The sequence below is a fragment of the Nerophis ophidion genome, linkage group LG18 (genome assembly GCF_033978795.1).
Source record: "Nerophis ophidion isolate RoL-2023_Sa linkage group LG18, RoL_Noph_v1.0, whole genome shotgun sequence".
NCBI lineage: Eukaryota > Metazoa > Chordata > Actinopteri > Syngnathiformes > Syngnathidae > Nerophis > Nerophis ophidion.
The window spans coordinates 22,008,814-22,152,992 of record NC_084628.1 but is presented as its reverse complement, the minus strand read 5'-3'; the positions used below and the strand labels follow the sequence as shown (position 1 = coordinate 22,152,992).

Sequence of the window (144,179 nt, the reverse complement as noted above, 5' to 3'; positions counted from 1 at the left end):
ACATATACATCATATACTACATATACATCAAATACATCATACACTACATACACATCATATACATCATATACTACATATACATCATATACTACACATACATCATATACTGCATATACATCACATACTACATATACATCAAATACATCATACACTACATACACATCATATACGACATATACTACATACACATCATATATATCATATACTACATATTCATCATATACATCATATACTACACATACATCATATACTACATACACATCATATACTTCATATACTACACATTCATCATATACATCATATACTACATATACATTATGTACTACATATACATCATATCCTACATATTCATCATAAACTACATATACATCATATACTACATATACATCATATACAGATATACTTCATATACATCATAAACTACATATACATCATATACTACATTCACATCATATACATCATATACTACATACACATCATATACTACATATACATCATATACTAGATATACTTCATATACATCATATACTGCATATACATCATATACAGATATACTTCATATACATCATAAACTACATATACATCATATACTACATACACATCATATACATCATATACTACATATACATCATATACTAGATATACTTCATATACATCATATACTACATACACATCATATACTACATATACATCATATACTAGATATACTTCATATACATCATATACTGCATATACATCATATACAGATATACTTCATATACATCATAAACTACATATACATCATATACTACATACACATCATACACATCATATACTATATATACATCATATACTAGATATACTTCATATACATCATATACTACATACACATCATATACTACATATACATCATATACTACATCTACTACATATACATCATATACTACATATACTACATATACTACATATACATCATATACTACATATACATCATATACATCACATACTACATATACATCATCCATCCATTTTCTACCGCTTATTCCCTTTTGGGGTGGCGGGGGGCGCTGGCGCCTATCTCAGCTACAATCGGGCGGAAGGCGGGGTACACCCTGGACAAGTCGCCACCTCATCGCAGGGCTACATATACACATACTACATATACATCACTACATATACAGTCGTGGTCAAAAGTTTACATACACTTGTAAAGCTCATAATGTCATGGCTGTCTTGAGTTTCCAACAATTTCTACAACTCTAATTTTTTTGTGATAGAGTGATTGGAGCACATACTTGTTGGTCACAAAAAACATTCATGAAGTTTGGCCAATGGAACTGCTGCTTTAAATGGGACAATGAAAAAGGAGGATTACCTCCAAATTCTTCAGGACAACCTAAAATCACCAGCCCGGAGGTTGGGTCTTGGGCATAGTTGGGTGTTCCAACAGGACAAACACATGTCAACAATTGTAAAGGAATGGCTAAATAAGGCTTGAATTAAGGTTTTAGAATGGCCTTCCCAAAGTCTTGAAGAATCAAGTCCATGTCAGAAAACCAAGAAATTTAGCTGAACTGCACCAATTTTGTCAAGAGGAGTGGTCAAAAATTCAACCAGACGCTTGTGGATGGCTACCAAAAGCGCCTTATTGCAGTGAAACTTGCCAAGGGACATGTAAACAAATATTACTTTTGCTGTATGTATACTTTTCACGCAGCAGATTTGGTCACATTTTCAGTAGACCCATAATAAATTCATAAAAGAACCAAACTTCATGAATGTTTTTTGTGACCAACAAGTATGTGCTCCAATCACTATCACAAAAAATAGGGGTTGTAGAAATTATTGGAAACTCAAGACAGCCATGACATTATGTCCTTCATGAGTGTATTGCGACTACATATATGCAATTTTTTTAAAGCCCAATGCTGACCCCCAGTCAAAAACATTGAGACAAATTTACTACACATGCATACTGTACGCGACAATTAAGCACAAGGAATAATCAGAAGGTCATGCGTCTGACCTTGTGACGAGACGAGCGATCATTTCGGGACCATCAGCCTACGGAGTTGGAGAAACATCGGCAACTTTATGAGCCGCATTTCAAATAGGTGCACTGTTATTTCCTCACGTTGGCCGCTAATAGAAACACGGCTCATTGCTTTACGCCATTTTGAGCTTTATTGTTATCCTCGCGCCGTTGTGTTGGTATCATTTGTGAAGGTAGCCTGATGGATTAAACACACACACACACACACACACACACACACACACACACACACACACACACACACACACACACGGACAAAAGTCGACCTCCAAAATAGGAATTCCTTAGTGCCTGCACATTAAGCCGCCGGCTGGAAAATTGCCTGTGCAGAGTGAGGGCGAGATGCTCCGTCAGTGTTAAGTCCTCATTCCGCTCAGGTGATGTCGTCCAGGGGAAATGGCGAAAAGTTCATGGTGGGGTCGACTGAGCGCTGACAAATGACAATTCCCCACCTGCCTGCTTCCTTTCCTGTTAGCCGCCGCACACGTGTGGAGCGCACAGAGATAACATCCCTTAGCGTCTTTGTTAGCCGATGTCGACTGGGGAATATTAGCCAGGTCAAAAAAGACTAAATGTCATGAGGAAAGCAAGCAATGCTGCAAATTGACCTGGTTAACTTCAGCCAGTCGTGTGAGACTGCTGCAGGTGCATGGTAGAGAGATAATAGGCCTGTTCAGTCATATTATGACCCAAACATTGGTCAGGTGTCTCCTCCTGCGGTGTCAATGATGGATATGAATCTTAGTGCACAATCAGACATCTAAGTTAAAAAAAAAAAGGGGGGGGAGACTATTGAGGATGTGTGTGTGGGACGGGAAGTATCCTGAGTTGACTTTCTGTTTCTGTGGCAGAGATCCGGGAGGCCTTCAAGGTACTGGATCGAGATGGCAACGGCTTCATATCCAAGCAGGAGCTGGGAATGGCCATGCGCTCTTTGGGGTACATGCCCAGTGAGGTGGAGCTGGCCATCATCATGCAGAGACTGGACATGGACGGTGAGGACACGCACGCACGCACGCACGTACACACGCACACACTGAGCACAACCATAATGACCACTTAAATTACAGTAGCGTAGTAAACCTAAGTATTCACTAAAAACAAGACAGGGGTGGTCTTTAACAAGTATATTTAATATTTTTGGCGACTCACAGTTTAAACAATAACACTGCGTATGGAAGAAAAAAATAAAACACTACTTTAAAGGCCTACTGAAATGAGATTTTCTTATTCAAACGGGGATAGCAGGTCCATTCTATGTGCCATACTTGATCATTTCGCGATATTGCCATATTTTTGCTGAAAGGATTTAGTAGAGAACATCCACGATAAAGTTCGCAACTTTTGGTCGCTAATAAAAAGGCCTTGCCTTTACCGGAAGTAGCAGACCATGTGCGCGTGACGTCACGGGTTGTGGAGCTCCTCACATCTGAACATTGTTTATAATCATAGGCATCAGCAGCAAGAGCGATTCGGACCGAGAAAGTGACGATTTACCCATTAATTTGAGCGAAGGTGAAAGATTTGTAGATGAGGAAAGTTAGAGTGAAGCACTACAAGGGGACGGCGTGGCGCAGTGGAAAAGTGGCCGTGCGCAACCCGAGGGTCCCTGGTTCAATCCCCACCTAGTACCAACCTCGTCACGTCCGTTGTGTCCTAAGCAAGACACTTCACCCTTGCTCCTGATGGGTGCTGGTTAGCGCCTTGCATGGCAGCTCCCTCCATCAGTGTGTGTGAATGTGTGTGTGAATGGGTAAATGTGGAAGTAGTGTCAAAGCGTATTGAGTACCTTGAAGGTAGAAAAGCGCTATACAAGTACAACCCATTTATCATTTATTTACAAAAAAAAAAGAGAAAAAAAAGCGACGGCAGTGGGAGCGATTCAGATGTTATTAGACACATTTATTAGGATAATTCTGGAAAATCCCTTATCTGCTTATTGTGTTAATAGTGTTTTATTGAGATTATAAAGTCATACCTGAAAGTCGGAGGGCCGCGGTGAACGCCAGTGTCTTTGAGAGAAGCCAATGGAGGAGCCAAGATCATAGCTGCCTTTTTGACAGTTGCAGGAGGAGGTCGCATAATCCACTCAACTCTTCGGTAAGAGCCGACTTAATATCACCATTTTCCCATCCCAAAACTTGCTGGTTGACGTAGAGAAACATGTTCGCTTGACCGCTCTGTGTTAAAGCTTCACAACAAACTAAGAAACACCGGCTGTGTTTTGGTTGCTAAAGGCAGCTGCAATCCACCGCTTTCTACCAACAGCATTATTCTTTATAGTCTCCATTATTAATTGAACAAACTGCAAAAGATTCAGCAGCACAGATGTCCAAAATACTGTGTAATTATGCGATGAAAAGAGACGACTTTTAGCCTTGAGTGGTGCTGGGCTGAAATGTCATCATTCCGCGACGTTTTCAACAGGATACCTCGCGGGAAATTTAAAATTGCAAGTTAGTCAACTAAACCTGCCGTATTGGCATGTGTTGCAATGTTAAGATTTCATCATTGATGTATAAACTATCAGACTGCATGGTGGGTAGTAGTGGGTTTCTGTAGGCCTTTAAGCAATGCAACCATATAGAAAAAAGTTTCTTCGCTAGCTTAATGCTAACGTATAATTTTCCATTTTACGCAGTTTTATAGACGAGCTAATAGAATTAGGATTATGCTATTTTTTAAAAAAAAACATTTGTTATTGAGTCTTAAGGCATATGCATTTTTAGCAGTACAATCATGTATTAAATGTGTTTTTTTACACAAACCCACAAAAATAAACAGGGACCATTTTTCAAAAATAATTTGACATTTACATGAATGTACTGTAAAAACAACAACCATAGAATGTATAGTACAAAACTAGCAGCTCAGTTGCCAGAATTGTACTGTAAAAAAAATAAAAAATGTTTTCAATTCACAGTAATATGCTGTAAAAACCACCTAAATATTTACGATAAAATGCTGACAACTTAATTGCCAGTTTTCTGCTGCCAAAAAATCGTGGTATTGTTTTTTTCAATTTACTGTATTTTCAATATGCTGTAAAAAACACTGTAATATTTACGGTAAAATTCTGCCAGTTTTTGTTACCATATTTCTTACCCAGAAGAACTTGTACCCTGTACTTCCTGTTCTGTTGTCGCCACTCTCTGTTTCTGTTCTGGTCCAAACTGTCGAGGAAGCAGCTATTTGCAACTTTCTTCAATAATTCATCAGAAAAAGTTCTCGCTCCAGATGGAAGTGGTGCTTCGACTTGGATGATGCAACACAGGAAGTGGAGCAGCTGTCCACGTGACCTTGTCCTATGGCGACTTTTATTTTGAAAGGACGGCGTGGTCACAGAACATGTTACACTCGTCGCACGGAGGCTTTGCGAGAGTTCTGATCCGAGCACAGCAGGAACTCAGCGGGGCACCGCCCACGTGCCGCCAGGGCCGCAGTACTGATCCGAATGTGAGAACCACAACCACATGGAGGACAACGTCAGCCATATTTAGTCTTTGGTTGTAAAAAAAACAAAAACGTGTTGAGGATAGAATCCTGTTCGATTGATGAAAGGTTCTCTAATATGTTGTTTGATGGTGCAGGTGATGGACAGGTGGACTTTGAGGAGTTCATGACCATCCTCGGACCCAAACTTCTGTCGTCAGAAACCAGAGAAGGTTTCCTGGGAAGCACCATAGACACCATCTTCTGGCAGGTACTGCTTCCTCGTCTTTGAAGTAGTTATGTACCTCTATGTGGAAGTAATGTTGCACATTAGCACTCCCTACAGCGCTGGGGTGGAATGTACAAAACCCAAAATCGTAAAAAAACGAATACAAAGATTTGCAAATCCTTTTCAACTTATGTTCAATCGAATAGACTGCAAAGATAAGATATTTAATGTTCCAACTGTGAAACTTATTCTTTTTTTGCAAATAATCGTCAACTTAGAATTTAATGGCAGCAACACATTGGAAAAAAGTTGGCACAGGGGCATTTTTACCTCTGTGTTACAGGGCCTTTCCTTTTAACAACACTCAGTAAACGTTTGGGAACTGAGGAGACCATTTTTTGAAGCTTTTCTGGTGGAATTTTTTCCCATTCTTGCTTGATGTACAGCTTAAGTTGTTCAACAGTCCGGCGCCTCCGTTGTCGTGTTTTACGTTTCATAATGCACCACACATTTTCAATGGGAGACAGGTCTGGACTACAGGCAGGCCAGTCTAGTACCTGCACTCTTTTACTATGAAGCCACGCTGTTGTAACACATGACTTGGCATTGTCTTGCTAAAATAAGCAGGAGCGTCTATGGTAACGTTGCTTGGATGACAACATATGATGCTCCAAAACCTGTATGTACCTTTCAGCATTAATGATACTGTCACAGATGTGTAAGTTACCAGTGCCTTGGGCACTAATACACCCCCATATCATCACAGATGCTGGCTTTTCAAATTTGCGCCTAGAACGATCCAGATGGTTATTTTCCTCTTTGTTCCGGAGGACACTACGTCCGCAGTTTCCAAAAACAATTAGAAATGTGGACTCGTCATACCACAGAACACTTTTCCACTTTGCGTCAGTCCAACTTAGATGAGCTAGGATCAGCGGAGCCGAAGGCGTTTCTGGGTGTTGTTGATAAACACGGCTTTCGCTTTGCATAGTAGAGTTTTAACTTGCACTTACGGATGGAGCGACCAACTGTAGTTACTGACAGTGGTTTTCTGACGTGTTCCTGAGCCCCTGTGGTGATATTCTTTACACACTGATGTCGCTTTTTGATGCAATACCGCCTGAGGGATCCAAGTCACAGGCATTCAATGGTACGTGCAGTGATTTCTCCAGATTCTCTGGACATTTTGATGATATTACGGACAGTAGTGTCAGGATTGCCACTGACTGTTTGTGTTTTAGTTTTTCCTCTGTGTGTTTGGTATTTCCTGTTTTTAATTCCTGTCAGCGCTCTTATTTTGTCTGTTTCCTGTTTTTTTCCCTGTGCGCTGTTTTCCCTCAGCTGCGGCTGATAGGCACCTGGCCACACCTGGTTTCAATCAGCCCAGTCCTACTTGAACCTGTTTTGTCCTCCAGTCGATTGCTGGATTATTCTGACAGAATAATCAGCCCGCTCCTATTTTAACCTGTTTTGTCCTCCAGTCGATTGCTGGATTATTCTGACAGAATAATCAGCCCGCTCCTATTTTAACCTGTTTCGTCCTCCAGTCGATTGCTGGATCATTCTGACAGAATAATCCAGCAATCGACTGGAGGATGAAACAGGTTAAAATAGGAGCGGGCTGATTATTCTGTCAGAATAATCCAGAAATCGACTGGAGGACAAAACAGGTTCAAGTAGGACTGGGCTGATTGAAACCAGGTGTGGCCAGGTGCCTATCAGCCGCAGCTGAGGGAAAACAGCGCACAGGGAAAAAAACAGGAAACAGACTAAATAAGAGCGCTGACAGGAACTAAAAACAGGAAATACTAAACACACAGAGGAAAAACTAAAACACAAACAAACTGTCAGTTTGGATCATTCTGACAGAATAATCCAGCAATCGACTGGAGGATGAAACAGGTTCAAATAGGAGCGGGCTGATTGATAACAGGTGTGGCCAGGGGCCAATCAGCTGCAGCTGAGGGGAAAAAACAGGAAACAGACAAAATAAGACCGCTGACCGGAACTAAAAACAGGGAATACTAAACACACAGAGGAAAAACTAAAACAAACTGTCAGTGGCAAGCCTGACAAGTAGATTGTGAAATCCCTAAATTTCTTGCAATAGCTTGTTGAAAAATGTTGTTCTTAAAATATCCGTCAATTTGCTCGCGCATTTGTTCACAAAGTGGTGACCCTCGCCCAATCCTTGTTTGTGAATGACTGAGCATTTCATGGAAGCTGCTTTTATACTCAATTATGGTACCCACCTGTTCCCGATTAGCCTGTTCACCTGTGGGGTGTTCATATAAGTGTTTGATGAGCATTCCTCTACTTTCTCAGTCTTTTTTGCCACTTGTGCCGGCTTTTTTGAAACATGTTGCAGGCATCAAATTCCAAATGAGCGAATATTTACAAAAAATAAAAAAGTGTTTGAGTGTTTATGTGGAGTTTACATGTTCTCCCCGTGACTGCGTGGGTTCCCTCCGGGTACTCTGGCTTCCTCCCACCTCCAAAGACATGCACCTGGGGATAGGTTGATTGGCAACACTAAAGTGTGAATGTCTATCTGTGTTGGCCCTGCGATGAGGTGGCGACTTGTCCAGGGTGTACCCCGCCTACTGACCAAATGCAGCTGAGATAGGCTCTAGCACTCCCCGTGACCTTGAAAGGAACAAGCGGTAGAAAAAATGGATGGATGGATGGATCCTTGAGGCCTGGCGCCTCTGGTAGCCTGGCTAACTTTCTGTTTTCCTGGCTAACATGAAGTTAACTAATTAGCTTGTGAGGTTTTGAGCTAATTAGCTTGTGAGTTTGTTAGTTTGTAAGGTTTTTAGCTTGTTAGTTTGTTAGCTTGTGAATTCGTAAACTTGTGAGATTGTTAGGTTGTGAGCGAGTTAGCTTGTGAGTTTGTTAGCTTGATAGGTTATGAATTTTTTGGCTTGTTAGGTTTTGAGTTTGTTAGCTTTATAGGTTGTGAGTTTGTTAGCCTGATAAGTTATGAGTTTGTTGGCTTGTTTGGTTGTGAGTTTGTTAGCTTTTTCGGTTGTGAGTTCGTTAGCTTGAACGTTTGCCAGTTTGTGAGGTCATGAGCTAGTTAGCGTCTGTGTTTGTTTGCTCCTTAGGTTGTGAGTTTGTTTGATTGTTGGATGGTGATTTGGTTGGCTTGTAAGGTTGTGAGTTTGTTAGCTTGTAAGGTTGTTAGGTTGTGAGTTAGTTAGCATAATGAGTTAGTTAGCTTGTTAGGTTCTGAGCTAGTTAGATTTTGAGGTTGTTAGGTTGTGGGCTTGTTAGCTTGATAGGTTGAGAGTTTATTTGCTTGTTAGGTTGTGAGTTTGTTGGCTTGTTAGGTTGTGAGTTTGTTAGCTTGTTCGGTTGTGAGTTGGTTAGCAAACAATCTCACAACCTATTAAGCTAACAAGCTCACAACCTAACAACCTCAAAAGCTCACAAACTGACAAATGTAAAGCTATCGAACGCACAACCGAAAAAGCTAACAAACTCACAACCTAACAAACCAACAAATTCACAACCTAACAAGCAAACAAACTTACAACCTATCTACAGTATATACTACGTCATAAAATCAGTTTCAGTCGTGTCGGTCCATAGGTTGCCTGTAGGGATTTTTAATGTCAAGCAGATGTCAGTATTTAGTGACACAGTATTGACACAGTATTGATACAGTTTTGCAATGTGTCGAAACGATACATGAAGCCTCATCAACCCATCACTAGTCCACTTGCATTGGGGACATATAGATGGAACTGTGGGGTGACTTGTCTTGTGTGACTCGTGTCTGCTCCTCTACCTTGTCATTTCTTATTTAGTCATGTGCATTACTGCCCCCGTCAGGACTGGAGTGGAACTGTTTTCCTTGTTTTAAAGAGTTCCGCCTTAGGCTAAGGTGTGTTGGAAGGTGTACATGGTAAATGGGTTGTACTTGTGTGACGGTCCACAACTGTATGTGGCAAAATGCAGCTCCACACTGCTGTCGCTTCAACATATCACTGGCACCAGGTGGATTATGAATTTCTTTTATTACAGTGTCCTGCAAAACAGTGCAAATTGTGAGACTGTGAGTCCACTTGGGTCACGGGATTCTCAGTTTGGAGGCGTCACAGTTCTGATGTTTGACATAACAAACCATAGTTTCATTGTACAAACAACACGTTACATTTGGGTGTGATCGTATAGTGTTTAAACCAAATCTTCATACTAATTTTCATATTCATTTCTCCATTGGTTTCACATGTACTGACAATGGTGTACTCAAATTAACAATAATCCTTTTTTTATATGCAAAATACACAGTAAATTTAAAGAAACTACATTTTACAGGATGACCCTAAACACACCTCGCATCCAAAATGGCTGCTTCAAACCATGCGGTTGATAAACCAGGCTGCGGCCTAGCCAAGCTACCATTAGCATCATAGTAATAGGTGAGGACAGATATGTGAATAACCAAACAAACACAGTGGCATGAAATATAATATGACCTGCAAAACGGTGCAAATTGTGAGACTGTGAGTCCACTTGGGTCACAGGATTCTCTAAATAACACATCAACAATCACCAATTAGTTTACACAGTAAAAGTGTGTTATTGTCTTTAAAATATCACTCTAGGATACAGTTTTGGTCAATACCAATTAGCGAACTTTTTTATGTGTCTGTTACAAAGTACTAATCAAAATATGAACAGTCAATATTCACTAATTAGTAATCAATCCCGGACAATACAAAAACGTGTCTCACTAGTTCTGAGCACTTCCCACAGGTAACCGTACATACCACTTCTCGCCAGCAACAGGCGCTGTTGCAACACTTCATTCATAATTTAAGCAAGCATGAGGATATTCTGTTTTCTACACCGTTACACTTGTATAGCGCTTTTCTACCTTTTTTAAGGAACTCAAAGCACTCTGACATTATTTCCACATTCACCCATTCACACACACATTCACACACTGATGGCGGGAGCTGCCATGCAAGGCGCTAACCAGGACCCATCAGGAGCAAGGGTAAAGTATCTGGCTCAAGGACGCAACGGACGTGACTAGGATGGTAGAAGGTGGGGATTGAACAAGTAACCCTCTGATTGCTGGCACGGCCACTCTCCCAACTTCGCCACGCCATCCCCTGTGTAAGGGACGGCGTGGCGCAGTGGGAGAGTGGCCGTGCGCAACCCGAGCGTCCCTGGTTCAATTCCCACCTAGTACCAACCTCGTCACGTCCGTTGTGTCCTGAGCAAGACACTTCACCCTTGCTCCTGATGGGTGCTGGTTGGCGCCTTGCATGGCAGCTCCCTCCATCAGTGTGTGAATGTGTGTGTGAATGGGTAAATGTGGAAGTAATGTCAAAGCGCTTTGAGTACCTTGAAGGTAGAAAAGCGCTATACAAGTACAACCCATTTATCATTTATTTAATAATACATCAGGTGTTGTTTGAACAAGGAACAAGCTGCTCCTTAGAAGGAGTGGAAATAAATTATGTTGCATCAATGATGCATCAAGAGTGCTGATGTTTATTGGACATCTTCATCAGCTTTTATTGAAGGGCATTATTTGACCCGCTGACCGTTTTATTATGCTAATCATCATCGGCGTGATGACGACCGCCGTCGTTGACCCGTCAGAAGCAGAGTGACCTCGTGCTGCCGCATGAAGATGGGCCGGGAGAGCTTTTTAATCAAGGCTCAGTCAATGAATCCTCCAGCAGGAGCATGGAGACACCCCAGCAAACGTACATTCCAGAACAAGCTAATGGCCGGCGCTGGTGCCGGTTAGTTAGCAGCATTTTATTTGCAGTGACGGCTTAGCTTCAATCGTTAGCGTAGCTGCATTCTTATGACAATTATGGGCTGCCGAGCGGAGGATCAGTGTCATGTTTTTTACCCAGAATTCCAAGATAATGTATTGTCCAGGGTGTACCCCGCCTTCCGCCCGATTGTAGCTGAGATGGGCCCCCGTGACCCCTAAGGGAATAAGCGGGCGGTAGAAAATAGATGGATGGATGGATGGATGAATAACTGCCTGGCCACTTCATTGGGAACAACGTTGATCCTTTGAGTGACTTTAAACGCATCGTCGTGAGCAAGGTGAAGTGCTTTTAAGGTCAAATGGAGCGTGACAACAAAAAGAAGAGTGACGTGAGTGACGGAACATTTGTGCAGCACAACAGATGATTCTAATTTATGATAAAGTACCAAGGTGATGCACTCTTTTGTACTTCAGTGTTCTGTCTTCTGACTTGGCAACTTTCTTACTGTCTTTCCTTCCCACAGAGCAGTGATTCTCAACCTTTTTTCATTGATGTACCCCCTGTGAACATTTTTTTAATTCAAGTACCTCCTAATCAGAGCAAAGCATATTTGGTTGAAAAAAAGACATAAAGACGTACAATACAATACAGCACTATGTCATCAGTTTCTAATTTATTAAATTGTATAACAGTGCAAAATATTGCTCATTGGTAGTGGTCTTTCTTGAACTATTTGGAAAAATATATATAAAAATAACTAAAAACTTGTTGAAAAATAAACAAGTGATTCAATTATAAATAAAGATTTCTACACACAGAAGTAATCATCAACTTAAAGTGTCCTCCATGGGGATTGTAATAGAGATCCATCTGGATTCATGAACTTAATTCTGAACATTTCTTCACAAAAAAAGAAATCTTTAACATCAATATATATGGAACATGTCAACAAAAAATCTAGCTGTCAACACTGAATATTGCATTGTTGCATTTCTTTTCACAGTTTGTGAACTTACATTCATATTTTGTTGAAGTATTATTCAATAAATATATCATTTTGAATTGTTGCTATTTTTTAGAATATTTCAAAAAAATCTCACGTACCCCTTGGCATACCTTCAAGTACCCCCAGGGGTACGCTTACCCCCATTTGAGAACCACTGCCATAGAGGACGTGTTTGTGTCATAATACACTACATTGCCAAAAGTATTTGGCCACCTGCCTTGACTCACATATGAACTTGAAATGCCATCCCATTCCTAACCAATAGGGTTCAATATGATTTCAGTCCACCTTTTGCAGCTATTACAGCTTCAACTCTTCTGGGAAGGCTGTCCACAAGGTTGCGGGGTGTGTTTATAGGAATTTTCCACCATTATTTCAAAAGCGCATTGGTGAGGTCACACACTGATGTTGGTCGAGAAGGCCTGGCTCACAGTCTCCGTTCTAATTCATCCCAAAGGTGTTCTATCGGGTTCTGGTCAGGACTCTGTGCAGGCCAGTCAAGTTCATCCACACCATACTTTATCATACATGTCTTTATGGACCTTGCTTTGTGCACTGGCGCACAGTCATGTTGGAAGATGAAGGGGCCCGCTTCAAAATGTTCCCACAAGGTTGGGAGCATAGAATTGTCCAAAATATTTCGGTATCCTGGTGCATTCAAAATTCATTTCACTGGAACTAAGGGGCCAAGCTCAACTCCTGAAAAGCAACCCCACACCATAATTCCTCCTCCACCAAATCTTACACTCGGCACAATGCAGTCCGAAATGTGCCGTTCTCCTGGCAACCTCCAAACCCAGACTTGTCCATCAGATTGCCAGATGGAAAGGCGTGATTCATCACTCCAGAGAACGTGTCTCCACTGCTCTAGAGTCCAGTGGTAATGTGCTTTACACCACTGCTTCCCACGCTTTGCATTGGACTTGGGAATGTATGGCTTGGATGCAGCTGCTTGGCCATAGCAACCCATTCCATGAAGCTCTCTGCGTACTGTACATGGGCTAATTGGAAGGTCACATGAGGTTTGGAGCTCTGTAGCAACAGAAAGTCGATGACCTCTTTGCACTATGTGCTTCAGCCTCCGCTGACCCCTCTCTGTCAGTTTACGTGGCCTACCACTTTGTGGCTGAGTTGCTGTTGTTCCCCAACTCTTCCATTTTCTTATAACAAAGCCCACAGTTGACTTTGGAATATTTAGAAGCGAGGACATTTCATGACTGGGTTTGTTGCCCAAGTGGCATCCTATGACCGTTCCACGCAGGAAATCCCTGAGCTCCTGAGAGCGGCCTACTCTTTCACAAATGTTTGTAGAAACAGTCTCCATGCCTAAGTGCTTGATTTTATACACCTGTGGCCGGGCCAAGTGATTAGGACACTTGATTTTGATCATTTGGCTGGGTGGCCAAATACTTTTGGCAATATAGTGTATTTTACAGTAGTTTCGGGCGATACTACAAATTTGCACTGTCAGTGTTCAAAAACAAGAAAAAACAAACAAAAATTAGGGGTCTTTTATTTGAACCAAGCAAAAATGATATGCCAATCAGAACAAGAAAATTGGGCTTGTAACGGCTTTCCAAAATAAGTAATATTAGCTAACCTCAATGAACCCAAAAATACCTTAAAATAAGTATATTCTCACTAATAACAACTGTACTACGATATGAGTACCTATTTTCTATTGTTTCGTTGAAAATAAAACAGCAAAGTCCATTTGGTGGTAATCTGTTTTAATATGAGACACACTTGTGTCAAAGTCATGATTTTTTTTACATGCTTGAAATAAGAAATTATTATTTAAAAAAAGTAATTTTATATTCTTGAGTGTTGATGACACAGCTTTGCAACAGTTGATATTCTAGTTTCAAGCATGTTTTACTCAATATAGGTCATAAAATCTCACCAACAAGCTGTAATATCTTACTGAGATCATTAAGGACCAAAACCCTTAAAACAAGTAAAACACTCTAGCATAACATCTGCTTAGTGAGAAGAATTATCTTATCAGACAGAAAATAAGCAAATATTACCCTTATTTGAGATATTTAATCTTAGCTAGATTTCAGTTTTTGCAGTGTGGGTATGGATCTAATACCAAGTAGTTGCAGGGGCAGTATTGATCATATCAATGTTAATACTGATACATAATATACAACAATTAGTCTAAAAAAGAAAAGGAGAAACATCATCTAAGAGAACGTACAACTCTTAAGACCTTCAGTATATCAGTATGTGGAATTAAATCATGGAATTGATGAAGCAAAGCAATCAAACAATGTACTAATGTGATACACTTCAAGAAACTCTTCAAACTTAAAGTGTGTACAAAGTACAAACAAGAAGAATTATGATAAACATTCTGAATTCATCCATCCATCCATTCTTTCATTCTCAAAATAATCTTACTTATCTTATTGTATGAAATATAACTTACTTCACCAATTATTATTTATTTATCTATTTTTATTGTTATTACTTATGGAGTATATTGTGAATAAATTGAAAACAGGAAGTGAACAAAAGTTTTAGAAACTGTTATGTTAAGGAAAAGGGGTAGGATTAAATAAGCTTAGCTTCTTCCTACTTTTTTGAACATGTTGAAAAGAGAAACTGTAAATTGTTATGTATCATGTTGTATGCTTGCATGTTCGAAATAAACTCAAACTCAAGGTCATAAAATTATTTCTTAATCCCCATTATAGTCAGACAAAAACACACAATTCTGCTGTAACGATATATTTTTTCTACTTACCATAACCTTTATTACCTTTAATTTCCTTTTTTGACCATATTTTACCTTTTTTAACCTTTTATATTCCCTGTTTTACCTTCTATTTACTTTATTTTACTTTGTTTTACTTTTTGTATTCCTTTTTTAATTTTTATTTACCTTTCGTTTACCTTTTTCTACATTCTATTTGACTTCTCTTACCTTTTATTTACCTTCTATAGTCCTTCTTTTTAACTTTTTTAATTACCTTTTCTTGACCCTCTTTTACATTGTATTTACCTTATTTTACCTTCTATATTCCTTTTTATTTACATGCTATTTAACTTTTACATTCTATTTACCTTCTTTAAAATTTGATTTAGCTTTTATTTACTGTCAGGTTCAAACACTGATGACATCCGCTAACTTTTTGCAACTCAATTCCAAAAAAACGGAAATGCTGATTATCGGTCCTGCTAGACACCGACCTCTATTTAATAATACAACTTTAACATGTGACAACCAAACAATTAAACAAGGCGACTCGGTAAAGAATCAGGGTATTATCTTCGACCCAACTCTCTCCTTTGAGTCACACATTAAAAGCGTTACTAAAACGGCCTTCTTTTTATCTCTGTAATATCGCTAAAATTCGCTCCATTTTGTCCACTAATGACGCTGAGATCATTATCCATGCGTTTGTTTCGTCTCGCCTCGATTACTGTAACGTATTATTTTCGGGTCTCCCCATGTCTAGCATTAAAAGATTACAGTTGGTACAAAATGCGGCTGCTAGACTTTTGACAAGAACAAAAAAGTTTGATCATTTTACGCCTATACTGGCTCACCTGCACTGGCTTCCTGTGCACTTAAGATGTGACTTTAAGGTTTTACTACTTACGTATAAAATACTACACGGTCTAGCTCCAGCCTATCTTGCCGATTGTATTGTACCATGTGTCCCGGCAAGAAATTTGCGTTCAAAGGATTCCGGCTTATTAGTGATTCCCAGAGCCCAAAAAAATCTGCGGGCTATAGAGCGTTTTCCGTTCAGGCTCCAGTACTCTGGAATGCCCTCCCGGTAACAGTTCGAGATACAACCTCAGTAGAAGCATTTATGTCTCACCTTAAAACTCATTTGTATACTCTAGCCTTTAAATAGACTCCCTTTTTAGACCAGTTGATCTGCCGTTTCTGTTCTTTTTCTCCTCTCTCCCACTCTCCCTTGTGGAGGGGGTCCGGTCCGGTAAACATGGATGAAGTACTGGCTGTCCAGAGTCGGGACCCAGGATGGACCGCTCGCCTGTGTATCGGCTGGGGACATCTCCGCACTGCTGATCCGCCTCCGCTTGGGGTGGTTACCTGTTAGCTCCACTATGGACGGGACTCTCGCTACTGTGTTGGATTCACTTTGGATTGAACTTTCACAGTATCATGTTAGACCCGCTCGACATCCATTGCTTTCGGTCCCCTAGAGGGGGGCGTGGGGGGTTGCCCACATATGCGGTCCTCTCCAAGGTTTTCTCATAGTCATCATTGTCACCGACGTCCCACTGGGTGTGAGTTTTCCTTGCCCTTATGTGGGCTCTACCGAGGATGTCGTTGATGTTTTGTCTTGTGGTTTGTGCAGCCCTTTGAGACACTAGTGATTTAGGACTATAGAAATAATCATTGGTTGATGGATTGATGCATATCTTCAGTCTACATTTTCTTCATATCTTATTTCAATACCCCCACATTATCTCTGTCGTACGCATTAGTTTATTCTATTTTGCATTAAATCTTCTTATTGATTTCTTCTCATTTCTTCATCTATTTTTACTTTTATCTCACTTTAGCACTTTAAGATTTTCTCCTTTTTTTAATTTAATTTTAACCTATTTTTATTTTAACCTATTTTTATTTTTATTTGAACCTCAGGGGTTTTTACACAATTTGTACCTGGAAATATACACACTTAAACACACACTAACAAACAAACAAACAAACAAACAAGTTTGCAGCAATCTTAACCACCAATGGCATACGCTGACAACATGACTAATTGGTGTCGTCTTTTAACAGTCATGCTGAGTTACTTTAATTTTTATTTATTTTTCTCAAGACAGTCTCTTGCAAAATGTCCTTTTCTGCCACAACGCCAACACGCAGTAGGGTGTAACCGCTGTTGTTATTGTGGCTGTCTTCTATTTTCTTTTTCTTTTTCACTACTTTTTCCGCATGGAGTGCATGGTTTATTTTATTTTTTAATTTGTATTTATTTTTTTAATGAATGTATTAATCAATCCAACAAAACAATACATAATAATGCAATCAAATTCCAAAACCAAACCTGACCCAGCAACATTCAGAATAGCAATAAACAGAGCAATTGAGGACACACAAACATGACACGGTACAATCTAAAAGTAGTGAAACAAAAATTAATATTATCAATACTACCAAAAATTTCAAAATAGCAGTGATTAAAAATCCCTCACTGATATTATCATTAAAAACGTGAATACAAAAAATAATTTAAAAAAAAGAACAATGCATTGCATCGCATAATATTTTACACAAAGATATCCATCCATCCATCCATTTCCTACCGCTTATTCCCTTTAGGGGTCGCGGTGGGCCCTGGCGCCTATCTCAGCTACAATCGGGCGGAAGGCAGGGTACACCCTGGACAAGTCGCCACCTCATCGCAGGGCCAACACAGATAGACAGACAACATTCACACTCACATTCACACACTAGGCCCAATTTAGTGTTGCCAATTAACCTATCCCCAGGTGCATGTCTTTGGAAGTGGGAGGAAGCTGGAGTACCCAGAGGGAACCCACGCATTCACGGGGAGAACATGCAAACTCCACACAGAAAGATCCCGAGCCTGGATTTGAACCCAGGACTGCAGGAACTTCGTATTGTGAGGCAGACGCACTAACCCTTCTGCCACCGTGAAGCCCACACAAAGATATAATAAGCCATATTTTGGTTCATTTAATACTTAAAACAAATTTCAATAATGGATCCCATATTCCAATATATGACTCATTATTATCTAAGCCAAATGCAGTTTTTTCTACTGATATCATCTCCATAGCTTGTGTATACCAGTCAGTATGAGTTGGACCTCTACCCATGTTTTTAATATTACCCGTTTTGTGGTTATGCATATTGAAAGAAATGCATTTTGACTCTTTGATGACACGTTACTAAATTGATGGAGATCCCCAAGAATACAAGTTTGCAGTGTCATTGGGATGTTTATATTAAGAAATGTGATTGGTTAATTTGTTGTTTTCAACCAGAACTCTTTTATTCTCTGACATTCCCACAATAAATGAACAAGAGTTCCCTCAGCTGCCTGACACTTCGTACTTGCTATCTACTACACCAATTTTAAACAGCTGAGAAGATGTAAAATACAATATATTCAATATCTTAAATTGAGTCAGTTTATCTTTAATGTTTCCAAAGGGCTTATTGGCATTTTTCCAAATATTATTCCATGATATGTCTCTTTCATCTAAAATGTTTTAAGTCCATCATCCATTTCCGAACACATCCATCATTAGCATTTCTAGTGTGGTGTTCATTTATTATACCATAAAATAGTGTTATTAATTTTGTAAATGTATCTTAATTAAACAGTGCATCTTCCAGTTCATAACTATTTAAAGACATACTTTCAGAGGATATGCATTTATTTACAGCATGTTTTAAAGAGATAAAATGTAAAAAATTATTTCTGGGTACATTATATTGATCAACTAAATCAATGAACGTTGAAGCCAGATGAGGTTGTTCGGGCATCTGGTCAGGATGCCACCCGAACGCCTCCCTAGGGAGGTGTTTAGGGCACGTCCAACCGGTAGGAGGCCACAGGGAAGACCCAGGACACATTGGGAAGACTACGTCTCCCGGCTGGCCTGGGAACTTCTCGGGATCCCCCGGGAAGAGTTAGACAAAGTGGCTGGGGAGAGGGAAGTATAGGCTTCCCTGCTTAGGCTGCTGCCCCTGCGACCTGACCTCGGATAAGCAGAATGATGGATGGATGGATGGATGGATAAATCATTGAAGGGTTAAAAATAGTTTTTATTATTAACATGATGAGTTATAGTAATATCTCTGTCTTTCCATGTTGTCTATTTAACCACATTTTTATTAATTATTATATTAGGATTGTACCAAAGCGGTTGATTTACAGATGTCATTGTGTTGATTCCTAGTATTTTCTGACACAGTTTTAGAATGTCAAGGGTGGCTTCTAATGGGCTCTGCCTCAATTCGTTAGGTATTTTTTAAATATAATATAAACCCCCCACATCAATGTTCAAATTCATTAATATATGTTTTTCTATGTTGATCCAGTCTTTATCTGCAGAAGAATGAAATAAGTGGCTTGCTTGTTCACAACCGAAGGAGATATAATAATGTAACAAGTTTGGTAATTGTAATCCTCCTTTATCTTGTGTACAAGACAACCTTAAGTATGACCATCTGGCCTTCTTTCCACACCATACGTGTGAGTGCATGGTTTATATATTCTTCCAATGTGCCTTTTTTAACCATCTTATATCTACTTTTTCCTCTGTCTCTCTTTTCTGCCTGTTGCAGTGCCCATTCTTATCATCTTCTTTTCTGCAATATAACACCTTCTTACCCCCCCTTACTCTCTCTCTCTCTCCCTTCTCTCTTTTAGCCAAAATTCTACATCCTCATCTCCTTCTTCCTTCATCTTTTTAAGCTTGCCTTTTGTTTTTGATTTTATGGCGCCTCTAAGTTCTACTAATTTGGTTGTTTTTGATTGTCCCTCAAATTTGTAATCTTTTATCCATATATTTAAACATTTGATTCTATCAGGATCCTGTTTTTGATTACTTTCCAATCTTTACATTTTAGTTCATCTAAAGGTTTATTTTTACTATGTCTTTTCCCCATTTTAATCAATTTGGAGTAATCCCTCGTCCCCTAGAGGGCCGCACTTATAAGGATTACTGTTGTCACGGTGTAAGATAGTGGTTAAAATATATTATTGTGGTACACGTCACTTCTACTAGAGATTATTCCACAGTGGAGGTGTCTTGAATAATTATTCCACAATAACCCACTATTTACTTCTCACAACTTTAATATGGAGTGATAGCCTAATGGCGATTACTCCCACACACTCTCACATTCACAAATTTCAGTACATTGATCAGCGCATATATTTTAATTTTTAATGTGGACTCCGCTGCCCTCCAGATTATTGTTTTTCACGGAAAAATTTCAGTTTTCTGAAAAGCCCATTTCAGGTCTGCGTTTTGGACTCCTTCGTCCCTCAGGATATTGGTTTACGGATTTTTTAATTCATTATGGACTCCGCCGCCCTCCAGTATGTTTGTTTATGGCTATCACGGATGTTTCAGTTTTCGCGCTTCCGTTTACCTTCAGTATATTGGCCTCTTCAGTTTTAGAATTGAAATTCTTAGCTTATTTTCAATGTTAAATTCCCGGAATTTTTATTATTATTATATATGTTTTTCCTTTTGCGGGCTCCGTCACCCGTCTTATTGGCCTTTTTACCTGTTAGAGCCTAGGATTTACAGGGTTTTTCTATCCGTCGTAACCGTCAGTCACACGCTCTTTCTTTGTAATTTAAAACGTACTCACTGAACTCTGAGTTCCTCCCTCTTGTCCTTGGTTTTCCGTCAGTCTTTCAATTCCAGCCAAAATTAAGTAAAAGCAGTTCCTCTATCAGGATTTGGATGCCGTGGTCTTTCTGGTTTCACTCACTCTTGCTGGAATCGTCAGACGTGTTGGAATCCGGCGCGAAGGACCAAGAAGATGTCAGGTTCAAACACTGATTACATATATTAAACAAGACCAAAGGCAAAGAATCAAACAGAGACAGAATTAAATTTGGACTCAGATCTGAGGAAAGACATGGCCAGTGTACACTTTGTACAGTTCTGCACCACGCTCTGACGAAAAAGGTTTACGTCTCTTCTTTTATTTAGATATTCAATGTTTATGCAACCACACATGTCACAACAGAAATGGGGTGTATGTAAGCTAACAGTCAATATTTTCTGTCACATTGAAGACAAAAGAAAAAATGCCTCGGGCTTGGGCTTGTCCTGGATTCAGCTTCGGCAGGTGTTTGAGGACAAAAGATAACCCCCTCCCGTGTCATTCCAACGTACACAGTGGAATTTTCCAAGACTTTGCTTGGTCGAACAAGGACAGCTTTCATCTGTTCAATGGAAACTCAGAGAGCGGAAAGTTTTTTGATAATTTACACACAATTTTTCTAACATTTACTTTTTACCTTCTTTTTACAGTACCTTGTTTTATCTTCCAAATACATTTTTTCACCTTCTTTTACCTTAATTTACTTCTATTTCCATCTATTATTTGTACTTTTGATTATTTTTACATTCAATTTACCTTTTCTTTGCCTTATATTTACCTTTTTTTTACATTTTATGTAGTACTTTTACTTTAGTTTTACCCTGTGTTATTACTTTTACCTTTAATTTACTTTGTTTTACCCTATATTTACCTTTTTATGTACTACTTTTACTTTCTATTTACCTTCTTATACCTTGTATTTACCTTTTTTACTTTATATAGTCCTTCTTTTACCCTTATTTACCTGCTTTTACCTTCAGTTTACTACCGTTAGCTTCTTTTTACCTTGTTTTACCTTCCATGTACCTTTTGTTTTTTCTTCTTTTATTACCTTTTACCTTCTTTGTCCATCTTTTAACTTCAATTTAACTGGTTTTACCTTTACATTTATTAGTTACACATGAATCGTATGGACAGAATATTCTTTGTTTGAATGGATTGAAGGATTGATGGTTGCATATACTGGTTAGAGCGGGGTTGTTAGCACGTAGTGTGCAGTAATGTTTACAAGGAAACACATAAATGTTTGATGAAGATTTGGTCGAGACTTTGGCAGACTCCCTCATCACGGCCTCTCTCTCCTGCAAGCATCGATCTGCTTGTTAACGAGCTGCGTGACCCTCGGCTTAATGGCTGTGATGATGAATCACTCTGACGCTAATTGGCTATTGATAACTCTGCTCTTTGCCTGATGCTGATTTACCAGACGGCGTGATGGAGTTTTTCCTGCCAATATCGAGCATGTGTGGCTAATTTCACTGGGTTAGCTTATTTCCGCTCGATGAGTGGACAGGAAGCCGCAAGCAGGAAGTAATCATTCATTTCACACCTGCTCAGAAACCCCTCATGCTGTAATGAAAGGCCCAAATGTTCTTATGATGGTATCCTGTCTTTTCACACCGACTGCCCCTCTCAGACGCCTCCATCGCCATTTGCACCGTAAAGGTCGCTGGCTGCTAGAGGACAGTCGGAATAAATCTTTCATATTTTGCTCTTATCTGACGCCACTGTGACGTCGCCTGCGGGCAGACAGTTTATTAAAGTATGAATCGACCCCTGACCTCCCTCACCTATGTGAGGCTGCCCTTAGTGCAAGTATTCTAATAACACTGCCTTTCTTTGTGATGTAAACAATCCAGTTTGTGCCGTTACTTTTCTATTTGTTTATTTATTTACAGACGGACATAATTTTGCATTACATTATTGTTTATTTTGTTAATATCAGAGTACGTTCTACAAAAAGTTTATCCCTAGAAGCACACAGCTTATGGACAGGGACCCACATTTTACAAATATACATCCTCATATAATATACAAAATACGATATAATACATTTCAAATGTACCCACCAAATACCCATTTACAATTTCATTTATAAATAAAAAATGAATCTTTAAATCGTCCAAATCAGTCTCAAAATCCTATTATTCAAGTTTGATTAAAAGGTTGCATTTTGAAGATCTGCAAAAATGTCATACATACAGAGGTCAAGAACAATATTATGCGACTAATGCAAATTCCTCAACCATAAGGGGTGTGCTAAATGTACTAAGCGTAACTTTGCAATAAATTTGGCTTAAGACGCTTTTTAAAAATGTTTAAAGAATGTGATTCTTTTATAGAGCTATCAATCTTATTCCAGATCATCGGGCCTCTACAGGCTATAATAAATCTTGTACACTTTAGATGACGATGTTTCCCTTTCAATAAAGGTTTACTTCTAGGTTTATATCTACGAGAAGTAGTTGACACTGGAATGAGCTGGCAGAGTCGAGAATTTAATCCGTATACTACGTTATACATAATACAAGCACTGTGGAATCTGTTGCACTCTGTAAACTTCAGAAGATTTTACCCATAAAAAAGAGGATTTGAGGGAGCATTAAAGTTTGCCCATGATATAACACGTATGACTTTCTTCTGAAGAATCTCAAGTTTTTTAAGATAACTGGGATATGTGTTACACCATACGACCTTGCAATAGTTTATATGTGGTTCAAATAACGTCCGATACAGAATTAGGAGACCGTTAAGAGGACGAAAGTGTGTCAATGTAGAGAGTAGACCGACGTATTTAGATAATTTATTCATAAATTATTTAATATGGCTTTTGAAATGTATAAATCCATCTATATATGCACCAAGGAATTTAGTGCTCTCAAGTCTCAACCCTCTCAGTTGCTATACCACTTATTTTAATCAGTATCCTATCAAAGCTTTTCGGCTTCTATTTTAATGAAATATAACAAAGTTTGTTTTATTTATATTTAAGGATGATTTATTAAATTTGAACTAATTATCTACCTTAACTAATTCACTATTAACAATAGCCTGAAGGCTTTCAGGATTTGTGTGTGACATGAATACATTTGTGTCATGGGCAAAAATTACTTTGTGAAAAATAATTAATGGGTTCACAAATTCATTTATATATAGTAGAAAAAGAAGTGGTCTCAATATGGAGCCTTGTGGAATTCCACGTTATAATTTTACTTGGAGATTTGCTGTTATTAATTTGCACATTGTGCTCCCTTTCAAATAAATAACCTGTGAACCAACTGAATGCCACCCATTTAAATTTCCAAGTCATTGGTATCAAATGCTTTTGATAAATCAAGGAAAACACTGATTCCACACTCACCATTATCAACAGCATCATGGATTTTTTCAATTAGATCAAGGATTGCCATACAGGTGGTATTCTTCTTCCTGACACCATATTGGCATGGGATGACTATATTTAGTTTATCCAGGTATTCGCTTAGTCTAACTACTATAGTTTTAATGTCACGGCATGGCGTAGTGGGTAGAGCGGCCGTGCCAGAAACCTGAGGGTTGCAGGTTCGCTCCCCGCCTATTGACATCCAAATCGGTGCCGTTGTGTCCTTGGGCAGGACAGTTCACCCTTGCCCCTGGTGCCGCTCACACTGGTGAATGAATGATGAATGAGTGATTGGTGGTGGTCGGAGGGGCCGTAGGCGCAAACTGGCAGCCATGCTTCCGTCAGTCTACTCCAGGGCAGCTGTGGCTACAAATGTAGCTTACCACCACCAGGTGTGAATGAATGATGGGTTCCCACTTCTCTGAGAGCGCTTTGAGTATTTAATAATAGAAAAAGCGCGATATAAATCTAATCCATTATTATTTTTAGTATTATTAAGTATAATTGTTTTTGTTATTAACGTTTTACGTTATAACTAGCACCCCCAACTTGTCAAAATTGTCCCAAATGTTTGTGCTGCATGCCACATTGTTTTGTCTATTATAGTTTTCATGTTAACTTTTGATAGTTTTTATGTTAACATTTATATATTGTTTCTGTTATTAACGTGCAAGGTGTTTTTATCACCAGCTTTGTTAATTGGTATAATTTTTGCAATCTTAGTCATTTTAGGTACCACTCCATGGAACAGAAATAGATTTATACGATATTCAAGCGGAACCACAATTTCTTGTATGATGAATTTGACAATTTTACTACACACACCATCCACACCTGCATCATGGGAACTTTTCAGGTTCATAATAATTTTAATGACTTCTGATTTATTAGAAGGTGTAAGTAAAAATTAGTTTAAATAGTTACCTTTGAGGTAATTTCGGTATGCTGTTCCCTTTTGGGGGGTTATGTTTTTTGAAAGCGTTTTTACCTATAGAAGTAAAGTAATTGTTAAAACCGGTGGCAAGATCGACGTCTTTGGGATGTTCATTTAGTTTGATTTTGCTGTCATAAAGGACGTTGTATTTTTTACCCGGGCTGAGCACACTATTTAATACGTCCCGGCATTGCTTTTGATTACCATCCATCCATTTTCTACCTCTTATCCCTTTCGGGGTCGCGGGGGGTTCTGGAGCCTATCTCAGCTACAATCAGGCGGAAGGCGGGTTACACCCTGGACAAGTTGCCACCTCACCGCAAGGCCAACACAGATAGAAAGACAACATTCTCATTCACATTCCCACACTAGGGCCAATTTAGTGTTGCCAGTCAAACTTTCCCAAGAAGCCTTAATACAATTACTTCGTAAGACACTGGTTAGTTTATTTTTGTATTTAGTGTAATTGTTTTTATTTTCCTTGGTTGGACTTTTGATGTAGCATTTATAAAGATTATTTTTCTTATTGATTGACTTCATTATGCCCTAAGTGAGCCACACGTTTTGCACTTCTACATCGTTTTTGATATTCTTCTCTGATATCTTAGTGTTAACACTATTAGTTTTTTCATTGCTAAAAGCATTATAGGCCTCTTCCGGAGTTACTGTGTACAGCAATTGACAGAATCCCATGTTTTGTGCCTAAGATTTTCAGACAATCTACGTAAGTATATTTTTGATTATACTTTTACTTTCCTTTTAGAAGGAAGTTTGTTGTGTTGAGCCCCAGATTTTAGTTCAAGATCGATGAAGAGACCAATAGGAAAGTGATCAGAAATGTCTGACAGTTTTACACCTGAATCAAAGCGAGCATTTTGAGTGTTTATGCGGAGTTTGCATGTTCTCCGCGCGACTGCGTGGGTTCCCTTTGGGTACTCCGGCTTCCTCCCACCTCCAGAAACATTCACCTGGGGATAGGATGATTGGCAACACTGAATTGGCCCGACTGTGTGAATGTTGTCTGTCTATCTGTGTTGGTCCTGCGATGAGTTGGCGACTTGTCCAGGGTGTACGCTGACTTCCGCCCGAATGTATCTGAGATAGGTTCCAGCAGCCCCGCGACCACAAAAAGAACAAGCGGTAGAAAATGGATGGATGGATGACAATATTGTCAATGATGGATTAGGAGGTTTCTGTCTCTAGTATATGTATAAATTGTTGGGGAAAATTACAAATAATACAGATCATTTAAAAAGTAATTTTCCATGTCTGTCATGTCTTGTGATCATGTTTTGTTTAGTTGTGTTCTGTTTTGTTTAAGACTCTATTGCTTCCTGTTTTTTCACTCCCTTGTTTTGTCACCATTGCAACCCATTAGATTCACCTGCCTCACGTGTTGGACTCACGCACCTGATTCCATCATGTCATTATTATTTAAACCTGGTTTTTCAGTTGGTCGTTCTGGCGTCATTGTTTCGTCATCTTTTCACACTCTTCGTCATACCATGTTTACTCTTTCTTGAAATTTCATAGTCCATGCTACAAGTACGTTTTTGTTTATTTATGCCAAACTTAGTGTGTTGTTTTATGTCCTTAGTTTACGTCAAAGTGTTTTTTTTGTTTCCTTAGCCAAGATTTTTGTCTCCACCTTGTGCGCGCCTTTTGTTTTCACTTTTTATAGATCAATTAAAACATGTATTTACTTTCAAGTCATGACTGGTCTAGTCCGATTGCATCCCGGGAAAACAATCCTCGCAGCGAGCTGCGACCCCCCCATCGTGACAATCAGTCATTATTTTTTAGCTAAATTAATGTTAAAATCCATCCATCCATTTCCTACCGCTTATTCCCTTTTGGGTCACGGGTAACGTTAAAATATCCAAGAATAAAACAATTATGATTTTAATTATTTATACTATTTAATAAATCATCCAATTTGGTCAAAAAACTATTTGGGTCAGAATCCGGAGGTCGATATATTATACCTATAATCATATTTTTCTTATTTTCAACATACAGTTCAGTGGTTCTTAACCTTGTTGGAGGTTCCGAACCCCACCAGTTTCATTTCAGTAGGCCTTTAAAAAATATTATAGACCATTTTTTCGTAGCACAAACACATGGGACAATTTGGGGAGATTTGGACAAGGTGTGGGGTGGTGGGCTGGTAATGTATAACAACACGTTAATATAACGGAAAAAATATATAAATGTTAACATAAAAACTATCAAAAGTTAACATAAAAACTATAATGACCCACAAAATGTGGCATGCAGCACAAACGTTTGGGATAGTTTTGACAAGGTGCGGGTGGGGGTTTGTTATGAATATTAACATGTTAATAACATAACTATAAAACGTTAATAACATAAGATACTTAATGACATTAAAACTGTAGTAGTTAGACAAAAAAATGTGGCAAGCAGCACAAACGTTTGGGACAAGTTTAAAGAGATGTTGACAAGGTCTGGGGGCTGGTTATGAATATTAATAAGGTAACATAACTGTAAGACGTTAATGACATAGAAATTATAAAACCTAATGACATAAAACCTATAGTTGACATTTTTTTTGGTAGCACAAACAAATTGTGTGAGGAGATTTTGACAATGTGTGTGTGTGTGTGTGTGTGTGTGTGTGTGTGTGTGTGTGTGTGTGTGTGTGTGTGTGTGTGTGTGTGTGTGTGTGTGTGATAACACAATAATAACATACAAATGTGAATTTTAACATTAAAATTATAAAATTTACAGGACAAATTTAACACACATTTTTGGGAGATTTTGACAATGTGGGTTACGTTTGTGACATAAAAACTATATTAAACAAAAATATTTTTGCAGCACAAACACATGGGCCATGTTTGGGGGGATTTTGACATAGTGGGGGGGATGAGGGGCTGGGCATGACTAACACGTTAATAACATAAAAACTAAAATAATTTCACAAAAACATGACAACACAAACTAATAGGACAAGTTTAAGGATATTTTGACCTGGTGGGTGGGCTGGTTATGAGTAATATGTTAATAAAATAACCATAAAAAGTGAATGACATACAAACTATAAAATATTACCATTGAACTATAATATATAGACAAAAAATGTTTACAGGACGAACTTTTGGCACAAATTTGGAAGATTTAGACATGGTGGATGACATCACTAGTCAGAAAATGTATTTCAAATCAAAACAAATCAAATCAACTTTATTTATAAAGCACATTTAAAATTTACCACAGGGGTAGCCAAAGTGCTGTACAATGGGCAGGTTAAAAGATAATACGAGAACCAAGCAAACAACACAAACAGAACATGATAAAAAATAAATAAATAAATAAATAAAACATAAAAACAGGTTCACAGCAGGTGTATAATGGGGCGCCATTGCACAATGGATATCACTCAGTGTTAAAAGCCAAGGAATAAATGTATGTTTTTAAGAGAGATTTAAAAACAGGAAGAGAGGAGGCATGTCTAACACTCAGAGGTAGGTCGTTCCAGAGCTTGGGAGCAGCAGCGGCGAAAGCTCTGTCACTTCTAAGCTTCAGCCTTGTGTCAGGGACCGTCAGTAGCAGCTAATCAGCTGATCTTAGGGATCGGGTGGGGCAGTAAGGCTGAAGGAGGTCGGAGAGATATGTTGGTGTGAGGTTCTTTAGACATTTAAAAGCAAATAGAAGGAGTTTAAAATTGATTTGGTAATGCACAGGGATCCAGTGAAGGGACACTAATATAGGGGTGATGTGCTCACGTCTGCGGGTCTGTGTTAACAGACAAGCAGCAGAGTTCTGCACGAGCTGCAGGCGGGCGAGGGAGGCCTGGCTAATGCCTACATTCAGGGTATTGCAGTAGTCTAAACCATTTGAGATAAAGGCAAGGATTAATTTATTGAGATCATGTCCTGATAGAAGCGGTTTCACTTTCGCTATTTTGCGTAATTGATAAAAGCTTTTTTGAACGACGCTTCTGATTTGTTTTTTTAATTTAAAATCTGAGTCGCACTTTACCTCCAGGTTTGTGACACAGTCGCTGAGATACGGGGTCAGAGTGCTGAAGTCAACGTTGGGAGAGGGAGAGCGACTTGGACCGAACATCATAACTTCTGTTTTGTCTTCATTTAGACTCAGGGAGTTAGCTGAAAGCCAGGCTTTGATGTCATGCAGGCAGTCAATTACACGTTGAACTGTGTTATTTTGTGCTATGGGAAAATAGATCTTAAATAACTTCAAAACGGTGACGACACAAATAAAACATGTTGAGGCACAAAGTAATGGCCGTGGTGTTTGAATCATTGCAAGGACAACTTGACACAGGTGACTCCCCTGCAGGGACCTTAGCGTTGCCAGGTGGCTGCAAAGTCTGTCTGGCCTTGAAGGAGTCCGCTAGTGTGACTAAAAACCAAGAACGTGTGTTTACAGTTTGACATGCAGAGGATCACGCTGGAGGAGCTCAAGCACGTCCTCTTCTACGCCTTCAGGGACCACCTGACCATGAAGGACATAGAGAACATCATCGTCAACGAGGAAGAGAGCCTCAAGGAGAACGCCGGAAACTGTCAGACCGAGTTTGAAGGAGGTAAGAGAAAGAGAGAGAGAGAGAGAGAGAGAGAGAGAGAGAGAGAGAGAGAGAGTGTGTGTGTGTGTGTGGGTGTGTGTGTGTGAGCATACTTGTATTTCTACCCTTCTTGAGACATCAACAAGGAAAAAAGTAGCTTCATGGTCCCAGTACGGAAAACCATTGTGGTCCCAAAAAGGAGGGATTTTTCAAATTGACTGTGTGTCGGTTGTAAAAGTGCTCCCCCTCTGGTCAACATAGGAAATAACAAGTGTGTGTAATAATTTGAAGTGCTCCCCCTCTGGTCAACATATGTAATAAAAAGTGTGTGTAAGAATTTGAAATAACAAAATAAATACAATAAATATGTATATAGAGGCATACTGCATCAACTTGAAGTAAATAATGAAGATTAAAAAACAATTACAAACAAAATATTTACAAAAATTAAACATTGGCTAAAAGCAGTGTTTTTTCTCACGTGTCGACTTTTTCTTATAAAATTGGGAACAGTTTCTCATATTATTTCTGTTTCTGTAATACTGCAATATTTTCTTATAAAATTATTACTTTTTTATGTAAAATTATTAGTTTTTAAGGCAAAATGGTGACATTTGTCATAAAAAATTCTGACTTTCGTCACAATATTGCCAATTTTGTTCTTCCGGTAAATTAGTGAAATGTTTTGAGTAAAATTATGACTTTTGTCATAATTTGGCCAAATACAATTCCGATTATTATTACAATATTGCCAACATTTTACAGTTTTTTTAATTAAATTGTGACTTTTGTCGGGTAAAATGACGACTCGTTTCATAAAATTGCCAAAATGTTAAGCTTTTCTTGTAAAATTGTGACTGTTATTGAGTAAAATTCCAACTTTTATCATAATAATTACACAAATGTTCAGTTTTTCTTGTAAAATTTTGACTGGCGTTGAGTAAAATGATGACTTATTACAATACTGCCAAAATTCAAAGTTTTTCTTGTGAAATTGTGACCTTTTTCTTGTAAAATTCCAACTCATTTTTAACAATAAGCGTTTTTATATTTGCATAGTAATAATAAATTATTAATGTTGAAAATACACATCTTTATACTGTATATGCATATAGGGTGGTCCTAAAGAGGAAGGCATTTCTCTCAGGTTTCAAGAAGGTAACAAATACAGGTGTGTGTGTGTGTGTGTGTGTGTGTGTGTGTGTGTGTGTGTGTGTGTGTGTGTGTGTGTGTGTGTGTGTGTGTGTGTGCGTGCGTGCGTGCGTGCGTGCGTGCGTGCGTGCGTGCGTGCGTGCGTGCGTGCGTGCGTGCATGCATGTGTGCATGCGTGAGCTGTCAGAACATATTTGAGGTTGCTCGTCAAATCTCCGGTCGCCAAAGTCGCTGCACACCTGCTGATTTATTGATTGAAGGACGGCGTCACCTGAGGGAGGAGAGGTGAGGATGTTAGCTGCTACATAAAAATAGGGTTAAATAATTTAATCCGATTAATGACAGGCTTGCTGCCGATTAATGGGATTAATTTGATTAATAATGAAGATTAATTAATCATCTTTGGTAAAAAAGGTGCTTTCTGATCATGGTGATTTATTGTTGTGGTCCAGTACCGCGATGATGACACATGTTCGAGACCGCCTAAGTTTGGTCCTGATGACACTGGGCTGCACTCAGCCGAGTGATGCTCGTTGCTAGGCAACAACGCAGCGAGACAACATCAACACCTTCATGTCATCTTCCCCTCAACATCGATGGAGCTCGTTATGAAGCTGCTGAGTGTTGCCCTCTACAGGATACCATCTGTCATTGCATGATTTTGCATTACAGCACAACCTCCATTTACAAACTTAATTGGTTCTTGAACGGGATATCTTAATTGAAAAGTTTGTATAGTGAAGTTCATTTCTCCAGAAGAAACAATGTAAATATGAATAATGGGTTCCCGCCTCAACAATAGTCTATATTTTAGTGAACGTATGTACACTTTGAACAAAATTTAAAGGGGAACATTATCACCAAACCTGTGCAAGCGTCAATATATACCTTGATGTTGCAGAAAAAAGACCATGTCTTTTTTTTAAACCGATTTCCAAACTCTAAATGGGTGAATTTTGGCAAATTAAACACCTTTCTGTTTATCGGTCTTCTAGCGATGACGTCAGAACGTGACGTCACCGAGTGTCTGCAAGCAAGAAGCACAGACACAAAACCTGTTGGAATTGGACCAGTTGTTACCATATAATTGGCAAAATAATTTAAAAGTAGCGTCAGATTGTGCGTGACTTCTTCTGGAGGTTAAAATACATTATATTACTTTAATTTGTTTTCACCTAAAATCCCAAATTTTCAAGCTGTAGAGGCTATGATTTTGCCGTGGTGGTGCGCCACAACCAATGAAATTAAGAGGATACCCTGAGTAATGTACAGCCCTTTAAAGGGGAACATTATCACAATTTCAAAAGGGTTAAAAACAATAAAAATCAGTTCCCAGTGGCTTGTTTTATTTTTCGAAGTTTTTTTCAAAATTTTACACCTCCCGGAATATCGCTAAAAAAAGCTTTAAAGTTCTTGATTTTAGCTATTTGCGATGCGACTGTCCATTTCCCTGTGACGTCATACAGGGCTGCCAATACAAACAACATGGCGGTTACCACAGCAAGATATAGCGACATCAGCTCAGATTCAGACTCGGATTTCAGCGGCTTAAGCGATTCAACAGATTACGCATGTATGGAGGCAGATAGCGAAAACGAAATTGAAGAAGAAATTGAAGCTATTGAGCGAATAACTATTGACGCTATTCGGTCATAGCATGGGTGTACCTAATGAAGTGGGCCATAGCATGGCTGCCCTATTAGCATCGCCGGTAAAATGTGCGGACCAAACGATCAGGACTTTCGCATCTTGTGACACTGGAGCAACTTAAATCCGTCGATTGGTAAGTGTTTGTTTCACATTAAATGTGGGTATCTAGTTTCAAATGTACATACAGCTAACGTAAATAGCATGTCAGCATCGATTAGCGTAGCATGTTAGCATCGATTAGTTGGCAGTCATGCCGTGACCAAATATGTCTGATTAGCACATAAGTCAACAACATCAACAAAACTCACCTTTGTGATTTCGTTGACTTAATCGTTGCAAATGTATCTGCAGGTTATCCATACATCTCTGTGCCATGTCTGTCTTAGCATCGCCGGTAAAATGTGCAGACACTCTGGCAAATTCAATGGGGGTCTGGCGGCAGATTTCTTGCCAGTGGTGCAACTTGAATCCCTCCCTGTTAGTGTGGTTACACCCTCCCACAACACACCGACGAGGCATGATGTCTCCAAGGTTCCAAAAAATAGTCGAAAAAACGGAAAATAAAAGATCTGAGACCCGGTGTTTGTAATGTGAAAATGAAAATGGAGGGTGTGTTACCTCGGTGAGGTCACGTTCTGACGTCATCGCTAGAAGACCGATAAACAGAAAGGCGTTTAATTTGCCAAAATTCACCCATTTAGAGTTCGGAAATCGGTAAAAAAAATACATGGTCTTTTTTCTGCAACATCAAGGTATATATTGACGCTTGCAGAGGTTTGGTGATAATGTTCCCCTTTAACCTGTTTGTGAGTGATGAATGATTGTTGAAAGTCGCCATGGAGAAATTTTTTGGCGCGGTGCATTCAAAGACACAGCGTAAACACCAGCGTTGGCCTGGCGGCTGTGTTTGTGTCTCGACTCTTAGTCCACCCGTCGAAGAAGAACCGCCAAACGTGTGTGAGGAAGAGCCTCATCTGCGCCTTCGCCATGGCCTTCATCATCAGCGTCATGCTCATCGCGGCCAATCAGATGCTGAGGAACGGCATGGAGTAGCCAGTGGGCGTGGCCACCTCAACGCCCTCACGCACACCAGATCTATTTATTTTCTATCCGGGCGACGCCTCGTCACTGAGAAGCCAGTGTGAGGAGTCCCCGCCCTCTCTGGGGCTCCTCCCCCTTTACTGACAGGGACTCTCAAGGGCTGACATTACCCACAATCCTCTGTCCTCTCCTTGATGCAATAACCTGGGAGGTGCACAGGAAAAGAGCGCTCGATTCTGTACCTGGAGAACTTGTGGACCACAAGGAATGCTGGGATTTTTATTTTATTTATTTTTTTAACAAGAGTCTTGAGTCAAGACTCTTGACTCCAGGTGAGAAGCGGGCCTGCACCCACAACCCAACCGTGCATGAATATTATTCCCATTTGTCGCCATCGTCAACTTTCTGCATCACGCCACGAACAAACGCGTCACGGTAAGCCATGTGTGAAATGTCCAGGTGGAAGGTGTACGCACAAAGCCATAGACATGTTCATTTCAACAGTCCTGTAAATATGATGATCGAGGACAATAACATGTCTGCCTGTACTCGTCCTTCACTCCACACACATGGGAAGGGATTTCCTCGATCAACTCTACACTCGCTCAGTCCCAATAAAACGTCATTTTGTATGTGTTGGAATTAAAAAAACAAACAAAAAAAACAAGATAAAAGACGGAATCTAATATGGATTCACATGTTTCTTCTTTTTTTTCTTTCAAATCATTAGAAACAAGGAAAATGTTGGACACAGGTCATTTAAAACTTTTTTTTGTAAGAATTCATATACATTTCAAAGTGGAGCTTGTTTGTTGTGTTATTGAACGATTAAATCATCGTATTTTGTGTTTATTATTATTATTATTTTTTTAACCATTGGTTATCGAACGTCTGGCAAGAGCTAAATCCTGTAAGGCTCCGCCCACATGTTCTGCACGTGTCCGGTGTGGTCACGTGACCAGTCCTCCTCGTTAACGAAACACTGTGATGCACGTGAGACGTCTCCATTCGCGCGCGCGTGCCGGAAGTTTGCTTCCTCGCGCACTCCTCCATGAAGCTGTCACACCAAATTTCTTCCCCACTACAAAAACCTTCCCCCCGGAAGACATTTGGCATGACAGCCCCTCTAATGCCTGAAGGACCCCAATGAGGGCGTGATAATACCAAGTTATATGACTCTTAAGGTTTACAGCTGCAAAATTAGCAAAGCAAAAATAGCTTGAAAGGTTAGCATGCTGGAATGATAATATTTTTTCCTCACCGTTATTTTTCACCAATGACAATTAGCCAATTATAATGCTTTTAAAATAGGCAGCTGTGTGGGCTGCTTTAAGGTCCTTCCACCCTCATTGGGTTCCTTCAGGCAATAGAGGGGCTGTCACGCCAAATGTCTTCCGGGGGGGAGGTTTTTGTTGGGGGTAAGAAATTTGGCGTGACAAAGCCCTAAAAGACCCTTTCTGCTTCCACACAAACGTTCTCCGACTCAACAGGACAAGAAGCATTTTTTTCCTTCTTTTTAAGTGGTAACAGCGCCCTATGGTGTGCAGAACTGTCAACACACGCAAACCCCATTAACATCGTGTACACGCAGTTTGTGTGGTATCAGCGGCCTCTAGTGGACACAACTGTCAACACTCAAAACTACGAACAATGTGTACAAGCAGCTTTTTCCGTTCTCATGCGGTAACAGCGTCCTCTGGTGGATGGAACTGTCAGCACACACTCAATCCTATTAACATTTTGTCTGCAAAAATAATGCTGACTTTTGATTGACAATAAGTAGATAATAATAATATTAATAGATAATAATAACATAAATGGATGAGTACATTATCTAATAGTAGATCATGTACATTTTATCACTAAAGGCCAACTGAAATGAGATTTTCCTATTTAAACGGGGATAGCAGTTCCATTCTGTGTCATACTTGATCATTTCGCGATATTGCCATATTTTTGCTGAAGTGAAGTGAAGTGAATTATATTTATATAGCGCTTTTTCCTCAAGTGACTCAAAGCGCTTTACATTGTGAAACCCAATATATAAGTTACAATTAAACCAGTGTGGGTGGCACTGAGAGCAGGTGGGTAAAGTTTCTTGCCCAAGGACACAACAGCATTGACTAGGATGGCGGAAGCGGGGATTGAACCTGCAACCCTCAAGTTGCTGGCATGGCCGCTCTACCAACCGAGCTATACCGCTGAAAGGATTTAGTAGAGAACATTGATTTAGTAGAGAACATCGACAATAAAGCTCGCAACTTTTGGTCGCTGATAGAAAAAACCCTGCCTTTGAAGTATGTGCGCGTGACACCACGAGTTGCAGGGCTCCACACATATTCACATTGTTTTTAATGGGAGCCACAAGCAGTAAGAGCAATTCGGACCGAGAAAGTGACAATTTCCCCATTAATTTGAGCGAGGATGAAAGATTCGTGAATTGGGATATTGATAGTGAAGGACTAGAAAAAAGAAAAAAAAAAGTGACGGCTCTGGCAGTGTGAGCGTTTCAGATGTAATTAGACACATTTACTAGGATAATTCTAGAAGATCCCTTATATGCTTATTGTTTTAATAGTGTTTTAGTGAGATTTTAAAGATTGTAAAGACATACCTCGAGGTCGGATGGCTGCGTTGTGTCTCAGAGAGAAGCCGAGGACCCAGGCTCACATCTGCCTTTTAAACAGCTGCTGCAGGACGACAAATAATCCAATGATTTCTCTGGTAAGAGATATATCACAATTTCCCCATCCAAAAACATGAAGGTTGACGTAGAGAAAACATGTTCGCTTGACCGCTCTGTGTTAAAGCGTCACAACAAACAAAGAAACACCGGCTGTGTCTCGGTGCTAAAGACAGCTGCAATCCACCGCTTTCAACCAACAGCATTGTTCTTTATAGTCTCCATTATTAAATGAACAAATTGCAAAAAATTCAGCAACTCAGGTGTCCAAAATACTGTGTATTTATGCCATTAAAGCAGACAACTTTTAGCCGTAACTGGTGCTGAGCTAATATTTCCTGACAGTCCGTGGCGTCACGCGTACACGTCATCATTCCGCGACGTTTCAACAAGAAACTCGAGGGAAATTTTAAATTGCATTTTAGGAAACTAAAAAGGCCTTATTGGCATCTGTTGCAATGTTAATATTTCATCATTGATATATAAACTATCAGACTGCGTGGTGGGTAGTAGTGGGTTTCAGTAGGCCTTTAAACAGTTTTTTCAAAATATTTTGGTTATCTTATTTAGCAACATGAGAGTCATAGTTTGTGTGAGTCAATCAAAAGCAGGATTATCTTTGCATTAAAACACAGAATTCCGAACAAAACGGTACAAAACACCACAAGAAGGCTATATTTTTTGTTTTTATTTGGAATATTTGTATAGATTTTTCTTTTTATCCACAGAAAAAAAAATCATATAGTTTTCTTTTTAGATAACAATACTTTTGTATTTGCGATTGTAACGCGTGTCTCCTTCGTGCACGAGCCCTGCAGGATGGTTGCATGTGTCCCATTCCTTGAGGAATTAAGGCTTTTATTTTGGAGGGTTTCCGGAGTAGCATGGACGCACATGTCGGTGTTGGTCCATCCTCATGTATTAACCGACCACATTAGACACACTTTGCATGGGCAACACGTATAGGCCTGTAGATACACACAACACACAGGTGATGCAATAAAGGCTTTGTTTTGAAAATGACTCAGTTTTTTTTCTCCTGTTGTTGCCGATGATTCATCAGGAAATCATCATCCATTCATCTTCTTCCGCTTATCCGAGGTCGGGTCGCGGGGGCAGCAGCCTAAGCAGGGAAGCCCAGACTTCTCTCTCCCCAGCCACTTCGTCTAGTTCTTCCCAGGGGATCCCGAGGCGTTCCCAGGCCAGCCTGGGGACGTAGTCTTCCCAACGTGTCCTGGGTCTTCCCCGTGGCCTCCTACAGGTTGGACGTGCCCTAAACACCTCCCTCGGGAGGCGTTCGGGTGGCATCTTGACCTGAGATGCCCGAACCTCCTCATCTGGCTCCTCGTTTTCACTCTTAAAAAAAAAAAAAAACCCAAAAAACATGGATTTGATTCTACAAAACAGCTGAATCGCCAAAATTTCACTGAAAAATTCAAGGTACTTTTAATTAGTGTAATTTGAAAAGCAGTGCCACTTGATTTTACATAATTTTACTGTAAAATTAATTGTGGCTTCAGTTACTGTAATCTTAAAAACTGCCACTTAATTTTACGTAATTTTACTGTAAAATTCCTGGCGGTATTAATTACTGTAATTAGAAAAATAGTGTCACTTAATTTTACGATAAAATTCTGGCGACAGATCAGCCCTTTTTCCACCGTAAAGTTTGTATTTATTGTTTTTACAGTGTATTTCTGTAAATTGATAAACGCTACCGTTGTTATTTTTCTGGAGTAATTCTGGCGATTGAGCATACAGGTTGTTTTTTTTCTTGCCGTAAAATCTTTTTTTAGTGCAGTCCTGCAAATGTGTAAACACTGTACTATTATCTGATAGGAAAATTCCCGGAATTGAGCTGCTAAATTTTTACTGTAAAATCTACAGTTGTTGTTTTGACAGTGTATTACTGTAACTTGAAAAACAATACCACTTTTATTTTCACGGCAAAATTGTGGTTATTGAATCGCCCGCAGGTTCTTTCTAATTTTTTTATTGTAAAATCTGTGGTGGTTTTTACAGTGCGTATCTGTATATTGAAATACTGTACCACTGTTAATTTTACGGTAGAATTCTGGCGACTGAGCGGCCTTTTTTTTTTTTGCCGTAAAATCTGAAGTTTTTACAGACTATTGCTGTAAATGAATAATGTACCACCTTTTTTAATGGTAAAATTCTGGTTACTGAGTTGCCTTGTTTATTTTATTTTTTACCATGAAATATACAGTTGTTTTTACTGCGTATTACTGTAAATGGTATATCTGTACCACTCCTATTTTTACGGTACAATTTTGGTGACTGAGCTGCCAGTTGCAGCTTTACTGTAAATGGTAAAAACTGTGTGTGTTATTTTTGTATAATTCTGGCAACCAATTTTCCAATGTTAAATTGTAAAATCTATGGTTGTTGTTTTTACAGTGCATTACTGTAAATGGGAAAACCGTACCACTTTTACGGTAAAATTCTGGTGACTCAGTCAACAGGTATTTTTTTATACCGTAAAATCTGTGGTCGTTTTTAATTACAGTGCGTTACTGTAAGTGTAAAACTATTTTTTATTTTTACCATTATTACTGAGCTGCCAAAGATTTACTTCAAAATCTACAGCCGTTCTTTTTACAGTGTATTGTTGTCAATGGAAAGACTGTACCATTTTTAGTTTTACAGTAAAATTCTGGCGACTAAGATGCCTTTTTACTGTAAAATCTGTGATTGTTTTGACAGCGCAAACTGATAATTTTTACAAAATAACTGAGGTTTTTTTTTTTTTTTAACTAAAATATGTCGTTTTTACAGTCTCTTATTGTAAATGGAAAAACGGTACCACTTGTATTTTTACGGAAAAATTTTGATTACTAAGTTGCCTTTTTTTTTTTTTTTTTTTTAATACTGCAAAAGCTACAGTAGTTTATACTGTGCATTACTGTAAATGGAAATTGGTACCACTCCAGTTTTTACGGTACAATTTCAATAAATGAGCTGCCAGTTTTATTTTTTTTACCGTAAAATCTGTGGTGCTTTACTGTAAATAGAAAAACTCTGCTATGGTTATTTTTATGCTAAAATTCTGGCAACTGAGCTGTCAACTCTTTACTGTCAAATCTATACAGTTTTTGTTTTTACAGTGTATTACTGTAAATTGAAAAAGAGTACCACTTTTATTTTTACAGGAAAATTCTGGTTACTGAGTTGAAAGTTTGTTTGTTTTTTAACAGTAAAATCTACAGTCCTTACAGTGCATTACTGTAAATGGAAAAATGGTACCACTTTTACTTTTACAGTAAAATTCTAGGTACTAAGTTGCCCGGCTTTTTTTTAAGCGTAGAATCTACAGTCCTTTTTACAGTGCATTACTGTAAATGGAAAAATGGTATCACTTTTATTTTAACCGTAAAATCTACTGACTTTTTTTTTTTTGCAAACAATATCGGTAAAGGGGTCCTAGTATGTTAGATCCGAATGGGGCACTCAAGTAAGTTTCTTTCATTGAATAGTGCATACATTTGGAGTTGTGTACAAGGTAAATCTGCATCCTGCTTCTCTTGGCTTCTTTCCTTCACCTTCACCCCTGGATCTTAAATATTAAAAAATAAAATCGCCCTTATTTCCCCCCTTTTGCGGAGCCCCTGCGTTCATGAGATTCGAGAGTGGCAAAAACGACACCGACAAAGCAAAGGAATACAAGATCAGAAGCGTGGCAAATGTTGGACGGTGCCACTATAAGACGGGAACGTGGCCTGTAACTAAAAGGCCACAGGTTCAAGAGCGCCCCCCTCTGTTAAAAACAAGCTAAACCAGGAAGTGAAAAATGAACGATTACGGATTAAGTGCTTTATTGGAAGACATGTTGGCAATAAAATGACATCATTATGATGACCTCATCACATCATGGCGATGACGTCATAACAATCATCATCCGGCGGTACGTCGAGGTCGGTCCCGGCTGCATGCAACACGACGCACGTCCATGTTCAGAATGTCCACAGCGTAGAAAAAAACTGTTTTGGCGGTCCTCTCTTAGAGGTCGGACGAAGACGCTAATGATGTGGTCAAACGGCGTCTACTGGGTCATGGCGTTCTTGATGGTCCACCTCTGCCCGGAGCAGGACTGCAGCACCGCCTGGTGGCCGAAGTAGACGTTAGCCGGCACCACCTCCAAGCAGCGCCGCGTGGCGACGTTGACCATGGCGGCGCCCTGCAAGGGGGGCAAGAGGGGGCAGAGTCCTAGTTTGACGGACTAACCTCGACCTTTGACCTCAAGAGAAAGCAGGCGTCACCTGAGTGTAAATCCATTTGGTCTGCTGGGCGTCCTCCACCCTGTCGCAGTCCATCAGCTGCGGGAAGATGCTTCCGGGGTCGTCCGCCACGCAGCGAGTGTCAACCCCCGTGCTGCCCAGAGGACCCAGGAAGAGTTGGCCCTCTCTGGTGTAGCGCCCTAACTGGGGGACACGCACATGTTGCACACAGGTCACAAAAAGTCGGACTGAAGGGATGAGGACATCCGGCAGGTCTTTATGCAACTCAGACAACCAGGGTGTGTCCCAAGTGTCCTCCTACCTGGGGCCCCCAACCATGGCAGGGGTGCAAGGTGGCCGTGTGGTTCTCCTTAATGCCCTGGTCCAAACACAAGTGGCTCGCTTTAGAGTTGCGGACCTGGGAAAACAAAGTACAAAACCCACAACCAGTGAAGTTGGCACGTTGTTGCTGGACACACGATGGCCTGTCGAGAGAAGTGGAGTGCTGCATGCCTGGCAACCCTTTCATTCGAGGACATTGCAGATCTCTACCTTTTCGGAATCGTGCTACCAGGACATCTGCGGATTGGAGTAAGGATTGCACTGGTGTATCGACAAATTGTAAGATGCTGGCAGTCGTTCAAGGTACCACAAAATTGCCACAAATGACTGAATTGGCCCTTGTTTGTGAATGTTGTCTGTCTATCTGTGTTGGCACTGCAATGAGGTGGCGACTTGTCCAAGGTGTACCCCGCCGGAGTGCAGCTGAGATAGGTACCTCCCGTCCCCCTTCCCTCCTCGTGACATGCAGTAGAAAATGATTGAATGGATGGGAAGATGGTGGCAGAACGTGGGCACTCAGACTTTTGTGGTTTTGGACTAAATCTGGATAACATCGGAGACGCCGTCTGCCCTGCATGACAAATTTGAAGACCAATACTAGACAATTAGAGTCCATCCATCCATCCATTTCCTACAGCTTGTCCCGTTCAGGGTCGCGGGGGTGCTGGAGCCTATCTCAGCTGCATTTGGGCGAAAGGCGGGGTACACCCTGGACCTTATCGCAGGGCCAACACAGACGGACAACATTCACACTCACATTCACACACTAGGGCCATTTTAGTGTTGCCAATCAACCTATCCCCAGGTGCATGTCTTTGGAGGTGGGAGGAAGCCGGAGTACCCAGAGGGAACCCACGCAGTCACGGGGAGAACATGTAAACACCACACAGAAAGATCCCGAACCCGGGATTGAATTTTGGACTACACAGGAGCTTCGTATTGTGAGGCACATAGAGTGAAAAGTTTAAATTTGTTTTCACTCGCTCAAACACAAACATTCTAATCTGTATTGTTTTCCTTGGCAGCAAGCCACCTGGCGAAGTGGTTGCTTCAGGACTCTCCTTGAGCACAGTGCGGCGAAGACAAAACAAACAAGTTTCCTGTCAACAACACCAATGCCTACAGAGCGACTCTCGGCCTACAGACATAATCCACACAGTTCCTTCTTCCTCCTCTGCATTAAGATCAAGGAGTTTGCTGACTATTTCAGTGATGGACATGTCCTCGTCCTCATGTAACGCTTCCTCTACGGGTTGTAAGTCCTTAAAGTATTCTTTCAGCTGTGTCTCCAACCCGGGTATCAGTTCTTCTCAACCTTTTCTTCTAAACCTACTCACCTCTCCGTAGTAGATGGTGTTGTTGTATGTCTTCATCTCAGGGTAGATGTTGTCCAGATACCACTGGAAGTTCTTACACTTCAGTCTCTTCCTCAGCTCCACCCTTTCAGAGACGTCTCCATAGTCGATTCCATGATTCTGAAAGTAGTGGTCACGTCCTATTAGCGCTTAATTTCAAGCCCAACTAACGGCGAGCTTGTCCCACCTCAATGGGGATGTTCCAGGCCAGGTAGACGTTGGACTTGAGCTCGTCCATCCACACCTCGGCCACGCGCAGGGCGTTGCGCCGCATGTGGAAGGCGATGTTGCTGTGGTAGGGCTTTTTCATGCGGGCGATGTGAGCCACTCTGGAACACGGTAGAACCTCCATGCTGCCCCCGCACGTCCACACCTGCTGGTGAGGCAGGGGAGCGGAGTTATAAAAACATCAAATGTTTAGGATGTTGATGTGAGTTAAAATGATGACGATACAAAGATACCATCTGTGCACTTCTCACAACTACTAGTAGGCATTAGCATAACATTTTGTGTTATCTTTTGATGGGTGTGTCAGGATTTACTGCCTGTGGTTTTCCACCCTCAGACGAACGCTGCATCTTTGCTAGCCATGCATCAAAGCCACTTTCTGCTAACTTTGTTTCGAGGGTTAGACTAGCTGGCTGACATCAACTGGTGATATGTTAACTCAAGGCGCCGCCTATGGGTGAGCTCTGGAGTTGAATCAGCGCCCTTAAAGGTTGTCCTTTAGTCCTGTAGTGGCTGAGAGTGGTGCGGTGATGATATCAGAGCTAATTTGGTAGGTGCTATAATCTTCTGGCAATACTGCAACATTACCTGATATTTCACTGTTTGACATAAACACATAAAGCAGAGCAAAGCTCTCTCTGGATCGGTTCGCGGCCGAGTGTGAAGCGACCAGAATTAGAATCAGCACCTCCAAGTCCGAGTCCATGGTTCTCTCCCGTAAAAGGATGGAGTGCCATCTCTGGGTTGGGGAGGAGACCCTGCCCCAAGTGGAGGAGTTCAAGTACCTAGGAGTCTTGTTCACGAGTGAGGGAAGAGTGGATCGTGAGTTCGACAGGCGGATCGGTGCAGCGTCTTCAGTAATGCGGACGTTGTACCGATCCTTTGTGGTGAAGAAGGAGCTGAGCTGGAAGGCAAAGCTCTCAATTTACCGGTCGATCTAGGTTCCCATCCTCACCTATGGTCATGAGCTTTGGGTCATGACCGAAAGGATAAGAACACGGGTACAAGCGGCCGAAATTAGTTTCTTCCGCCGGGTGGCGGGGCTCTCCCTTAAAGATAGGGTGAGAAGCTCTGTCATCCGAGAGGAGCTCAAAGTAAAGCCGCTGCTCCTCCACATCGAGATGAGCCAGATGAGGTCGTTCGGGCATCTGGTCAGGATGCCACCCGAACGCCTCCCGAGGGAGGTGTTTAGGGCACGTCCAACTGTAGGAGGCGATGGGGAAGACCCAGGACACGTTGGGAAGACTATGTCTCCCGGCTGGCCTGGGAACGCCTAGGGATCCCCCGGGAAGAGCTAGACGAAGTGGCTGGGGACAGGGAAGTCTGGGTTTCCATGCTTAGCCTGCTGCCCCCGCGACACCACCTCGGATAAGCGGAAGAAGATGGATGGATGGATGGACATAAAGCAGAGAAACCGTGGAACACACAAACCCTGATGCCCAGTTCGATGTTCTCCCCTCCATAAACGTCCATGCCCGGGTCGAGCAGGCCGAGCTCGCCAAGGTAGACCCTGTTGACCACGAAGGAGCAGCCGATCATGGCAGGACTCCTGCAAAATTTCATTATGTAATCGGGGTTTTTTACTGTTGGACCCGAATGGCGGACCCACCTGATGGGGGCCGAGATGTCCCCCTCGTCCCACCACTGTTTGGGGGGGTTGATGTACATGCACCAAAGCTCCCAGTTGTAGCCATGACCGGAGTTCTCGTAGCGTTCCACCTCAAAGGTGTCGTGTTTGATGTTGTCAATGGACGGCAGGATGATCCTGGTGCGGTCCTGCTGAATTCTGGACAGAACCGGTTCGGCCCTGAAGAGAAACACAAGTAAGAAACTTACATTGTTTTATACTGGCTTTCTCATATTAGGACTTGTCATGTCTGGTGTTGCGGTGTGGCAGCGTGTCTTACCAGAATGGGGTGAACTCCACGTGAGCATCAAAGAAACCCGTCACCTCGGCGGTAGCCACCTTCCAACCCTCCATTCTGGCCCGGATCAGCCCCTCCCTCTTCTGGTTCCTGACAATCTTGACCAGGCCCGGGTAACGCTTCTTCACATATTCCTCCAGAGGTCCTTTCAGCTGCTCTGGAAGCCATTATACACAAGATCAGCATCATCCTAAAGGCCTACTGAAATAAGATTTTATTTAAATGGGAATAGCAGGTCCATTCTATGTGTCATACTTGATCATTTCGCGATATTGCCATATTTTTGCTGAAAGGATTTAGTGGAGAACATCGACGATAAAGTTCGCAACTTTTGGTCGCTAATAGAAAAGCCCTGCCTTTACCGGAAGTATGTGCGCGTGATGTCACGAGTTGCAGGGCTCCACACATATTCACATTGTTTTTAATGGGAGCCACCAACAGTAAGAGCTATTTGGACAGAGAAAACGACAATTTCCCCAATAATTTGAGCGAGGATGAAAGCTTCGTGTTTGAGGATATTGATAGCGAGGGACTAAAAAAAAAATTTTTTTTAAAAATCAAGTAAAAAAAAAAAAAAAAAAAGGCGATTTCATTGGGACGGATTCAGATGTTTTTAGACAAATTTACTAGGATAATTCTGGAAAATCCCTTACAGTAGCTTTCTATTGTGTTGCTAGTGTTTTAGTGAGTTTAATAGTACCTGATAGTCGGAGGGATGTGTCCACGGGTGTCTTGAGACCAGTGTCTGAGGGAAGTCGACGGCAGATACAAGGATGGCGCAAACTCCACAGATCTCCGGTAAGAGGCGACTTTTTACCACAATTTTCTCACCGAAAACTGCTGGTTGACATTTGGTCGGGATCCATGTTCGCTTGACCGCTCTGATCCATAGTAAAGTTTCACCTCCGGGAAATTTAAACAAGGAATCACCGTGTGTTTGTGTGGCTAAAGGCTAAAGCTTCCCAACTCCATCTTTCTACTTTGACTTTTCCATTATTAATTGAACAGAAAGCAAAAGATTCAGCGACACAGATGTCCAGAATACTGTGTAAATATGCGGTTAAAGCAGACAACTTTTAGCCGCGAGTCGTGCAGCGCTAATATTTCCTTGCAGTCCGTGACGCCACGCGCATGCGTCATCATTCCGCGACGTTTTCAACAATAAACTCCGCGGGAAATTTAACATTGCAATGAATATGTCATCATTGATATATAAACTATCAGACCGCGTGGTGGGTAGTAGTGGGTTTCAGTAAGGCTTTAATCATCTTCATGTAGCCAAGAACGGCTCCCCCTGCTGGCATGAGAGATAACTACAAGACTCTGACAGACGCAAACTTTTATTGTGTATCGTTGTTAAGAAATGTTACGAATACACAATTCATAATTCATATTATATTTATTTATTTATTGGCTCATCTTATGAGGTATGTAAAGTAACACACACATCCCAACAAGTGTGGCTAATTTAATTGACAATACAGGAGAGAAGAATAAGTTTACAGAAGGATCAGGATGTTAGCCTATGAAGTTAATGATGTTACAAGTAAATTAATAAATTATCAGGCTTTTAGCTCGGACACCAGGAAGTTAACCAGAAAACCAAGAGGTTTGCCAGGAAAACAGGAAGTTTAGCCACGTGTTTATGAAGTTAGCCAGAAAACCAAGAAGCTAACCAGGCTACCAGGGCGTTAGCCTGGAAACCAGGAAGTATGCCAGGCATCGAGAAAGTTATCCAGGAAACTAGGAACTCAACTAGAAAACCAGGAAGTAAGATAGTCTAACAAGAATTTAGCCAGAACACCAGGAAGTTATCCAGGCAACAAAGAAGTTAGTCAGAAAACAAAAAAGTTAGCCAGGAACCCAGGAAGTTACGGTGCGTTTCATTGACCTCGGACGTTAAAATGACGTCACAGCTGAGTTATGAGTGTTGCAGGTAGGAGGTCGGAAATCAAGATGGCCACACCACCAAAGCAACACGACTTGCACTTGCTTTATCTGAATACAAACAACTTATGGAAGAGTATGCGGTGGATGAAGAGAAAACTCGAAAGGGGCTAGCGATGTAGAACGTATAAAATAAAATGAACTTTACACTAAAGTAACATTACCAAATATAAACGCCCAACAATACATTTATGTGACTGATTTAGTACAGCAAAATATGGTTAGATGGGCTACTATAACACATAATCTCTGTTATTATTATGATTATTATTATTATTGTGTTATTATTAAGCTTCTAATATTGTTTACAGTCAGAGCAGGCATCTTTGAAACAAACTGGTGGTGGCAAGGACTCTATTTGTGTTAAGCACAATATCGTAAAAATCAGTTGTTCTGTAAGACTCTAAAATATTACGTCTTAAGTCTTTAAAGAAGGATATCCCTGAGGCCTGGAGCTTGTGGTAGCCTGGCTAACTTCCTGGTATCCTGGCTAACATGAAGTTAATTAGGCTAACTTTCTGTTTTCAGAGCTTACTTGAAGTTAACCCAGCTAACTTCCTTAGTGTGCTGGCTAACTTTCTGTTGTCCTGGTTAACAGGAAGTTAAACTGGCTAACTTCCTGCTATCCTGGCCAACTCTCTGTTTTCTTGGCTAACTTTCTGTTTTCCTGGCTAACAGGAAGTTAAACTGGCTAACTTCCTGCTATCCTGGTCAACTCTCTGTTTTCTTGGCTAACTTTCTGTTTTCCTGACTAGCAGGAAGTTAAACTGGCTAACTTCCCGCTATTCTGGCTTACTTTCTGTTGTCCTGGCTAACAAGAAGTTAAACTGGCTAACTTCCTGCGCTGCTGGCTATCTTTGTTTTTCAGAATAATATTGAAGTTAATTAGGCTAAACTTCTGGCATTTTAGATAACTTTCTGGTTTCCTGGCTTACATGAAGATAACCATGCTGACTTCCTGCTATCATGGCTATATTTCTGTTTCTCTGGCTAACAGGAACTTGAAGTGTTCCTACCTAAAAGGAAGTTAAACCACTTAACTTCCAATCTATCCTGGCTAACATTCTGTTTTCCTGGCTAACATTAAGTTAATCAGGCAAAATTTCTGGCATTTTGGCTAACTTGAAGTTAACCCAGCTAACTGCCTGGTGTGATGGCTAACTTTCTGTTTTCCTGGCTAACAGGAAGTTAAACTGTTAAACGTCCCGCTATCCTGGCTAACTCTCTGTTTTCCTGGCTAACTTTCTGTTTTCCTGGCTAACAGGAAGTTGAAGTTTTCCTGGCTACCAGGAACTTAAACTAGCTAACTTCCTGCTATCCTGGCAAACTTTCTGTTTCCTGTTATCCAGGCTAACTTTCTTTTTTTCCTGGCTAGCATGAAGTTAATCAGGCTAACTTTCTGGCTTTCATGTACTGTTTTGTCATGTCCGAGCCACCGTAGCCTGTGTTCAGTGTGTGACGTCACGAGAGCGAGGGAGAGTTGAACTCTCGAGGTTGTTAATAAACGGGAGTGATCCGAGGCATTGAGTTAAAACGTGTTGCCTGATTATTATTAAATTAAGACACCTAAATAAGCATATAGGTGAAACTGAGGACATAACAATGGCGACGAGTGATGCACAGAGCCTGCAAGCCAAGTGAGATAACGGCAGCATATCAAAGTTTAATCTGAAGTGTAACAGAAAGTTGCTGCTAGCATTAGCATAGCATTAGCATGGAGAAGACGAACCTGTCTGCGTTTGATTGCTACTCCGACCCGGCGACGTTGGGACCGCGATGGGCAAGATGGCTAATGTAATTTTAACTGTTTGCTGATGGAAAAGGTCTTATCATCACAGAAGACACAGATGATTTCGTGAAACAGCGGCGGAGAGCACTTTTTTTTAATCATGCAGGACCGGACACACAGGACATCTTCTGCACGCTGGATAACACTGGAGGTGCAGCAGACTATGATGACGCTGTTGCTGCTTTGAATGGATACTTCGTGCCACAAGTAAACGCCACTTTCGCCCGCCAGACATTTCACAAAATTACACAAAATCCAAGTGAGACTGTACAACAATTTTCCACACGTTTAAGACGTGCTGCTAAGGACTGTAGTTTTGGTGCAGGTGCAGACGATCAAATTAGAGATGCTATTATTAGCAAATGCACATCGGGCTATATTCGCCGTACACTGCTGGAAGAAGGACACGGGTTAGTGCTCGCTCGCACACTTGAACTGGCAGCACAATGTGAGCGAATTGAGGGACAAATGGCGGAAATGTCTGGAAAAGGGGAGAGAGCAGAGGCGTCTGTGAACCGCGTCACACAGAAAGGAGGGAAATATCAGAAGAAAGGACAAGGAAAATTTGGCATGGACAGAGAGAAAACAGATAAAACTTGCTACCGGTGCGGACATGCTGATCACTTTGGGAGGGATCCTAAATGTCCCACACGCGGTCAAACATGCCGCAAGTGTAACGGTAAAGACCATTTTGCCAAACAATGCAAAACAAAAGGTGCAACGGGAAAAGAAAAAGTGCACAACATAGAGATAGAGCAACATGATTATGCTTTTATGCTAAATGACACTAACAGGTCAGAGAGGCTTAACATGAATGTGGGAGGAGTTAGCTTGAGTTCCGGGGCTACATGTAATGTGATAGATGAAAAGACATGGCAGGGATTAAAAGCAGAGAAAATAAAATGTCACTCTTATATTCCAAAATCAGAGAGAAAACTATTCTCTTACTCATCTAACCAACCTTTACCTATTAAAGGGGCGTTCACATGCCAAGTGAAAATAGGAGAGCGCAGTGAACAAGCAGAGTTCATAGTAATCAGAGGCAATGGAGAACCTCTACTTGGAGAAGAATTAGCCATGAAACTATGTATACTGAAAATAGGGGCCAAAATATCAGCAGTCACAGACCTGAAACAGTCACTTCAGCACCAATACCCGATTGTATTTCAGGGGGTAGGAAAGCTGAAAACAAAACAGATAAAACTACACATAGACCCAGAGGTGACACCAGTAGCACAGTCACTCACGCGTATACCCTTTAACTTACGGGCACCTGTGGAGGCTAAAATGAAAGAACTCTTAGATCTAGACATCATAGAACCGGTCGATGGACCAACACCATGGGTAAACCCAGTGGTCATCGTACCCAAGGCAAACTCTGAAATCAGACTGTGTCTAGATATGCGACAGGCAAACCTTGCAATCATCAGAGAGAGATACCCTATTCCAACAGTGGATGAACTGCTACAGGGGATGAATGGATCAGTGGTGTTCAGCAAACTGGACTTAAAGTGGGGCTACCACCAACTCGAATTGACCCCAGAATCACGTGGTATTACCACATTCACCATCCACAATGGAGTCTACAGATACAAAAGACTTATTTTCGGCGTGTCTTCAGCCAGCGAACAGTACCAACATGAAATCCCTGCCGCACTTGCTGGTATAGAAGGGGTGGAGAACATCTCGGATGATGTCATACTTCACGCGAAGGATGAAGTAATGCACAACGAGCGACTACATGCAGTTTTGAGAAGACTGGAGGAATGTGGACTCACGTTGAATTCTGACAAGTGTCCGTTCGACATGGATCGGCTGATCTTCATGGGAATCTTGCTGTCTGAAAAGGGAATCGGTCCAACAGAGGAGAGAGTGAGAGCTGTGAGCGAGGCAAGAGAGCCGGAAAATGCATCAGAAGTGAGAAGGTTCCTTGGACTTGTGAGTTACAGCAGCAGATTTATTCCACAATTTGCAACATTGTCAGAGCCACTGCGACGTCTGACAAGACAACACACTACTTTTGAATTTTGTCTCGAACAGAAAAAAGCGTTTGAGGCGCTGAAAGAGGGCTTAGCCAAAGCAGGGACACTTCCCTACTTTAACAAAGACGCACCAACCAAGATCATCGCAGATGCTAGTCCAGTGGGGCTAGGAGCAGTGTTAATACAGAGCCAGAAGGGAGAGAATGTTCCCATATGTTACGTCAGTCGAGGTTTAACTGATTGCGAACGTAGGTACTCTCAGACAGAAAAAGAGGCCCTAGCTCTTGTATGGGCCTGTGAGAGGTTACACCCATACGTATATGGTAGACAGTTTGATCTGGTTACAGACCATAAACCTTTAGAATCTATCTATAATCCACGTTCAAAACCATGTGCTCGTATAGAGCGATGGGTTCTAAGGCTACAGCCCTATGATTTTGAAGTAATACATATCTCGGGGAAAAAGAACATAGCAGACCTGTTATCACGTCTACTAGGAAACAGCGTACTGAAACAGAAACATGCACACGGATCCGATGAATATGTGAGATTTGTGGCAGTGAGCGCGACACCCAGCGCACTGACAACCCGTGAGGTTGAAGAAGCGTCAGCCCATGATGAAGAGCTGAGTGAGGTGCGTAAAGCCATCGCTAGTGGACACTTTGAAAAGTGCACAGCATATGCTCTTGTTGCTAGTGAGTTATGTGTGATAGGACAACTGGTTCTACGCGGGACGCGTATTGTGCTACCACAAGCACTGCGGACACGCGCTCTCTCACTAGCTCATGAAGGACACTTGGGAGTTGTCGGTACCAAACAGCACCTCAGGAGCAAAGTCTGGTGGCCAGCTATGGACAAAGCAGCGGAGAGACATTGTAAATCATGCCACGGTTGTCAAATTGTTGCTCGCCCAGATGCAGCAGAACCTTTGAGACCCACACAGTTACCGGAGGGGCCTTGGCAAGATGTTGCAATCGACCTACTCGGACCCCTACCGACAGCTGAATCAATTCTAGTTGTAGTTGATTACTACAGCCGTTATTATGAATATGACGTGTTAAAATCCACAACTACATCAAAGGTGATAGATAGTCTAGAGACGATTTTCGGTCGACATGGACTGCCCATCACATTGAGGTCAGATCAGGGCCCTCAGTTTAAATCAGAGGAATTCAGTGAGTACTGTGACACCAACGGCATTAAGCACTTAAAAACGACACCACGATGGGCGCAAGCAAACGGTGAGGTGGAGCGTCAAAATGCTTCGCTGATGAAGAGGATTCGCATCGCTGTTTCAGATGGACTTGATTGGAAGCGAGAACTCAGAAAATATGTCACAATATACCGGAGCATCGATCACACAACCACGGGGAAGAGCCCTGCTGAGTTGCTTTTCAACCGAAAAATGAGAGGGAAGTTGCCAAGCATCACGGCAGCAGGACACGCTGATCTGGAAGTAAGAGACAGAGACGCAGAACAAAAAGGACAATCCAAGATCTATGCAGATGAACGCCGTGGAGCCAGATATTCAGACGTCAATGTTGGTGACACTGTCCTGGTGAGACAAGAAAAGACTGATAAACTTACCACACCTTTCCACACAACGCCACATAAGGTGGTGAGCAAATCAGGAAACCAAGTAGTTGTTGAGTCTCCAACGGGAGCCAGATACACAAGGAATACAACATTTGTGAAACGATACAACTCTCATGATACACCCACCAGAATGGATGCATCCCAGGACGTTGAGGACTGCACAATAAATAGAGAGACACAACCTGCTCAACGCGCAGAACAGAGTATCACCAGCCATGACACCCAAGACACACAGAGGCCTTCGAGGAAGATACGGTTGCCACAGAAGCTGGCAGACTATGTGATGACATAGACTTTTATCTTGTTACGGTCTGGTGATGTAGTAGTAACATTTAATTTTTTTTTAAAAAAGGCAGAAATGTTTGAGTCAAGTTTAGTGACAATATTGTGTGATGTTGTAATGTGAAATTAACAACTTCAAAGTAAGGTCAAAGCAAGTTTACAGTATGATATATTTGTTGACTGAAATTGTGTTTTACTAGTGAATTGATGCATGGTTGAGAATACAGAGAATACATACAGAATATTTGATTATGTGTTTAATAACAAATGTTTTGAATACTCCCTAATGTTTATAGTTGACAATTGAAAATAACCTGAAGTTTATTTCTAAGGAAAGGAGGGATGTCATGTACTGTTTTGTCATGTCCGAGCCACCGTAGCCTGTGTTCAGTGTGTGACGTCACGAGAGCGAGGGAGAGTTGAACTCTCGAGGTTGTTAATAAACGGGAGTGATTCAAGGCATAGAGTTAAAACGTGTTGCCTGATTATTATTAAATTAAGACACCTAAATAATAATATAGGTGAAACTGAGGACATAACACTGGCATTTTGGCTAACTTGAAGTTAACCCAGCTAACTTCCTGGTGTGCTGGCTAACTTTCTGTTTTCCTGGCTAACAGGAAGTTAAACTGGCTAAATTTCTTAAGCATGAAGTTAATCCGGCTAACCTTCTGGCATTTTGGCTAACTTTCTGGTTTCTTGGCTTACTTGAAGTTAAGCGGTCTGACTTCCTGCTATCCTGGATATCTGTCTGTTTCTTTATCTTTTCCTGGCTAACAGGAAGTTGAAGTTTTCCTGGCTAACAGGAACTTAAACTAGCTAACTTCCTGTTATCCTGGCTAACTTTCTGTTTCCTGTTATCCAGGCTAAATTAATTTTTCCTGGCTAGCATAAAGTTAATCAGGCTAACTTTCTGGCATTTTGGCTAACTTGAAGTTAACCCAGCTAACTTCCTGGTGTGCTGGCTAACTTTCTGTTTTCCTGGCTAACAGGAAATTAAACTGGTTAACTTCCTGCTATCCTGGCTAAGTCTGTTTTCCTGGCTTACTTTGTGTTTTCCTGGCTAACAAGAAAATAAACTGGCTAACTTCCTGGCTAACTGTCTGTTTGGCTGGCTATCATTAAGTTAACCAGGCTAACATCATGTTATTCTAGGTAACGTTCTGTTTTTTCTTAGCTAACATAGAGTTAACCAGGCTAATTTCCCATCAGCTAAGCTAACTTCCTCTTGTACTATTTGTTCTGTCAATTTGCAGCATTGAGTGTTTTTTCAGGGGTTTGTGTGTTTTTGGCTCTTGCAGCATGTTTCTTTAGCATATGTTTTTGTTTATCCTGAAGTGTTTTTTTAATTTTCAGCATTTTCCTGTTAATCCTGTTTGTCTGAGTCTAAAGCCGAGAGCTTCCTGAGCGTCAACGTGCTGCACTAGCATAATGCAACTAAACAGGAAGTGCTCCTAATCAGCAAGCACGCTAATGGAAACCGCTCTGAGTGTGATCAGGACAACACACAGACTGTTCATAGTCAACATGAAGTGTGTGCTGGTTGTCCTTTTAAAGGTGCAGAAGAGGTCAAAGTCAAACTTTTGCTACACGCACCGTCGTCGCTGTGGTCGTCCACCAGGATGATTTCCTTCAGCAGGTGAGGCGGCGTGTGATTGACAGCTGAGTGCACCGAGCGCAGGATGACGGACAACGCCTCGTTGACGAAGATGAAGATGAGGGCCATCTGGGGGAGGTCTTTCAGGTGGGACACCTCTTTGCATCTACACACACACACACACACACACACACACACACACACACACACACACACACACACACACACACACTCTCACACCACGGCAGCATCAAAGCCCGAACCGTTGGTCCAGAATTAAACGTTCCTTTCGCAAAAACGACCATCACTTTGAACAACTTTTTAAAATCTCCTTTCTTCCAGTCACTCACCTGCTCGGTCTGTGGTCCGGGATGGTCCGGTCCAGAGAGATCCTGTCGCTCAGGTAGGCGTTGTAGCCGTACTTGTCCCGCAGGGGCGTGGCCTCGCTCTCCTCGGCCGGAGTCAGCGTGGCGGGGAGGCCACCTGAGCCTCGACCCCTGAAGCCCTCAGTCAGACCAAGAGACTTGGACAGACCTGGGAGAGCCAGGACACAAGGTGAACCATGACGTCCTCCGGCCCGACCCGCTTCCTGTCCTCTTGGGTGTGCAATCAGGTCAGCTTTAAGACTACTCGCTGGAATTATTGTCACTTGTTTACTTTCAATGAAATACATTCAAGATTCTATTAGCCATAATAGTTAGTTTTTAAAAGATAAACTAAACATTCTTAAAACTATTAATAGTCATGTTATTGTTAAATTAAATATTTATAACTTTTAGTCAGAATAGTCATGTATTTACATTGAATATAAGATGAGGTGGCGACTTGTCCAGGGTGTACCCCGCCTTCCGCCCGATTGAGCTGAGATAGGCACCAGCGCCCCCCGCAACCCCGAAGGGAATATGCGGGAGAAAATGGATGGATGGATAACATTTTAAAACTCTTAGAACAGTCATTTATTATTTTTATTTAAAAAAATCATTAATTAATACTAACATAATAATGAGAATTAATGTAATTTATTTTTATTAAATTATATAATATTGGGCTCAAAGTTCAGTAATCAGACAAGAAGCTTTGATATCATTAACAACAATTATAACTATAATTGCAACGTAATGACTTTTTTCGCATTTAAGCATAAAAAAAAAGTTTAAAATGGTTCTTTTATTTTAATTTCATATTATTTTATTTTAACTGTTGATCATAACAGTAGTTTATTTTTAAATGAGGGGTATCCAAACTTCCAAACTTATACATATGCCTGTGTGTGTGTGTATACTGTGTGTGTGTGTTTGTATATGTATGTATATATATATATATATATATATATATATATATATATATATATATAGTGTGTATATACAAACTCCGTTTCCATATGAGTTGGGAAATTGTGTTAGATGTAAATATAAACGGAACACAATGATTTGCTAATCATTTTGAACCCATATTTAGTTGAATATGCTACAAAGACAGCATATTTGATGTTTAAACTGATAAACCTTTAATTTTTTTGCAAATAATCATTAACTTTAGAATTTGATACCAGCAACACGTGACAAAGAAGTTGGGAAAGGTGGCAATAAATATGAATAAAATTGAGGAAAGCTCATCAAACACTTATATGGAACATCCCACAGGTGTGCAGGCTAATTGGGAACAGGTGGGTGCCATGATTGGGTATAAAAGCAGCTTCCATGAAATGCTAAGTAATTCACTAACAAGGATGGTGCGAGGGTCACCACTTTGTAAGCAAATTGTCGAACAGTTTTAGAACAACATTTCTCAACAAGCTATTGCAAAGAATTTAATGATTTTACCATCTACGATCCGTAAAATCATCAAAAAGTTCAGAGAATCTGGAGAAATCACTGCACGTAAGCGATGATATTACGGACTTTTGATCCCTCAGGCGGTACTGCATCAAAAACCGACATCAGTGTGTAAAGGATATCACCACATGGGCTCAGGAACACTTCATAAAACCACTGTCAGTAACTAGCTACATCTGTAAGTGCAAGTTAAAACTATACTATGCAAAGCCAAAGCCATTTATCAACAATATCCTGAAATGCCGCGGAGACCCCGGACTGTTGAACGACTGAAGCTCTACATGAAACAAGAATGGGAAAGAATTCCACTTTCAAAGCTTCAACAATTAGTTTCCTCAGTTCCCAAACGTTTATTGAGTGTTGGTAAAAGAAAAGATGATGTAACACAGTGGTGAACATGTCCTTTCCCAACCACTTTGGCACGTGTTGCAGCCATGAAATTCTTAGTTAATTATTATTTACAAAAAAAAATAAAGTTTATGAGTTTGAACATCCAATATATTGTCTTTGTAGTGCATTCAACAGAATCCATCCATTTTCTACAGCTTACTCCCTTTTGGCATAGCGGGGGGCGCTGGCGCCTATCTCAGCTACAATTGGGCGGAAGGCGGGGTACACCCTGGACAAGTCGCTACCTCATCGCAGGGCCAACACAGATAGACAGACAACACTCACACTCACATTCACACACTAGGGCCAATTTAGTGTTGCCACTGGGGATTCAACAGAATATGGGTTGAAAAGGTTTTGCAAATCATTGTATTCCGTTTATATTTACATCTAACAAAATTTCCCAACTCATGTGGAAACAGGGTTTATATATATACGTATGTATGTGTGTATGTATATATGAATATATATATACATATGTATATATGTATGTGTGTATATGTGTATATATATATATATATATATATATATATATATATATATATATATATATATATATGGTATATATCCATCAATCCATTTTCTACCGCTTATTCCCTTTTGGGGTCACGGGGGGCGCTGGCGATTATCTCAGCTACAATCGGGCAGAAGGCGGCGTACACCCTGGACAAGTCGCCACCTCATCGCAGGGCCAACAGAGATAGACAGACAACATTCACACTCACATTCACACTATATATATATATATATATATATATATATATATATATATATATATATATATATATGTGCATACATGTGTGCATATATACATATATATGTATACACATATATACATATAAATACATATATATACATATATATATTTATACATATATATACATATATGTGTGTATATATACATATATGTATATTTACACATATATACCATATATACATATGTATCTATGTATATATACAATATATACATGTGTGTATGTATGTATGTACGTATACAACTGTGTATGCATATATACATATACAGTATATATATATATACATATATATGTATATTTACACATTTATACCATATATACATATGTATCTATGTATATATACAATATATACCTGTACATGTGTGTATGTATACAACTGTGTATGCATATATTTTTATATATATATAAATGTGTGTATAGTGTTGTGTTATTGTTAGTTATTATATATAATCATTTCATCCTTGCTCTTTATTGTCCATTTTTTTTCAATATAACTTTTTAGGGAGGTCTAGTTTTATGTACAATTTTCTGTTATAGCCAATAAAAAGGTACACTGCACTTAGCACTTCGAGGCATGAAGGTGTGGGTTTAAGTTGCTGAGTGGTTCCGCTCCTACCGTTAAGTTGTCGGTACACGACGTCTTCTAGCGAGCTCAGCCTCTTCAGCAGTACTTCATGGTCGACGGCGGCTCCCTGCGCGGTTCCGTTGGACCGGGCCGGCCTCCTTCGGTCCGCGGGTGCGTCCGGACCGGCCGCTTGGATCCTGCGGGTGTTACACCTGCTCCACAGGGTCACAAATCCCGCCACCGCCATCACGTTCAGCACCAGCAGAAGCCTCCATCTTCTCAGCGCAAACGCCATGGAAAGCTCCCCGGTACCGGCGGGTCAAGAGGCGGGTTCCGCAAAACGCGAGCAGTCACTCGTTCCGGTTCGGTGCTGCGCGCGTCCACGATGAGCGAGAAGCTGCAGGAAGAAGATTCATTAGACGGGATGCGGGATTCGGGTCCGTTTCTGCAGCAGCGGCATTATGGCACTTACGGTTCGGCCCAGGCCGGGTTCTGGGAGGCATCCCGCGGCTGAGCACTCTCACACGGACTCAGGAAGTGAAAGGCAGCAGCCAGCATAAGTCCGCTTCTCAGAACTCTTAAGGTCCGGTTTTTTCGTCGTCACCTTCAAGGCTTTGGTGCTGATGCTGGTGAGGCGGCGGCGCGCGCGGTAGCGTGCACGTGTACTGCGCGCAGCCCCGCGCACACGCACACGCTTCTAATCTTCCTCTGAAGCCCACTGGTGGTTGAAGGCTTCATATAAAACATGGAGTGGATCCACCGGATCATCACGTGACATGTCATACGACACATGACTGAAAGGTCGGGGACGTGGTTGGGGGCGCAGTTAAGAGGGGAGGAGTATATTTACAGCTAGAATTCACCAAGTCAAGTTTTGGGAATAAGCGGTAGGAAATGTATGGATGGATATATAAGAAATACTTGACTTTCAGTGAATTCTAGCAATATATATGTATATATATATATATATATATATATTGACAGAGATAGATATCTACATATATCCATATTTTAGAGTTATTTCTTTATATTCATAGTCTTATTTTAAAACCGCTAGTTTTCTTACTTTTTGTTCCCTTTCTTTTTCTCTGCAAGTGAACTGTGTTAGCCTTGGAGCTTTGGAATGTGGGAAGTTGGTGTACTTCCTAAATATCTTATCTCCAGTTGAACAAGGAGCCTGTGTGTCCCATCTGGGGAGGGTGGGAGCGGGTATTGAATAAGAAGTAGTCTCTTTCTGTTAGAATGTTAGATCAATTTGGGCAATGCTATCGAAAGGTTGTATCTAGCTTGGTCTCTCCAAAGCTTTGGAATAAAGTATCATATATCCTACTCCTTGTCTGGGATTCATTGAGAATCAGCTTATGTGTCATCGAAAAGAATTTAGGAGAAGACCGGCAGTTTAAATTCCCAGCAGAGGAACGCCTGGTCAAACGCAACAATATATATAAGAGAAATACTTGAATTTTAGTGTACATTAATTTACACATATACACACACATAACTCTCATCTACTCATTGTTGAGTTAAGGGTTGAATTGTCCATCCTTGTCCTATTCTCTGTCACTATTTTTCTAACCGTGCTGAACACCCTCTCTGATGATGCATTGCTGTGTGGCACGCACATAAGTGCTTTCATCAAATGCACTACAGTCTGGAATCTTCCATCTCTCCCTAGCATGGCTCAAAACCAGTCAATCTTTGCTTCCTGAGGAAGATCTTCACTGCCAACTACTTGGTAGTGCACTACTTCTTCCCGGAGGCTATCCAGGTCCAATCGCAGCTGCGGCTTGGAACTTACAAGAGTATTTCTTCATCTTACTCGTCGTCGCCGCGGCTGTATCTTCCTCGTTCTTCTGCTTCGTCTCCTTGTTGTGTGCGCAGTTGTGTACTGCACTCTCTAAAAGCCGTAGATGTTATTGTCACATATGCATGTACAGTAGATGGCAGTATTTTCCTGTTTAAGAGTGTCACAACATTGCTGTTTACGGCAGACGAACTGCTTTACGGTAGAGGAAAACGTGACTGCTGTTGTTGTGTGTTTTTACCGCACTGGGAGGACGTTAATGAAACTGCCTAACAATAATCCCACATAAGAAACCAAGAACTCGCCCTCGATCATTCTACATTTATAACGTCTGTTCTTCTTCAGTTATGAAGATTACTATATTTGGTGTGTGTTTATTGCCAAGTTATTTCAATTGGTTCTGCTAAGTGAGCTGTACCTTTAAGAAACGCGTAGGTAGGTCACGTGTTTAGACCCCGGAAGCATTTCAAACTGGTGCGCACAACTCCACTTCACTCGTGTTTCTAAGCAAACAACTATTACATCTTATGCTGTTCGTGGCATCGTTGGTATGTACCTATCTTTAATGTTTATGGTACACAATGAATCACATTTAGCTGTGAAATGTGTGTGTTTTATGATGTTAGACGATCTCTGATTACATCACTTGTCCATGTAGGCTAACTTTAATTTGTTGTCATCTGCCTTCATCTAGTGGACGTTTGTTGTACTGTTACTTAAGACAATTTAAATAGTAGACATCTCATCTGTCACTGGTATTTAGTAAATATAACAACACATACAGTGGTGTGTGACAAAGTTTGACTTAGATTTAATTCAAATGGAATACTTGATCATCTGTGGTCTGTAATATGACATTAAGTTCATTTAATTCAGGCATTTACATTTACAATGTTTGTGTCCTACAGTTTCACCCTTTCAATTGTCAATAAACCTGGCCTCCATCAGTCAACCTGGTGTACAGAGTTTTGATGAGCGGAAGGTGTTGAACTTACTGCCTTCGTGTACAAGTGTGCTTAAGGAAGGCAGGATAACGTCATTGGGCAGGCACACTGTTTATATTGTGGGAAAGCGGATGTGAAAACAGGCTGTCGACACGTCACTCAAGTCTGCAAGGAGCTGGAGGGGGCGTGGCATCCAGCTCCGCCTGAATTTCGGGAGATTTTCGGGAGAAAGTTTTTCCCGAGAGGTTTTCGGGAGGGTTGGCAAGTATGGCCTAACAATTAGTTAAAAACAAGAAAGAGGTTTAATTTAACAAGTACTGTATATTGAATGTCTTTGCCACTGTGACATTACATACAGTTTGAACAGTAGCACTATGTTTGAATATAATAATAATAATATTTTTTTTAATTTGGTATAGATGGGAAAATAAAACACTATACTTTTCTCAAGTGAATATTTTGCATACCACAGTTTGATAATTACGGCTTGAGACCAGTGATTCTCAAACTTTTGTACGCGTCGCTCCATCTAGTGGCGCATCAAATAATCACGTCAACGTTTAATGAATACTTAGGCCTACTACGCTACTGTCTTTTAGTGTTGGTCATTATGTGGTAGTGTTACTAGTAGATAAGCGTTGCGTATGCTATCAAGTTTGCGTGTTTTAATGCATGCAACACTTTTAGTAGTCAATAGCGATCACATTTGTACATTTTAATACACTTTGAAGTACACATTCAATGTAAGTATTTACACATTTTTAATTTACAAGTGATAATTTACATGTTTATACATGGAGGACACACCAAGGAGAGGGAGACAAACATTGAACGGCTGGCAAGAGCAGTATTACTAGTCATCTGTGATGTATACTTCCGGTCATGGTAATAGTAGTAGTGTATGATGTGTACTCATGGTCGTTGTAATAATAATAGTGTATGATGTGTACTTCTGGTCGTGGTACTAGTACTAGTGTATGATGTGTACTCATGGTCGTGGTAATAATAATAGTGCATGATGTGTACTTCTGTTTGTGGTAATAGTAGTGTATGATGTGTACTCATGGTCGGGGTAATAATAATAGTGTATGATGTGTAATTTTGTTTGTGGTAATTTTACTAGTGTATGATGTGTACTCATGGTTGGAGTAATAATAATAGTGTATGATGTGTAATTTTGTTTGTGGTAATTGTACTAGTGTATGATGTGTAATTTTGTTTGTGGTAATAGTACTAGTGTATGATGTGTACTCATGGTCGTGGTAATAATAATAGTGTATGATGTGTACTTCTGTTTGTGGTAATAGTACTAATGTATGATGTGTACTCATGGTCGTGGTAATAGTACTAGTGTATGATGTGTACTTCTGTTTGTGGTAATAGTACTAGTGTATGATGTGTACTCATGGTCGTGGTAATAGTACTAGTGTATGATGTGTACTTCTGTTTGTGGTAATAGTACTAGTGTATGATGTGTACTCATGGTCGTGGTAATATGAGTAGTGTATGATGTGTACTTCTGGTCATGGTACTAGTCCTAGTGTATGATGTGTACTCATGGTTGTAGTAATAATGATAGTGTATGATGTGTACTTCTGTTTGTGGTAATAGTACTAGTGTATGATGTGTACTCATGGTCGTTGTAATAATAATAGTGTATGATGTGTACTTCTGTTTGTGGTAATAGTAGTGTATGATGTGTACTCATGGTCGGGGTAATAATAATAGTGTATTATGTGTAATTTTGTTTGTGGTAATTGTACTAGTGTATGATGTGTACTCATGGTTGTGGTAATAATAATAGCGTATGATGTGTAGTTCTGTTTGTTGGTAATAGTAGTGAAGTGAAGTGAAGTGAATAATAGTACTAGTGTATGATGTGAACTCATGGTCGTGGTAATAGTACTAGTGTATGATGTGTACTTCTGTTTGTGGTAATAGTACTAGTGTATGATGTGTACTCATGGTCGTGGTAATAGTACTAGTGTATGATGTGTACTTCTGTTTGTGGTAATAGTACTAGTGTATGATGTGTACTCATGGTCGTGGTAATATGAGTAGTGTATGATGTGTACTTCTGGTCATGGTACTAGTCCTAGTATATGATGTGTACTCATGGTTGTAGTAATAATGATAGTGTATGATGTGTACTTCTGTTTGTGGTAATAGTACTAGTGTATGATGTGTACTCATGGTCGTTGTAATAATAATAGTGTATGATGTGTACTTCTGTTTGTGGTAATAGTACTAGTGTATGATGTGTACTCATGGTCGTTGTAATAATAATAGTGTATGATGTGTACTTCTGTTTGTGGTAATAGTACTAGTGTATGCTGTGTACTCATGGTCGTTGTAATAATAATAGTGTATGATGTGTACTTCTGTTTGTGGTAATAGTACTAGTGTATGATGTTTACTCATGGTCATGGTAATAGTACTAGTGTATGATGTGTACTTCTGTTTGTGGTAATAGTACAAGTGTATGATGTGTACTCGTGGTTGTGGTAATAGTAGTAGTGTATGATGTATACTTCTGGTCATGGTACTAGTACTAGTGTAAGATGTGTACTCATGGTTGTGGTAATAGTACTAGTGTATGATATATACTTCAGGTCGTGGTACTAGTACTAGTGTACGATGTGTACTCATGGTCGTGGTAATAATTATAGCGTATGATGTGTACTTCTGTTTGTGGTAATAGTAGTAGTGTATGATGTATACTTCTGGTCGTGGTAATAGTACTAGTGTATGATGTAAACTTATGGTCGTGGTAATAGTACTAGTGTATGATGTGTACTCATGGTTGTAGTAATAGTACTAGTGTATGATGTATACTTCTGTTCGTGGTAATAGTACTAATGTATAATGTGTACTCATGGTCGTGGTAATAGTTCTAGTGTATGATTTGTATTCATGTTTGTGGTAATAGTAGTAGTGTATGATGTATACTTCTTGTTGTGGTAATAGCACTAGTGTATGATGCGTACTCATGGTCGTGGTACTAGTAGTAATGTATGATGTGTACTCATCTCGTGGTACAAGCACTAGTGTATGATGTGTACTCATGGTTGTGGTACTAGTAGTAATGTAATCATGGTTGTGGTACTAGTAGTAATGTATGATGTGAAGTGTGACGTGAATTATATTTATATAGCGCTTTTACTCTAGTGACTCAAATCGCTTTACATAGTAAGTTACATTTAAACCAGTGTGAGTAGTACTGGGAGCAAGTGTCTTGCCCAAGGACACAACAGCAGTGACTAGGATGGCGGAAGCGGGGATCGAACCTGCAAGCCTCAAGTTGTTGGCACGGCCGCTCTACCAACCAAGCTATATCGCCCCATGTATGATGTGTACTAGTACTAGTGTATGATGTGTACTCATGGTCGTGGTACTAGTACTAGTGTATGATGTGTACTCATGGTATTAGTACTAGTGTATGATGTGTACTCATGGTATTAGTACTAGTGTATGATGTGTACTCATGGCACCATTAGTAGTGTATGATGTGTACTCATGGTCGTGGTACTAGTACTAGTGTATGATGTGTACTCATGGTATTAGTACTAGTGTATGATGTGTACTCATGGCACCATTAGTAGTGTATGATGTGTACTCATGGCATCATCAGTAGTGTATGATGTGTACTTGTGGTACTAGTACTTAGTGTATGATGTGTACTCGTGTTACTAGTACTTAGTGTATGATGTGTACATGTGGCACTAGTACTTAGTGTATGATGTGTACTCATAGTAATAGTACTAGTGTATGATGTGTACTGTACAGTAGAGTTCTATCATTAGGTTATGTAGTCATTTAAGGTGCACACACATTGGGTGATTTGCGACGGAATAATTTGCTCCCATTATTTCTAATGCTCACAGCGCCTCCTACAGAGCAGAAATGTTTCTGAACAAGACATGCAGCGTGGTGCATCATGGTTGGACGTGGACCGGACTAATGGACCACATCTGTCCGGAGCAATTCTGCATCACCACCTTGAAGAAGGGGTCGGTCCCGGTGCTCACCACCTCCAAGCAGCGACCTGTGCCCGCGTTTCGCACCCTGCCGTTCTGCGGGGCGAAAAACTGTCAGTGACAGAATGCCTCTCACTTCCCTTTGACCTCCGACATCACCAAACGCGGCACTTACCGGAGTGTAGAGCCACAAGCTCGTCAGCACCTCTGTCACCTTGTTGCAGGGCAGGAGCCGCGGTAGGAAACTCTGGCGGTCGTCCACTAAGCAGAGAGCGTACCAGTTGTGGAAGCCCAGCGCGCCCAACATCAGCTGACCCTTGGTGGTGAAACGAACCAGCTGAGGGTACACAACACGACGACAAACGTCAACACAAAGACAACACAATTGAGTACGCTGCAAGTCTAACAGAGCTTCTGCGGGTATCGGAAAATCTAATTGAATGCTTTTTTAATGCAACTTAAAGGCCTACTGAAATGACATTTTCTTATTTAAACGGGATAGCAGGTGCATTCTATGTGTCATACTTAATCATTTTGCGATATTGCCATATTTTTGCTGAAAGGATTTAGTAGAGAACATCCACGATAAAGTTCGCAACTTTCGGTGCTAAGAGAAATGCCCTGCCTCTATCAGAAGTCGCAGACGATAAATGATAAATGATAAATGGGTTGTACTTGTATAGCGCTTTTCTACCTTCAAGGTACTCAAAGCGCTTTGACACTACTTCCACATTTACCCATTCGCACACACATTCACACACTGATGGAGGGAGCTGCCATGCAAGGCGCCAACCAGCACCCATCAGGAGCAAGGGTGAAGTGTCTTGCTCAGGACACAACGGACGTGACGAGGTTGGTACTAGGTGGGATTTGAAACCGGGACCCTCGGGTTGCGCACGGCCACTCTCCCACTGCGCCACGCCGTCCCGATGAGGTCACATGTTGATGGCTTCTCACATATTCATTGTTTTTAATGGGAGCCTCCAACCAAAAGTGCTATTCGGACCGAGAAAACGACAATTTCCCCATTAATTTGAGCAAGGATGAAAGATTCGTGTTTGAGGATATTGATAGCGACTCACTAGAAAAAAAAAAAAAAACACGATTGCATTGGGACGGATTCAAATGTTTTTAGACACATTTGCTAAGTTAATTCTGGGAAATCCCTTATCTTTCCTTTGTGTTGCTAGTGTTTTAGTGAGTTAAATAGTACCTGATAGTCGGAAGGGTGTGTCTACGGGTGTCTTGACGCGCAGCGTCGACGGCAGCTATGGACGGCACAAGCTCAGCTTTTCTCCGGTAAGAACTGACTTTTTAACCACAATTTTCTCACCGAAACCTGCTGGTTGACATTTGGTCGTGATCCATGTTGGCTTGACCGCGCTCTGATCCATAGAAAAGTTTCACCTCCAGGAATTTTAAACAAGGAATCAACGTGTGTTTGTGTGGCTAAAGGCTAAAGCTTCCCAACTCCATCTTTCTACTGTGACTTCTCCAATATTAATTGAACAAATTGCAAAAGATTCAGCAACACAGATTTCCAAAAAACTGTATAATTATGCCGTTAAAGCAGACGACATTTAGCTGTGTGTGTGCTTCATACTTCCCAAAAACCCGTGACGCCTTGCGTACACGTCATCATTACATGACGTTTCGAAGACGAAACTCCCGGGAAATTTAAAATTGTAATTTAGTAAACTAAAAATGCCGTATTGGCATGTGTTGCAATGTAAATATTTCATCATTGATATATAAACTATCAGACTGCGTGGTGGGTAGTAGTGGGTTTCAGTAGGCCTTTAAAACACTTATTGCTCATCCCAGCAGGCACAAAACATTGATACAACGTTGATTATACGTACGGGTCCTTTTAAAACTGACTCTGAAACAATGTAGCAAAATAGTTATATTTGTACATTGAAACAACGTTGATGCCTAATGTTGGATCCACATTGTTGATTGGGAAATAACAAAATTTCAATGGTCAAATCAACGTCAGACCGTGACATTGACTAAGCGCCGTCAAAAAGCATGTTGTTTGAATGTTGTATTTGTATTGTAGACAATTGGTTGGGAAATGACCACATTTCAATGATCAAGTCAACGTCAGAACCCAACATTGATTAAACGTCAAAAAGCATGTTGTTTCAGCGCTACGTTTGTGTTGTAGAATATTAGTAAGAAAATTACCAAATTTCAATGGTCAAGTCACTGTCAGAACCCAACATTGATTAAACGTCGTCCAAAAGTATTTTGTTTCAACATTATATTTGTGTTGTAGAATATTGGTTGGGAAATTACCAAATTTCAATGGTCAAATCAACGTCAGAAACTGATATTGAATAAACATCAAAAAGCATGTTATTTTTAACTTTACGTTTGTGTTGTAGAATATTAGTAGGAAAACGAGCAAAATTTAATGGTCAACTCAAAGTAACAACCCAAAATTTATTAAACGTCCTCAAAAAGTATGTTGTTTCAACGTTATGTTTGTGTTGTAGAATATTGGTTGGGAAATGACCCAATTTCAATGGTCAAGTCAACGTCAGAACCCGACATTAAATAAACGTCAAAAAGCATCTTGTTTTAATGTTGTATTAGTATTGTAGAATATTGGTTGGGAAATGACCAACATTTCAATGGTCAAATTTGTCAGAACTCAACATGATTAAACATCGTCAAAGAGTATGTTGTTTCAACATTATGTTTGAGTTGTAGGATATTGTTTGGGAAAATTACCAAATTTGAATGGTCAAGTCAACGTCAGAACCCAACTTTGACTAAATGTTGTGAAAAAGAATGTTGTTTCAACGTTATGTTTGTGTTGTAGAATATTGCTTGGAAAATGACCAAAATTTCAATGGTCTAATCAACATTAGAACCCAACAATAAATATACGTCATCAAAAAGCATGTTGTTTCAACATTACGCTAGTGTTGTAGAATATTGATTGGTAAACGGACAAATTTCAATGGTTAAATCAACGTCAGAACCCGACATTGAATAAACTACGTTTATTATTATTGTTTCAATGTTGTATTTATGTTGTGGAACAGGGGTCCCCAACCTGTTTTGCACCATGTACCAGTTTAATGTACGCATTAATTTCCATGTGTGGCAGATAAATTCAGCAAAAATAAATGTATGAAAAATACAAGTCACTATAACACTGAATTAGTGGGAACCTAGGACGTGTTTCTTTGCAATGAGATCTCCAGCAGGTTGATGGCAGTATATACCATCAACCTACTGGGGACTGCAGATGAAAATCAGCTTTTGGTTACAGTCTGTCACACTTATATGTTCATTAATGTACATTGTATCATGTCACAAGGTTATAACAAATATAATGACAAGCGACTTCCTATGAGAAGTTATATTGTTTATTTATAAACAAGCTAATTGGTGTGTCTAGTGGGATGGGCGAAAGTTAAGTTTTTTTAATCAATTCCTTTATCACGAATTGATTAACGTTGACCCTGACTTTAACAAGTTCCATCCATCCATTTTCTACCGCTTATTCCCTTTCGGGGTCGCGGGGGGCGCTGGCGCCTATCTCAGCTACAATCGGGCGGAAGGCAGGGTACACCCTGGACAAGTTGAAAAACTTATTTGGGTGTTACCATTTAGTGGTCAATCGTACGGAATATGTACTGTACTGTGCACTCTACTAATAAAAGTTTAAATCAATCAAGTCGGAGAAAATGCATTTAATGTTTCTGTACGACCCGATAGAAAATTCATCACGAACCAGTACCGGTCCCCTGACTTGTGGTTACAGACCTCTGTTGTAGAATATCTGTTGGGAAACGACCAAAATTCAATGTCAGAACTCAACATTGATTAAACGTAATCAAAAAGCATGTTGTTTCAACGTTATGTTTGAGTTGCTCAACCTCAGGACCTAATTCAACAAGTTCTCAACGTTGTTTCAATGTCTTGTGCCTGCTGGGATGTTACTGCAGATGGTTAGGGTATATCATCGAGAGCATACAACTGTCTGTATAGACAAAAAGGAAAGCAATTGACAAAGGTAATGTTTAACAGCTGACAAGTTGACATTAACTGTGGCCAAATGAAGCACCAATGTAATCATAACATAATAATGCCAAAAACATATTTTTCCTACTGTATTATTTGTAACTATTGTACCGTATGTTTGGAGTATAAGTCGCACCTGCCAAAAATGCTTAATAAAGAAGGAAAAAAACATATATAAGTCGCACTGGAGTATAAGTAAACTTTTTGGGGGAAATATATTTGATAAAACCCAACACCAAGAATAGACATTTGAAAGGCAATTTCAAATAAATAAAGAAGAGTGAACAACAGGCTGAATAAGTGTACGTTATATGACGCATAAATAACCAACTGAGAAGGTGCCTGGTATGTTAACGTAACATATTATGGTAAGAGTCATTCAAATAACTATAACATATAGAACATGCTATACGTTTACCAAACAATGTGTCACTCCTAATCGATAAATCCCATGAAGTCTTATACGTCTAGTCTCTTACGTGAATGAGCTAAATAATATTATTTGATATTTTACGGTAATGTGTTAATAATTTCACACATAAGTCGCTCCTGAGTATAAGTCGCACCCCTGGCCAAACTATGAAAAAAACTGCGACTTATAGTCCGAAAAATACGGTAAATAGAAGGTCAATGACTCAATTATTCTAAATAGGCTCTCAATATTTGTTGGCAAAAAATGCACTTCAATAAATGTCTTGAAGTGCATTTTTCTTCAAATAAAAAATTGTTGTGTGGTTTGTTTTGTTGTCTTTGCCATTGGATATTTTACGTAATGCTTTTCAATCCTATGCAAGGCCTTGATTTTCGCAAAATCCACGTAATGATTTTTTTTCATGCTTTTTTTTAATGCTTTCTAGTGACCCACGGAGAACCTGCTAGCAGCTTTTTGTGTGCAAACTCAAAAGTCCAATTTCCTTCTTTTTAGCTTTTACACACCAAGTTAACGTCACGCTGTCAACAAAAGTGACGGATTGTTTAGGACGCGGGTGTCAAAAGTGCGGCCCCGACGGCTATTTTTCTTTTTTATTCTAAAAATACAAATAAGCAAGAATGGGGGCAATAAACAACAGTAATCTGACAAGAAGAAAGTGCAAATATGTGATCAAAGGTCATGATCCTGTCCTGCCACACCTGTCTTTCTGCTGCCTCCCTTCTTCGTGTTATAGTGCCTGTGTTTGGAGCTCCTGGGGCGCAGGGACCATCGCACACCTGTAATCAGTCTACCATTAGGCCAAGAAATAGCTCCAACAGCTTCATTTTCTCGTCTGGTTGATTACAGTGGTACGTTGGTTTTAGTCTCCCGTTCCAAATGGTCCCATGACAACCAAATTGTAGGAAAAACAAAGGCATTTTTTCCCGTAAGAAATAATGCAAAATGAAATGAATGAATGAACGTTTCATGTCGCTTTTACTTTTTCTTGAAGGAAACACCCACGCGGACGCCACTGTCCAGTGTTTCTCACCTTTAGTATCAAAGTGCTGGCAAACGCAACTTTCCTTGGTCCCACGTTAGATTATTGTGCAGTCATACTTAAAAAAAAAATCAGGGAATCTTTTGTGTCGTTTCCTTTTTGCAATCTATTGATGATACGCCGGAAATAAAAATGTTATTTTACGTGCGATGTGTGAAAGTACAAAAAGTAAAAAGGCCATCTGCAATTTTGGATTTGTAATTTATAATCGGATTTGTTAGATTTTAAAGTCGACTGATCGGTTAACGCTGTTGTTGTTTCACGAAGATCACAGCTCATGGTGAGTCCCACAAATAAGCAGATATTATTTATGGTTTCTTTTCTACTTCAAATAAAAAGGCGAAAACTGCCAGAGAAACAAACATGGTAAAGTTTTGCCTCGCTGTGGTCGACTTCAGCTCTGAAGACGATCAAACTTGACAATCTAGAACAGGAGTGAAATTACTGCTAAAACTACACAAACACACAAAAATGTTTTACTCCCTAATATTTTTCCCCCCCAATTTTTTTTTTTGTTGCAAATACAAACATTTTTTTCTGCAAGTGAAAAAAACCATTCAAAAGTATAAAAAACGATTTTATTCAATTAAAAACGATTTGCAAGTTCAATAACAATGTTCTTCCCAGTAAAAAGTATAAAAGAGTATAAAAACAATTTTCTTCAATAAAAAAAATATTCACATGGATAAAAACAATTTTCTTCAATTAAAGAAACGGATGTGTGAAAGTACAAAAAGTAAAAAGGCTATCTGCAATTTTGGATTTGTAATTTATAATCGGATTTGTTAGATTTTAAAGTCGACTGATCGGTTAACGCTGTTGTTGTTTTCCGAAGATCACAGCTCATGGTGAGTCCCACAAATAAGCAGATATTATTTATGGTTTTCTTTTCTACCTCAAATAAAAAGGTAAAAACACCCAGAGAAGCAAACATGGTAGAGGTTGGCCTCGCTGTGGTCGACTTTAGCTCTGAAGACGATCAAACTTGACAATCCAGAACAGGAGTGAAATTACTGCTAAAACTACACAAACACACAAAAATGTTTTTACTCCCTAATATTTTTCCCCCCCATTTTTATTTTTTTGCAAATACAAATTTTTTTTCCTGCAAGTGAAAAAAAAACATTCGAAAGTATAAAAAACGATTTTATTCAATTAAAAACGATTTGCAAGTTCAATAACAATTTTCTTCGAGTAAAAAGTATAAAAGAGTATAAAAACAATTTTCTTCAATAAAAAAAATATTCACATGGATAAAAACTATTTTCTTCAATTAAGGAAACGATTCCTAATTATAAAAACTATTTTCTGCAATAAAAAAACTAAATGCTAGTTTAAGAACAATTTTCTGCAAGTAAAAAACGGTTTTCAAGTATAAAAACAATTGTATTCAATTAAAAAAAGGATTTGCAAGTATGTAAACAATTTTTGTGCAAGTAAAAAAAAAGATCCGCAAGTATAAAAACAACTTTGTGCAAATTAAAAAAAAAGGATTTGCATGTATAAAAACAGTTTTCTTCAATTAAAAAATGTTTCGTTAGTGTAAAAACAATGTTCTTCAATTAAAAAAAACAGTTCACAAGTATATCAAAACTTTGGTGCAAGTGAAAAAACGATTTGCATGCATAAAAATAATTTTCTTTAGTTAGAAAAACAATTTCTGAGGATAAAAACGATTTTCTTCAATTAAAACAAATATTTGCAAGTATAAATACAATTTTCTGCAAGTAAAAAAAAGATTTTCTGCGAGTAAAAAAAAAAAAAGATTTGCGTGCATAAAAACGATTTTCTTCAAGTTAAAACATTTGGCAGTAATATTCCACCCCATGTGATCCACACACTTGCACTCAGAGCACATGTAATTTGCACTCGACAACGATAGATGAGCTGCTGAGGGCCATCAGAGCTATACTGTTATTCACGCATGATCCTGTCTGCCAAAAGTAACAAAGAGGAAGCAGGCTGGGGAGTAAAATGGCGGACAGAAGAGAGGGGAAACTTACAGGTTGAGCTTGTATTTATACTTGAAAATTGTATTTAAAAAAAAAAAGTTGTTTTTGTTTACCTGCGAATTGTTTTTTAATTGAACAAAATAGCTTTTTGTTTTAACTTGCAAATCATTAGGCATGAGTAAAGACATGTTTGTGTGTTTGTAAAGTTTGGGCAGTAATTACACTCCAGAGAGCAGTGGTTCTCAAATGGGAGTAAGCGTACCCCTGGGGGTACTTGAAGGTATGCCAAGGGGTACGTGAGATTTTTTTTTAAATATTCTAAATATAGCAACAATTCAAAAATCCTTTATAAATATATTTATTGAATAATACCTCATCAAAATATGAATGTAAGTTCATAAACTGTGGAAAGAAATGCAACAATACAATATTCAGTGTTGACAGCTAGATTTTTTGTGGACATGTTCCATAAATATTGATATTACAGATTTCTTTTTTTGTTAAGAAATGATTAGAATTAAGTTCATGAATCCAGATGGATCTCTATTACAATTCGCTCTTTAAGTTGATGATTACCTCTATGTGTAGAAATATTTATTCATAATTGAATCAATTGTTAGTTTTCAACCATTTTTTAAATTTATTTTTATATCTTTTTTTCCAAATGGTTCAAGAAAGACCACTACAAAGGAGCAATATTTTGCACCGTTATACAATTTAATAAATCAGAAACTGATGACATAGTGCTGTACTTTTACTTCTTTATCTCTTTTTTTCAACCAAAAATGCTTTGCTTTGATTAGGACTGGGGTATACAAACTTTTTACACTGAGGGCTGCGGACTGAAAATTTTTATATTTTTCTTTTTTAAAAACAATATAATAGTTGTTGTTGTTTTACCTTTATGTCTTTCCTCAAGTTTGGTCCCCGGTCTCCGGAAGGCACCAATGTTAGAAATAAGTCATAAATTATTATTATTTTTCATTTAACGCTTGAATCTCGAGATCAACTTCAGGTCTGTGTTGTTATAACATTTTTTTAAATTTAGTTTTTTATGTTTATGGCCTTTATGTCAAAACCCTTATTTATATGGCAAACACACAAACTATGCAATATTTCCCCCCAAAACATTTCAAAGTGGAATATTTGACGTGAAGTAATTGGAACCCTGAATAGGTCAATAATTCATAACAATAAAAAAAGAATAAGTGTTGAAAATAAGCCAAATGTATATTTATATATTTTTTACTTTTAACGCTTAAGTCTGTAAATCTCTTGATTATAAGATTTTATCATTTTTTTCATACTTTTTTGTTTTTTTGATGCCCTTTTTGTGAAAGGAAACTTTGTTTCGCACAAAATATGCAATATTATCCCCCCAAAATATTTGAAAATGAAATTGTTCAAGTGAAGTAATTGGAGCCCTCAGCAGGTCAATAACAGTCCACATGGCAGCTTTGTGTTATTAGTGTCAACACTGCAACTTTTTATTGTTACATGTCACTGTTTACTCTTTTATTACACTCTTCTATGTTTTAAATTTTTATCATAGTATTTTTTAGAATGGGCCGGGGGCCATTAGCAAATTAGCTGTGGGCCACAAATGACCCTCGGGCCGCACTTTGGACATGGCTGGATTAGGGGGTACTTGAATTAAAAACATGTTCACAGGGGGTACATCACTGAAAAAAGGTTGAGAACCACTGCCATAGAGGTCTCAAACTGGATTTAAGTGGGGGCTGCTGATGGTCAAGTCGGGGTGAAGCTGGGCAGCATGAATGATTCACTTCAGAATCACACACGTGACTACATTTGTTTCTCTTCTACCAGCAGCTAAGTGACCCTGGGCTATGGTAGGCCTGAAGTTTTGTATATAAATGTATAATGTATGTAATTTTGAAACTTTTATATTGTGAGAGGGTCGAGTTCCCCAGGAGATGGAAAAGTTTAGCTTGCTTACAGGAAGTTCCTGTCTGTGATGCCCAATGTGTGTTTGTTGAGCTGTCATTTTGTGTTTGCACCATTCTTCTAGTTTGTGTCTAGTGGGATTACAGACTGCTCTAACATATTTAACTATTGCTATGCATTAAACTATGAAGTTAAAGTGTCACTGCACTTTTCTTTCCCAATGTGACACAAGAACACGTCTTTCTCTTTTTTAATGCAGTCTAAATTGTAAAAAAAAAAACTGCCAGTACACAACGGCTAACAATATAACTAATGGCAACAATACTCCATTTACATATAGTGACTTGCATATTAACCCAGTTTTAGCGACATTGTTATCACAAGAGCTAATGCCAAGGAACTCCTTTAAGTAACATGGCGCCTTGATCACAGAGAGCTAACTAGTCTTTGCAGCTATTGACATGCAAGTCACTCAGCTTCTTAAACCTATAGGTCAGCCTCTGTATGTTCAGGTTCAAAAATATAAGGTTCTGATCATCATTTGTCTATGGTGGCTCTCACAAAGTTTGTCATTATTATTAGTAGTTGTTGTTGAAAGAAATAGAAAACGTTGGGATGCGTCTGTGAAGTCAATGTACCAAAAAATAAAAGTTCCAGCGGTGTTTAAAATGAGCACGATATGTAAATATTGCATGTTATTATGAATGTTACTACATTACATACTGTATGTACTCAGAACAGGTATATAAAATGTCGACGGAAGTGTTGGAATGTTTTTTTAGAGCGCTTTATAGACGGAATAGATATAAGCCCCATTACATGCATGGTTTTTCACTCGTCAGAATGCTCGAAAAAGAGAACAATGTGTGTTCTTGTCTTACATAGGAATTGTGAGTAATGGGCAAAATTCGAAAAAAGGAGCAGTTCCCCTTTAAGTATAGGGCCACAAATTATGGGCCTGCGTACTACCAATTTGAGACCCATGATCTAGAGGAGGTCTAAGTTGTAAGAAGAAGCCCCTTTTCCACCGCTGGGACTTTTTCAGGAACTTCCCCACTTAAATAAAGTTCCCCCTGTGTTTCTGACAAAAACTACCCGGGGAGATTTAGTTCTCTAGGAACATCTCAGAGTTCCTCCTAGCAAGGTGGGACTTTTTCAAGTGACAAGGAACCTTTGCGGGGCGGGCTGTGCCGTCGAACGCTGATTGGTTGAACACAATTCGGAGCGTTTCTAAAACTTCTCTTTCAAACACAAAACCGCTATTGGAATATATGAGGGGACTTGTTTATTTCATATTTCTTGTGAATTTCAATTACAACAAACTTGACAATGGAGAGAAAGAAGAATGAAAGGAACTTTGCACTTGCAGGAACTTTTTTGGGACATCTTTGTGCTGAAGATCACTGATCAGTGGAATTATCTTGTAGGGATTTTACTCAGCCGTAGTCATTTAACTAACTGTATGCAGTTTATTATTGTTTTTAAAGAACTTAATTTCATTGCTCAAAGCTACGAGAAGTGGACACTCTTTTATACGTATTTATGGAGGAGTACGAAGTCGGACTCGAAGCAACAACCTCGGCTGCTTACTACTCTGACTTTGTTAGATAAAAGTGGACAAAAGGAGGCAGCACACAAGTGGAACAAAGGCAAACAACATTAAATATTAACTATTTACTTTATTACATGTTCTAAAAGTAGTCAGTGAGACTCCATTTGTGTAGTTATTAGCCTCAATCCGAGTAAACAGAATTTTAATGCTAACAAGCTAACGCTAAAGCCGATGTGGTTGTGTTGGCGGCGTGAGATAAACACTGACATGTATTATTTATATACTATATGTCATGATCCGTTGTCCGGATCATGTTTTTTGTTATGTTCTATTAGTTTTGGACTCTTTTAGTTCCTGTTTGACACCTGAATTTGTTTTAGTTGCCATGGCTATTTATGATTTTCACCTGCCTCTGGTGTTCAGGACGCGCACCTGCTTCTAATCGGAGGACTATTTAAGCCTGCCTTTGCCAGTCAGTCGGCCTGGCGTCATTCTGTCACGACGTGGTTTTCGCCTACTGCGGGGTCGTTCGCCCAGGATGGCAAACGGACGACTCCGGACAGGACTTGCAGGTAGGAACATTATTTAATTTTAAGAAATAATCACCGAGGTACAAAACGGAAAACACCCCAAAGGCAAGCGTGCCTATCGCACGCGGAAGCTAAGGCAAAAACTTAGGACATGAAACTATAGACATGAACTTTACGAAACTGTGGCATTAAACAACTAGCATTAAATATGGCATAGAACAAACACGAAACTGTGGCAAGAAACCAATAATGACGCCAGGACGACTGACTGGCAAAGGCAGGCTTAAATAGTCCTCTGATTAGAAGCAGGTGCGCGTCCCGAACACCAGAGGCAGGTGAAAATCATAAGTAGCCATGGTAACTAAAACAAACTCAGGTGTCAAACAGGAACTAAAATAGTCCAAAACCAACAGAACATGACAAAAACATGATCCGGACCACAGATCATGACACTATATACGAATAATCACTGATACTTTTTATTTATATATTCAGATAAACATTGATATTTTTTATTCATATATTGTTATTTGCAGATAAACACTGACATTATTTAAATATTATTTACAGATAAACACTGATATTTATTATTTATATTGTTGTTTACAGTAGAAATGGACCAAAAGGAATCGCCTGGCCCTCAGAAATTCATAATTTACCGACTTTCTGACTGTTGGACACTGCTGACAAAAGCCTGACTTTTTTTATCAACAATTCGGTACACTTTATTATTTAAATCATATATTTTTGTACATGATTGCTTTGTATTTCATCTACATACTTTTTAGTTAAAGAACTGTAACCTAATATTGGCTGTTTATTTACATGGTATTAGTATAGAAATATAGTAAACCACTCCTGCACACGTCAGCAGCTTGATTTGTAGAAACTACCTGAACGGTGAAATGCGGTGGAAACACAAACCACCCACTTCTACAAGAACCTATACTTCCAATCAGCCACACCCCACCGTTGGTCTTCTTGTCTTTACACCGGAGGTTAAACCTGAGGTGGTTCTTGTAGCGTGCAGTTCTCTAAATGGGCCTCTTAGGTTTGCATAGGTGAACCTGCTGAAGGTAGGCATAGAGCAACAGAGCCGGCCCCGAATCTCCCGTCTTGGGAAGTCCTCCCATCACACCTGACGGGGACCTCCCTCCCGGTAAAACGTGCGACGATTTGACTGCAAGGTTGATAGTCGAATCAGACTCCTCCGAATCGGATAGTCAAAATGTTGAATATTTGACTCTATGTACGAAAGCTGAGGTACCACTGCTCGTGTTTAGTGTCTGAAATCAGACAAACTCGGTAACATAAGATGGAATTTTACCTTGACATGTTTCAATACTCATCTGCAGTCTTCCACAGAAGTGTCTTATGACCGCTGTGACGTGTCGCTCTCAGCTGTACTTCCCAAGCGCCCCCTGTCGGTCTTCTTGTCCCTACACCGGAGGTTAAACCTGAGGTAGTTATTGTAGCGTGCAGTTCTCTAAATGTCTCCTTTCAGCGGGTGGATTTCCTCTTATTAGCTCGAACAGGTTTATTTTGTTGTTTTCGTGAATATATTTGACCGTGAAAAAAGAATTCACTCACGTAAATGAAACAGACTGGCAATTTTGGACTCAGTTCGCCGAAATTAACCGCGCACAGAACATGACGCACACTGACCGGCATTTACTTTGGACCTCTGAACAACCTAGAGCCCAAAAACTTGTCTATTAGAACATTTTATGAGCGAGCCAACGTCATAACGGAGTAAGAGAAGGAGAAAACCATCAAACACGCCCTAAAAAGCTGGCATTAACCAACCTGGACCATCAGAAGAGAAGAAAAAGTAATAAAAACCAGGAAGAAAACAACTGAGGAACAAATAACCATACATCACAACACAGGTTCCTAGAAAACTACAAATTAAACACGACCGTAGATCCAAACATAAACAACTGGGACGGCGTGGCACAGTGGGAGAGTGACCGTGCGCAACCCGAGGGTCCCTGGTTCAATCCCCACATAGTACCAACCTCGCCACGTCCGTTGTGTCCTTGAGCAAGACACTTCACCCTTGCTCCTGATGGGTGCTGGTTAGCGCCTTGCATGGCAGCTCCCTCCATCAGTGTGTGAATGGGTAAATGTGGAAGTAGTGTCAAAGCGCTTTGAGTACCTTGAAGGTAGAAAAGCGCTATACAAGTACAACCCATTTATTTAATTTAACAATACAGCCACTAGTACACCCAAAGGATAAAATAGAACAGGACGGGAAAAATGCAAGTTAGCTGACAAAATTCCCTACGTATCAAGTCGCAAATAAAACGTAGAAGAGACAAGAAAGACAGTCGACACCATAAGGCAGGGCTACTAACTAGATAATGAAGAGGGCCGCAGTTTCAAGAGCCCAAGGGCTCAGGGGCCGGAGATCGAAATGTGGATGTTTCGTCAGAAAGGGCCTCAGCAGGTTATATTTCTTTAAGACTGCGTTTACTTAATTGCGAAGTAAATACATCAGCTTTCACACCGCACTGTCAAATTCATTATTCTGCCAGCGTGTGCAGCTAGTTAACAGTATGACGAAAAAGAAGCTTCAGTTTTTATTGAGGATTGATGTTCCTTCTTTTGAATTACAAACCCCAAAACCATTGAAGTTGGCAGATTGTGTAAATGGTTAATAAAAACAGAAATGCAAATCCTTTTCAATTTATATTCAATTGAATAGACTGCAAAGACAAAATATTAAATGTTCGAACTGAGAAACCTTTTTTATTTTATTTTATTTTTTTTTACAAATAATCATTAACTTAGAATTTAATGGCAGCAACACATTGCAAAAAAGTGTGCAGTGGGGCATTTTTACCACTGTGTTTCCTTTTAACAACACTCAGTAAACGTTTGGGAACTGAGATCAAGTTTTTAAGCTTTTCAGGTGGAATTCTTTCCCATTCTTGCTTGATGTACAGCTTAAGTTGTTCAACAGCCCGGGGTCTCCGTTGTCGTATTTTAGGCTTCATAATGCGCCACACATTTTCAATGTGAGACTGGTCTGGACTACAGGCAGGCCAGTCTAGTATCCGCACTCTTTTACCACAAAGCCAAGCTGTTGTAACACGTGCAGATTGTGGCTTGGCATTGTCTTGCTGAAATAACCTTGAAAAAGATGTTGCTTGGATGGCAACATATTTTGCTCCAAAACCTGTGTGTACCTTTCAGCATTAATGGTGCCTACACAGATGTGTAAGTTACCCATGCCTTGGGCACTAAAACACCCCCATATCATCACAGATGCTGGCTTTTCAACTTTGCTCCAAGAACAGTTCAGATGGCTCTTGTCCTCTTTGGTCCGGAGGACACGACGTCCACAATTTGAAATGTGGACTCGTCAGACCGCAGAACCCTTTTCCACTTTGTATCAGTCCATCTCAGATAAGTTTGGGCCCAGCAAAGCCGGCGGCGTTTCTGGGTGTTGTTGATAAATCGCTTTCGCTTTGCATAATGGAGTTTGAACTTGCACTTACAGATGTAGCGACAAACGGTTGTTAATGACAGTGGTTTTCTGAAGTGTTCCTAAACCCATGTGGTGATCGAAGGTCACAGGCATTCAATGTCACGTGCAGTGATTTCAGCAGATTCTCTGGACCTTTTGATGATATTACGGACCATAGATGGTAAAATCCCTAAATTTCTTACAACAGCTCGTTGTGAAATGTTGTTCTTAAATTGTTCGACAATTTAATCACGCATTTGTTCACAAAGTGGTGACCCTCGCCTCATCCTGTTTGTGAATGACTAAGCATGTCATGAAAGTTGCTTTTACACCCAGTCATGGCACCCACCTGTTGATTGATTGATTGATTGATACTTTTATTAGTAGATTGCACACTACAGTACATATTCCGTACAATTGACCACTAAATGGTAACACCCGAATAAGTTTTTCAACTTGTTTAAGTCGGGGTCCACGTTAATCAATTCATGGTCCCAATTAGCCTGTTCACCTGTGGGATGTTCCAAATAAGTGCTTGATGAGCATTCCTCTACTTTTCTCAGTCTTTTTTTACCACGTGCCAGCTTTGTTAAAACATGTTGCAGGCATCAAATTCCAAATGAGCTAATATTTGCAAAAAATAACAAAGTTTAGCAAATCGAACGGTAAGTATCTTGTCTTTGCAGTGCATTCAATTGAATATAAGTTGAAAATTATTTGCAAATCATTGTATTCTCAGGGTCTTGTTCACTAGTGAGGGAAGAGTGGATCGTGAGATCGACAGGCGGATCGGTGCGGCGTCTTCAGCAATGCGGACGCTGTATCGATCCGTTGTGGTGAAGAAGGAGCTGAGCCGGAAGGCAAAGCTCCTAATTTATGTCTTGGATCCTCTTTGGACTGGACTCTCGCGACTGTGTTGTATCCATTGTGGATTGAACTTTCACAGTATCATGTTAGACCCGCTCGACATCCATTGCTTTCCTCCTCTCTAAGGTTCTCATAGTCATCATTGTCACTGACGTCCCACTGGGTCATTATTGTCACCAATGTCCCACTGGGTGTGAGTTTTCCTTGCCCTTATGTGGGCCTACCGAGGATGTCGTGGTGGTTTGTGCAGCCCTTTGAGACACTAGTGATTTAGGGCTATATAAGTAAACATTGATTGATTGATTGATCTATGTTCCCATCCTCACCTATGGCCATGAGCTTTGGGTTATGACCGAAAGGACAAGATCACGGGTACAAGCGGCCAAAATGAGTTTCCTCCGCCGAGTGGAGGGGCTCTCCCTTAGGGTGAGAAGCTCTGTCATCCGAGAGGAGCTCAAAGTAAAGCCACTGCCTCTCCACATGGAGAGGAGCCAGTTGAGGTGGTTCAGGCATCTGGTCAGGATGCCACCGGAACGCCTCCCAAGGGAGGTGTTTCGGGCACGTCCGACCGGTAGGAGGCCACGGGGAAGACCCAGGACACGTTGGGAAGACCATGTCTCCCGGCTGGCCTGGGAACGCCTCGGCATCCCCTGGGAGGAGCTGAACAAAGTGGCTGGGGAGAGGGAAGTCTGGTTTTCCCTGCATAGGCTGCTGCCCCCGCGACGCGACCTCGGATAAGCGGAAGAAAATGGATGGATGGATGTATTCTGTTTTTATTTACGACTTACACAACTATCTAACTTCACTGGTTTTGGGGTTCGGATTTTCCTTTCTTAGGTTTATTTCCTTACATTTCTTCCTTCATTTAAGTTTTTAGGACTCATTATATGAACATAAAACAAACATAACAAAAGTATAAAGTCCATTGTGTGTTTTACATGAATGATGTCCATTGATAAATAAAATACAAAAAAAATATTTAATGTTAATATATTCACACAACTACAAATGTTTAAACAGTGTCGCCCTATACTGGTCAAATTTAGCACTACAATGTTTAGAACGTAAAGTCTGTTATAGAACATTTTCCTCTGTTCAAATTGCGCGTACATTAGCCCTGTAATAACGTTGTAAAATGTGCGTCTTTTGCTGTCTATGGTGCTGTAGGATCTCTGTCTTTCACGCGCATGCACAAACAGATGACATCATCTAGCCCCGCCTCCTGTCACAAGCAAACGCCACAAGTACATTACAGGCCTGTAGGGAACACTCAGCGACACGTCACAGGGCTCTCATGATACTTCTGGGGAAGACTGCAGGTCAAAACATGTAAAGGCAACTTAATCTAATATGACTAATGCATTCTAACAAAAAAATATTCTGCGTATAAAAAACAAAACATAAAGGCCTAGATATTGTATATACAGTACACTGCTCATACTGTATAACTACAGTATATACCCTAACTCGGCAGCAGAAAAACAGCAGACAATTTTTTTTACTGTTCTGAACTTCCACTCCTCGTTCCCTGCTAACATTTTTTTTTTTGCACGGGAGTTCATACTAGTTCTCTTTTTGTAGTGCTCCGTGTAATGAGTACCACTGACTTCTAATATCTACAGTGGGGCAAAAAAGTATTTAGTCAGCCACCGATTGTGCAAGTTCTCCCACTTAAAATGATGACAGAGGTCTGTAATTTTCATCATAGGTACACTTCAACTGTGAGAGACAGAATGTGAAAAAAAAAATCCAGGAATTCACAGTCTAGGAATTTTAAAGACTTTATTTGTAAATTATGGGGAAAAACAAGTATTTGGTCAACCTTTCAAGGCTCTCGCTGATGGAAGGAGGTTTTGGCTCAAAATCTCATGATACATGGCCCCATTCATTCTTTCCTTAACACGGATCAATCGCCCTGTTCCCTTAGCAGAAAAACAGCCCCAAAGCATGATGTTTCCACCCCCATGCTTCACAGTAGGTGTGGTGTTCTTGGGATGCAACTCAGTATTCTTCTTCCTCCAAACACGGCGAGTTGAGTTTATACCAAAATGGATACATGGATGATACAGCAGAGGATTGGGAGAATATCATGTTGTCAGATGAAACCAAAAAAGAACTTTCTGGTATAAACTCATCTCGTCGTGTTTGGAGGACAAAGAATACTGAGTTGCATCCCAAGAACACCACACCTACTGTGAAGCATGGGGGTGGAAACATCATGCTTTGGGACTGTTTTTCTGCTAAGGGGACAGGGCGTGTTAAGTAAAGAATGAATGGGGCCATGTATCATGAGATTTTGAGCCAAAACCTCCTTCCATCAGTGAGAGATTTGAATGGTTGACCAAATACTTATTTTCCACCATAATTTACAAATAAATTCTTTAAAAATCCTACAATGTGAATTCCTGGATTTTTTTTCACATTCTGTCTCTCACAGTTGAAGTGTACCTATGATGAAAATAACAGACCACTGTCATCATTTTAAGTGGGAGAACTTGCACAATCGGTGGCTGACTAAATACTTTTTTGCCCCACTGTACGTGCTCCTAGTTGAGAAACAAACCAAACACAAGAATGAAGTTGCAATTTTGGGGAAAAATAGGTTGGAAAAAAATGACAAAAAGGTCAAAGTAAAGTTAAAGTAAAGTTAAAGTACCAATGATTGTCACACACACACTAGGTGTGGTGAAATTTGTCCTCAAATGCAGAGGACAAATTTCACCACACCTAGTGTGTGTGTGACAATCGAGTTAAGTTAAAGTACCAATGATCGTCACACACACACTAGGAGTGGTGAAATTTGTCCTCTGCATTTGAGGACAAATTTTACCACACCTAGTGTGTGTGACAATCATTGGTACTTTAACTTTACTTTACACAATGGGAATAAAATCACACTGCGAGAAAAAGAACATTCAAAGTCATCATTCACGTTTTTTTGGGGGGTGGGGCCGCCAAAATTAAGGCGTTAACGGCTGTAAGTCAATCACTTAGTTATGTTAAAAATAGCATGCGCATAATGTCAAGTCAGTAACCGAGCAATAGTGTAGGATCCTGACAGAGTCTGACATTTTTGAAACTTTATTCTCACCAAAACACATCCAATACGTCTATCTCCAACTCTAGACAACACTCAGGAACATCGGAATTCTGGACATCAACAGAGCCCTAGCAGGTCTTACTAAGGAGAGCACCATACATCAGTGAGGAACAACTATGACAAAAATGTATTTTGCCCGTGGGCAATCTTTTACGACCACTGGCAATAATTATGGAATCTGCAGGCTTAGAAGATGCTCCTTCAGCTGTTTAATGAATGACACAAATCTAAAGTACTTTCAAATGGCAATGTTTTAGCTTTAAGAAACACTGAAATAAATATAAATTGTGATAGCCAGTAACGGTTTCATTTTTAGATGAAGTGGAAATTTTGGAATCACTCAATTCTGAGGAGAAAATGATGGGATCCTTAAAACGATTAGCTTTTTTTTATTTTTTTCTGCTTTCGTGAATTTGTTTTGCTGTGCATTTACTCTTTTCAAGACATATTGCTTGAAGTTTTCTATCTTGACGCTTTGCTGTTTTCCTTTGTCTACCAGTATGCTTGCCTTCTCTAACCTTCCCATGTTGTTTGGACTAAGTCCAGATTTTAGACACAATTGCTGTGAACAATCAACATCTTTTGCAACCCTGCATGATGATACACCTTCTTGAAGAAGTTTGATAATAATCAAATCTCTTGTGTTGGAGCCTTGATTCGTGTCAATCTTCAAGGTCTGAGCACTTTTTAACTGCAGACTAATGAAGACATTTCATCTGATGCAGGTGTCATATTTGGAAATGAACATTTTCAGGCTGATTCCATATTTTTTCTATTCTGCTCTATCTGAAAATGAAACTGTTGCGGACTGCCACCATTTTTTTAAATGCATTTTAATGTTTCTTAAAGGCCTACTGAAATTAGATTTTCTTATTTATACTTGATCATTTCGTGATATTGCCATATTTTTGCTGAAAGGATTTAGTAGAGAACATCGACGATAAAGTTTGCAACTTTTGGTCGCTAATAAAAAAGCCTTGCCTTTACCGGAAGTAGCAGACGATGACGTCACCGGTGTGAGGGCTCCTCACATCCTCACATTGTTTATGTGAGCCTACAGCATCAAGAGCTATTCGGACCAAGAAAGCGACAATTTCCCCATTAATTTGAGCGAGGATGAAAGATTTATGGATGAGGATATTGATAGCGAAGGACAAAAAATAAATAAATAAAGTTTTTAAAAAAAAGGCGATTGCATTGGGAGCGATTCAGATGTTTTTAGACACATTTACTAGGATAATTCTGGGAAATCCCTTATCTTTTTATTGTGTTGCTAGTGTTTTAGTCAGTTAAATAGTACCTGATAGTCGGAGGGGTGTGTCCACGGGTGTGTTGACACCAGTCTCTGAGGGAAGTCACGGCAGCTGCATGGACGGCGCAAGCTCCGCTGATCTCCGGTAAGCGGCGACTTTTTAAAACAATTTTCTCACCGAAACCTGCCGGTTGACAAGTGGTCGGGAACCATGTTCGCTTGACCGCTCTGATCCATAGTGAAGCTTCACCTCCGGGAATTTTAAACAAGGAAACACCGTGTGTTTGTGTGGCTAATGGCTAAAGCTTCCCACCTCCATCTTTCTACTTGGACTTCTCCATTATTAATTGAAAAAATTGCAAAAGATTCAGCAACACAAATGTCCAAAATACTGTTTAATTGCGCGATGAAAAAAGACGACTTTTAGCCGCAAGTGGTGCTGGCTAATATGTCCCCTGCAACCAATAACGTCACAAACATGCGTCATCATTCCGCGACGTTTTCAACAGGAAACTCCGCGAGAAATTTTAAATTGTAATTTAGTAAACTAAAAAGGCCGTATTGGCATGTGTTGCAATGTTAATATTTCATCATTGATATATAAACTATCAGACTGTGTGGTCGGTAGTAGTGGGTTTCAGTAGGCCTTTAAGGCGAAAAAGTTGAATTTGAAATGACTACAGTTTTTTTTGCCTACAAAACCAAACAACTGAATGAACATCCTCCAAGTCTGTTGATTCCAACAGTTTTTCTAGGGGTTGTAGTTCCCACCAAAAAAAGAGCAATGCCTAAGATAAAAGCATACCATCTCCGCAGGGTATGATGACCAATACAGATTTTTACGGTAAAACCGATCTCCTTATGTAGTTGTTCACATAGGGGGCATGTGTTAGAAGCACATCATTGAAATAGTCTTAGAGTGTTATTGTTATTGTAATGTTGAGGTAGTCCAGACTATTTGTATTTCCAAGGGAACAATTCTCTGAAAATAAAATGAAAGGTGCACTAAAGTTGGATCTTTGGAAGGAATGTTTTAGAGCAGGGGTCTCAAACTTAATTTACCTCGGGTTCACTGGATGCAGAGTCTGGGTGAGGCTGGGCCGCAAGAAAAGATTTCTTTAAAAAAATGTTGCATACTCCTCAGCATGTCTTAATTGATTGATTGATTGATTGAAACTTTTATTAGTAGATTGCACATTACAGTACATATTCCGTACAATTGACCACTAAATGGTAACACCCGGATAAGTTTTTCAACTTGTTTTAGTCGGGGTCCACGTTAATCAATTCAACGTTTCAAATTGTATTCCTTGTGCACCGCAACTTTCTCTGTGCGAAAAAGACACGTCGGGGTGCCCGTGTGCTCAACAAAGAAATATTGCATCTTTCCACTTTTCCTGGAATTGTCTTTGCTCATCACAAACTTTTCTCTTCACTGCAAGCTTTGAAAAAGACATGTTTGGGGTTGTGGAATATATTTGTACTTAGCTGATGCATGGAGAATGTTATTTCCAGAATGTGTGTCCTTCCGCTTTTCCTCCCTACAGCATCACGGCGGACGGTGGATAATAGCCGGAAAAGTACCGGGATTGTAAGTGCAAAAAAGTGTTATCCGGCTTCATTTAGAAATATATGCAGTGTTCATCGTGTGATGCAAATTAAACAATAAAAAAAACTAATAACAGTTTGAATTGGTCCAGGTTATCGGGGACTGTTATTATTGACGGACAGGTGTCGCAGTGCGACTGCAGCCGGTGACATATGAAAAGCCTTGTCTCCATGGCAACATCTCTGTCACTTTCACTTATTTGCTGCTTTTCCACTAACGCAGAGGTAGGCATCCCAGAATGTTGAAAGAGCCATTTTGGACCCAAATAACACAACGCTATCAAGCGCCATTCATGTAAAACTTTCATATTAAGGTGGGGGCGGCAAAATAACGTCTCGCGGGATGCAATTGGCCCACGGGCAGCGTGTCTGAGACCTCTGTTTTAGAGTATCTCTGCAAGGACGACATCATGTGACCAAGTGACGACGCGTCTGTCCTACCTGAGGAGTCAACCCATGGCACTGGAACAAGATGGCCGTGTAGTTCTCCCTTACCCCCTGGTCCAAACACAGATGTTTGGCTTTGGAGTTGCGCATCTGAAATGATATCGTATGTTGCTTTTTTCAGACGTTCATGTCGAAGAACGTCAGACGGAGACGGTTCTGCACACTGACCTCTCCGTATGTGATGGTGTCAATGTAGTTCTTTAGCTCCGGGTAGATGTTCTCCTGGTACCATTTGAAGTCCTTACACTGCAGCTTCTTCCTCAGCGCCACCCTATCAGAGACGTCCCCGTAGTCGATGCCATGATTCTAAAGGGAGAGGTCGCACGGGGATGAGCGCTTCTTTTCAAGCCCACTAGTGACTGCGCATGCTGCTCCCACCTTCATGGGGATGTTCCAGGCCATGTAGACGTTGTGCTTGAACTCGTCCATCCACACCTCGGCCACGCGCAGGGCGTTACGCCGCATGATGGCGTAGATGTCATCGGTCAAGTACGGCTTTTTGTAGCGAGCGATGTGAGCCACTCTGGAACATGGGAGAACCTCCATGCTGCCCCCGCACGTCCACACCTGTAGGTTAGGAGGGGGCGGAGTCATGAAGCCATCACCGTAAAGAAAAGCCAGATCAATTAAACATCAAGACTTGTGACTATTCAACTAAATTGTTTAGAGGGGGCCATATTTTCAGAATACCGGGGGCTGGAATTCCTCTTTTTATACGTCGTGTATAATGTATAAACTTAAAACTTTCACTTTAACTGGAGTATCAATATTACTATATGCAAAGTAAGCAAAACATACATTGAAACAAACACACTTTATTCATTCTTATCAGGGATTCTCAGTTTTTAGAGGCGGACTGCAAAAAAATGTTAGATGGGAGGCAGTATGGCGTAGTGCAGGATACACCCAGGACAAGTCGCCACCTCATCGCAGGGCCATGACTATATCAAAGATCCTAAATATAAAATAAGTAATCTGCTTTTTTTAAGAACCGAATGCAGAAGAAACGTAAGTTAGTGATCCTCAGTATGACAGGGGCACTCTGGTATTTTTCATCAGATACTGCAAAACAAACCTTTAGTCAAAGAGCCTCTATGTGAGGGGAACTGCTGTTTTTATGAACCTTCTGCAAAAAAATACACAAATTAATGATCCTGGATATGACAGGAGCACTTTACTGTTTTTCAAAATTATTGCAAAAAACAAACAGTCATAGATCCTTTGTATGATAGGAGGTCTCTGATGTTTTTAAGAAACTAGTGCGTAAAGAACTAAGTCAGAGATCTTCAACATGGAAGGGGGGCTCTGCCGTTTTTAATCCCCTACCGCAAAAAAAAAATCCTCTTGTTAAAGGTCCACTGCTGTTTTTGAAAACCTACTACATTAACTCCAGTCAAAGATCCTCAACATGACAGGTGTGCTCTTCTGTTTTTAAAGACATATTGCCAAACAAATGAGCCAAAGATCCTCCATGCAGGAGCACTCTGCTGTTTTTAAAGGACCAACTACAAAAAAATGCTCGTTAAAGATTCTCAATATGACAAGGACACTTAACTATTTTTCAAAACTCACTGCAAAAAACAAACAGTCAAAGATCCTTTACATGATAGGAGGTCTCTGCTTTTTTTAAGAACCTAGTGCATAAAAAACAAACGTGACAGATCCTCGATATGACAGGAGCACTCTGCTGTTTTTTAAGGATGTACTGCAAAAACTATCAAAGGATCCTCAACATCACAGGGACGCTCTGCTGTTTTTAATCACATACCGCAAAAAAAATTGTCAAAGATCCTCTATGTGACAGGAACACTGTTGTTTTTACGAACCTTCTGCAAAAAAGTACACAAATTAATGATCCTCGATATGACAGGAGCACTTTACTGTTTTTCAAAATGATTGCAAAAAACAAACAGTCATAGATCCTTTATATGATAGGAGGTCTCTGATGTTTTTAAGAAACTAGTGCGTAAAGAACTAAGTCAGAGATCTTCAACATGGTAGGGGGGCTCTGCTGTTATTAATCCCCTACCGCAAAAAACAACAACAACCTCTAGTCAAAGGTCCATTGCTGTTTTTGAAAACCTACTTTACTAATTCCAGTCAAAGATCCTCTACATGACAGGTGTGCTCTTCTGTTTTTAAAGACCTATTGCCAAACAAATGAGCCAAAGATCCCGTATACAGGAGCACTCAGCTGTTTTTAAAGGACCAACTACAAAAAAATGCTCGTTAAAAATTCCCAATATGACAAGGGCACTTAACTGTTTTTCAAAACTTACTGCAAAAAACAAACAGTCAAAGATCTTTTTCATGCTAGGAGGTCTCTGCTGTTTTTAAGAACCTCGTGCATAAAAAACAAAAGTTACAGATCCTCGATATGACAGGAGCACTCTGCTGTTTTTTAAGGATCTACTGCAAAAACTATCAAAGGATCCTCAACATCACAGGGACACTCTGCTGTTTTTAATCACATACCGCAAAAAAATAGTCAAAAATCCTCTATGTGACAGGAACACTGCTGTTTTTAAGAACCTTCTGCAAAAATAATGCACTAGTTAAAGATCTTCACTATAACAGGAGCACTTAAAAAAACGTTTTTATAATCCTACTGCAATAACTCTGTCAAAGATCTTCTATACAACTGTGGTCTGCTGTTTTTAAAGACCTACTGCTAAACAAATGAGTCAAAGACCCCTTGATATGCTAGAGCACTTTCCTGTTTTTAAGGACCTACTACAAAACAACAGCTTGTTAAAGAGCCTCGATTTGACAGGCGTACTCTGGCATTTTTAAGAACATACTGTGAAAAACATGCAAGTTAAAAATCCTCTATGTAACAGGAACACTGCTGTTTTTAAGAACCTTCTGCAAAAATAATACACTAGTTAAAGATCCTCAATATGACAGGAGCCCTTAACTGTTTTTAAAAAACCTACTGCAATAACTGTGTCAAAGATCCTCTGCAATATGGTCTGCAGTTTTTGAAGACCTACTGCCAAAACAAATGAGTCAAAGACCTTTGATATGCTAGAGCACTTTGCAGTTTTAAGGACCTACTGCAAAAATAAACCCCCAAAAACAACCCAGCTTGTTAAAAGATCCTTGATTTGACAGTAGTACTCTGACATTCTTAAGAACATACTGTGAAAACACCTACGTTAAAGATCCTCTAGGTAACAGGAGAACTTTGCTATTTTTAAGGACTCTGCCAAAGATCCTCTATACGACTGGAGTGTTCTGTTGTTTTAAAGACTTACTGCCAAACAAATGTGCTCGTGCACTTTGCTGTTTTTAAGGACCTACTGCAAAATTAAAAAAAACACTAGTTAAAGGGGAACATTATCACAATTTCAGAAGGGTTAAAACCAATAAAAATCAGTTCCCAGTGGCTTATTTTATTTTTCGAAGTTTTTTTTTATTTTACCCATCGAGGAATATCCCGAAAAAAGGCTTTAAAGTGCCTGATTTTCGCTATCTGTGAAGCCATCGTCGATTTTCCTGTGACGTCATCCAGTGATATACATTCTATCCAGGCGGATAGCACAGCAAGATATAGTGACATTAGCTCGGATTCAGACTCGGATTTCAACGGCTTAAGCGATTCAACAGACTACGCATGTATTGAAACGGATGGTTGGAATATGGAGGCAGGTACCGAAAACGAAATTGAAGAAGAAACTGAAGCTATTGAGCAAAGAGCTATTGACGCTATTCGGCCATGTCTGCCTTAGCATCGCCGGTAAAATGTGCGGACCAAACGATCGGGACTTTCGCAACTTGTGACACTAGAGCAACTTAAATCCGTGGATTGGTAAGAGTTTGTTTGGCATTAAATGTGGGTGGAGGGAAACGCTGGATGCAAATATAGCTACAAATGTACATACAGCTAGCCTAAATAGCATGTTAGCAGTCATGCCGTGACCAAATATGTCTGATTAGCACATAAGTCAATAACATCAACAAAACTCACCTTTGTGATTTCATTGACTTTATCGTTGGAAATGCATCTGCAGGATATCCATACATCTCTGTGCCATGTCTGCCTTAGTATCGCCGGTAAAATGTGCAGACCAAACGATCGGGACTTTCGCATCTTGTGACACTGGAGCAACTTAAATCCGCCAATTGGTAAGCGTTTGTTTGGCATTAAATGTGGGTGGAGGGAAGGCTGGATGCAAATATAGCTACAAATGTACATACAGCTAGCCTAAATAGCATTTTAGCTAATCGTGCTAATTGATGCATATTCTACGTAAATCAACTTGAATCCGTCCCTGATCGTGTTATTACACCCTCCGACAACACACCGACGAGGCATGATGTCTCTAAGGTACGGAAAATAGTCGAAAAAACGGAAAATAACAGAGCTGATTTGACTCTATGTTTATAATGTGTTTGAGAAAATGGCGGTTGACTACATCGCTCCGAGACCAAATAATAGAAAGGCGTTTAATTCGCCAAAATTCACCCATTTATAGTTCGGAAATCGGTTGAAAAAAAATATGGTCTTTTTTCTGCAACATCAAGGTATATATTGATGCTTACATAGGTCTGGTGATAATGTTCCTCTTTAAAGACCCCCAATATGACCGAAGTACTCTGACTTTTTTAAGGACATATTGTGAAAATTCTCTCTTGTGTATGAATGTGAGTGTGAATGTTGTCTGTCTGTCTGTGTTGGCCCTGCGATGAGGTGGCGACTTGTCCAGGGTGTACCCCGCCTTCTGCCCGAATGCAGCTGAGATAGGCTCCAGCACCCCCGTGACCCCAAAAGGGACAAGCAGTAGAAAATGAATGGATTGATGGATACTGTGAAAAACGCGCAAGTTAAAGATCCTCTATGTAACAGGAGCACTTTGCTGTTTTTAAGGACCTACTAAAAAAAAAGCGCTAGTCAACGTTCCTCTATCTGTCAGGAACACTGCTGTTTTTAAGAACCTTGTGCAAAAAGAATACGCTAGTTAAAAAACTTCAATATGAGAGGAGCACTTTACCGTTTTTAAAAACCTACTGCAATAACTCTGTCAAAGATCCTCTATATGACTGGAGTCAAATTTCCTTTGTGTGACAAGAGTGCTCTGTGTTTTGAGGAATCGGCTGCAACAATGTTAGTCTCTGCAAAGTCTGGAACTAAAGGCGTGGGCTGAAAAGGCTAGGGTACATGTTGCTCAAGCAGCTAAACTAGCTGAGCTCGCACAGGTGCGTCCTTGGCCACTGAGAGGAGAAACATGACGCACAAACCCTGATGCCTAGTTCCACGTTCTCCCCTCCATAAATGTTCATGCCCGCGTCGAACAGGCCCAGTTCCTCAAAGTAGACTCTGTCCACCACAAAGGAGCAGCCGATCATGGACGGACTCCTGTCACACACACGCAACACACACACACGCGTCAAATACGCGACATGTTTATGAGCAGCTGACGTGTTGCCAGGTGCAAGTCATGGACCACCTGATGGGGGCTGTGGGGTCCTTTAGGTCATTCCAGTCTTTGGGGGCCTTCATGTACATGCACCACAGCTGCCAGTCAAAGCCGTGGGCCAGGTTGATGAAGCGTTCCACCTCGAAGGTTTGGTGATGGATGTTGTCGATGGCCGGCAGGACGATCCTCGTGCGGTCCTCTTTGATTCTGGCAAGAACCGGCTCGGCCCTGAGGAACCAACGGACACGTTAACGTGGTTTCTGTGCTGCAATGGGTGAGCGGCTCAATCCATGTATTGATAGCATCGATGCTAATGGTGGTGTTAGAATTGGATCGACATTGCTGTGATGAGATCGATATGTTTCGGTTCTTGAAGTCATGAATTTCTATGTAACTATAACCTCAGCGCATTCAATCGATGGCAACTGAACTGTTTCTTTGTCTTGGAAGATGTTCCGCCTCTCATTCAAATGGGCTTCATCAGTTCATGCTCATAGCCCTAGATTGATCAGATCTAGTCTTGGACTTGGTTTGGTCGGATCTTGTCTTGGACTTGGTTTGGTCGGATCTAGTCTTGGACTTAACCTTCCTCTTGTGTTAGCTTTCTGTTACCATCTCTTATGTTAACGGGTCAGTTTTGACCTATGTCTTAAATCAGCTGTAAAATACACTAAAAACTATTGTTTATCATCCAATTTGTTTTTCATCTCTTGGTTACCTTGTTAGGCTTCCTTATCCATGAAAATATTGGTTTTAATATTTTTGGTGTGGCACATTGGGCCTTTTTTTTTGTCAGTACACCACTCGATTTCAATTTAAAAAATGGTAAAATGAACTTTAAGAGAATGGTATAAATAAATAAAAGGTTGTTGTGTTACCTGACTATTACTGAGAGGTATTAGAACACATCTCTTAAATAAATGTGTTTTATTTATTTTTTCATTTTAGTAATTTTGAGACTGAATTGACCTCACATGTCCGGAGATGCCCGTCTTTGTTTGTTTTTGTACTGGATAACAAGGTAAAATGAGAATCCCCTAAAGCTCACATGATTGGGAGAAGAGCTGGCTGTCAGTGTGTTCAGTTTTGGCTCTAATTATTGCTTGATAATCTTATTTTTATAACTGGGTCGAAACCGACCGTAACAACGCCAAGGTCATTATTTCAACCAGAGCATTCTATAATTTAGTGAAAAACAAAAAAAAATGTTTTGTTTTGATGAAATAGATGTTCCTGACAAAGTCAAAAAGCTTTGATGCAAAAAAATAAATGTATGTGGTTCTTTTATGCATTTAAAAACTAAAACGAAGGTTAATTTGGTCGGATCTAGTCTTGGAATTAATTTGGTCGGATCTAGTTTTGGAGTTAGATTGGTCGGATCTAGTCTTAAAACCCCAAATATTTATACTCCAAAATCAGGAGAGTGTGCCTGGGAAATAATGGCTTGGCCTTATTGTAATGAGGAAAAATAACTGTTGAGATGCAAACAAGCAATCCTACTGTCAAAGCCGTTGAAGTGTGATTTCCCCTCATTAGCAGTGAGGTATTGTGTGGCAGAAAGATTGCTGTGGATCGACTACTGAGAGTCGTTTTATTTCGCTTATGAATGCCTCATAAACATTTTATATACATGTACAAAAATATATGTAATACAGTAATATTCATAATAAAATTTAATATTTAAGTATTTTGCTAATTTTAAGCATAGAGCAGCGTATTAATCCCAATGTTCGCTTTTTTTTTCAACAACAGCAACACTACAAATCATGACAGACTTCATGAGAGACAACAAAGACTACTTTGGGAGTAATAACGATCCAGAACCTTATATTTTTGAACCTGAATATGAAGACGATGCGCTACATTGTTTAGGAGCGGAGTGCTAAACAGATCCAGACTTACAGTCAGCATCATTTAGCAGTATTGTTAAGTGCTAAACAATAAATACAAACTATGAACATAATAGAACAATCACTTACTGTATAATGTCTGCTGTCACTGGGATGCCAACTGATGGGATGTTTATATATTTCCTGGTCAGATGAAGAATTCATCATAATCATCCTTTTGCGGGTAAAAAGAAAAAGGTGGCCTCAAACTAGCATTTTTTTCGTGCTTTTCTCGCCATCTACGTGTCTAAGTTGGATGTCAAAGTTGACCAACTTCTTGGTTTATATCCACGACCTTCTACTATCCCGGTGAGAGGCATGACCTATAATCTAGAATTAACTTTCTCCAATCCAGAGGTGATGCAACAGTAAATATATGTAAATATACAGTCGTGGTCAAAAGTTTACCCACACATGACTGTCTTGAGTTTCCATTAATTTCTACAACTCAGTTTTTTGTGATAGTGATTGGAGCACATACTTGTTGGTCATAAAAAACATTCATAAAGTTTGGTTCTTTTATTAATTTATTATGGGTCTACTGAAAATGTGACCAAATCTGCTGTGTCAAAAGTATACGTACAGCAATGTTAATATTTAGTTACATGTCCCTTGGCAAGTTTCACTGCAATAAGGCGCTTTTGGTAGCCATCCACAAGCTTCTGGCAAGCTTCTGGTTGAATTTTTGACCACTCCTCTTGACAAAACTGGTGCAGTTCAGCTAAATGTGTTGTTTTTCTGACATTGACTTTTGTTTGTTCAGCATTGTTCACAGTCAGGGCTTTTGTTAGGCCGTACTAAAGCCTTAATTCTAGCCTGATTTAGCCATTCCTTTACCACTTTTGACATGTGTTTGAGGTCATTGTCCTGTTGGAACACCCAACTGCGGCCAAAACCCAACCTCCGGGCTGATGATTTTAGGTTGTCATTAAGAATTTGGAGGTAATCCTCCTTTTTCATTGTCCCGTTTACTCTCTGTAAAGCACCAGTTCCATTGGGTGCAAAACAGGCCCAGCGTATAATACTACCACCACCATGCTTGACGGTAGGCCTGGTGTTCCTGGGATTAAAGGCCTGACCTTTTCTCCTCCAAATATATTGCTGGGTATTTTGGCCAAACAGCTTAATTTGTTTTTCATCTGACATCACATGGACAAATATAAGACCTTCTGCAGGAAAGTTCTGTGGTCAGAAACATAAATTGCGTCTTGGGCGCAGTTGGGTGTTCCAACAGGACAATGACCTCAAACACATGTCAAAAGTGGTAAAGGAATGGCTAAATCAGGCTAAAATTAAGGTTTTAGAATGGCCTTCCCAAAGTCCTGACTTAAACGTGTGGACAATGCTGAAGAAACAAGTTATTGTCAGAAAATCAACAAATTTAGCTGAACTGCACCAATTTTGTCAAGATGAGTGATCAAAAATTCAACCAGAAGCTTGTGGATGGCTACCAAAAGCGCCTTATGGCAGTGAAACTTGCCAAGTGACATGTAACCAAATATCAACATTAGTGTATGTATACTTTTGACCCAGCAGATTTGGTCAACTTTTCAGTAGACCCATAATAAATTCATAAAAGAACCAAACTTCATGAATGTTTTTTGTGACAAACATGTGCTCCAATCACTTTATCACAAAAATATAAGAGTTGCAGAAATTTTTGGAAACTCAAGACAGCCATGACATTATGTCGTTTACAAGTGTATGTAAACTTGACCACGACTGTAGCTGCACAAGCTACTTAGCTCTCTGTGATCGCGGCACAGCTAAAAATAGTTTCACTGTGTTAGCAATTATTATAACAGTATTGTTAACACTTAGTTAATATTCAAGTCATGACATGTAAATGGAGAATTGTTGGTGGGTTTTGGATGTTTTATTAGAGGACTTTATGGGCGCACTAGAGTACTCTCATCAAATGCATTGTTAGCCACCTTCTACTTGCCGTATCTTACAAATTTGAATGCATAAAAAAAGAAAATCCTATGTGTTCCTCTCTTACATATGGATTGTGACTGATAGGCAAAAATTCCAATTAAGAGTGCAGTTTGCCTTGAAAGTGTGTTTTTGGAACTAAAAAGTCCTAACTTGTAAGGGTCTCACCAGTTTGGGGTAAACTCCATGTGGGCGTCAAAGAAGCCTGTGACCTCGCCGGTGGCCACCTTCCAGCCTTCTAATCTGGCCCTAATCAGACCCTCCCTCCTCTGGTTCCTGACGAACTTGACCAGGCCATTGTAGCGTATCTTCATGTATTTTTCCAGAGGTCCTTTCAGCTGCTCTGCAAGCCATAAAAAAACAACGCTGTCATTCATTTATTTTCAATCATGCAAAGTCTCAAACCTGTCGCTCACAGGGCCCAGCATTTTTGACGACACGTAATGTATGGTACACAGACGTGCCAGTCATCAACGGGTAAAGCTAAACCTTTAGTGTCCCGTAATTAGAAGACACAAGCATGCGTCCTCTACTGCAGTGAGCTGAAAAGGTACGCACTCTGTCCCGTATTACCCATCCATCCATCCATTTCTACCGCTTATTCCCTTTTGGGGTTGCAGGGGGCGCTGGCGGTGTACACCCTGGACAAGTGGCCACCTCATCGCAGGGCCAACACAGATAGACAGACAACATTCACACTCACATTCACACACTAGGGCCAATTTAGTGTTGCCTATCAACCTATCCCCAGGTGCCTGTTTTTGGAAGTGGGAGGAAGCCTTAGTACCCGGAGGGAACCCACGCATTTACTTGGAGAACATGCAAACTCCACACAGAAAGATCCCGAGCCTGGGATTGAACCCAGGACTGCAGGACCTTCGTATTGTGAGGCAGACACACTAACCCCTCTGCCACCGTGAAGCCCTTTTTTTTTTTACCTTTATTAATAATTTTCAATATTTACAAACAGTTGAAAATAATAATCAAAGTAAGTACGTACAAAAACATTACAAAACAGAATACAAACCATACAAAACAGCGCCAGGGGCTTGTAAATTCAAAGTAACTAAAATAGAATGCAAAAAATATATGTATATAAAATAAACAAAGTGCAAAGCCATAGGCTCACTCAATCTCAGTAAATAACTTAAATTTGGAACACAGCATCATCGTTTTCACAGTTTTTTGGTTGTTAGAGGTAGAGAGTGTATTAATGTAGAGTTCTAAATCTTTTTTAAAGGCACAAAAAAACAGGTCGGGTATTGAGAAACTTACATTTATGAATATAAAACTTAGCCAATAGTATAATGAGGTTGCAAAGGTAAAATTCATTTTCAAATTTTTTTTCAATACAGTATAAAACCAAATATATATTATTTAATATTTATTATTTTTTTAGTTGCTTAAGAGATATTCCTGGCTCTGAATTTGTTCATTGCTATTTTTATGTTTTTGTGCATTACTTGTTGCCGTCATCATTAAACGAACAGGTTACTCATCAGTTACTCAGTACTTGAGTAGTTTTTTCACAACATACTTTTTACTTTTACTCAAGTAAATATTTGGGTCACTACTCCTTACTTTTACTTGAGTAATACATCTCTAAAGTAACAGTACTCTTACTAGAGTACAATTTCTGGCTACTCTAACCACCGCTGCCGTCAAGGCTGTAATCGGCTGGCTTCCTAAGCGTACGAACCGTTCTCTAAATGTTTGCTTTAAACTGCTTTCAAGTGCGGCGCTGTTGGCAGCGTTGGGATGTTTTGTTGGAGGGTTTTAAAAGCGGCATAGATGACTTACGATTACCTGCATTGATCGCTGCCTTTAGTCCAGGGTGTACCCCGCCTTCCGCCCGATTGTAGCTGAGATAGGCTCCAGCGCCCCCCACTACCCCAAAGGGGATAAGCGGTCAAAAATGCATGGATGGATACACACTGCAAGTCTATATATAATGTAGTAACTGACACATTCATAACAATATGTAATATGTTTTACATAGCAGAGGTGTGTATGACTTGGACCCGAGTCATGAATTTGATGACTTTAGACTCGACTTGACAAAATGTAAAGAGAGTTGCAACTCGACTTAGACTTTTAGACTTTTACATCAATGACTTGTGACTTCACTTGAACTTGAACCTTTTGACTTGACAAGACTTGCTACTTTCCTCAAAACCCAAAGATGAAAAAGTTATTCAGGAGCGCTCCGTATCTTTCATTGTGTACGTGTATCGTGTCATCGTGCGTGCTGCCGGTCAGTACAACATCCAATCAAATTAGATCCACGTTGTTTTCATCCCACAGCATTCAGCCAATCAAATTGCAGGACAACCAACAAAGAGCTTTTAAACAACGCGCTAGTGAGGTAAAATAATGCCAAATAGTTTCATTTGGGTATAAAAACTACGAGTTAGTCGATAAACTAATTACAGTATGCAAAACATGCGGTTCAAAGATTACAGACTGAGACGCAACAACTTCCAACTTCGTTTATTGGCTGAGTAACGTAACTTTTATTTGCTTTGTAGTTAAATGAGTGAGGTTGTAAGCTCACGACGAACATTATAACCATAGACATCTTGTAAGAGTACGCAGCATCGAGCGCTATTGCCTACTGGCGCTGACGAGACGCGGGGCCGCCATCTTGGAGTGGTGATCCGCTCCACTCAGTGCAATTCATTTGGCAGGAACAATGAACTGTCAGCCCATTTAATTCATCTTACCTCACTTAATACCACCTATTTTCAGGCGTTTTTTTGTCATACATGTAGCTATGATGAAGGAAATATGTTTTATTATTCATAGTTTGCTTAACAGTATTAGAATATTCTTATATGCTATAAGTGACCAGATGTCCGAGATCAAAAATGGGAATATAATTCCAGAGAAGGGGGAAAAAAACGGTCAGCTATTTTTAAGTTGAAGAAACAATATGATTAGGTTATATATACATCCGTATATCCTACAGAAACAATGTATGAATAAATTAGATATCTATAAATCTTAGGGACCTAAAGGCCGTATCTGTGTTGCTGCAGCAGCAGAGAGTTCATTCTGTCTACATACTTTTGTATTGATATTTTCTCTTACATTCGTCCCTTAACTGATAATGTTTGCACCTGAAAGTCTTTAGATCAGCTAAAACCACCAATTTGTTTCACTGGATTCAGAATAAAACCAAATTCTGTCTTACCCAAATATCTTAGTATTGAATATTGTTACTTGAAGACTTATTCCTGGTTACAATTATGCTGTTAAAGTATTGTTTTCTACTTTGCCTAAAATGAGAATGCATCATAATCAGTGGTGGTTGGTAAATTTTGTTTTACGTGGGGCCGAAAGTTGGTAAACCAAAGCCCTGTAGGGGGTCATCCTCATCCAGAAGATTTCTTTGTGATTTTCACATACAAATATGGAAGATCTTTGCTCCTCCTCAACTCTGTAATATTCGTTTCACAAAATACAACCAATAGTACGTTAATGTTAAATCTTACTTGTAAAAAGTAATCCCCCGATTCCTATTTTCAACAGTCCGCTCATTTGAGCAGGAAAACGCTGAACACCAGCCCGACATCTTTGTTTTCTACCTGTCAACTGTCAGTTTAGGCTGCTCGCCGGCTCCTCATCACCACTTCAAGATGGCGGCCAAATTTCTCGCGTCACCGCAGCCAATTGTGCGTCTACTTATAAGTTGTTTATGGTTATAACGTCATTGCAAACAGGGCAATATGTTGCATCCACTGCAGTTTGCTACCTTATTCATACTTTTTGTCAAGTGATTTTTTTTTAAGCAGGGTTGCATGAGGTACCTACACATAACGTTACGTTGGTGAATGTATCACACACAGTAACATAACGTTAGACGGCGGTCAGCACCACCACGTATTTTAGCCACCTACAAAAAGACTAACAGTCAAATAAAGGTCAGTTAAAATGTATACTATATTAAAAATATGTGTACATATTTCATGGGGCCCTTACATCTAAGAAGTACAACCCTGTTCATTGTTATGTTCATGTATTATGTTTTTCATGTGTACGCACACATCAACACACATACAATATGAGATGAGAACAATAAGATAAGGTAAGAACAGGATACAAACTGCTGTGGAACTAGTTACAATGCAATATGCCATTGAAATACAATGTTAACACTTTAGTGCAAATAAGTACAATTGCACTTGTTTTTTCAAATGTGTCTATTGTGTAAAGGAATTAGTCAGATGTTTAAAATGACTGGTTAATAGTGTTATTATGAAGTGCAATGTCAACACTATTTTTTTCCTGCAATTTCAAATGCACTTGTTTTAATGAATAAATACAGCGTTTTAAAAGCATACCCAATCTGTGTACATATATAAGTCTGTGGTTAAAAGGACTTTAAAGGACTCGAAACGCAAAATGCAGGACTTGGGACTTGACTTGAGACTTTCCAGTCTTGACTTTGGACTTGACTCGGGACTTGCCTGTCTTGACTCGGGACTTGAGGGCAAAGACTTGAGACTTACTTATGTCTTGCAAAACAATGACTTCGTCCCACCTATGTTCCATACACACTGCAAGTTTATATATATATATATAAATATATAACTAGATCCACTCGACGTCCATTGCACCGGTTGCCAATCCAATCCAATCCACTTTATTATATAGCACATTTAAACAACAAAATGTTTCCAAAGTGCTGCACAACAATATTAAAAACAATATTCAAATACTTTCCTGAGTTCCACCAATGACTGAATAAAAGCAAAAAAATAAAAAATAAATACATATCAAACCAATATAAAATAAATATGATTAAAAACGATTTAAAGGGTAAAACCAATTAAAACAGTAAATAGAAATCAAAATTAAAAAAAAACAGATGACAACAGAAGAGTACACAACTCACGCAGTGTTAAAAGCCATACAGTGAGAAACCTTGCCCTCCAAGGTTTCTCACTGTATCCCGTTGAGTTTTTTCTTGCCCTGATGTGGGATCTGAACCGAGGATGTCGTTGTGGCTTGTGCAGCCCTTTAAGTTCAATATCCAATACTTGTATTCCTCAGACAACTTTTCTCATGGTTGTTTATTTTTAAGTGTTAACTTAAGCTCTTCATGCGGACCTGGTGTTTTACTTTAGCAAATAAAACCAATTGCATCTGTTCAAGTCGGTCATAAACAACAATTCAATGGCACTTTTTTGGTTATATATTTATCTTTATAATAATGTCATGACTTCATATGAAAAAACCTCAAGTTAAAGGCGTATCTCAGCACTTTTAGGTGAAATTAAAATAGATTATAATTACAGATCATTATTCATTTTTGTTTGTCTTGACAGAGCCAAAAAAGGTGCCGCAGATTATAGCTGACGATTAGATGCCATGCTGCATGTTGCACAACATCGCAAAATGCCACGGGTCAGAGCATGGTGCCATGGATGTAGAGGGAAATGAGTGTTTCAATGGTGACAGCCGGTAGTAAATACAAGTACCTCATTCAAGTAGGACGCTTTTGTACTTGCTATAAATTGCACATGAAGTTTTAATAGATCACACACATGTCCACTATTTTAATAGTTTGCCCTCTCTTATTGTTATTGGGGCTCTTAGTCAATTAGACCCAAAGAGAGTCTGAGTCAAATAGTATAAAGAGTTTTCCTCAAAAGAAAGGGTCAAACAACCAGGCCAACTAACTGGTGTCTCTTATTTGTTTTTTAGGAAGTCAACAAGTCTAGTCCCAAACCTTTCCCTCGCTCTCAAAATTGCTGATCATTACACTCTCATAAAGACAAACCTGTCCGTCTTGTTTGCTTAGAAACGGCGTTCAGGGCGAGTGATGTCAGCAAAAGTGTCATCATGCTAAGAAGGCTTTCCTTTTATCACCATGTGAATGTCATTCACACATGGTGTAAAATGTTACATGTCACCTGCTCGCAGCTTGTTAGCATGTTTTTAGCTTGTTAGCATTTCCCCCGGGACAAGCAGTAGAAAATGGATGGATGGATAATAACAGATGACAGTAATTGCTCATTTTTGTTTCTATCTCTCGACAGCACTAGTTTTGCTTACGCTTGTGTTTAAAATATGTTTTTGTTGGATCACTGTAGTGCAGGGGTCTGCAACCTTTACCACTCAAAAGAGCCATTTTGACCCGTTTCACAAAATAAAGAAAACAATGGGAGCCACACAACTCTTTTGAAATTTAAAATGAAATAACACAGCGTACAAAGTTTTTTTTTGCTTTGTGCTATGTATAAACCAGGGGTCTCAGACCCGCACCTTTATATGAAAATTTAACAATAGTGCGGCCCGCAAGTTTTTATTTGAATGCCGCTTGACAACATCACAATTGCCAACCATCCCAATTTATCCGGGAGACTCTCAAATTTCAGGGCAACTGTTCTCTCGAATGTCTGCTGATTTTCACCCAAATGACATTATTAAGGGCGTTCTGTGATGACATTACGCTTAACACCCTCTACAAATGTAACAAATAGCTTGTCAGCCTATTTTCATATTATATGTGGTGTCTGCAGACACATGTAAGTGACTGCAAGGCATACTTGTTCAACAACCATACAGGTCACACTGAGGGTGGCCAAATAAACAACTTTAACACTCTTACTAATATGCAACACACTGTGAACCCACACCAAACAAGAATGACAAACATATTTCGGGATAAAATCCGCACCGTAACACAACATAAACACAACAGAACAAATACCCAGAATCCCATGCATCCCTAACTCTTCCGGGCTATATTATACACCCCCGACACATGGGGGGTTGGTGGTAGCAGGGGTGTATAATGTAGCCCGGAATAGTTAGGGATTCATGGGATTTTGGGTATTTGTTCTGTTGTGTTTATGTTGTGTTACAGTGCGGATGTTCTCCCGAAATGTGCTTGTCATTATTGTTTGGTGTGGCTTCACAGTGTCCCCCCATATCAGTAAGTTGTTTATATCACAACCCTCAGTGTAACCTGTATGGCTGTTGAGCAAGTATGCCTTGCAGTCACTTGAGTATGGTAACGGCAGCCGCATCTTACATGTGACCGGCCGGCACGCGGTTAGCATGGTATGAGGGCGCACGCGACGGCATGTTCTAGGGAGCGTTAATGTTATTGTCATCACGGCACGCCCTCAACATTGTTGTCCGGATGGAAATCTGAGAATATTAACCTCGGGAGATGTCAGGGAGAGGCATTGAAATCCAGAAACCTCCTGGAAAAATGGGGTGGTCGGCAAATATGCAGCTGAGCCACATCAGAGTGTTCAAAGAGCCGCATGCGGCTCCGGAGCCGCGGGTTGCCGACCCCTGCTGTAGTGGGATTGACGCCAACATGCAATTACTGCTATAGTTCATGTAAAAAAAACCCTGTTACTTTCAGTTTTGTTACCCAAATGAATCATTATCAGCTCCAGAACTTCGTACAAAAAGTAGATGAAGTTGGCTAATACACGATTTAATAAACATATCAGATATTATGTGAAAAAAGTAGGCTACAACAGAAGTATAAGGTTATTTTAGCAGAGTTTTAACAAGAAAATGATTTGGTGGAATGACCCATACAGGAAAAAAAACATTTGCCATTTCCAACGATTTCTTAGAAATGGATATATTAATGTCACGCCAACATGACAGCAGTCATAGTTGGGGGAAAATGTCGGACATTGTTGAGGTTATACAATGAAAGACTTGAAGCGTTCAGCTCACGCACCGTCGTCGCTCTGGTCGTCCACCAGGATGATTTCCTTCAGCAGGTGGGGCGGCGTGTGATTGATGGCTGAGTGCACCGAGCGCAGGATGACCGACAGTGCCTCGTTGACAAAGATGAAGATGAGGGACATCTGGGGGAGGTTGCTCGGGTAGGTCAACTCTTGGCATCTGCACACACAAAAGCAAGAACACAGATGAATTTGAAAGTGCAGGAGTCCTTATAGGCTATGGCACTAAATTCAACTTCAAAATATTGTATTTTCCGGACCATAGGGCGCACCGGATTATACTGTAAGGCACACTGGTTGTAGGGTGCATTTAAGGAGTCATCTTATTATTTTTTTCTAAATATAAAACACTTCCTTGTGGTCTACATCAGTGGTCCCCAACTACCGGGCCGTGGCGTGGCCCGATTGGTACCGGGCCACAGAAGAATTTTTTTTTCATTTTTATTAAAAAAAAAAATGTTTTATTATTTTTTTTATTTTTTATTAAATCAACATAAAAAACACAATATACACTTAAATGTTTTTAGTAGAACAAATGTCATTTATTTGCTCAGAACAGCTTTATCAACTACCGTCTGGCTTTTGTTTTGACGTCAAATTTGCCACTGAGTCGGTGAAGGGAATACTGCAACCCACGCCGCCTTTCAGGTAACCGACCGTGTTTCAAGCAATATAAGGTTAAGGTAAAAATAAACGGGGTGATTAATCTGCGTCAATTCATGATTAATGCAAATTTTTTTGTGATTAATCGCATGCGTTAAAACGCTATATTTCACAGCCCTCACAAAAATCTCGACTACACAGCAAAAACAACTTCCACTGCGGGTGTGCTCGGAAACTAAAGTCAGTAGTATGCGGAGCAGGGAGGGGGAGGGGCAACGTGTGCCTGTGCGAGCAGCCAAGCGAGCGTTGAAATCTGAAGAAAAGCTTCGTACGACAAAAAACTGCAACGCTAGTATCAATCAATGTCCATTTCTCAGATGATATAATTGTTGATGACTGAGTATGCTGATAGTAACCTAAAACCACTGTCCCCACCTCCCGGATTGTAAATAATGTAAATAATTCAATGTATATACTCTGATGATTAACTTGTGTGATGACTGTATTATGCAGACAGTATATATTTGTACCATGAACTGATTGACGTGGACCCCGATTCAAACAAGTTGAAAAACTTATTCGGGTGTTACCATTTAGTGGTCAATTGTACAGAATATGTACTGAACTGTGCAATCTACTAATAAAAGTTTCAATCAATCGATCTCACTATAATTTGTCTGATACCAATACCCACCTTGGTATCAATCCTATCACTATTCAGATCGATACGCCCACCCCTCCATTTCACTTTTGTACCAGGTTCTTAAGCCAAACATGACTCCTTTGAGCAACCACACTGAAAGTAACAGGAAGGAGTTTTTAGCCTGAACAAATACATGAAATATAGCCATAAAAGCATGTTGGCATTAAGCACAGTACAGTGATTCAACAAATATTTTTTAACCTAAACAAAAGTAGTGCGGATTGAAAAAATAAGGGATTAATTAATTATGATCTGTATTTTATTGATCTAATTAATCTTTTTTTTAATCCCACATAAATAATGTTGAGAAAAGCCTTCTTGAGGTAGTTACATTTAAATTTTACATCATCAAATATACAAAAAACTAAATGAGGGAACCTAATTTGGTTTGTGTAGGATCTGATTGGTGCGACTTCCTGTGGACCATCTTGCAAATATTCCAAATTTACCGTAACAGGACTGAGTGAAAACCCCAAATTTATCTTAAAGTGCTACTTAAATGGGAGGACTGTATTGATTATTATTCCTGCAAGTACCGGTACTTCCTGTTTGGTAGCGCTAGTTGGAGCTGAGCTCACCCGTTGGGTTTAAAACCCATGATGGTCCGGTCCAGAGATATTTTGTCGCTCAGGTAGACGTTATAGCCGTACTTTAGGCTCAGATTCTGGGCTACATTCTCCTCGTCTGAGGTCAGATGGGGCAGGTTGGTGTCTGTGCCTTTGCCCTCAATCAGGCCAAGTTGTTTGGACAGATCTAAAGGACAGAACCAGAACATTTTTATTAGCTGCTAAAAGTGTGTGTGACTCAGTTCCAGTCAAAGTGGAATAAAGTAGAACCTCTAAAGTCCATAGCACTGCAATGTTGAATTAGGTCCTGGTGTTGAGCAACTCAAACATAACATTGAAACAACATGCTTTTGACGACGTTTAATCAATGTTGGGTTCTGACATTGATTTGACCATTGAGTTTTTGTCATTTCGCAACCAATATTCTACAACACAAATACAACGTTGAAACAACATGATTTTTGACGACGTTTAATCAATGTCAGGTTGTGACGTTGATTGGACCATTGCATTTTGGTCATTTTCCTACTAATATTCCACAACACAAACATAACGTTGAAACGACATGCTTTTTTGACGTTTAATCAATGTTGGGTTCTGACGTTGACTTGACCATTGAAATTGGGTCATTTCCTAACCAATGTTTTACAACACAAACATAATGTTGAAACAACATTCTTTTTGACGACGTTTCAATCAAACAATGTTGTGTTCTGGCATGGATTTGACCATTGAATTTGAGTCATTTTGAAACCAATATTTTACAACAGTGGTTCTCAAATGCGGGTACGCGTACCCCTTGGGGTACTTGAAGGTATCCCAAGGGGTATGTGAGATTTAAAAAAATATATATTCTAAAAATAGCAACGATTCAAAAATCCTTTATAAATACGTTTATTGAATACTACTTCAACAAAATATGAATGTAAGTTCATAAACTGTGAAAAGAAATGCAACAATGCAATATTTAGTGTTGACAGCTAGATTTTTTTGTGGACATGTTCCATAAATATTGATGTTAATGATTTATTTTTTTGTGAAGAAAGGTTTAGAATTAAGTTGATGAATCCAGATGGATCTCTATTACAATCCCCAAAGAGGGCACTTTAATTTGATGATTACTTTTATGTGTAGACATCTTTATTTATAAATGAATCACTTGTTTATTTTTCAACAAGTTTTTGGGTATTTTTATATATTTTTTTCAAAATAGTTCAAGAAAGACCACTACAAATGAGCAATATTTTGGGCTGTTATACAATTTAATAAATCAGAAACTGATGACATAGTGCTGTATTTGACTTCTTTATCTCTTTTTTTCAACCAAAAATGTTTTGCGCTGATTAGGGGGTACTTGAATTAAAAAATATGTTCACAGGGGGTACATCACTGAAAAAAGGTTGAGAACCACTAGATTAAAGTACAGTGTTTAATTTTTCTTTATTCCAAACAGTGTTGTTGTTTAAATTAGGGCTGGGCCAATAAACCCATATCAATATATAGAATCAGAATCTGCTTTATTATCATTACGCAGGGTAACAAGATTGAGGCTATAACGCGGTAATCATAGAATCAATATCAATATAAAATGTGTTTTGATAAAACATTTGAATATATATTTTTTATTTTTGGTTGGAAGAAAACACAAATTCCCTTTGGGGTTGCGGGGGGCGCTGGTGCCTATCTCAGCTACAATCGGGCGGAAGGCGGTGTACACCCTGGACAAGTCGCCAACAGGGAGTAAGCGGTAGAAAATGGATGGATGGATGGGATGAAAACACAAATTACGATGCAACACAATTACAACGTTGAAACAACATGCTTTTTGACAATGTTTGTTCAATGTCACGTCGTGATGTTTGACCATTGAAATTTGGTCATTTGCCAACCAAACAACAGGGATCTAACGTTAGTTGTATTTGCACATTGAGACAATATTGATGCCTATTTTGCAACGATGTTTCAAAGTCAGTTTTAAAAGACAAGTATGTATAGTCAATGTTGTATCAATGTCTTGTGCCTGCTGGGTTGCCTCCACCACTTCTCTTGTCCAAGCGCTGGCTCCCTCACCTGCCCTTGCTTTTTTATGCAAAGTCCTCTGGACTGGGCTGGATCATTTTGCTTTGTTTGCTTTGTACTCGACGTGCTGCAGATCATGCCTTATGCTTCCTGTGCACTTCCTTGCTGACCTATTTCTGCATAGTTTTTCCTAATCAAAGGGTTTTACTTGCACTTTGTCTGCTGTCTCTGCATCCTGGGTTTCAGACTACCAACGTCACACCGAAAGCTAACACATTTTCGATAATGGAAAACAATAAAACGTCATTTGGTTTAAGGTAATGCTAATGATAATGTGGTGTAATGATAATATAATAATAATAACTTTAATATAAAGTCTGCACCTATTAATGTTTTCTATTTGAATGGACAGTGAGAGATAGCTGACAAAAGTTAGTCACATGATCAAAAAGTTCCGTCAGGATTAGTTCTGGTTCTACCTTTGTTGAGTCCTAACACCGTGTCCTTCAGCTGCGGATGCAGGATGATTTGGAAGTTGTAGGTGCAGATGATGGTCCACACGGTCAGCACCGCAACCAAAGCCACCGCGTTGATCAGCAGAAGACGTTTCCATCTTCTGACCAGCACAGCCATGAGGAGGTCACCAGGTACGGAGCACAGCAGGGTTCTGATGAAGTAGACCTGGTGAACTGGCGATTCCAAATGCTGCTTGGGAGTAATTAGCATGTGCTTTTGTTTCGTTGAGGGCAGAGCTGTCTGAAGAATGTTAAACGTGACGTATGGCCACACCTTTTGCCTATTTACAGGTACAATTATGATAATGAGAGTCAAGTTCTTCAGGAGTTGAACTCGTCAGGTTAGGTTAACAACCTTTCTTATGCCAATTATGTTGTTGTAAGAATAATTTTATCCATCCATCCATCCATTTTCTACCGCTTGTCCCTTTTGGAGCCTATCTCAGCTACATTCAGGCGGAAAAGCAATTTTAAGCTTGTATAAATCCTTGAGTAGTCATGACTTTACTCATATTTGTCTTAACAATGGGCATCGGTCTGTGTCTGCATTTCAGTCTGCACCCATGTCAATACAAAAACTGGCGAAGCAAGCTAAACTAATTGAAATACAAAGGATGTCCGCTTTAATGCAGTATCGCGTCAGCTTTCATGCACGGTCATTGAAATAGACTCCACGGTGGATCCTCCCAGCAAACACAGTCTTTTTCAGCGTCCCCCACGTTTACATAGGAGATACTGTACAGAGAATTGGTCCGTTCCATTCTCATAAATAAGTCTGTCCAAGCAATAGGAACAAAACCTCCAGGAAGTAAATACTTCAACGTAAAAAGTTGATACCTAAACATTTGGTCTTAATACATAAACACAAGTAGTGGTACACGAATATAAGGAGTTATTCCATGAACATTTGCAGTTATTCATACATATGAGTTAGTTTATAAACATAAGTCGTTGATACATGGGTATAAGGAGTTATTGAGTGAACATAAAGAGACAATATACAAAATAAGAAGATAGTACATGAACATTAAGCGATAGTACATGAATATAAAGAGTTAATAAATAAACATAAGGAGATAATGCATGAACACAACGAGTCGATACAGAAACATGAGGAGATGATACACAAACATATGGAGATAATACATAAATATAAGGAGTTATTAATACATAAACATAGGGAGATAATACATAAACATAAGGAGTTATTAGTGCATAAACATAAGGAGATAATACATAAACATGAGTCATAAACACAAGTCGATACACAAACATAAGATAATACATAAACGTATGGAGATAATACATAAACATGAGTCGATACATGAACATAGGGAGATAATACATAAACACAAGTCGATGCACAAAAATAAGGAGATAATACATAAACTTATGGAGATAATACACAAACATAACGAGTTATTACTACATAAACATAAGGAGATAATACATAAACGTGAGTCCACACATGAACATTGGAAGATAATACATAAACACAAGTCGATACACAAACATTAGAAGATAATACATAAACATGAGTCGATACATTAACATAAGGAGATAACACATAAACATGAGTCGATACATGAACATAGGGAGATAATACATAAACACAAGTCGATGCACAAAAAAAGGAAGATAATCCATAAACATATGGAGATAATACATAAACAAGTCGATACATGAACATAGGGTGATAATACATAAACACAATTCGATACACAAACATAAGATAATACATAAACATGAGTCGACACATGAACATAAGGAGATAATACATAAACATATGGAGATAATACACAAACATAACGAGTTATTACTACATAAACATAAGGAGATAATACATAAACATGAGTCCACACATGAACATAGGAAGATAATAAATAAACACAAGTCAATACACAAACATAAGTAGATAATAAATTAAAATATGGAGTTAATACATAAACATACGGAGATATTACATAAACATAAGGAGTTATTAGTACATAAACATAATCAATCAATCAATGTTTACTTATATAGCCCTAAATCACTAGTGTCTCAAAGGGCTGCACAAACCACAACACAAACCACTACGACATCCTCGGTAGGCCCACATAAGGGCAAGGAAAACTCACACCCAGTGGGACGTCGGTGACAATGATGACTATGAGAACCTTGGAGAGGAGGAAAGCAATGGATGTCGAGCGGGTCTAACATGATACTGTGAAAGTTCAATCCATAATGGATCCAACACAGTCGCGAGAGTCCAGTCCAAAGCGGATCCAACAGGAAAACATCCCAAGCGGAAGCGGATCAGCAGAGCAGAGATGTCCCCAGCCGATACACAGGCAGGCAGTACATGGCCACCGGATCGGACCGGACCCCCTCCACAAGGGAGAGTGGGACATAGGAGAAAAAGAAAAGAAGTGGCAGATCAACTGGTCTAAAAAGGGAGTCTATTTAAAGGCTAGTGTATACAAATGAGTTTTAAGGTGAGACTTAAATGCTTCTACTGAGGTGGCATCTCGAACTTTTACCGGGAGGGCATTCCAGAGTACTGGAGCCCGAAATGAAAACGCTCTATAGCCCGCAGACTTTTTTTGGGCTTTGGGAATAACTAAGAAGCCGGAGTCCTTTGAACGCAGATTTCTTGCCGGGACATATGGTACAATACAATCGGCAAGATAGGCTGGAGCTAGACCGTGTAGTATTTTATACGTAAGTAGTAAAACCTTAAAGTCACATCTTAAGTGCACAGGAAGCCAGTGCAGGTGAGCCAGTACAGGTGTAATGTGATCAAACTTTCTTGTTCTTGTCAAAAGTCTCGCAGCCGCATTTTGTACCAACTGTAATCTTTTAATGCTAGACATAGGGAGACCCGAAAATAATACGTTACAGTAATCGAGGCGAGATGTAACAATGATCTCAGCGTCTTTATTGGACAGAATGGAGCGAATTTTAGCGATGTTACGGGGATGAAAGAAGGCCGTTTTAGTAATGCTTTTAATGTGTGCCTCAAAGGAGAGAGTTGGGTCGAAGATAATACCCAGATTCTTTACCGAGTCGCCTTGTTTAATTGTTTGGTTGTCAAATGTTAGAGTTGTATTATTAAATAGAGGTCGGTATCTGGCAGGACCGATAATCAGCATTTCCGTTTTTTTGGCGTTGAGTTGCAAAAAGTTAGCGGACATCCATTGTTTAATTTCATTAAGACATGCCTCCAGCTGACTACAATCCGGCGTGTTGGTCAGCTTTAGGGGCATGTAGAGTTGGGTGTCATCAGCATAACAGTGAAAGCTAACACCGTAGTTGCGTATGATGTCACCTAGCGGCAGCATGTAGATGCTGAACAGTGCAGGGCCAAGGACCGAACCCTGGGGAACTCCACACGTTACCTTAACGTAGTCCGAGGTCACATTGTTATGGGAGACGCACTGCATCCTATCAGTAAGATAAGAGTTAAACCAGGACAGGGCTAAGTCTGACATACCAATTCGTGTTTTGATACGTTCTAATAAAATATTATGATCGACGGTATCGAAGGCAGCGCTAAGATCGAGGAGCAGCAACATAGATGACGCATCAGAATCCATCGTTAGCAATAGATCATTAGTCATTTTTGCGAGGGCTGTTTCCGTGGAGTGATTTGCCCTGAAACCGGATTGAAAGGTTTCACATAGATTGTTAGACGCTAAGTGTTCATTTAACTGCTCCGCAACAATTTTTTCGAGGATTTTTTAAATAAAGGGAAGGTGAGACACCGGTCGGTAGTTTACCATGAGGTCAGGATCGAGGTTAGGTCTTTTAAGAAGAGGATGAATAACCGCTTTTTTAAATGCTATGGGAACAGTGCCCGAGGAAAGTGATAAGTTTATAATATTTAGCACTGATGGACCTAATAATACAAAGAGGTCCTTGATCAGTTTCCCAGGAAGAGGGTCAAGTAAACATGTTGTCTGTTTTATTCCATTTACACGTTGTAACAATTCCTCTAATGTTATTTCCTCAAAACGAGAGAAACTACTTTGGAAGGCAGTATCCGCCGTATATACTATCGTATCAGTGATAATAGAACCCAGTTGTAGCTGGGACGTGTTGTCTTTAATCTCTTTCTTAATGACTTCAATTTTCTTACTAAAGAATTGCATAAAGTCATCAGCTGAGTGGGTGGAGCTACTGGAAGGGGTCCCTTGTTTGGTTAGCGATGCTACCGTACTAAACAAAAATTTTGGATCGTTTTTATTACGGTGCATGAGATTTGAGTAATATTTAGCTTTAGCCAAGGTAAGCATGTGTTTATAAGTTATTAAACTATCACTCCATGCTTGATGGTGCACCTCAAGTTTAGTTGTGCGCCATTTGCGTTCCAGCTTTCTACATAATACTTTCTGAGCTCTAGTTTCTTCTGTAAACCACGGGGTACGCTTTTTTGGAGCCTTTTTTAACTTTGGCGGTGCTATGTTATCAATGGTTTCGCGCAGGGCGTTGTTAAAGTTGTTAGTGACGTTATCAATAGAGCCCACATACTTTGGGAATGGTGCCATTACCGAGGGCAGTAGGTCAGCAAGAGTTGTCGTTGTGGCCGTATTAATGTTGCGGCTGCTATAGCAGTTATTATTATTATTAGTTTGACGAACATGCGTCTGAACCTCGAATTTTATAAGGTAATGATCGGACAATACTTTAGTATGCGGGAGTATCGTAACTTTGGAAACGGTGATACCCCTGACAAGCACTAGGTCTATCGTATTACCGTTGCGATGCGTGGGTTCATTTATTATTTGTTTGAGACCACAGCTATCAATTATAGTCTGTAGCGCTACGCACGGTGGGTCCGATGGGGTATTCATATGGATATTAAAGTCCCCCATTATGATTAATTATCGGCGTGTGTCACTAGATCAGCAACGAACTCTGAGAATTCATTGATAAAGTCCGAATAGGGCCCTGGGGGGCGGTAGATAACAGCCAGGTGTAGAGGCAGCGGTGTGGCAGACCTCATAGTAAGCACCGCAAACGATTTATATTTATTATTTATGTTAGGACTAAGGTTAGAGTTTTCGTTGTATATTAGTGCGACCCCCCCGCCCCTTTTAAGAGGACGGGCAATATGCGCATGTGTAAAGTTTGGAGGACATGCCTCATTTAGCGCAAAAAAGTCGTTTGGTTTAAGCCAGGTTTCGCTGAGACCGATGACGTTAAGATTGTTGTCTCTGATGATATCATTAACAACGTTTTGGGAGACAATGATCTTATGTTTAAAAAACCTATATTATAGGTAGTGGGCTGTTTCATGGAATTTTTGATCAAATTATCCATAGTAGCAATATTAATAATGTTGTGTTTATTATGTCCAGTGCATTTAGTATAATTACGACCATATCTAAAAATTGATACGACGGGAATTTTCCGATTGTTTGTTTGTTGCTTTGATAAACTGCACGCATCATAGTTTGCCACCTCAGTAGAACGCATGTCCAACTCTGAAACAATCAAAGCAGAAAAAACTTGTTCTAATTTAACTGACTCCTTACCCAGACCAGTAGTCTCGCATCTTCCATTTAAATCCGGCTTCAGGATGGAGGGAAGTGGTGTTCTGTGGGGATTAGCCTTCTGCTTTGTTTTTAGCCCCGCTCGGCATCCGCGTTTCCGATCACACCGCTCGCGTCTGCTCCGTAGACGGCCCCCGCTGGTACTATACTCCGCTGCTTCACAGGCCGCTGGATGTAGCAGTCGAAGTATTCCTGTGCTAGTTAGCAGGTCTAGCAAGCACGCGTCTATCAGTCCAAAACGGCCCGATATGTCCACATCCAGAAGTGTCTGGCGGTCGTACGTGATCACAGAGTGACCACGATGTGAGCCAGCCATAAAGTTTGTAGAATTGTCCAGTATTTCGGCCAAATGTTTCTTATTTAGCAAGAGCTCCTCGATGTAGCAGCCCTTCCGGGCGCCGCCATCTTGGATTCTTATAAGGATATAATATATAAACATGAGTCGATACATAAACATAAGGAGTTATTAGTACATAAACATAAGGAGATAATACATAAACATGAGTTGATACATGTAAATAAAGAGATAATACATAGACATACTGAGATAATACATAAACATCAGTCGATACATGAACATAGTGAGATAATACATAAACATAAGGAGTTATTAGTACATAAACATAAGGAGATAATACATAAACATAACGAGTTATTAGTATATAAACATAAGGAGATAATACATAAACATGAGTCGATACATGAACATAGGGAGATAATATATAAACACAAGTCGATACACAAACATAAGAAGGTAATAAATAAACATATGGAGATAATACATAAATACGGAGATAATACATAAACATGAGTCGATACATGAACATAGTGAGATAATACATTAACACAAGGAGTTATTAGTACATAAATATAAGGAAATAATACATAAACACGAGTCGATACATGAACATAAGGAGATAATACATAAACATGGACATAATACATAAACATTAGTTTAGTACATAAACATAAGGAGATAATACATAAACATGAGTCGATACATGAACAGCGAGAGATAATACATAAACACAAGTTGATATACATACATAAGAAGATAATAAATAAACATATGGAGATAATACATAAACATATGGAGATAATACATATACATGAGTCGATACATGAACATAAGGAGATAATACATAAACATACAGAGATAATATACAAACATGAGTCGATACATGAACATAGGGAGATAATACATAAACACAGGTAGATACACAAACATAAGAAGATAATAATACATAAACATGGAGATAATACATAAACATACGGAGATAATACATAAACATGAGTTGATACACGAACGTAAGGAGATGATACATAAACATACGGAGATAATACACAAACATAAGGAGTGGTTACATGAACATAAGGCTCTAACATACGACCATAAGGAGTTAATACATGAGATAATACATGAAAGGAGTTAATACATAAACATAATTATTTATTCCACAAATGCCCAAAAATTATCCTGGGGCCCGGCCACCCCTGCTGGCCACTGCTCCTCTCACCTCCTAGGGGGTGATCAAGGGCGATTGGTCGCCACACCTGGTGTGTGTGTGACAATCATTGGTACTTTAACTTTAAAATACATGAACATAAGGAGTTTTTACACAAACATAAGTCGTTGATACATGAACAATAGGAGTTAATACACGAATTAAAGTGTTATTATGGAGTTAATACATGAACACAACGAGTTAATACATAAACATACAGTCGTGGTCAAAAGTTTACATACACTTGTAAAGAATATAATGTCATGGCTGGTTTGAGTTTCCAATAATTTCTACAATTCCTATTTTTTGTGATAGAGTGATTGGAGCCCATACTTGTTGGTCACAAAAAAATATTCATGAAGTTTGGTTCTTTTATGAATTTATCAAGCGTCTACTGAAAATGTGACCAAATCTGCTGGGTCAAAAGTATACATACAGCAATGGTAATATTTGGTTACATGTCTGTTGGCAAGTTTTATGGCAATAAGGTGCTTTTGGTTAATCTGACTCTCGCCAGATCCTTGTAGTTTGCTGAGCTCCACACAAGGGTCTGAGCTCGAGGGCATTGCAAACTCCTATAAGATAGCAAAAAATCATTAACCAATCAGGATCGCCAGGCGGGATTTCCTAGATGTAACGTAGTACCAAAGCGAATGTTTGATTCAAACAACAGTGGTGCCACGCAGCGAGGAGTCTTGGGTTGACATGGATTCTGCTATTGCAACTTTTTTGCGACATCGATGGTCTACTGACATTGCTGCGTTGTTTCAGTAAAAGTTCTCTCACTTTTCGCTCTGTCGTTATCCAATATGTTGGATGTTCTGTTTTGGATTTCCCAGCGTTGCTCCTATCAGCGTCATCGGTTGATTTCGATGTGAGTGGTTGAAGTAGCACGTCATTCAAGATAACGGACAAGAGCTTTATTCATTCACATACAATGTTTTTTTTACAAGGCCCCGCCTTCTGAAATACACTTCCTATTGAGAAGTCCCAGAACCTTGTGTGGAGCTTAGCGAACTTCAAGGATCTGGCGAGAGTCAGGTTTGCTTTTGGTAGCCATCCACAAGCTTCTGGTTGAATTTTTGACCACTCCTCTTGACAAAATTGGTGCAGTTCAGCTAAATTTGTTAATTTTCTGACATGGACTTGTTTCTTCAATATTGTCTACACATTTAAGTCAGGCCTTTGGGAAGGCCATTCTAAAACATTAATTCTAGCCTGATTTAGCTATTCCTTTACCACTTTTGACGTGTGTTTGTTGTCAATGTCCTGTTGGAGCACCCAACTGCGCCATAAACCCTACCTTCGAGCTGATGATTTTAGGTTGTCCTGAAGAATTTGGAGGTAATCCTCATTTTCAATTGTCCCATTTACTCTCTGTAAAGCACCAGTTCCATTGGCAGCAAAACAGGCCCAGAGCATAATACTACCACCACCATACTTGACGGTAGGAATGGTGTTCCTGGGATTAAATGCCTCACCTTTTCTCCTCCAAACATATTGATAATTGTGGCCAAATAACTAAATTTTTGTTTCATCTGAACACAGAACTTTCCTCCAGAAGGCCTTATCTTTCTCCATGTGATCAGCAGCAAACTTTAAACAAGTCTTAAGGTGTCGCTTCTGGAGCAAAGGCTGAAACCTGTCTTCCAGCAGCTTCCAATTAATTGCAGACCTGTTTTTTTGTTGTTCTTGGTTGACTCTTGATCATCCTGACCAATTCTCTCTCAGCAGCAGGTGATAGCTTCCATTTTCTTCCGGCTTGTGGCAGTGACAAAACTGTGCCATGCATTTTATTTGTTGATACATAAACATAAGGAGATAGTACAGTACATAAGCATAAGGAGTTTATACCCAAACGTAGGGAGATAATGCATAAACATAAGGAGTTAGTTCACAAATATAAGTAGTTGATACATGAGTATAAGGAGTTAATGCATGGGCATAAAGAGATAATACACAAACACAAGGAGATAAAACAGAAACATAAAGGGATAGTAAATGCACATAAGGAGTTAATACACAAACAAAGGGAGATATTATGTTACATAAACAAAAGGAGATAATACGTAAACATATGGAGATAACACAAACATACGGAGATGATACATAAAATGAGTCGATACATGAACATAAGGAAATAATACATTCACATATGGAGATAATACATAAACATAACTGGTTATTAGTGCATAAACATAAGGAGATAATACATAAACATGAGTCGATACATGAACGTAGGGAAAATATACATAAACACAAGTCGATACACAAAAATAAGAAGATAATACATAAACATATGGAGGTAATATATAAACAGAACGAGATAATACACAAACATAAGGAGTTGTTACATGAACATGAGGCATTAACATGCAACCATAAGGAGTTAATACATGAGATAATACATGAAAGGAGTTAATGCATGCACATAAATATATAAGACACAAACACAAGGAGATAAAAAAATGAACATAAAGGGATAGTAAATGCACATAAGGACTTAATACACAAACACCGGGCAATATTACGGCACATAAACAAAAGAAGATAATACAGAAACATAGGGAGTAATACATAAATGTGTAGTTATTACACAAACAGGCAGCTAATACATCAATCAATCAATCAATCAATGTTTACTTATATAGCCCTAAATCACTAGTGTCTCAAAGGGCTGCACAAACCACCACGACATCCTCGGTAGGAAAACTCACACCCAGTGGGACATTGGTGACAATAATGACCCAGTGGGACGTCGGTGACAATGATGACTATGAGAACCTTAGAGAGGAGGAAAGCAATGGATGTCGAGCGGATCTAACATGATACTGTGAAAGTTCAATCCACAATGGATCCAACACAGTCGCGAGAGTCCAGTCCAAAGAGGATCCAAGACACAGCAGCGAGAGTCCCGTTCACAGCGGAGCCAGCAGGAAACCATCCCAAGCGTAGGCGGACCAGCAGCGCAGAGATGTCCCCAGCCGATACACAGGCAGGCAGTACATGGCCACCGGATCGGACCGGACCCCCTCCACACGGGAGAGTGGGACATAGAAGAAAAAGAAAAGAAACGGCAGATCAACTGGTCTAAAAAGGGAGTCTATTTAAAGGCTAGAGTATACAAATGAGTTTTAAGGTGAGACTTAAATGCTTCTACTGAGGTGGCATCGCGAACTGTTACCGGGAGGGCATTCCAGAGTACTGGAGCCCGAACGGAAAATGCTCTATAGCCCGCAGACTTTTTTTGGGCTTTGGGAATCACTAATAAGCTGGAGTCCTTTGAACGCAGATTTCTTGCCGGGACATATGGTACAATACAATCGGCAAGATAAGATGGAGCTAGACCGTGTAGTATTTTATACGTAAGTAGTAAAACCTTAAAGTCACATCTTAAGTGCACAGGAAGCCAGTGCAGGTGAGCCAGTACAGGCGTAATGTGATCAAACTTTCTTGTTCTTGTCAAAAGTCTAGCAGCCGCATTTTGTACCAACTGTAATCTTTTAATGCTAGACATGGGGAGACCCGAAAATAATACGTTACAGTAGTCGAGGCGAGACGTAACAAACGCATGGATAATGATCTCAGCGTCTTTAGTGGACAGAATGGAGCGAATTTTAGCGATATTACGGAGATGAAAGAAGGCCGTTTTAGTAACGCTTTTAATGTGTGCCTCAAAGGAGAGAGTTGGGTCGAAGATAACACCCAGATTCTTTACCGTGTCGCCTTGTTTAATTGTTTGGTTGTCAAATGTTAGAGTTGTATTATTAAATAGAGTTCGGTGTCTAGCAGGACCGATAATCAGCATTTCCGTTTTTTTGGCGTTGAGTTGCAAAAAGTTAGCGGACATCCATTGTTTAATTTCATTAAGACACGCCTCCAGCTGACTACAATCTGGCGTGTTGGTCAGCTTTAGGGGCATGTAGAGTTGGGTGTCATCAGCATAACAGTGAAAGCTAATACCGTATTTGCGTATGATGTCATAAAAATTGGTATACAATACACCAACATAGGGAGATAATACATCAACATAACTAGTTATTACACAACTATAAGCAGTTAATACACCAACATAAGGCAATACTACATGAATAAATGAGTTAATACATAAACAAGTAGTTATTACACAATAAATGAACATAAGGAGTGAGTACATAAACATATGTCGTTGATACATATACAAGTCATTGATACATGAACATAAGGAGTTGATAGATGAACATAAGGAGTGAATACACAAACTTAATGAGTTGATGCATGAACATAAAGAGTCAATAATAATACATGGACATTAAGTAAATAATACACAAACATCATGAGTCAAAACACAAACAAAGAAAACATACATGAACATTAGGAGTTAAAACATAAAAATAAAGAAATAATACATGAACATAAGGAGTTAATACATTAAAATAACTTTAAATATAAACATAAGGAGTTATTAATACATTAAGAGATACTAGATACACATTAGGAGTTAATACATAAACACAAGAAGATACTACATAAACATAAGGCTTTGATACACGAACATAAGGAGTTAATGCGTGAGATCATACATAAACATAAGGAGTTAATACACAAACATAAGGAGTTAATACTTAAACACAAAAAGTTACTACATGATCATAAAGAATTAACACATGGCCATAAGGAGTAAATACATAAGATAATACATGAACATTAAGAGTTACACGAACATTAGGAGTTAATACATGAACATACGTATTTATTACACAAGATTAAGCAGTTAATAAAAAAACAAGTCCTTATTACATGAACATAATGAGTTGATACATGAGTATAAGGAGTTATTATGGAGTTAATACATGAACATAAGGAGTTAATACACAAACCTACATGAAGATAGGGAGTTAATACATATTCATAGGAAGTAAATACAAACATAAGGAGTTTATACACTAACTTAAGGCATTAATACATAAACATATAAGAGTCAATACACAAACATAAGACATTCATACATGAACATAAGGAGTTACTACATAAATATAAAGGAGTTAATACACAAACACAGGGCAATATTACGGTACATAAACAAAAGACGATAATACATAAACATAGGGAGTAATACATAAACGTGTAGTTATTACACAAACAGGCAGTTAATACATAAACATAGGTATCTAATACTCCAACATAGGGACATAACACATCAACATAAGTAGTTATTACACAACTACTGCGTGGCGCTGTGGTAGAGTGGCCGTGCGCAACCCGAGGGTCCCTGGTTCAATCCCCACCTAGTACCAACCTCGTCACGTCCATTGTGTCCTGAGCAAGACACTTCACCCTTGCTCCTGATTGGTGCCGGTTAGCGCCTTGCATGGCAGCTCCCTCCATCAGTGTGTGAATGTGTGTGTGAATGGGTGAATGTGGAAGTAGTGTCAAAGCGCTTTGAGTACCTTGAAGGTAGAAAAGCGCTATACAAGTACAACCCATTTATCATTTATTATCATTTATAAAACCTAAACACAAGGATTACTGTACACTTCATCGATCGCATTGCTCATCATGGTTTGTATGACAATTCCATACAATTCACAGCATCTATTCATGCAAAGACAAATATTTGCCATCATCAGGTCCACACCTTTTGGCATTGACATACATTGAACTACCGGTAATGAGTCGAATGATTGATGATGACGTGGGAAGCAGGATGGAGCAGTTTTGGAGGGTGGGGGTGCAGGTCGGGAACACACACACACACACACACACACACACACACGCACACACACACACACACACACACACACACACACACACACACACACACACACACACTTAAGCTCAGTCTCTTTTTACATTTAAATGAAGCTTGTATTGACATGAACTCACCCTGCATTTGTTTGGAAGAAACTCACTTACCACACCAGCAACATTTCTTCATCTTGCACAACCAGGATTTTCACTTCACTAATCTTCAATAATTACTTAATTACTTCTTGTTTTCACAGCTTAAACAATCATTCTCTTTGTGTAGTTTAGATACTAGTATGTTTTGTTTTAGTTATGCGAGGACCATCCCATGATTACATTTGCACAATACAACATAATCATTGAACAATTCACATGTTTTAAATGTTGTCAATGAATATTTGTTCACATCCTGTGGGAAGGAAAGAGAGGGTTACCGTATTTCCTTGAATTGCCGCCGGGTATATAGTATGCGCCTGCCTAGAATTACTGCCTAGAATCAGTGCACGCTTGGCATTACCGCCGGCTCAGGATTAACGCCTGGTCAAACTCGTTACGCAAAATATTATTTTATTAGCGCATCTCTAGAAATTCCGCCGGGTCAAACTCGTCACGTCACGAGTGACGCTTCCCCTGTCATCATTTTCAAAATGGAGGAGGCTGATTTCAATAATTTGAAATCGCATAAAGGGAAGAAGATTAAGAGCTATTCAGTAGGATTTAAGGTCCAAGCTATTTGAAGTCTCTCCAGAAAGTGGTGAGGACGGCGGAAAAGATTATCAGGACTCCTCTTCCTCCTATCCAGGAGATCGCAAAAAGCCGCTGCCTGACCAGGGCTCAGAAAATCTGCAAAGACTCCTCCAACCCCCACCAAGGACTGTTTTCACTGCTGGACTCTAGGAAGAGGTTCCGCAGCCTCCAAAGCAGAACCTCCAGGTTCTGTAACAGCTTTCTCCCTCAGGCCGTAAGACTCTTGAACGCATCATAATTAAATTATCCCCTCAACTCCCCCCAAAATGGATTAACTCGCTGGAATAAAAAAGACAATATAACATACATCCATAAACATGGACGCATGTGAAAAAGTGCAATGTATTTATCTGTACAGTAATCTATTTATATCTGCACCTTATTGCTTTTTTTTAATCCTGCACTACCAAGAGCTAATGCAACAACATTTTGTTCTTATTTGTACTTTAAAGTTCAAATTTTGAATGACAATAAAAAGGAAGTCTAAGTCTATTGAATATTCTAAAAAGAACAGTAAGCAGCTATGTTTTATTAATATACCGTAGCTGCGTTTGTCAAATATGAGTCATTTAATGACTCCTGCCTTCTGGTGGTAGAGGGCGCTAGTGATCCTTCTTGCGACTGCTCGGTTGCAGAAGAAGTGACAACAAGCAGCAAGAGTGAGCAGCAACCGTTTATTTTTTCCTTTCGCTTGCACTTTTAACATGGAGGATTACATATCTAAAACAAAACACTTTTCTAAACTGTACTTTCAATCAAAGCTGGAGGTAATAAAGGAAGATCTCCATCGAGACAGAGAGACTTTTAAAACTGAAGAAAGATAAGGAAGACTTCTATAAACAAGTTATTGATGCTTTTGATCAGGAGGAGTTGCGCATGGACTTCATTTTTTTTTTTTAAATGTGCTTTTCATGATGGTATCCTTACATCACACTCAAATTTATAAGCGCAGGCATAAATTTACTGCATGCCTTTGGTAAACGCCGGAGTGAGAATAGGTTTTAAAATAATTAGCGCATGCTTGCCTTTACCGCATGCCTTTGGTAAAAGCCGGAGTGAGAAGAGGTTTTAAATTAATTAGCGCCCCTTCGGCAATTCAAGGAAATACGGTATGTTAAAGACAAATATCAATGAGCAACTAGGAGTTGAAAAACAATACACTAATGGATCAGGGGTCGACTGACCGGTCGATCGCGATCGACCGGTCGATCTTTGGGACACTACCTGTCGATCGGGAAAATTATCAAAAAATTGTTTTATTAATATGACATCAGTACGTGACAATCCCACCCGGAGAATGACGCATCAGACATTTTCTAGCTTCCAACATCAAATTTAACTTAGACAAACGTAGCTCAGTTACAAACAAATTTTCCCTCGACGACCATCATCGCTCGCCTGCGACGGGAAGCTAACAAGCCAAATACTAGAGTCTGTGAACATTGCTCCAAAGTACGGATTTTGTGTTGATATCTTTTGCATAAAAAACTAAACATTGACTTGTGCAAAAGCAGGAATTAAGGATAAAACAAGGCGGCAGCTAATGGACTTTCCCCTCTTTATCAAACAGGAAAAACCCGCCAGGTGGACACCTGATTTTACTACTTCCAGCACTTACCTAAGACAACCATGTGACTGGCGTCCCATAGGATGAACATATATACTACAGTACTAAGACTATAGTGGCCATAAACTGTTAGCTTCTACAGCAGGGGTGCCCATCTGTATCTGTGACTTGTATGTTATTGTCCCTAGGCACATTACAAAAAACAAAGCAAAACAAAAAAACACCAGCAAAAATTTGGAAAACGGCAGGAAACGAAATGAGAAAAAGGCAAAATGTTGAATCCGCCAATAAAAACGGCACAAAGCTTTGTGTAAAAAAACAAAAAACAAAACATGTTTATGTGTATATATATATATATATATATATATATATATATATATATATATATATATATATCTTGATTGGATTATCCAGAGAATAGTGCTCGATACCGTGGTAGATTCTCATTTTTAAAAAATCGTTTTTTTTTTTGTTTTTTTTTTTATCAATCCAACAAACCACTACACAGCAGTAACATAACAACGCAATCCAATTCTAAAACCAAACCTGACACAGCAACACTCAGAACTGCAATAAACAGAGCAATTGAGAGGAGACAAACACGACACAGAACAAACCAAAAGTAGTGAAACAAAAATGATTATCAACAACAGTATCAATATTAGTTATAATTTCAGCATAGCAGTGATTAAAAATCCCTCATTGACATTATCATTAGACATTTATAAAAAAATTAAAAAAAGAACAATAGTGTCACAGTGGCTTACACTTGCATCGCATCTCATAAGCTTGACAACACACTGTGTCCAATGTTTTCACAAAGATAAAATAAGTCATATTTTTGGTTTTTAATAGTTTAAAGAAATGTACATTATTGCAATCAGTTGATAAAACATTATCCTTTACAATTATAAAAGCTTTTTTAAATTAATCTACTACTCTGCTAGCATATCAGCAGACTGGGGTAGATCCTGCTGAAATCCTATGTATTGAATGAATACGGAATCGTTTTGAATCGGAAAAATATCGTTTCTGAATCGAGAATCGAATCGAAAAAAATCGATATATTATCAAATCATGACCCCAAGAATCGATATTGAATCGAATCGTGGGACACCCAAAGATTCACAGCCCTAATATATACATACACACATATATATACACACATTTATATTAGGGGTGGGCAAATTAATGCGTTAATTACGAGTTAACTCATCAATCTATTAACACCGACAATTATTTTATCGCACATTTGCGTATGTTGTTTAAATGCTTTTATTTTGTTAACGCCTTTTCTTAACAAGATGGCGTCGGCCGGATAGGCTTCGGCGTGGAGGGGCTCTTGGTAAAGATGGAACATTTGGCAAAAATACCGGACAATTCTGCAAATTTCATGGCTGGCTTACAGCGTGGTCACTCCGGGATCAGACAATTCTGAATGTGGATAGATCGGGCCGTTTTGGACTGAATGACGCGTGCTTGCTAGACCGGCTAGCTAGCATGGGAATACTTTGCCGGCTACATCCAGCGGCCTGTGAAGCAGCGGACTATATGTGTTGTCTGTCTATTTATGAATAATGCAGACGAGGAGTGTTGGCTGAGTTCTTAACGTTTGCTTTCAGAGCGTGCATATCACAACATACAAGATGCCGTCATGGCGACACACAACCTATACCGGGCTACCGCGCATGCTCTTCACTCCTGTTGCATGCTGGGTAGGGTAGTTCTTTTTTTCCCTGGCTCCTAACATCACAATATAGTACATGTATATGCGTTCAGTTTATCAAAGCACCAAGCAAACAATCGGAAAATTCCCATCATATCAATTCCCAGATATGGTCATAATTATTTTAAGTGCACTACGCAGAATAAACACAACATTATTAATATTGCTACTACAGGTAATTTGATCAAAAATTCCCTAAAACAGCCCACTACCTATAATATAGGTTTTTTAAACATAAGATCCCTGATAAAAAAAATGTTTCTGCTGTTACCTCAGAAATTGCCTGTTCAGATGTTATGATTGTGGCTCAGAGATTTGTATGTAGATTATATTTATTTTCCATAACAAACAGGATAACTTAAATACCCTGGCAGTGGAAATAAGCTTAAATGTTTGTATTTACATTTTTTGAGTTGATTTTCATAAAATATGTTATTTAACTGCTACTGTTAAATTACAAATTATTTACCTTTGTTAGAAATATAGCTTGGTCCAATTTGTTATGTATTCTAACAAAGTGCAGATTGGATTTTAACCTATTTAAAACATGTCATTCAAATTCTAAAATTAATCTTAATCAGGAAAAATTACTAATGATGTTCCATAAATTCTTTTTTTTCAATTTTTTTCAAAAAGATTCGAATTAGCTAGCTTTTCTCTTTTTTTTTTCGGTTGAATTTTGAATCTTAAAGAGTCTAAATATATTTATAAAAATATTTATCCGTTTCTTTATATATTTATTGTGAGAAATCCTTAAAATGATCAGTGTTTCCACAAATATAAATATCATTAATTATTAATAATAACAGAGTTATAGGTAAATTGAGCAAATTGGCTATTTCTGGCAATTTATTTAAGTGTGTATCAAACTGGTAGCCCTTCACATTAATCAGTACCCAAGAAGTAGCTCTTGGTTTCAAAAAGGTTGGTGACCCCTGATGTGACCCCGGACTATGTTAAGGTAACGTGTGGAGTTCTCCAGGGTTCGGTCCTTGGCCCTGTACTCTTCAGCATCTACATGCTGCCGCTAGGTGACGTCATACGCAAATACGGTATTAGCTTTCACTGTTATGCTGATGACACCCAACTCTACATGCCCCTAAAGCTGACCAACACGCCGGACTGTAGTCAGTTGGAGGCGTGTCTTAATGAAATTAAACAATGGATGTCCGCTAACTTTTTGCAACTTAACGCCAAAAAAACGGAAATGCTGATTATCGGTCCTGCTAGACACCGACCTCTATTTAATAATACAACTTTAACATTTGACAACCAAATAATACAACAAGGTGACTCGGTAAAAAATCTGGGTATTATCTTCGACCCAACTCTCTCCTTTGAGTCACACATTAAAAGCGTTACTAAAACGCCCTTCTTTCATCCCCGTAATATCGCTAAAATTCGCTCCATTTTGTCCACTAAAGACGCCGAGATCATTATCCATGCGTTTGTTACGTCTCGTCTCGATTACTGTAACGTATTATTTTCGGGTCTCCCCGTGTCTAGCATTAAAAGATTACGGTTGGTACAAAATGCGGCTGCTAGACTTTTGGCAAGAACAAGAAAGTTTGATCACATTACGCCTGTACTGGCTCACCTGCACTGGCTTCCTGTGCACTTAAGATGTGACTTTAAGGTTTTACTACTTATAAAATACTACACGGTCTAGCTCCAGCCTATCTTGCCGATTGTATTGTACCATATGTCCCGGCAAGAAATCTGCGTTCAAAAGACTCCGGCTTATTAGTGATTCCTAGAGTCCAAAAAAAGTCTGCGGGCTATAGAGCGTTTTCCGTTCGGGCTCCAGTACTCTGGAATGCCCTCCCGGTAACAGTTCGAGATGCTACCTCAGTAGAAGCATTTAAGTCTCACCTTAAAACTCATCTGTATACTCTAGCCTTTAAATAGACCTCCTTTTTAGACCAGTTGATCTGCCGCTTCTTTTCTTTCTCCTATGTCCCCCCCTCCCTTGTGGAGGGGGTCCAGTCCGATGACCATGGATGAAGTACTGGCTGTCCAGAGTCGAGACCCAGGATGGACCGCTCGTCGGGACCCAGGATGGACCGCTCGCCTGTATCGGTTGGGGACATCTCTACGCTGCTGCTCCGCCTCCGCTTGAGATGGTCTCCTGTGGACGGGACTCTCGCTGCTGTCTTGGATCCGCTTGAACTGAACTCTCGCGGCTGTGTTGGAGCCACTATCGATTGAACTTTCACAGTATCATGTTAGACCCGCTCGACATCCATTGCTTTCGGTCCCCTAGAGGGGGGAGGGGGGGTTGCCCAAATCTGAGGTCCTCTCCAAGGTTTCTCATAGTCAGCATTGTCACTGGCGTCCCACTGGATGTGAATTCTCCCTGCCCACTGGGTGTGAGTTTTCCTTGCCCTTTTGTGGGTTCTTCCGAGGATGTTGTAGTCGTAATGATTTGTGCAGTCCTTTGAGACATTTGTGATTTGGGGCTATATAAATAAACATTGATTGATTGATTGATTGATGTAACCACTCGGCCACTGAGTAGGTTCACTGGCATATGTAATAGAATTAAGCATAAACTCAATGAAGTCAACTGAGGCATTTAAAATAATATATTCCTGAAACAGGAAGCACATCAGCAGTACTGTACTGTACATTTCCTTGCTACTGCTGAAGCCCTGGTGGAGGTAATTACAGAGTTTTAAACTTCAAACAATTTGTCATGTAACAGCCCCACAACTTCTTCGTTAAGTCAAACATGCAGGTGAGTCCCGCCCTCACAAGTCCAATAGTAACATGAAAGTGCTGGAAGCATGCAAGGCTTCTCAGAAAACATGGCCAACGTTCAAACACGACGGTGCGTGCCACTTTCTCCTTTGTGAAGCCGGCATTCATGGGTGCAGCTCTTTGCTCTTCCTCTGCGACTCTTTTACTTTTACGCTTTTAGCTGTCGAACCTTCTCAGCCTCCTCGAGCGCAGCTCCTCCTCCGACAGGCGGAAGCCGTACACAAGGGGCGGGGCTTCCCTCTGGCTGCGGCGTCCTGACCAACACAACATAACAACTTAATACGCAACCCGTAGTAAGTCCCGCCTCTAATTCTATGACCCCACCCAGCCTCATTTGAAACATGTCCTTACCTCATCCTTTCCAATAAAGCCCCTTTCCCTCCTAAGCTCCTCCTCTTCCATAAGACTCATCCCCTCTTCTATGCATATTTCGCAACAACACCGCCGGTTGCTAAAAGAACACAATGGCTCACCTCTGTCATTGAGGCTGTTCCTGATGGCCGCCGCCAGCTCCTCCTCCTCAATCACTTCCCTTGCGTGAGAGGAGTCTGCGGTCGAGTAAGCGTGGCTTCTACTTGAGTAGCCTCCATTGGTCCCGCTGTAGCCTACACGCACTCGTGTCAATTAAAAGGGCATCAAAGCAACTGGCCTAGGGACTGCGGGGTACCTGACGATGCGAAGGCGGAGCTTGAGGGGAAGGTGCTGGCTGTGACCCATGCTAGTTGGAGCACAAAGTTCCAGTTATTGTTTCTGTAGATTCTACGTGATCATACAGACCAGGGGTGCCCAAACTAAGGCCCGCCGGCATCTTGAGACATACACATACACATATACATATATATATATATATATATATATATATATATATATATATATACACATATATATATATATATATATATATATATATATATATATATATATATATATATATATATATATATATATCTATACCGATTGTGCAAGTTCTCCCACTTAAAATGATGAGAGGTCTGTAATTTTCATCATATGTACACTTCAACTGTGAAAGACAGAATGTGGAAAAAAAAAAAAATCCAGGTATTCACATTGTAGGAATTTTAAATAATTTATTTGTAAATGATGGTGGAAAATAAGTATTTGGTCAACCATTCAAAGCTTCACTGATGAAAGGAGGTTTTGGCTCAAAATCTCACGATACATGGCCCTATTCATTCTTTCCTTAACACGGATCAATCGTCCTGTCCCCTTAGCAGAAAAACAGCCCCTAAGCATGATGTTTCCACCCGCATTCTTCACAGTAGGTATGGTGTTATTGGGATGCAACTCAGTATTCTTCTTCCTCCAAACACGACAAGTTGAGTTTATACCAAAAAGTTATATTTTGGTTTCATCTGACCACATGACATTCTCCCAATCCTCTGCTGTATCATCCATGTGCTCTCTGGCAAACTTCAGACGGGCCTGGACATGCACTGGCTTAAGCAGGGGGACACGTCTGGCACTGCAGGGTTTGATTCCCTGTCGGCGTAGTGTGTTACTGATGGTAACCTTTGTTACTTTGGTCCCACCTCTCTGCAGGTCATTCACCAGGTCACCCCGTGTGGTTCTGGGATTTTTGCTCACCGTTCTCATAATCATTTTGACCCTACGGGATGAGATCTTGCGTGGAACCCCAGATCGAGGGAGATTATCAGGTGTCTTGTATGTCTTTCATATTCTGATAATTGCTCCCACAGTTGATTTTTTCACACCAAGCTGCTTGCCTATTGTAGATTCACTCTTCCCAGTCAGGTGCAGGTCTACAATTCTTTTCCTGGTGTCCTTCGACAGCTCCTTGGTCTTGGCCATAGTGGAGTTTTGAGTCTGATTGTTAGAGGCTGTGGACAGGTGTCTTTTATACGGATAACGAGTTCAAACAAGTGCCATTAATACAGGTAACGAGTGGAGGACAGAAGAGCTTCTTAAAGAAGAAGTTACAGGTCTATGAAAGCCAGAGATCTTCCTTGTTTGAAGTGACCAAATACCTATTTTCCAGCATAATTTATAAATAAATTATTTAAAATTCCTATAATGTGAACTCCTGCATTTTTTTTCACATTCTGTCCCTCACAGTTGAAGTGTACCTACGATGAAAATTACAGACCCCTGTCATCATTTTAAGTGGGAGAACTTGCACAATCGGTGGCTGACTAAATACTTTTTTGCCCCACTATATATATATATATATATATATATATATATATATATATATATATATCCATCCCTTTTCTACCGCTTATTCCCTTTCGGGGTTGCAGGGGGCGCTGGCGCCTATCTCAGCTACAATCGGGCGGAAGTATATATATATATGCACGCGCAGGCACACACACATAATATGGTTACGTTACATCCAGTCGACACCCAATGCGAGCCCTCACGTTAAAAAGTTTGGACACCCCTATTAAAACGCATACCTGCACACATTTTCATCATCTTCTCCAGCGGTCCAGTTGTGTAGAGCAGGCCCACCAGGATACCTGACAGGTGACCAATCAGGGAAGTCCTGAGGAAGAAATTACGATTAAAACTGTTGCTCTCTGCTGGCTGCTTCAGTTTTTTGTAAGAGAACTCCTACTGACTCAGGTGCCGTTATATGGATCAGCACAAGCTCCACCCAGCTTGCATAGCAATTGGACACGGGGTAACCCAGCACATAGGTCACGCCCCCTCGGTGGTAATGGTTGCTGAGGACCTTCAAGGCAAAAATCACCCCTATAAAAAGTAAAAAAAACAAGATTAAACGCTACATCGTAGGGATGTAATGAGTCATTTTACATTTTTGGTTGTAATTATTGCCAGTATGATTCAGCGACAATATTAGCACATTTCAAAAACATTGCAGTGAGTTGAAATTGATTCGGTAACTTAATAGCACAAAAATTCAACCACTGCGGCTGTGAAATAAATACTGGGGGTGAAGTCACCTATATTCCTGTTTGTGTAAGGAAATTATGTATAAATTAATCATGGACACAAACAAGCAAGTAAATGAATGGCCAATAAATCATTTTCTGCGCACAATTTCATCATTCAAGTCAATTCAAGTGCAGCAACCAACATTTTAACAGCAGATTTACCTGCCAATTATGTTGTTTTTCAACATAAAAATAATATAATATTAGGTAACACTTTAGTACGGGGAACATATTCACCATTAATTAGTTGCTTATTAACATGCAAATTAGTAACATATTGGCCTTTAGTCATTATTAAAGGCCTACTGAAATGCGATTTTCTTATTTAAACGGGGATAGCAGGTCAATTCTAAGTGTCATACTTGATCATTTTGAGATATTGCCATGGTTTTGCTGAAAGGATTTAGTAGAGAACATCGACGATAAAGTTCGCAACTTTTGGTCGCTAATAAAAAAGCCTTGCCTGTACAGGAAGTCGCAGACGAGGACGTCACCCGCGTGAGGGCTCCTCACATCCTCACATTGTTTATAATGGGAGCCTCCAACAAAAAGAGCTATTCGGACCGAGAAAACGACAATTTCCCCATTAATTTGAGCGAGGATGAAAAGATTTGTGGCTGAGGATATTGATGGCGAAGGACTAGAAAAAAAATAGAAATAAAGTTAAAAAAAAAGGCGATTGCTTTGTGAGCGATTCAGATGTTTTTAGACACATTTACTAGGATAATTCTGGAAGATCCCTTTACTGCTTATTGTTTTAATAGTGTTTTAGTGAGATTTTAAAGATTGTAAAGACATACCTCGAGGTCGGATGTCTGCGGTGAACACGCAGTGCCAAGCTCACAGCTGCCTTCTTTGGCATGACAGCTGCTGCAGGACGAACAATCCATTGATGTCTCCGGTAAGATATATATCACAATTTCCCCATCCAAAAACATGCTGGTTGACGTAGAGAAAACATGTTCGCTTGACCTCTCCGCTTCACAACAACAAAGAAACACCGGCTGTGTCTCGGTGCTAAAGACAGCTGCAATCCACCGGTTTCCACCAACAGCATTGTTCTTTATAGTCTCCATTATTAAATGAACAAATTGCAAAAGATTCAGCAACACAGATGTCCAAAATACTGTGTAATTACGCCCTGAACAGAGACGACTTTTAGCCGTGTTTGGTGCAGCGCAAATATTTCCTTACTGTCCGTGACGTCATCATACGCGTCATCATTACGCGATGTTTTCAACAAATAAACTCGCGGGAAATTTAAAATTGCAATTTAGTAAACTAAAAGAGCCGTATCGGCATGTTTTGCAATGTTAATATTTCATCATTGATATATAAACTATCAGACTGCGTGGTCGGTAGTAGTGGGTTTCAGTAGGCCTTTAAGTACTTATTAATGCCTTATCCCGCATGGCCTTATTATACAACCAGTAAGCTATTAACTAAGAGTCTTCCCTCAATAACCTCAGAATTATTGCTTATTAGTAACCCTAACCCTTATATGTTCCCCTAGTGTCCAAATAACTCTAAATTAAGTATTTGTTACTTAAAATATGTTCTCCATACTAAAGTGTTACCCAATATTGATATCGAAAATAAAGTGAAACCAAATCTCTTTAGGTTAAATGAGTGGCGGTTTGACTTGCTACTTTGTTACTACTCCCATTTTAGTAAACAGAGAAAAGTCAAAACAAATGCTAAGGCAACAGCACAACATAATAAAGCCACAACAAAACAACAGAGGCAAAACAGGACCATATAAAGACGTAACGGAAGTGACAGAGGACAAGTTTCAGCAACAGACCGACTTCCTGCGACGGAAAATTGAAAATTATGGAATAAATGAAATTGGAAAAGTGAAGTGTGACTACTTTTTCTACTCATAAACAACTTGGTTTACTTTTTCCTAATACTAATATATTATACTATGTTCGGTCGACCATTTATAACCTTCCGCCTCAGCTACATCTGGTTCGCTGCCATAACTTGCTCTGCTGTCATTTCCGTTGTGTCCGTCGTGTCCTTTGTGGCTCAAAGTTTTATAGCTGTAGTGTTGTAATTTATGATACTGCCTTGTGGCGTTTGTGTCTGTTGGGACCTTTCTCGGCCATCGCAGCTATCGCCATTATTTTTTTGATGACTGATGCCGTCACGCAGACAAGACTTAAGTAGCGTTTAATGTCCTAATGATTAAAAGGTGTTAAAACTTCACATAAAGTCTGCCGTTCTTAAATTCAATGTTTTTTTTTTCTAGTATCAATAAAACCTATCAATTGTCTTTTAAAACGATCTTGGCTCAATACTTATCTTCCGTAAAACCAACATGCAGATCGAAGTAGCTGAATCTCAGGAATAGATTAATAAATTGATTAATCGTTACACACCTACATGGTCACTATAAAGTGGTCGTTAAAACTTTATCTATGGAAGCGACATCAGTGTAGTGTTAGCATGTAGCGCTAATGTACAGTAGGTCCTTGCCTATTTGCGCCTGATGTCTTTTCTCAGCTTTAAATTGTGAATAATTGGCTGTTTTTATTGGTAAACTAAATAGGAAGTGGTTCGATGGTGCTATCTGCATGCCAAATAGAGGTTAAAGTTAAAGTACCAATTATAGTTACACACTCTAGGTGTGGCGAAATTATTCTCTGCATTTGACCCATCACGCATGATCACCCCCTGGGAGGTGAGGGGAGTAGTGGGCAGCAGCGGTGGCCGCGTCCGGGAATCATTTTGGTGATTTAATCCCCAATTCCAACCCTTGGTGCTGAGTGCCAAGCAAGGAGCTAATGGGTCCCATTTCTATAGTCTTTGGTATGACTCGGCCGGGGTTTGAACTCACAACCTAACCACTGAGTAGGTTACTGCCTTTTTGAGTACGGTACAGTCCTAAAATGTGTTTGATACTTGTGTCAAATCAAAGGACGACAGCAGTGTTTCTTGCCCATTGTTGGGCCACCAAAATATATGTTTCTCAGCTGTGGCACTTATAGGCCGCTGTGGTACTCATTTGTAATACAGTTTTCCAGCACTTGAGGCAGTAATGACAATATCAAACAAGCAGAAGAAGTCTGGCACGAAAGTCATAGAAGTTTCTGAAGCGCAAAAATTATGAGTAAAGTGGTAAAGCTGTATATTCATATGTATTTTATTTTTATTGAGTGTTTATTCAAGAAAAATATTTTTAATTTAGTCTTTAAATTGTTTTAACACTGTGCAGTTGTAGGAAAATGTCATTTTCATCAGTTCTTGAGTCCTTTTTGCAGTATATTTGATTAGGAATTACTTTTGTAATCAGTCTGACTTAAGCCTTGATAATAATCTTTGTGTTTACCACATGCTGTCATATCATTTGACAAAGTTGTATATTTCAAGTAGGTTCGATATAGTTATTGATTATAACTTAAATCAAGAGTAAGATTACTAATTCAGTGTTAATATATGAGTAGCCCCCGGGCCCTTTTGTAGTGGAAAAGTTGGGCCCTGAGGTCACAAAGGTTAAAAAAAAAAACCTGGGCTAGAGGTGGTCAAAAACAGGTTTTTTTTTGTGTTTTTCATTTGTCTCGCGATGTAACCACCCACGTATTTACTGCATTTCTTAGACGTGTGACCTGAGAAGCCGACGACACAGTCCATGCTGTGCGACTGGTCGTGGGTCAGTTCAGTGAGTGCCGCCTCCAGTCCCAGGTAGACCACTCCTACGAGCAAGGAGAAGACGGACAGCATGTAGAAGAACCAGGCGCTACCCAAGCGCTGCTCCAGCCGGATGCCTTTGACGAGGAAGGACACCATGTTGAAGTACAGGTGAAAGTCGTCGGCGTGGTGGACGGGCGACAGCAGCAGACGCCGCCAGTCTCTCAACCGGTACGTTTCCTGGACGCTAACACAAGTCTGGGAGGGGTCAACAGTTGCAGCGTGAGAGTGAGACATGTGTATACGTGCCTGAAACTGAAAGAGGTCTCCCGTACCTCCATCAGCGGCGCCGCAGGGAACAGGAACAGGTACACGTTGAGGCCCAGGACAGCCAGGGTGGCGGGGGGGATGTTGTTCAAACCCGCCTGGTAGAGCTGGGAGGCCAGGAGCAGCAGGCCGATCTGGAAGCGTCTCTGACGGCCGCGCATGTTTATGAGCACCCAGAAGGAAACTTGGCTTTGAACAAGAACACACGATGTCAATCATTCCTGGTCTCTCTTCAGTAATACATGGAGGTGTGTGTATTCGCCGCTAATTTCGCTAACGCTAATCTCATTAATTTAATCCAGTGTTTTTCAACTTTTCTTGAGCAAAGGCGCATTTTTTTCATTGAAAAAATCCAGAGGCACACCACTAGCAGAAATCATTAAAAAAATAATTCAGTAGACAATAAAGAGTCCATCCATCCATCCATCCATCCATTGTCTACCGCTTATTCCCTTTGGGGGTCGCGGGGGGCGCTGGTGCCTATCTCAGCTACAATCGGACAGAAGGCGGCGTACACCCTGGACAAGTCGCCACCTCATCGCGGGGCCAAAACAGATAGACAGACAACATTCACACTCACATTCACACACTAGGGCCAATTTACTGTTGCCAATCAACCTATCCCCAGGTGCATGTCTTCGGAAGTGGGAGGAAGCCAGAGTACCCGGAGGGAACCCACGCAGTCACGGGGAGAACATACAAACTTCACACAGAAAAATCCCGAGCCCGGGATTGAACCCCAGACTACTCAGGACCTTCTGCCACCGTGAAGCCCACAATAAAAAGTTGCTGTCGCAATTGTTGGATATGAATTTAAACCATAACCGAGCATGCATCAATACAGTTTGTCTCAAAGTAGGTGTACTGTCATGACCTGTCACATCACGCCGTGACTTATTTTGAGTTTTTTGGTGTTTTCCTGCGCACATACTTTTAGTTCTTGTCTTGCGCTCCTATTTTGGTGGGTTTTCCTGTTTTGTTGGTATTTTCTTGTTGCAGTTTCATGTTTTCCTTTGAGAGCTATTCCCGCACCTGCTTAGTTTTAAGCAATCATGACTCGATTTAAGTTGTGCTGACTCTATCCTTCTTTGTGGGGACATTGTTGATTGCCATGTCATGTTCGGATGTACTTTGTGGACGCCGTCTCTGCTCCACACGCTGTAAGTCTTTGCTGTCGTCCAGAATTGTTTTTGTTTATTTTGCAGCCAGTTACATTTTAGTTTCGTTTTGCATAGCCTTCCCTAGGCTTCACTGCCTTTTCTTAGTGGCACTCGCCTTTGGTTTATTTTTGGTTTAAGCATTAGATAACGACGCCGAGATCATTATCCATGCGTTTGTTACGTCTCGTCTCGATTACTGTAACGTATTATTTTCGGGTCTCCCCATGTCTAGCATTAAACGATTACAGTTGGTATAAAATGCGGCTGCTAAACTTTTGATAAGAACAAGAAAGTTTGATCATATTACGCCTATACTGGCTCACCTGCACTGGCTTCCTGTGCCCTCAAGATGTTCCCATAGTGTCCAAATAATTCTAAATTAAGTCTTTGTTACTTAGAATAAGTTCCCCATACTGAAGTGTTAGCAAAAACATATAACTTTGTCTTAAATTCGAAAAAAAAAAAGGTTTTATTTTTCACTAAAGAAGGATTCGGTGAATGCACATTTGAAACTTGTAGGGTTCGGTACCTCCAACAAGGTTAAGAACCACTGCTCTAAAACATTCACATGTTGCACAATGAGATGTAAACATGGGGTCATGTGTATATTCCTGTAACTTTCAGTTTCTAAAATATACCTTTATTAGTATTTGTTTGATATAATAATATCATTTTATGATTACGGTTCAGGTTAGGTGAATTTGCATATGAAAATGGTGGGGTTCGGTACCTCCAACAAAGTTAAGAACCACTGCACTAAGGCAATATTTTTGTTGCCAATCAACCTATCCCCAGGTGCATGTCTTTGGAGGTGGGAGGAAAATCTATACATACCTGTAAAACCTCTTTTGTCTGTTTCTTTGTTTTTAAGCGAGCATTCCAATGATACCAAACTTTTTTGCTAATGGGGTAAATATTGAGAAACTTTGTGGACATCTATAACAAAAAAATCGCAGCTGAATTATTGAGTCCTATCGTCTTTGAAATGAAGACGTTGACCATAATTAGTGAATGGTTCACTGGTTTTAAAAGTCCATAACTTTCTTAATATTTTTCACAGGAAAATTATACTCAGATCACTGTAATCATATTTAGAAAACGTGTCTGATAATACTCGTTTTATGGAAATCAATTATTTTTTTGTAAAATTTCACACAGGCCGATGTTGTTTCAGCAAGTAATAATGATATGCTAAATAATCATTTACTGCTGTTTGAAGTCATGAAGCTTACTTTTATTTCTGTATTATTTAAACGTACTTTAAACTAATTTCCTCTAAAATAGACCTTGGTTTCTTAATGTTACAGACTGTACGTAAAAACTTACTTACCGCTTAGAAAGCCAAACTTCCTGCTTTTTCGACTAATGTCAGGGGAAAATGTGACTTCGAAGGGGTCTGAAATTCTTCACTAGTGACGTGGAAGTGAAACTGAAAGTTGAAAGCGACACGTCAGTTCAGTTTGAACGTTTATGTATATATTTTTTACAACCGGAAGCGTTATGGCACACTGGCTCAGTCACGTGAGGGAAACAATCCACGTCACCGTACGCATGCGCAGCTATACCAGAAAGTAGCGTATGTGAGGCTCACGACAATTGACATTTTCATTGTAGTCCTCTCTTGTAACACGTCCGAATTCTTACAGGTTTTTATAAGTAATGGTGATGATAACATAATAATACGACGGTAGTTGGCAATTTTGGGAAGATAACAAAGTATTTTGTGACAGGCAAGGCGTTTTGCTGCCCCCCAGTGGTCACCATGGAGAGAAGCAGCCTTAGTTTAGTGAGATTAAACTGTTAAAACTACAATATCTAAATTACTAAATTACTTTAAAGTGCCATTATAAATTCCAAATAGTCATGTATTTTCTTATTATTAATATATGGGTGTACCCCGCCTTCCGCCCGATTGTAGCTGAGATAGGCGCCAGCGCCCCCCGCGACCCCAAAAAGGGAAATAAGCGGTAGAAAATGGATGGATGGATGGATATATATATATAAATATATATATATATATATATATATATGTATATGTATATGTAGGTGTGGGAAAAATCACAAGACTACTTCATCTCTACAGAACTGTTTCATGAGGGGTTCCCTCAAAAATGTCCTGATGATTGAGGGAACCCCTCATGAAACAGTTCTGTAGAGATGAAGTAGTCTCGTGATTTTTCCCACACCTACATATTGCGCTCTACCACGGTATTGAGCACTATTCTCTGGATAATCCAATCAAGATATATATATATATATATATATATATATATATATATATATATATATATATATATATATATATATATATATTATATAAAGAACAGTTTGGTTGAATGCATTTTAAGTTGTGACGATACGCTTTAAAGGAGGGGTCACCAACCTTTTTGAAACAAAGAGCTACTTCTTGGGTAGTGATTAATGCAAAGGGCTACCAGTGTGATACACACTTAAATAAATTGCCAGAAATAGCCAATTTGCTCAATTTATCTTTAATAGAAAAGATTGTTTTTTCTGTCCGTCATTCCATCGCACATTTTTTTACCTATTACGGAAGTTATTTTGAAGAGAATAAATGATGAAAAAAACACTTAATTGAACGGTTTAAAAGAAGAGAAAACAGGAAAAAAATGAAAATTAAATTTTGAAACATAGTTTATCTTCAATTTCGACTTTTTAAAATTCAAAATTCAACCTAAAAAAATGAAGAGAAAAACTAGCTAATTGGAATCTTTTTGAAAAAATAAAAACATTTTTTTATGGAACATCATTAGTCATTTGTCCTTAATAAGATTAATTTTAGAATTTTGATGACATGTTTTAAATAGGTTAAAATCCAATCTGCACGTTGTTAGAATATATAACAAATTGTACCAAACTATATGTCTAACCAAGACAAATCATTATTTCTTCTAGATTTTCCAGAACAAACATTTTAAAAGGAATTCAAAAGACTTTGAAATAAGATTTAAATTTGATTCTACAGATTTTCAGATTTGCCAGAATATATATTTTTAATTTTAATCATAAGTTTGAAGAAATATTTCACAAATATTCTTCGTCAAAAAAACAGAAGCTAAAATGAAGAATTACATTAAAATGTATTTACTATTCTTTACAATAAAAAAATAATAATAATACTTGATTTAAATTGTCAGGAAAGAAAAGGAAGGAATTTAAAAGGTAAAAAGGTATATGTGTTTAAAAATCCTAAAATCATTTTAAAGTTGTATTTTTTCTCTAAAATTGTCTTTCTGAAAGTTATAAGAAGCAAAGTTAAAAAATAAATTAATTTATTCAAACAAGTGAAGACCAAGTCTTTAAAATATTTTCTTGGATTTTCAAATTCTATTTGAGTTTTGTCTCTCTTAGAATTAAAAATGTCGAGCAAAGCGAGACCAGCTTGCTAATAAATAAATACAATTTAAAAAATAGAGGCAGCTCACTGGTAAGTGCTGCTATTTGAGCTATTTTTAGAACAGGCCAGCGGGCTACTCATCTGGTCCTTACGGGCTACCTGGTGCCCGGGGACACCGCGTTGGTGACCCCTACTTTAAAGTGTAGTTTAAATGTCTCACTTTGTCACAGGACACTTGGGCGTCAATTACAAAAACCGAAACACGTGTGTCAGGTGAGGCATGAATTATTTACTGGTGACGTCATTCGACTTGAGAAAGACGACCCCAGCGCTTCCGTTGTGTGTCTTCAGAAAAAGAAAAAAAAGACCCACCAATGGTCAATTTTTACCTCGTCGATAACATTAACCTGGACAGACTTGGACGCTTGTTGCCATGGAAACAACTGTACGCGAGGCAGATGGACGATTAATCAAGTGGGCGGAAGCACTCAATAAATTGCTCGCTTTTCAAAACAAAGTGCGTGGTTTTGTTATCGATAGTTTGGTATTCGAAGTATTTAAAGTCAAGTGCATGGAAGCGTTTTTTTGATTGAGAATAGTGTCGTTTTTAATGTATTAATTAATGGCATCAAGCTATCTTTGTTTGCCTACAAGCATTTATGTGTACAGCGAGTGTAATTACTTTGAAAGGGCAGAGCGGAAGTGTATCTGGTCTCGATGTGTAACTTGAAGTGGCGAGCGTGGACAGGCAAGCAGGTGAAGGTGCGAAGTGTTGGTCAGCGTGGGTTACAACAGTGGGGTGACGGAGGAGGGAGGAAGAAAGGCAAGTATGGATAGGGGAGAGTCTGAGAGGATGATGTCGTCGTGTGGAAGCTTGTACGACAGCACCAACCTGCTGCTGCAGTACTGCAACAACACCGCCGGTGAGTGGACACATCAACATGCACCTCAAACGTCCAAATGTCTCACTAAAAACAGCTTGGGCCTATTTTCTATGGAGATACCTGCCATGCCATTATTGTGGGGACCGGAAATAAATGTCTGATGAAACATAAATACTCACTGAATGCCACTTCAATTATTGACAGTCATATTTTTGATTATCTTAAATGCAGATGTTAATTCGGATGTCAAAATTGTAGCTAGTGACGTCATATGACACGATACATGAGCCTGCAAATAGCATTTATCATATTTCATTTTTATACGGATAGGTTGATTGGCAACACTAAATTGACACTAATGTGTGAATGTGAGCGTTAATGTTGTCTGTCTATAGTGGCCCTGCGATGAGGTCGCGACTTGTCCAGGGTGTACGCCGCCTTCCCCCCGAATGCAGCTCAGATAGGTTCCGACGACCCCCCGAGTTTAGAATGACTTACATTGTTATTTGTAATGTTTCCTAATCGATTCAACAAAATAAAAAATCAATCAAAAAAAAAAAAAATAATAATAATAATTAAAAAAAAATATATATATATATATACACAGTATATATGTATGTATGTATGTATGTATGTATGTATGTATGTATGTATGTATGTATGTGTGTGTGTATGTATGTGTACATATATATACAAACAGTGTGTGTGTGTGTATATATATATATATATACATATACAATGTATATATATATATATATATACAGTGTATATATACTGTATATACACACACACATACATATATTTACACACACAACAATATATATATCTATATACATACATATACACATAGATGTACACACACACACCAACGTGTGTGTATATATATATATATATATATATATATATATATATATATATATATATATGCTGTACAGATTTACTTTAGAAAATAGAAGTTTTGGATACATCTCTTATTTGTATTTGAGTTGATCAAATATTTGGGTAGACTTTAGTTTAAAAAAGCCGGTTTCATTTTAAGTACTATAAAAATTCATCATTTTGTCTATTCTATGGAGGAATGTAGGTAATCATAGACCTGGCACCCAATGATAACAAAGTATGAATTTTCAATCGAGAATAGGTTCAAGCCAAAAATCGATTCTGAATCCAATCATTAACCCCAAGAATCGAATCAAATCGAATCCAAAGATTTACAGCCCAATAAATGTTGCCAACGATAGTTTTTAATACTGTTGTGATATCGTGATAATGAACGTTGATGACACATCGTAGTTATATCTTGACAGCGACAAGAAAAATACTGCATCCTAAACGCAATGCAACAAATGTCCCTCCAGAATGCAAGGACGCTTCTAAGTCATTAATTCCTGCCTTCACGGTGGAATATAAAGTACTTTTCTTACAAGTAACATTATCACTGGAGGATGAGGAATAGCTATACCTGCTACACGATGCACTGTATGACGATACAGGAGGCCATGCTAGCGGCTAAGCTAGAGTGAATGTAAACCGGGGTTGTGCATATCATTACAAATAACAACAGTAACGATACCAAGTAATAATAATAATAATAATAATAATAATGGATTAGATTTTTTATTGCGCTTTTCTATCATTAGATACTCACAGCACTCACAGAGAAGTGGCAACCCATCATTCATTCACACCTGGTGGTGGTAAGCTACATTTGTAGCCACAGCTGCCCTGGCTTAGACTGACAAAAGCGAGGCTGCCAGTTTGCGCCTACAGCCCCTCCGACCACCACCTATCATTCATTCACCAGTGTGAGTGGCATCCGGGGCAAGGGGGAAGTGTCTTCCCCAAGGACACAACAGCTTCTTAAAAAATGCTCAGTTTTTCACAAGAAAGGATGGAGTGAGGTACACCCCTTTGTCCACAACTGCGTGAGCAAATAGTCAAACAGTTTAAGAACAACATTTCTCAAAGTGAAATTGCAAGAAATTTAGGGATTTCAACATCTATGGTCCATAATATCATCAAAAGGTTCAGAGTATCTGGAGAAATCACTCCACACCAACATTGAATGATCGAGACCTTCGATCCCTCAGATGGCACTGTATCAAAAGCCGACACCAATCTCTAAAGGATATCACCACATGGGCTCAGGAACACTTCAGAAAACCAATGTCACTCAATACAGTTCGTCGCTACATCTGTAAGTGCAATTTAAAGCTCTAATATGCAAAGCGAAAGCCATTTATCAACAACATCCAGAAACGCTACCGGCTTCTCTGGGCCCGAGATCATGTAAAGGCCTACTGAAACCCACTACTACAGACCACGCAGTCTGATAGTTTATACATCAATGATGAAATATTAACATTGCAACACATGCCAATACGGCCTTTTTAGTTTACTAAATTGCAATTTAAAATTTCCCGCGACGTGTCATGTTGAAAATGTCGCGGTATGATGACTTGGATGATGGCGCGTGCGTTTGACGTCTGGGATTGTAGCGGACAAATAAGTGTTTGATGAGCATTCCTCAACTTTATCAGTATTTATTGCCACCTTTCCCAACTTCTTTGTCACATGTTGCTGGCATCAAATTCTAAAGTTAATGATTATTTTCAAGCAAAAAAATGTTTTTCAGTTTGAACATCAAATATGTTGTCTTTGTAGCATATTCAACTGAATATGGGTTGAAAATGATTTGCAAATCATTGTATTCTGTTTATATTTACATCCAACACAATTTCACAACTCAAATGGAAACAGGGTTTGTAAATCATTGCGGTATTATTGTGTCAGTTTGACACTATATGCGCTCATGGGAAATGTGCCTAGTGGCTGCCTGGACCATTTTTTAAAAAGACTTGAAAATGAAAAAAAAATGGGAAAAGAATATTTTTTTTTTTTTAAGTATGTTTTTTGTTTGAGGACAAACATGACCCAAACCTTCACAATTGTTAAAAAGCCCACTGTCAATATGTTTGTGTGTATACTTCACTGATGAGAGTATTTTGTTAACATTGTTTTGTAGTACTAATTTTGGACGTCCTTGAACTCATCGTGGTGTGGATTGTGACGCAACAGTTTGTTTACATGTAAAATCTTCCACTCATTCTTTGTCTGATTTTGTTCACCAAAAGTTTCATGCTGTGCGTGAATGCACAAAGGTGCGGTTTGTTTATGTTATTGACTTGTTGGAGTGATAGTCAGGCATATTTGGTTAATGCATGACTGCAAGCTATTTAATGTTAAGATGCTATTTAGGCTAGCTGTATGTACATATTTAGTCATTATGCCTCATTTGTAGGCATATTTGAGCTCATTTAAAATCCTTTACTTTGATCCTCTTTGTATATTATTTAGTTTTGTATTCATTATCTGTATATAATATTGGTTGCAATTCAGATAGTTGTTTGTGCCTTGTTGTTCCAGACCACAGCAAAAATTACCTAGCTTGCCAAAGATTGTAATAAATCTATTAAAAGAATACAGCCTGCCGTTTCCTTTAACTTGGACACAAATCTATACCTTTGGGCATTAAAAGCCAGTCATTTCCAGGAGTTATCTCACCTTCTGAGTAGCCTCTGATTCAAATCAGAGGCTACTCATCATTTGAAATCACTAGTAATTACTAATGATTTCCAATTATGTAAAAATGTGTAGAATAAATATTAAATTTTAAAATTTCTGTCAACGAAGATTTGACTCAGCCTGCGACACAGTCATTTTGATAGTAGGTTATTATAGCTAATATAGACGCTTACGTACGTCATGTGTTGACTTTATTATAAGACTTACCGTATTTCCTTGAATTGCCGCAGGGCATATAGAATGCGCCTGCCTTGAATTACTGCCGGGTCGAACTCGCTTCCCAAAATAATTAGCACATGCTTAGTATTACCGCCTGGTCCAACTCGTGACGTCACGAGTGACACTTCCCCTGTCATCATTTTCAAAATGGAGGAGGCTGATTTCAATACCGGTAATTTGAAATCTCCTAAAGGGTAGAAGATTAAGAGCTATTTAGTAGGATTGAAAGTCCAAGCTTAAATCACACTCAAATTTTTACTGCATACCTTTGGTAAGTGAGAAGAGGTTTTAAAATAATTGGCGCATGCTTACTTTTACTGCATGCCTTTGGTAAGCGCAGGAGTAAGAAGAGGTTTTAAATTAATTAGCGCTCGGCGGAAATTCAAGGAAATTTGGTATACTCGGCTTTTCATTTTTTGCGGCTCCAGACAAATTAGTTTTTTGTATTTTTGGTGCAATACGGCTCGTTCAACGTTTTGGGTTGCCGACCCCTGCTTTAGGCAAATCACTACATCTTTGGTCCACTGGCGCCGCCAAAATCAACCCAAATCTGAAAGTTCTTAAGTGGGGCTTTAACTCTTGCACGTATTTTGTGTGTTCCGTTGTTGAATCAGGTTAGAGAATGGTTGAAATGTTGCATTCAATGCCCACTATGTGTGAAGGACATATTGAAGGGCAGGTGGTGTGGGAGCAAGGCTTCACAGGAGTCGGCGCTGTGTCCAAGATGGTGCATGTGCCAATCAAACAAGCAATGAGGGCACATGCCACATGCGAGTCAACGTTGACGTGGTCATGCAGTGTTGCGTTCAAGTGCTTCCACAGCCGCGGTTGACGGCCTTAGTGTTTGCTATTTGACAGATTTGTCTGAGAGTGGAACATCAATCATGTCCTCCCTTTCTTTATCTGCCGTCTGTCTTCCCTGGAACCAATTACCTTCTACAGGAACTGTCTCATTCTTAGGCCAAGCCCTTTGATCCCTGACTAGACTTTCCTTACAATGACAGCCACAGCTTTACAGCTAGGCCACCATAAATTTTCCCCCAAGTTACATTTTCAGGAAATTATCGTCTTAAACGGGAAGTTATGGTTTTCTAAAACATCAAAACACAGACTTGTTCCACGAATATGCCATCCATCCATTTTGTACCGCTTATTCCCTTTGGGTCGCAGGGGG

At 39.6% G+C, this 144,179-nt stretch overlaps 5 protein-coding genes and 1 long non-coding RNA gene across 14 annotated transcripts in view; 3 read left to right on the top strand and 3 right to left on the bottom strand.

Annotated features, from left to right (window-relative positions):
- caln1 (calneuron 1) overlaps nucleotides 1-34,635 on the top strand; it is a 73,031-nt gene extending 38,396 nt beyond the window's left edge. For both annotated transcript variants that reach the window (XM_061877639.1, XM_061877636.1), the window contains exons 3-6: nucleotides 2,884-3,027; nucleotides 5,623-5,735; nucleotides 29,553-29,709; nucleotides 33,416-34,635. In XM_061877639.1, coding sequence (XP_061733623.1) covers nucleotides 2,884-3,027; nucleotides 5,623-5,735; nucleotides 29,553-29,709; nucleotides 33,416-33,543 — 542 coding nt within the window. In that variant the 3' untranslated portion in view covers nucleotides 33,544-34,635. The remainder of the gene's footprint in view (nucleotides 1-2,883; nucleotides 3,028-5,622; nucleotides 5,736-29,552; nucleotides 29,710-33,415) is intronic.
- A 5,395-nt stretch (nucleotides 34,636-40,030) lies between these two features.
- Nucleotides 40,031-57,766, bottom strand: galnt17 (polypeptide N-acetylgalactosaminyltransferase 17). Of its 4 annotated transcripts, XM_061877632.1 has the most exons (12): nucleotides 57,510-57,766; nucleotides 57,089-57,434; nucleotides 53,843-54,026; nucleotides 53,492-53,658; nucleotides 44,282-44,456; nucleotides 43,984-44,181; nucleotides 43,806-43,923; nucleotides 42,334-42,519; nucleotides 42,129-42,266; nucleotides 40,772-40,867; nucleotides 40,492-40,653; nucleotides 40,031-40,409 (listed from the first exon to the last, which is right to left on the bottom strand). In XM_061877632.1, the coding sequence occupies exons 2-12, from the start codon at nucleotides 57,330-57,332 to the stop codon at nucleotides 40,275-40,277; spliced, it is 1,803 nt and encodes a 600-aa protein (XP_061733616.1). In that variant the 5' UTR covers nucleotides 57,333-57,434; nucleotides 57,510-57,766; the 3' UTR covers nucleotides 40,031-40,274. The 4 variants fall into 4 exon arrangements, with proteins under 4 accessions (XP_061733616.1, XP_061733617.1, XP_061733618.1 ...); XM_061877633.1 differs by lacking the exons at nucleotides 53,843-54,026; nucleotides 57,089-57,434; nucleotides 57,510-57,766 and having other exon boundaries at nucleotides 44,282-44,451; nucleotides 53,492-53,640; XM_061877634.1 differs by lacking the exons at nucleotides 53,492-53,658; nucleotides 53,843-54,026; nucleotides 57,089-57,434; nucleotides 57,510-57,766 and adding an exon at nucleotides 49,814-50,016.
- Nucleotides 57,767-58,733: 967 nt separating this feature from the next.
- Nucleotides 58,734-70,378, top strand: LOC133536921 (uncharacterized). Its single transcript, XR_009802582.1, has 2 exons — nucleotides 58,734-59,389; nucleotides 63,670-70,378. It is a non-coding gene; the product is annotated as an uncharacterized LOC133536921 (long non-coding RNA).
- On the bottom strand, nucleotides 60,486-107,560 carry LOC133536919 (polypeptide N-acetylgalactosaminyltransferase 17-like). 3 transcript variants are annotated; one of them, XM_061877629.1, is made up of 12 exons: nucleotides 107,299-107,560; nucleotides 104,813-104,987; nucleotides 102,922-103,088; nucleotides 95,376-95,550; nucleotides 91,414-91,611; nucleotides 91,205-91,322; nucleotides 86,342-86,530; nucleotides 86,132-86,269; nucleotides 85,958-86,053; nucleotides 68,935-69,012; nucleotides 63,938-64,099; nucleotides 60,486-63,858 (listed from the first exon to the last, which is right to left on the bottom strand). In XM_061877629.1, exons 1-12 carry the CDS (start codon nucleotides 107,543-107,545, stop codon nucleotides 63,721-63,723), a joined length of 1,881 nt encoding a protein of 626 aa, XP_061733613.1. In that variant the 5' UTR covers nucleotides 107,546-107,560; the 3' UTR covers nucleotides 60,486-63,720. The 3 variants fall into 3 exon arrangements, with proteins under 3 accessions (XP_061733613.1, XP_061733614.1, XP_061733615.1); XM_061877630.1 differs by lacking the exon at nucleotides 68,935-69,012; XM_061877631.1 differs by lacking the exon at nucleotides 104,813-104,987 and having other exon boundaries at nucleotides 107,299-107,555.
- A 19,153-nt stretch (nucleotides 107,561-126,713) lies between these two features.
- On the bottom strand, nucleotides 126,714-136,490 carry rhbdd1 (rhomboid domain containing 1). Of its 3 annotated transcripts, none has more exons than XM_061877625.1 (8): nucleotides 136,290-136,488; nucleotides 133,808-133,988; nucleotides 133,451-133,730; nucleotides 129,504-129,636; nucleotides 129,339-129,427; nucleotides 127,571-127,621; nucleotides 127,377-127,508; nucleotides 126,714-127,157 (listed from the first exon to the last, which is right to left on the bottom strand). In XM_061877625.1, the coding sequence occupies exons 2-8, from the start codon at nucleotides 133,958-133,960 to the stop codon at nucleotides 127,060-127,062; spliced, it is 936 nt and encodes a 311-aa protein (XP_061733609.1). In that variant the 5' UTR covers nucleotides 133,961-133,988; nucleotides 136,290-136,488; the 3' UTR covers nucleotides 126,714-127,059. The 3 variants fall into 3 exon arrangements, with proteins under 3 accessions (XP_061733609.1, XP_061733610.1, XP_061733611.1); XM_061877626.1 differs by having other exon boundaries at nucleotides 133,586-133,730; XM_061877627.1 differs by lacking the exons at nucleotides 127,377-127,508; nucleotides 127,571-127,621 and having other exon boundaries at nucleotides 136,290-136,490.
- Nucleotides 136,491-138,993: 2,503 nt separating this feature from the next.
- The window catches only part of eml2 (EMAP like 2), a 54,178-nt gene continuing 48,992 nt past the window's right edge, over nucleotides 138,994-144,179 (top strand). Inside the window, exon 1 of the mRNA XM_061877624.1 lies at nucleotides 138,994-139,240. Coding sequence (XP_061733608.1) covers nucleotides 139,147-139,240 — 94 coding nt within the window. The 5' untranslated portion in view covers nucleotides 138,994-139,146. The remainder of the gene's footprint in view (nucleotides 139,241-144,179) is intronic.

What these genes read in the sequence shown, in the direction of transcription:
- galnt17 (XM_061877632.1), bottom strand. Translation starts at nt 57,332, where the DNA reads ATGGCGTTTGCGCTGAGAAGATGGAGGCTTCTGCTGGTGCTGAACGTG. An exon ending in GGACGACCACAGCGACGACG is followed by an intron (nt 44,457 to 53,491) that starts GTGCGTGTAGCA and finishes AATGGCTTCCAG; the next exon opens with AGCAGCTGAAAGGACCTCTG. An exon ending in GACATCTCGGCCCCCATCAG is followed by an intron (nt 43,924 to 43,983) that starts GTGGGTCCGCCA and finishes GAAATTTTGCAG; the next exon opens with GAGTCCTGCCATGATCGGCT.
- rhbdd1 (XM_061877625.1), bottom strand. Translation starts at nt 133,960, where the DNA reads ATGCGCGGCCGTCAGAGACGCTTCCAGATCGGCCTGCTGCTCCTGGCC. An exon ending in ATCCATATAACGGCACCTGA is followed by an intron (nt 129,428 to 129,503) that starts GTCAGTAGGAGT and finishes TTTCTTCCTCAG; the next exon opens with GACTTCCCTGATTGGTCACC. An exon ending in GAACAGCCTCAATGACAGAG is followed by an intron (nt 127,158 to 127,376) that starts GTGAGCCATTGT and finishes TGTGTTGGTCAG; the next exon opens with GACGCCGCAGCCAGAGGGAA.
- LOC133536919 (XM_061877629.1), bottom strand. Translation starts at nt 107,545, where the DNA reads ATGCTAATTACTCCCAAGCAGCATTTGGAATCGCCAGTTCACCAGGTC. An exon ending in CCTGGAACATCCCCATGAAG is followed by an intron (nt 86,270 to 86,341) that starts GTGGGAGCAGCA and finishes CTCTCCCTTTAG; the next exon opens with AATCATGGCATCGACTACGG. An exon ending in GGGAGGCAGCAGAAAGACAG is followed by an intron (nt 64,100 to 68,934) that starts GTGTGGCAGGAC and finishes GTGTACCCTCAG; the next exon opens with CTGGTTCGTTTCACCACCAA.